This window comes from Rhinolophus hipposideros (genome assembly GCF_964194185.1).
Source record: "Rhinolophus hipposideros genome assembly, chromosome: 7".
In the NCBI taxonomy this organism is placed as follows: domain Eukaryota; kingdom Metazoa; phylum Chordata; class Mammalia; order Chiroptera; family Rhinolophidae; genus Rhinolophus; species Rhinolophus hipposideros.
Genome location: NC_138053.1, coordinates 36,763,463 through 36,885,358, shown reverse-complemented (window position 1 = coordinate 36,885,358; position 121,896 = coordinate 36,763,463). Strand labels below are relative to the sequence as shown.

At 38.4% G+C, this 121,896-nt stretch overlaps 1 protein-coding gene across 2 annotated transcripts; it reads right to left on the bottom strand.

Moving 5' to 3' along the window:
- Positions 1-7,822: 7,822 nt before the first annotated feature.
- ELL2 (elongation factor for RNA polymerase II 2) lies at positions 7,823-79,200 on the bottom strand. 2 transcript variants are annotated; one of them, XM_081054255.1, is made up of 12 exons: positions 78,863-79,200; positions 61,875-61,922; positions 36,210-36,331; positions 31,484-31,647; positions 25,175-25,434; positions 23,145-23,269; positions 22,897-22,984; positions 20,492-21,062; positions 17,389-17,455; positions 13,781-13,952; positions 11,796-11,840; positions 7,823-11,702 (listed from the first exon to the last, which is right to left on the bottom strand). In XM_081054255.1, the coding sequence occupies exons 1-12, from the start codon at positions 79,007-79,009 to the stop codon at positions 11,586-11,588; spliced, it is 1,926 nt and encodes a 641-aa protein (XP_080910381.1). In that variant the 5' UTR covers positions 79,010-79,200; the 3' UTR covers positions 7,823-11,585. The 2 variants fall into 2 exon arrangements, with proteins under 2 accessions (XP_080910381.1, XP_080910382.1); XM_081054256.1 differs by having other exon boundaries at positions 11,476-11,680.
- Between the last annotated feature and the right edge of the window lie 42,696 nt (positions 79,201-121,896).

Here is a 121,896-nt window from a genome sequence, read left to right as displayed (position 1 = left end):
CATGGGTATCTAGGAAGAAAAAGCATGTTTCTTATAAAGGGGGAAAAAGCAGACTGACCTCATATTTTTCAACAGAGATATTCAAATAGAGAAAAAAGTAGACAACAAAAGACGAAAATCTAAATTTCAAGGAGGCCAAATGTGAGTGGGTCTCCGCAGGAAACAGGTAAATCTTGGGGATTGGCAGCAGGTCCAGAGGGCGAGCTCCTTAGGAAGTAGGGTACAGTAGAGTGACAAGATTTATATTCTTGTTCCAGTGCTGAGAACAGTGACCCCTCTGGGCCTGTTTTTTCTCTGTGGGCTTCCCCACCTCATGCTGTAAAGGGAATAAAGGGAGGACCAGTTGAGAACATGTGCGAACACGCTTGGAAAAGGCACAAAGCATTGTACGTTATAAAGCGGTCTCCAAGAAAATAGCCACCTCTCTTCCCTGTTTTTGCTCATTTTCATTCCCAGGAGTACTCTTTTTCGGCTTCTCTGACTTCTGGTATCTTTCTCTTGCCACTCTTGTCTCGGTTTCCTGCTTGCCCACCAACGACCTAGTTAGAGTCACGGCACACAGAGGGTTTGCCTGGTGGCTGACAACAACGAGAGCGAGTTGGTCATTTTAATAGTACAGATGTTATTTTGTTGTTTTCTCAGAGAAACTGCCTCTGGCAGTAGAGCTCTAGCTATGCGGCTAAGACTTCCTCCTATAATCCCAGAAACCTCCACCAGCGGAGGGCACATGCCCGTCTTGGCAATCTGTGCATGCCTTCTGCACTAACTCAGGGGAGGCGGTGGGCTCACAGGTTCTGGGAAGAGGAGGCACTGTTCCTCCCCTGCTCAAACTTTCCCATGTGAAAGCTCACAGACCAATTTGAGATGGACTGGCTGATAAGCAGCTATCTCTCTATTTTGGAAACTTTCCTCAGAACTTATTAGCATCATGAGAAGGCCACCATATAAGAACCCCAAGTACCAAAATGCCTCTAATAAGGCAATAACCCGACGTTCCTGGACTTTAGGAGGAAAGCTTGCCTGGGCTTCCTCTCCCCAGAAATGCTTAGTAAGGGTCAAGCAGCAATGGAGGGAACAAGCTCAAGAACAAAACAGTAAGATCCCAAGTGGCTTAGTTAATGTGCAACGATTTGGATAAACATGTATTCAGTGAGTGCTAAGTGCCTTCTTCTCAAGGCTTTTCCAACATGTTCTCTCTTTCTGATATACTTTCCTCTCATCCACTCCTCTTCATCCCTCAAGTATTAGCTTCCATGCCATTTACCCAGGGAGTCCTTGCCCCACTCACCCAGTCATATGTCCCCTTATCGTTCGTTCTCATGGAGAGCCTTCTATTTTGCAGCATTTACCACAATTGGAATCAAACAAATCGAACAATATGTGTAACTCACATTTGTCTTATTCAATGATCTATCCCCACTACTCAGCCTAGAAACACATACATATTTGTTGGATGACTGAAAATTCACCATGTATGAACAGGGTTTAACACAGGACTCTTTCTGACCTCTTCGATTGAAGTCACAAGACAATGAATGCCATTTATCCTCACAATAAACAGCAAGATGCCAGACCACATATGCAGGGCTTGCATTGGAGGTTGATTTTGCTCCCCTTGGCGTCTGGCTCCTCACTGGCATAAGGGGTCGACGCTGAGAAATCAGCCGATGTGGGAACTCACAAGGCTTCTGTGGAGTTGAGAGCGTGCCTTCCCTTACCACGGGCTCATGAGAGCAGCTTTATGTAGATCTCTTAGATGTTGGCGAGGATGTGGAGAAAAGGGAACGTGGTGCACTATTGGTGGGAATGTAAATTGGTGCAGCCACTATGGAAAAGAGTGTGAAATTCCTTAAAGAATTAAAAATAGGATTACTATATGACTCAACAATTCCACTTCTGAATATTTATCCAAAGGAATTGAAGTTATGTTTTCAAAGAGATACCTTCACTCCAATGTTCATTGCAACACTATTGACAAAGTGAAAATATAGAAACAACCTTAATGTCCACTGATGGATGAGTGGATAAAGAAAATGTGGCATATGTATATACGGGGGTGGGGGGGATGAGGGTGCCAAAGAATCAGCATGCCCATGACTTTTTCCTTTCTTAAATTGTGTATACAAATTTTTGGCACTCTGTATATAAACAATGGATTAATATTCAGCCTAAAAAAGAAATCCTGCCATTTGCAACAACATGAATGGGCCTGGAGGATGTTATGCTGAATGGAATAAGCCAGGGAAAGACAAATGATGTATTTTCTCTCTTATATGTACAATATAAAATAGTCCCACTCACAGAAGAGTAGAATGGAGATCAGCAGGGGCTGAGACCTGGGGGAAATGGGGAGGTGATGGTCAAATGGTACCAGTTGCAGTTATGCAGGATAAGTTCTGGAGATCCACTCTAAAGTAAGATGCCTGTAGCTAATAATACTGTATGGTATACTTAACATTTGTTAAGAGGGTAGATCTTATGTTAAGTATTCTTATATCACACACACACACACACACACACACACACACACACACCAATAATTAAAGGAGAAAAAACTGGGAGGTGATGGATATGTTTCTGTCCTTGATGTTGGTGATGGTTTCATATATATTAAATATGCGCAGCTTTTTACATGTCAATCATACCTCAATGAAGTGTTTAAAAAAAAAAGAAACCTGACTTGTGACTTCTGAAGCTTGGGGTATCCAGGGGGCTGGTATCTGCCTTAGAACAAACAAAACAACCCTACAGGAGAGTCAAGGGTGCACTTAGGAAGTCACTTCACTCTCATGGGTGGCAGGCTCAAAGTGCTTATTTTTGTTTATGGTTGGGGTGGGAGGATGGATGGAAGACCAGACAGGGCACCTCTAGATGGCATGTTGGCCATAGTCCTTTAGCAAGGGGCCCTAAGGGACTAGCGTCCTGCCTGAAGGAGTGTGTGTGGGGGGTGCTATTGGAGGGCTGGCCAAAGGAGAGGCCCTGCAGCATCCTGAGAGGCTCGAGAAGTTGAGCAGGGCACCGTCTGAGGCACCAGGGAAGGGCTCCGACCATGCCCAGAGAAGCCAAGGCCAGATTTCAGAGGTGTTGTCAAATAAGACCTCTCCTGTCCCTTATCTCTCCTCCCTACCTTTGGTTCCTTCAACTCAGGGGGACACTGAGTGGTGGAAGGAAGGCAAGAAGCACTTGGCTTCCAGCCCAAAGCAGGCCTAAGCTGAAAGATGGGGGGCAAATTTAATTTAAAATGCATATCAGAGTCTTAGCTATTATATAAGACTAGCCTTATTAGTTACGGAAATGAGACCTATGCTAAAACTGACCGTAGGACATACCATCTTGGAGTCGCTGTCCTGGAGGAATTATGAGACCTGACAGATTTCATCATGGAGAAAGAGCCACCAACGTGGGTTTGTAGGGGCGCGTGTGCGAATCAACAGTGTCATTTCACAAGTGCTCTACTCCGTCCCTCCGGTTGAGTGTGACAATCGCTATCTTCACGGTGGTATGTAGGTATTATCCTAATTTGTCAGAGATGATGGAAGGAAGGTCCAGGATTTTAGGCGAATCGCCCTGAGTCACAGGTTGGTAAGTCTCAGAACTAGGACTCAGACCCAGGATGTAGGACTGACTCCACATTCCACTCTTTTCTCTCTATACCACAAAGTGTTTTTCAGCTTTGCTTCCCAAACTTTTCATGTCTTGCTTGCAGGTCCCTGGTTCTCAACTGGCCTTCTCACTATATCTAAGCCAAATCATCTTTAACCAAAGACAGAGGAAAAATGATAAGATCTGCTCCTTTACAGAAGGGAGGAACTACAGCAGTTCATTTAGGCGAGAATAGTGAGTGGGGCGGGTAGAGCAGGTGGGGTGGTGATAACTGGTTACCACAGCAATAAAGACTTGTCAACAGAGGCAGAGAGAGAGGAAGGAAGGATGAGCGTGGATAGGAGGTGGCTTTGCCAACAGTCCCAAGTGTCCCCTTACAGCTGTTTTCAGCTGCAGAGTTCTGTAGCTCAGGTGGCCACGAAATCCCCGAAGACCCTCTTGGCACCCCTTTGGCAAGGCTGCCTTAAATGAACACTGTCCTTGAGAGGAGAAGGAAAAGCTTACAGGTGTAAGAGAGTCATTTTCACAGCAGACTTTTCCCCAAAGCATCTTACCTGAAATGAACCGTGTCAACCTCCTTCTAGTAACTAGATGGCAAGAAGCACTTAAGCTTACAGGAAACAAAGCTCTTTTAAAAACTCTCCCCATGGAGACAACTGGAAAAGAGAATTGATAGAGAGAATATTAATGGTCAAGTTTGGAACAAATAAGTCAGCACTCTAAGTTGCTGGTAGCCATGACATTTAGGAATGCTAATGTGGTACTTGAACAGTTTCACAGAGAAAACTTATTTTATAGAAAATCGAGAGCAGAGACTTCTAAATGTTTTCGGTGTGTTAATCTACCATAGGGGCTTAATCACTGCTAAGCAAAAGTCTAAATTAACCCAATAGGGTTGTCAGTTCTGGATGGCTGCTTGTTAGGCATATTGCTGTAAAACGCTCCAATCAAAATAAAAGATAGAAGAAAATCAGAAACCAAACGATAAAAACACGCTGTAGAAAACTTACGAGGTGCCATGTACCACTCTACATACATGTTATCACAACCCTCTGAGGTGGGTACTGTCCCATTCATGAATGGGACACTGATGCTGGAGCACTTTATAAACTTGCTCATGGTCTGTAGCTTTTGCGTGGGAGAAGCCGGACTCCAAGCCACGCTGTCAGGCTGGACTCTGTGTCCTGCGCTGCTTGTGAGGGGCACTTCTCGCTGGGCACTTCACCACTAATCCCTGTGCCTATCATTTCCCGGGAGCGGCTGCTGGGCTGTTGTCAGCCCCTCCCCAGGAAGAGTATGTAAGCTCCTGGGGTCTCCTCCTGCTCTGCCGTGGGCTGGCACTCAAACATCATCATCTATGAAAGGAAGGCAGTTGTTCTGGATACTGTTGACGGGCTCCATTAGCTCTACCATCACAGGAATCCCAAAGTCCTTCGATTATCCTCAAAATATCTACCGCTTGGGAAGTTGCAGAAGTGCTAGGCATAAAGTAAATGTCAATAAAAGCACAAACTGAATTTAAAGAAATGTCAGGCTGGAGATGCTTTAATAAAGATGGAGAAATGATCTACGACACGATCTTTAGGTTGCTGTCCTCACCACATCGTTGAGAAGTAAGAGAAGAGCTATTGCAAAAACAATTAGGAAATAAAATCAGAATCTGCCAGTTATGACAAGTAATAAAAGGAACTTTTTAAACCGTTCCATTCTATATTCCTAACCAGTATAGACAGATATAGGTGCTCATATTCCAGAGGTGACTAGAGGGGTAAATGCCAATGTTGGAAAGAGATGTCCCCTTTGAAGGTGGCCAGTAAGTTAATCATGGCAAAGGGATTTCCCAAGTAAGGTCAGTCTGCCATCAGTGACAAATACCTAAATGAAGACTTTGGCCAGATAAAGTGGCAAGGCACAGTGAATGACGAGCCCGGCGGACTCTTGCACTCATCCAAATCCTCTGGCCCCGTGAACTTTAAAAATGACACACATGAAGAGCCTGCTTCATTCATCCTTTCAATAAATCATTATTGGGTACCTTCTACATGCCAGGCACGAGGCTAGGAGCTGGGGACACCCTGGTGAACAAGACAGTCTCTACGTTCATGAAACTTATTTAATTAGTCATAATACAACTAGTGTTTAGTTATAATTGTAATACATGCCACAGAGGACACGTATAACACGAAAGCATACACCAGGGTGACCTGAGTTAGTCTGAGGGGTTAGCGGAGTCTTCCTGGAGGAAGTGGTGTGCAAGCAGAGATCTTAAGGGTAAGGAGGTCTCAGCTAAGTGAGAGAGGCGTGGAGGACAGAGCTGGTGGTGCAGAAGCCCTGACTGAGGCCTTGGGAAAGGAGGCACGGGGCTTACTGGAGAAGCTGAAGGCAGGCCTGTGTGGCTGCTGTGTGGACAGTGGGGGTGGCAGATGGGGCTGGCCAGGTAGATCACGCTGCGATGGAGACCACAGTGGAATTCTGTAAGCCCATTCGAGCCCATGAAGTGTAGCAAGGCAGTTGGTCATTCTTCCAGAAGCCCCAGCTTTAGAACTGGCCAATTATGGGGGCTCATCTTTAGGAAGCACTCTCCTACATTTCGTAGACCCAGATAGGAATTTTTATCATCCGGCTAACAAATGCCCACATTGTACCAAGTATCTAATTACAGGAAGACAAACCAGCCTGGCCGGCCAGTTGAATTAAGCAAGCAGGCGTTGTAAGTGACACATCTCCACTGTCACAAGCAGCAGAATTCTGACCCCAACTTGAGAATTAAGCAATCATAAAGTATCAGAGCCACCTACTGCCACTGCTAGTCTCCCGGCCCCATCTCAGAAAGGTAAAACCAGTGGAGCAGGTACGGAAAGGCCTAGCATTCAATAAAACAAACCCCAAAGCTCCACCTGGAAACCTCAAGCCTCTCTCTGCCTCTGTCCCCTTTGCAATCAGTCAAAACAGACCCATTCTCACCTGAAAAATAATGCTGCGACATTCTCCCTAGACATTCTCCCTATCGCATTCAGCAGATAATGAATAATTTAGATAGCTGTTTTTCATGGAACTACCAAGTGTTTTACAAACAATAATTAAGCCTCTTCCATACCCCTAAGAAGGCATATTTTCACTTTGCAGCTAAGGAAAGGTGTTGAAAGAGAAATACAATGTTAAATGTCTGCAGGGGGTGGGGCTGGGAAGGCTGCTGCCACAATTATAACATTGGGAACCTCATTCACCCTTGAGAGACCTCCTAAACCTAAGGAGTCACTGCCCGCACTAAACATTCTAGGTTGTAATGCCAATGTTTAACTGAGGTTTATGTCCTTTCCTCCTCCATTATTCCTTCATAAAACTTGTAGAAACTAGAGATTCAGGATTCAGCTGGGAGAATGTCATGTCTAATTCAGATGGCATACCTCCTAGTGCTAGAGTCTGTAGTGAGACAGCCTTTTTATTTGACGAGAAAATGGTGTGATTCCAAGACTCTCCCTGCACTGCCCCAATATCCTTCAAATAGCCCCCTGTTAACACTGCACACATTCAAAAAGAAACACATACCTTTTCTCAAAGTATTTTGGTCTTCCTTCAAATTTATCAATTCTGATGAAATCAACTCAGAGAATAATCCACTAGACATCACGCCCAAACCTCACTTTCTCATCTCCTTTGAATCAAAACAGTTTGTCTATACTGTGTAGTGTTATTAGAATTGTCACTTTGTGGAGATTATTCTAACCAGGTACCAACATATGAGGGGCACTTTGGAAAAGTGGTTAAGAACAGACACAGGGATCAGGTTTCCCAGCCTCCATGGTTTAAGTACTATGTGATGGGCAAGTTTCTTCACGGTTTAAGCCTCAGTTTACTCATCTGAAAAATGGTTATAACAGGGTTGTGGTGAGGAAAAAATGGGACAATGCATGTCAAAAGTGTGTAACCCACAGGAACACACTTTAACCGCTCAATAAACGCTAACTATACGGTTATGTTCGTTCCCCTAGGAGATGTTGCCTCGGGAGGGTATGTCCGACACTTATAAAACAGGCAAGGAAGGTCCTAGAGCAGATACCCTGCTCCCACTTTCTAGAGTCACCAATAAGTAATCTCTCTGTCCCAGGAAGATCACTTACATTAGGGCATCACAGAGCACTTGGTTGTGGAACTGTTGTTTTTAAAGACACACTTAAGGGCTTTGAAATGAGACAAAGGAAAAACAAGCACCAGAATTGCAAAGTTAACATTTTTATTGAACTGAAATTGGTGTATAACAAGGGCCACCATAGCTGCTGAGCTCAGTAACAGCTGGAAAGCCCCTGTGACATTTTTCCTTCGAGAGTCCTAACAGGGTTTGGCTGGAACAACTGAGAAACAGCATCGATCTATCTTTTTTAACACTTCAAAATATTCTGAAATGAACCTCACAGCCTTGTTCGGTTTTCAGGTTACAAAGAACATTGATAACACCTTCTGTTGCCTTCATTTAGTAGTGTCACTTATTATCCTTCCCCTAAATGTTCCTCTCAAAGTGCTGGCTAAAATTTCCCCCATCCAGTACGTGTAGGAACAGGGTTTAGAAACACCCCGGCAAGTGATAAACTGTAAGAGCCTCAAAAGTAGGAAAGGCATATACCAAGCGTACAAGACTCAACACCCACACTGTCGGATAGACAATGAGCTGGCTGGAGAGTTTTGGCCACGTGCCGGAAGCAAAGAAGTAATGGAAGGTACAGGGCAACCAAGCAGAGGGCTGGAGCTAAGGGACCATTTGTGTCTAAGCCTCATTTCAACATGTTGCTTTCAACGTGCAAGTAGGCATTTGTTTTACATAATAAGATGAAATACTTTAAGGGAAAAGAAAACTCGAACAGTTAGAAGATCAATCAGAGATGAAAGAAAATACTGAAATTTTATAGTCAAATGCATGGAGCAATGACACAAACTGATCATACCAATTAGTTTTGAGAGAGCCAACACTGAACATCTATCACTACTTGGAGTCAACAGTTAACCCTGGAAAGTATTCCAACAGAAATAAAACCCAACAAGACAGGAAACCAAACCCTCACCTTAAAAGCAAAACCACATCTAGTTAGTGTTCTTTTTGTTTTTGTATTAAATCAGCTGCTCATTCAATCTAGAGTTAATTTATGGATGGTGGTAAAAATCTTCAAGAATGCCTTAAATTATTTTAGATGAAATGTGATGGAAAATATAACAACATAACTCATTCTCTCATCTTGATAATGCTATTTTACACTTCCTCTCAAAAATCTACATTCTTGGAACAGAGGAGCTGATACTAAGTGGCCACCCATTCCTGCAGCAATTATTTGAGAGTAGCTACAAACACAGCAGTAGGAGATGAAGGATAATTATAAATAATTTAATAGGCTTCTGCCCATCTTCAAAAGAGATGCAGCCTCAGGTAATAGCAGATTCAGAGATTTACAGCTCTCAGATTTGGAACTGATACACATTTTGTAAAGATCTGCCCAATGTACACAACAAACATCTAAATTAAGGCTTTTCTAGGTTGGTGGTCAAATCTACGGGTATGCAATGCTGGATTTTTGTAAAGCATCTCCAGCTTCTATTATTACCCAATTTGTAAACCAGAAGATGTGCTGATGTGGGTGGGTAGGAGCTCCAAAGGCGAACAACTGGAAGGCTTGTTTGTAAAAAGTTCTGAAATAAGAGGTGGCAGTGAAACAACTGAGAAAGGGCCTCACATTATGTAGAGGGGAAAAGTGATTTGTACCTGCTGACAGGGACGGGCTTAAAAAAAAAAAGAAAGCCAATAGTCCAACTTCAGTTCAGGACTTTGAGATGTAGAGACCTACGGTTTAGCACTACATCCAAGCCAATGCTTCTCATTCTTGAGCTTGCAAAATTCACCTGGAGGAAAGGTATGAGGATGTGCATACCTGGGCCCCATACCCAGAGATTCTAATTTGGGTCATGTCAGTGGTCCAAGCACCTTGCTTTTGAGAAACACCATTCATACATAGCAAACAGCAGTACACAGTCTTTGATTAAAAGGCCAAGATGTCCAAGAAAGGACACCAGTGAGGTCATTACCTACTGACAACCCCTCAGCAGACTCCACAATATGAGGACCAATTTACCCCCAGTTAAGTTTCCTTTTCTATTTTTTTTTCAACTGAAAGTTTGAAATCAATGAACATTTAATAATGATTGTGCCAATTCTGAGGTAAAAGGAAGAGCACCACGGGATCTCAATGCTGAAAGAAATCGAGTTTCCTAGGAAGTCTATGCTATATAGAAATCTCATTTCCGCAGTAAAGTTATAGTGCACGGGGTCTTGTTTCAGGCTTCGTATACTTTTGTATACTTTTACTGTATTATCTACTCTTTCCAGTTCATGTTTTAGAAGAACTCCAAAGAGAAAAGTCCATCTACATGCTCTCTCGGGTTTTCTAAGATACTAACATTTTCTGGTTTACAGGGATACACACACAGTTATTTATGTATTTTTTGGATGCTGGAGACAAACATCTTTATTAAAGATACTACCAAAATTTTGGCAAACATTTCAAAACAGATTTGTAAACATAATGCTTCCCTTTTTAACTGGCAGCACTTTGAAAAAAACAATACGATAAGACAACATAACTTGAATCAACATTAGTTCAAAATCCTTGTATTTTTGACATAACTTATGTTCCCACATGATAAAACAAGTGATAGTTTAAATCAACGTCAACAGATAAACTCCATGAAATGAAAGTTTGTGCTGTTTGATGAATCACAGTATGTTATGGTAAATATATCCACTCTTTTTTATATTCCTGGCACCCAGGATGAAAAAAAACTTTAAATATACATTTCATGTAAGTAATAGCTTCTTTGCATATCTCTCTTCAAAAAATACTTTATAGCAGTATATAAATAGGTTACCTACACATTTAATTTTATAATTTTGCCCCAAAACTATAGATCTGTTTCATTTTCATAACATATCAATTTTGCCCAATAATAAAGCTGACAAACTGTTGAAATGGAAATGCTTTTGTCTTCCACAATAGAAGTAGCAATTTGACAGAAAAAAACAACAACAAAATACCCTACAGTAACACTCGTCAGTTGTTTAACCTGAGCGTTTGGCCTACTGAAAGTAGCAGCTTTTTTTCCTTCATGCACGCTCACATCCACGCCACCTCTGCACACACAGGTCGCGCACACGCTTTCAGACGCTGGTAGGCCACAGTGTGCTTCCCACTGCTCCAGTCAGGTGGGAAGCAGTGTAGCGAACGATTCACCGCACTATGTACACAACTAGCAAACACCTTAAGGCAACCATTGCGATGGGGGGTTAACCTGCAGGGCGGGTTACTGTTCTGGATCAGGTCAGCCTGTACATACACATGTACATACTTATACATACTTATATACCTTCCTATTTCTTAACCCTCCAAAACAATGTTTTCATTTTTTTGTATTTTTGTGCAAATTTCTAAATATTCTACCATTTAAGGCAAAGAGTTTGCATTAAGAAAGGTCAGAAAATAGGCTTATGTTTATCCAAAAGCATTTCACCTTGCACATTACTTTTTTTTTTGTTTTGTTTTTTGTTTTTTTGAAACACACATAACTTTGAAGTATGGACATTGGATCCCCAATATCTAAAAAAATCATGTCTGATGACAAGGCTTTTAAGGGAGTAAAAACTAATTTGAAGTGTAGATACTGGATCCCCAATATCTAAAAATATTTACTTCTATTGACAAACACAAGTCTTGAGGGGGAAAAAGGACCAGAAAAAGCAGCTTCAAAAATGCAGGGAAGCAAAGTAAAATGAAAAAAAAAAAAAAAAAAAAAAAAAAAAGAAAGAAAAAAGGTAACTCAAGTTTACAAATACAGAAACTTTTTAACAGGCAAAGTTTCATTTTTTTTAGAATCTTAGAGTAACTCATTTGTAATTTTAAATAAATAAGCTTCAGTTTATTCACATCTTCTGGTCAAGCAGAGTCCTAGTGCCATGACTGCGCTTGCTGTTGGTCAAATTCACCTATTAGTCTTTTGATGTGAGCCAGCTTGTTATGAAGATACTCGCATCTGTACTTTTCTTCATGGTAATTGGGACGAGACTGCGGATGACAAAAACAGTGAGGCCTCAGGTTGCGGAGTTTGTAACACTTCCCAAGTGTAGGTCAAAAAAGCCCAACAGTGCTGATACCTACCTGCTTGATCTTCTGATATTCTTGTAAGACTTCTTCATGAACATTCTACAAAATTAAAAATTAGAAATCAGAAGTGAATTTTTTTCTTCTTCAATATGAACAGCCAACACACATTTGGCATGTGTGTGGGAAATACTGATGACAGGAATGTAAATTGCTATAATCTTTAAGGAAGGCTATTTGGCAACTGCTATGAAAATAGCAAATGCAAAACTGACTCAGCACTTACATTTTTCTTTCAGATTTACTTGTACTTGAGTGAAATGATGGTGTAGTTACTGATTGCAGGACTGTTTACAAAGCAAAAGATAGTCAACAGAAATCTAAGTGTCCACTAATGCATACAAAGCATTACTAAAAGGACATTAAAAGGGGGAAAGTGCTTATAAACTTATATAAAAAATTCTCTAAGATGCATTATATTGTTTAGTGAAAACAGCAAAGTGCAGAATCATTTATATAGTTTGATATTTGTTTAAAGGAGGGAAATAGAATATTATTAAATTTTGAGAATTTCATTACTTCTAAGATATACATTTCTTCTCATTTGAATGAAATCTGATAAATAATAATGTATCATAGTTTAACTTATTGGGACATAAGACAATGATGTATCTTATAACTGATGACATCTTAGAATCAATTACATATGGTATATATGTGAATTTGCTTGTGTATACATCATACACACACACCCATGAAAGAATACACTGGAAACCAGTACTACCGATTGCCTGTAGGGAGGGAAATTAGGTGGCTGGGGAAAACGGCTAAGCCTTATGTACCATGTATGATGGATCTCAGCAGTTTCCAAATGCTTACATTTATTTTGCACAACTCTGCAATCACCTCATTTTATGGATGGGGGTTTTGAGGAACTAAGTAACTTGCCCCAGGTCACACAAGTATTAATGGCAGAGCTGGGAATCAAATCTAGGCATTCTGGCTCTGGAACCTGCTCCTAGCCACTAAGCAATCTTGGAATTACATTTTAAATATAATTATAGAACACCGGTAAATAACTACATAGAAAAAAACCTGAAACCACCATATCACCGACCTCTCGCAACCCTAAACATCAATTCCTCTGGCAAAATCTCCTCCAATTGTAGACAGCTTGTTTAAGAGATCAGGCCCACTGCTGGAAGACACAGGTGCCCTCAGGCTGATTTCCCCATTGTGGGAAAATCCACCATTCTCACTGAGGTTCCTGTCAGAACAGTGGTAGTGGGCCGGATGGAGGTGCCATCCGTGCCTGTGAGGTGTGACCGAGTTATCTGGCCTACACAAGGAGGGAAACATTCGTTTATATTAGTCATTTTTGCTAAGAACTATGACAATACTCAGGTCAGGCTTCTACTGCTCTTTGTAAGCTGGAGTAATATTACCACTCAAAGGGAGTGAAAACAGATTAATACCTGTTAACAGATGTCAGTCTCTGGAATAGCTGGAAGCGCCAAGCTCTTCTTCACTTAAACCCCAAACCTCTGGTATTAAGCCCCCTTTATATTCGATGTCTGCATTTTCCCTATTCTGTGCCGGATTGAGGTTTTTTAAAAAAATTAATTACAATATTTTCTTGAAATAGCAATTCTGGGTAATTGTAGTCTGAGTTGAGTTGGCAATGCAATCAAGTATTTCGATGAATCCCAACTCCAACATTTTTTCCCTATTTAGTTGTGTTTGGTATTTTTCTCGATATACATTATAGTAAATGTATATGTCACATATTTTATACATATTATGTTATATAAAAAAAACAGTTATTTGTTTTTTCCACTGGCAGAAAAACATGTTCATTGTGTTGACTTATTTTGGATAACTATTTCCAGTATTAGTCCTAGCTAATTTTCAACGAAAGCCAAAAGCGGCAGAGTCTGGTCAGTGAGACTTGCTCCGAAGGCTCATAGGATGTGTGCGGCCGGGAGGGGCAGCGACAGAAAGGAAAACATGACGTCAGTTCATCTGGGAAGAAACATGCTTACCTGATACTCCCTGGAGCCCGGAGAAAGTCGCTTTCGTTGGGCATCCAGGCTGATAAATCTTCTAGCTACAGTCTCCATCCTGGCGTGCAGGGCCCTGTACTCGTCATACTCCGCGTTGAAATCATCCTTGTAGTTTTGGCGTTGCTCGTAGGAGACGATAGCAATATATTTTCTAATAAGGAAAAAAAGAGAAAAGATCAATGGAGAGTAGTTACAAAGTAAACATAATGCACGAATTGCAGATTAAAACCAAATCTCTAGAAACCATATCCACGCACGTTTCCCTGGATGGAATGGTGCTTTGCCACTGTTTGGTGCCCCATCGCTCCTTCAGAGACCTTCCAGGTGAAGTGATCCCACAGAAGAGCTTAAGAGTTTCAATGACGGAGAGTAAACGTAAAAAAGACACGGTGGCAGTGGAATTCAAGTACAACTATGTGAAAAGAAAACAACACTCACATAGATCTAGCTTCCTAAACCTTTCTCTACCCAAAATAACGCATTAGCACACTAGCAGCAGAGGCCAACCATCTCTGCTGAGACTCATGGAGGCAGGAGAACTTGATGGATGACGTGAAACCAGCAAAATGTCACATAGTGACTAAGTGCTGAAGTCCAGCTCTCCTTAGACCTGCTGCTTTCTGAGAAGGAGGCTATTTTCTGGCCTTTCACGTCTTTCTGGCTGTCATCTAGGTGCCCAAGGCGTGTTTCCTCTACCCCTTTCCTCCTGTTTCTGACAAGGCAAATACATAAAATACAAAAGGGAAATTGTTCCTCTGTTTTTAAAATCAGACACCACCAAAAAAAAAAAAAAGAAGAAGAAGAAAAGTTATATTTCTTTAGTTATTTTGAAACATTTAGATGTCATACTCTGTAGAACGAAAGTCAGTGTTATACTATTAGTCTAATATACTCAATAAAAATGTCACAAATCTGTTTTACTTCGGAGTGTGAATACTTCTAGGGACCAGGTGAGTGAAGGCCATTTCCCTAGAGTGTCAGTTTATTCAGTGTAAGTAAATTAAAACAGCACTTTCATATTAAAACAGGGTTAATATTATTTGTGGATCGGGAATGGGGGTTACACCGGGGTCTGGTCTTTCACTCTGCGCTTGCTTCTGTCATGGATGGCAAAATTCCCTTGACTTTCTGGAGATAAAAATAGAGATTTCAAAGCAATTTCAGGCAGGTGGCAGGAGCTTCAGAATGCCCCCAGGGGGTACACAACATTCTTCACGGTGGCGGGACAACCTTGGGGTTTAGTCCTCTCCAAACTGGTTTTAGATAATCCGACTAGCTTTATTTAAAATGCCATAGCAGAGATGCCTGGGTGGAAATGGGAGAAAAGTGCTGCGATGAGCAAGCTTCAGGTTCTCATCAATATTTCTATTCGTGCTGAGTTAGACTCTGTGGAGGATGCATTTTCTAAGTGTAAAAATGCGAGTAGTAGTATGCTGATTGAAAGCTACCCTGCTTGTGTCTTTGTTGTGAAAGAAACACAGCCAGCCAACAGTGAAGCGGTGCTCTCCAGGCATGGGCTGTCCTGACTGTACATCACAGGGAGCCCCGTGGGGAGAAAGTGGTCCCTAGAGAGAAGCATATGTGAGCAAAATGGCTAAACTGATCATACAACTCAGGCGCAATTTGTTATACAAAATGTTTATCCTGTTTTCCCAAACAACACTCTTAGCATTTCATTTAATAAATTCCTTGGGAAAAATAACAAACGAGCCAACAGTTGTGTTGCTAATATAGAAGATTATTTGATTATACTGGCATTTTCATAAAAAGCATTTTACTAGTTTTAACAAAAATTGTGAGTCCTACAGTTGGCTCTTAATGCAGTCATGGAATAAAATTTTAAACAGTTTGGATAATTCACAATCACAAGTAGCAAAAATATTCTTATATAAAAATTAGGAATAGTGTGGTTAAATATGAATTATTCAGACGCTGATGAGTAAGGTTTTATAGTATGGTCTTTTGGTTTCTTACGAAGCAACTTAGGTTTAAGTTTTACATTTTTGGTGATTTTTCTGAAAATTCATGCTTTCTCACCATTTTTAGAAAAAATTCTCCATATAAAACCTAGTTTTTGGTTAAAACAAATTGCTTTTACTTAAATTAAACAAACTATCATATAGGCTATGTACTTTTCAAAGAGCTAGGAACAGGACAAACGTATAGAAATGCACTGAAGCAGATGTAGCAACCATCCTTAGACTGTTTATAGTTAAAAATTTTATTTAAAATACGGAATTAACTGATCAGACTGACAACACACAGCCTGAATCCATGGGGAAAAGGTTGGAATTATTTTTCAGTCTCCCCAGATGATCTGTCATACATAACAATATATATCACTGTGACAAAAAAGAGGAATTCAAAATCCATCACAAGAAAACAAGAACACAGTCCTACAGTTGTCATTTGAGGGGGGTGCCTGCCTTCACAGGACTTTTAAGGTGAAGTGGGTTTGCAGTTAGAGAGGTGAACCTCCTCATGAGTGGGGAAAGTACTGTCCCCCACCCGACCCTTCCTGAGCCAACTCGGTGGTGGCTGCTGCCCCACAGAACTCTAAAATCATACAGTACCTCAAAGGAGAGAGTACTCAGCATGGTTTCTTGGGTTCCTTTTAGTTAAGAGGTGAAAAACCCGCCTTATGGTTTCATGCTGCATCATTCCCCAATGAGTACAACTTCACACTACTGTTAAGCAAAAGTAACTCATTTTAAATGTAAAATGTTCTCTACTCTGGAAATGAACATTTCACAGGACATGGTGGGCTACATAGCATAGTTTAACTTTGTCCACCGTGAGATGGTATTAAATGGAGATAAAAATGTTCATACAAGCCCAGATTCCATTTTCCATTCTACATTCAAACGATTCCGCACATTTCTTTTCATTTTTAAAGCTATCGACAGTCAGATCTGTTTGTCAGATCTTTCACTCTCCATTTTCCAGCTCTTTCAACTTAATGATTTTCTTCCTATAGAAGACTTTGAGTCTGTAAAAAAGGTAGAATTATGTGTCCAAGTTATAATTTCTGTGATAACCAGTTACAAAAATGTCCCCGGCTCAGCGTTTAAAAACTTGTTGTCATAACAAGAAAAACATTATAACCTGTACTAAAGTGAGATGACCAAATTTTACCATTCTCTTCTCTTAAAATTAGTTTGATGGCAGAGCTTTATTTAAATAAAAACCAATCTGTCTTTACTTTGTATTCACTACCGGGGTTTAAGCACTTTATCAGTAATACGCACGGGGAATGACTGTGCATTGATAGACTGCCAGCTTTAAGAGTCAGATCCCTGCAATCGTCCATAATCAAACGCTTGGCCTGGCCCCGGAACAAAGCCCAGGCTTCTCTAAACTTCCAAGGCCACCAAGCAGAGCTCCAGAGAAGGGGAGGCACAACCTGCTCAAGCTGACAAGGGTGGATGGAGGACAGGCAGGCTTAATGGCAGCCTTTCAATTGCAGGGCTGGCTCCAGGACTAGTTCTGGAACTTCTTACTTTTCTGATTTGCAAGTTAGGGGAACTAAATTGGCAAACTTTCTAAAATTAAAAAGTCCTCTCCCACTGGCAGACATCTGAACTTACATCAAATAATCGGGGTGTTCAATTGTTGAAGAAGGCTCCGTGGAGGCAGTGCAACCCTCTTTAACTCCTACAGAGAAAAAAGAATTCAAGTGTTCACCAAACAGTATGGTTATAAAATGCCTATAATTCTAAAATAGATCAGAAACATCTGGAATACTTTTCCTCAAATTCTATTTTTCCATCTCAATAAGCAACAGTGAGCAAGGAATACAATTGACCGGGAACAATGGAGGCCCTATGACCAGGGCCAGCAGAACTGACGCCAGGCATTGAAAGCACCCGGCAACTGCAGTGTCTGCACAATGAAGGAATTCCATCTCAGCCCAAGGTCAATCTTCTATTCTCTCAACAACAGTTGTGGCATCTGCCCAGCAATTCAAAGACTGTGGTGGCAGATGCAGCCAGACAATGGGAGACACACACTTTACATCAACATCTACTGTTCACAGGATTCAAACAAGGCAGATGAGGCGATGAAGTCAGGTAGCAGACTGTTTCGGTCACTATATTTTTACTGCTCCCCTTTTGGTATGCAGACAGGGGACCTGGGTAGGAGGTTTTCCCATCGGCTTAAAAGTAATTTAAAACAAGTTATTACTGAATGCTGATTCACACTCCTCTAATCTCTGACCCTCATAATAAGACAGATTTGTTTTTAAAAGGACAAATAAATAGATAAACAAACTGCTAGTCATTCAGGACTATGCTGTGAAAGTGTGTAAAATCCCTCAATATTCAATTTGCACCATTTCTAAAGAGGGTATGTTTATTAGACTTTTTACTAGGGTAATTTTTTTTTTGTCACTCAAAATAGAATTAAAGTAATAACTCAAACCCTAACCCTGGCTGCTGGCAAAACATACATGTTCAATATAAAACAAAAGTAAATATCTGACAATTTTTTGGTTTAATATTTTAAAGGATAAAACACACTAAACAAGTTATGCAGATTGTGGACTTATTGTTCATATTCTCACACACACACACACACAGCAGTCCCCCCTTATCCACAGTCAATAAGACCCCAGTGGATGCCTAAAACTGCTGACAGGACCAAACCCTATACGTACTATGTTTTTCCCTAGACATACACATACACTGTCTGGCTTCTTTTTGGACCATCTGAATTGCCTGCATCACTACTCTGGTGCTAGGTGGCCATTATTAAGTAAAATAAGGGCGATTTGAACATAAGCCCCACACAGTCGGTCTGCTAACTGAGACGATACTAAGTGACTGACTGCAGGTAGCACATACAGGGTGGAGACGCAGACAGAGGGCTGATTCACATGCTGGGTGCGGCGGAGCGGGACATGGAGGTCCCATCCCATTCTGTGCATCAGAATGGTGCACAATTTAAAACTCATGAATTATTTCCGTAATTTTGCATTCAATATTTTTGGATTGTGGTTGACTGCAGGTAACTGAAACCACGGAAAGCAAAACCATGGATAAGGGGAGACTACAGTATATTTGATTTAGGTTTGGATCAAAGAGCTTGTTTTTACAACAGCCTGAGTCTTAGAGGAAAAGGCGTCAAGTGCAGTCTTTGGCTTCTCCGTTGCCACAGACACCAGATAAGTTCCAACAGATACAGGGAACGTGGGTCTGGATCTGTCCTCAGTTTGTGATGATCTCAATCGTCTTTGAAAGGTACTATATCTTCAGTGAAGGACTGAGAGACTAGGTCTGCTTCTACAGACCTCGGGCTCTGAGAAGGCCTCCCCATACTGGAATACGGTCCTGCCATCACTAGCCTCTGACTCAGGACCACTACCTGACAGGGGAAGTGTGGACAGCGGGGTGTACGCAGCAACCTGGTTTACTAACTCTGAACACGAGGTTGTATTACCTCTTGCCTTTTCCTAACCTGGCAAATTCAAGTACCATCGAGTTTGAGGGCAAAAGCTTATACCTATCTCTTGGGCCACAATGTAGTATGATACTGATTTAAATATGTCAACAGATATGCTTTGACATGCAATATACTTAATCAAGGTCAAAAAGGCGCACTGTATCACATGTTCTACAATCGAACCTTCTCTCATATAGTGAAAATGGTCAGTTAAATATAAGGATTATAGACTTTCAGTATTCCGGGCAAATTATAGAAAGACCATACTCCTTAAACTCTATTCATTTAAGTATTTTCTCGGGGGAATTTTGCTTACTTATGCTGGGTTTAAAACTGACAGCAATGCTAAGTAAAGGGCTTGGGTATTGTATGTGCTGGCATGCAAGACATTAAGTTTTGGAGGAAAACTCTTTTTTTATTTTTAAATAAGAAAAATCTAATTCTGTCATTAGATTTTAAAAATCATTATACCTCAGGTAAGCAGTCTTTCTATTGGTTAACTTCTCTTCAGAGGGAAAACATTATTTTAAGCTTCTTTGAGTCTATTAGCTATTTGGCTTTTAAAGCTTCCAAAAGCTTGAAATGATTAATTTTAGTAATAACAACTGATGTTAGTTTACTAAAACAGTGTTCTCAAAGTTGAAAAAAAAATTCTTAAAATCTCTCCAGCTCATCGCCAACAGCCTGGCATAAGACAAATTGCTTTTACTCTGAGTGCAGATGACATCACGGACCTGCAAATGTAATTTTACCTTGCCTGTTTTATAAAGAATTTGACATTTCCCCTGTGCTGATATTAATTAAAGCAAGGGTGACCCTGTTTCTTTGGCAAAGAAGGAAATGAGTATTTTTATTGCTAATTGTGTGTCTGGTTAAATCAGGGCACGTTGCGGTTGCACCATGACAGTTATGGAAAAAAGCAACAAAAGCCCACCTTCCAAAAGGGGGCTCTGGAGGACGACAAGAGTCATTTTCAAATGTCACCATCTTACTAACAAATATTGAATGTTTTATTAACATTAAATTAACAAAAGCCTAACAGTTGGCTGTAAAGTGAGACCCAAAATGACTGCTATAAAATGCAAGAAAAAAATCTGCTCAAAAACACAATACTAAGATTAATGACTAAACGGTAGCTTATTTGATGAAAAAGCATTCCTAATTATAAACAGCATGACCTCACACTCATGACAGTCTCCTCTTCCCATTTATTTGAATGTGAAGTCGGTTTATACATGTGTCACATACCTTCACTGGAATCCGGACTGGAGTTGTTTAGCTTGGCAATTTCCTCCTCTCTTTTAAGGTCCTCACCCTTCTCCTCAATCATCTCAGTGTCGTGCTTCCTTATTTGGTCCTTTTCCTTGTGTTTTTTAGACTTCTTTTTGGACTTTTTGTGAGACATTGAATGGTTTTCTTCCATAGGTGTTGGACACTTTAGTAGAAGTGAACCAGGGGGTAAGGTTTCCAGAGAAGTCCTAGAGGTATATTTGTCTTGCTGGTCCTCATAGATACTCCCGTTTTGACTAAAACTGTCGACAGGTAGGTCTTGAGTCCCCCGGCCTTCTGGAGTGCTAGGGGAATTGGAGTTAGAATTTACAGTCTGAGGAGGATTGGAGACGGGCAGGTGGGTTGAAGGCAGTGGTGGGGCAGTGGGGATGGCAGCTGCTGCAGGGGGTGGCAGGAGGCCTGGAGCAGATTTTTCACTGGTGGAATTCAAATGACCATTTAACGTTGGCGGCACTCTATTTGTTAGGTGAGATATTCGAGCTTTTTTATTCATTAAAGGATCAATGAAATCTGAATCTAAAAGCCGTTTCTGGGGGGGAAAAAACAGGAAAATATATGAGCCAATCTGCACTAAAACTCAATACATGCCTCACTGATTACCATAAGAACAACTGCATAATTTTATTTACACTTAATTTATCACTGGTGTTGTAGTAAACCTTTCTCCAAGTTTAAGCAAAAACAAACAAACAAGCCACAAAAACAAAAGTGAAATAAATCGTCATGTCTAATGTAAAAAAGCAGAATCTGACAAATATGTATTTCTTGGAGTGCTTTTATTTTCTGATCATACAGCCCCACCCTAAGCTCCTTGAGAGACTATGCCAATTTATGTGAATTATCCCACTCCGGAGAGTATTAAATAGAGGTGACTTCCTTCCTCTGCTGGCCATGGCTGACCTAGTTATATTAAGGGAGAAGAGGAAGCAGTTTGTACCATTTCACTGTCAGAAGTAACGGGTAGGTAAAAGGCAATAAGCCTACGCCTATTTAATATCCTCTGATGTGCTAAGATGTTCCTGTTATGAGTATTTTGGCTGCCATTTATTATTTCACATGCCTGAAAATGGGAACAGCCAGCCAGCATTTTCAGAGTAATTTCTCTAAGTATCTCTATCTTTGTTGAAATACGATTGATTTTTTTTCTCCCTTAAATATCTCTTCACTGGGTTGGGAAATAAGCCTAATAAGGCCACATAATGATATGGAATTACTGTTTCAAAAAAAAACTTAAATCACGCCAATATTAGACTAATCCAGCAACAACAATAATAGTATTTAAATTAAAAAGGAAATTCAGACAGTTGAAAAGTATGAATCATACATCTAACGAAATACTCTGGCTTCAACTTCAGCTTGAGAGAAAATAAGCGAATCATCCCATTCATTTATTCTGTTTTCAATACGGCACCCCTGCTGTGGCACCCAGTGTACACTAAGATCAGAACTCTAAGTGGCTCATAGTAGTTGGCAATGCCCTCGAGGCTTCTGTAGACAGTGGACGTGCAGGGGCTTAATGGCTTTGATGTTGTTGCTCCTTGTGCCTCACAAGAGGTCGCTAACATTTTCTGACGTATGAATAGCCTTGGCCCAGGGCATGCTCACTGCTCTCCACACAGCTGTCCTGTCTCCCCAATCCTTGGGAGGAGGGTCCAGAGAGAGGAGCACATTGTCAGCAGGATGGGAGGTAGAGAGATCTGTCCCACCGTCAAACCCAAAGACCCGGGAAACAGAGAGTTCAAGGCTGGCCAGGTCCTCTGAGAACCATGCAGGCTTAAACTCGAACACTATCCACGATCTCCCCACCTTTTTCCAGGATAAACTGAATCTCTTGAGGGAAACTAAACTGGATTAAAGTCAAATTGGAGTATGCTGATTGGGATCTAATCAAAAAGTGCTTTATGAAAACATGTATGAAAATGGCAGATGTTTTTCTTTATTAGCTTATTTAAAAAACATTCTCCCCCAAGAATATTTTCCTGGAATATGATAAAATTATATATATCAGATAAAATTAAATATCTTCAATTTCCTATATAATCTGAGACCGTGTATGGGACTGGATACGTAGAATAAGTGGGCAAGGAGATAATCATAAAACAAAATGTAACCTATAAGAATGGAAAAGCAGGTAGACATCAAGTGCTTTGACAAGCAGTGCTGTGCAGAGGAGAGGCGTTCTGGGCTGACAGCTGGGACCCGAATCCCAGACTGAGCTCTGCCATGAGCCGGCTATGTGACTTCGGGGTGGCGAGCTGTGCAGCTTCGCTGAGCCTGGCTCCTCTCACATAGAAATCAGAGGGCATGAACTAGACTGCCCCATGCCCATTTCAGGACTATGATTATATAATTTCATAAAATACCTGAGGAGAAGATGCAGTGTCTCTGTTAGTACATACAGGAGATTCTGAGTGGCTGGTGCTGGCAGCATTCTGACATGGGTTTAGTTTTCTGTAAAGGACACACATGTTCAGTTATGGAGACAATTTTCACAGAATCACAATAGAAAGCTTACCCTTGCTTCTCTTTTCCTATCTCCATACTAAAATAACAAGGACTAAAATAATTACTTATTTGCATCATTTATTTAAAAAAAAAATAAAGACCGTACCTTGAGAGCACTGACTCTAATGACCGTCTGTCTATTTCATTGTATCCAGGCCAGTCTCTTTGAAGCTCTTTAAAAACATAATCCTTTAAGGTATATGAGAGGTCCTTAGGATTCAGATTGGCTACCTGGTACATGGTGTGAAAACAGAGCATTAGATCTGTTTGCTATTTCCTAACCTAGAACAAGCAACCTTTTGGATTTATACTGAAAACAATTATATCAATTGGCCACAAAGGGACTACTAGTTTTGCATATGCCAGATCTTAATAAATGCTGCTCAACTTCATTTGGGGAATTAAAACTTCATATACATAGTTAAATTTTTTCCCTGAATGGCCCACTGCATTTGTCATATTTCTAATCAAATAGTAAGTACACAGGCAAAAAGTGGAGGAAGATTTTTTTAAATCATTTTTTTCTAGTCAAAGGAATCCCAAAACAGTTATGTTATCAATTTCATCATCATCATTATTATTCATTATTATCTACTTTTGAGTCAGTAAAAATCTTTGGTCACTTGTATGAAGTAAAAACCCAACAGTGCCCAAATGTTAGGTTATAAATTTTCCTTTCAGTATCAACACAAATTATCTCCATAAATAGTATGGATTCTGATAACTGTTTGCCACTTTCTTGGATAGCTAAGCTTGCTCCTTGTAGCTGCTAGTTCTCCTGAAGAACCACTTATTCAAAGTCCTTGAAATTCCTGAAAACCGATAAATGGAAATATAAACCAAAACAACCCTCAAATTACTGTTATTAGCCAGCCAATTTATTCCCAGTGTAATCTTTTCTTATCCCTTAACTATAATTCCTAGAGTACCCAGGCCTAGAATCCATTAACAGCACAAATGTACAAATTGAAGTGCCAAACCAAGAGTTATTTTTAAGGCTGGCAGAAAGGTATTCATCCTGTCATTTCCTACTGGAAAGGTCTTTTTGATAACTTGACCTCTTTCTGTGTTTTTTAACTATCAAATATATATGCTGTTCTCAAAGCTCAGCTGAATACTAATCTAATGTTAATGTTATAAAGTAGAAAATGGTAGGCTTATCTTAAAATTCAAATTTGTAAATAAATTAATATGATACAACCAGATTTCTCAAAATGGAATAAATAAAAACAATCCTTAGATTTTCTATTATCCTGAGCACTATACATACTAACACCCCAGAACTAGAGATTATGGTTTTACTCTTTCATATAATTTAGTGTCATGTTTGAATGTAAGAGAGAATAGAAGAACAACTTTGGAAATGTTACTGCTTTAGAAAAAAAACAAATAGATGGACTACTTTCATTTATGGTGGATTTGAATGCTAAGCAACATTTATGACCCAAAGTCAGTATGAAAAATATAAGAAGTTACAGTCTGACAAATTGTTGGCTTTAACAAAATTAATGACCTACTTTTATACTTAAGTTTGTGATTATAAGATAACTGATCAGAGCTAATACTTTATATATAAGGCAAATGACTGATCTCAACATACCCAATAGTAGAAAAATGCAGAATACGGGCAACAGAGAGTAAACAGATCAAGACACATTATAAACTATTTAGTAGGTAAAAATATTTTAGTTTACACCAACCAAAGCCTGATAATGCATTGCACAAGTTCACCTATATAAATCAACAAAAATTACAGCAGTAGTTTTTGTGGTTTAAGACTAAAAATAGAGAATGAAAAGTTCTTGCTTACTTTTTTTTTTTTTTTAATGGAATTTCAGGGCAAAATTTATTGAACCCAAATGAAGATAGTGACTCAAAACTTTAGTTTTTTTCTTAACAATTCAGAAGCCTCTAACTTATAAAACTTAGTATAAATGCCCACATTTCAATTAGTTTTTTATTAAATGTTTAAAATGATGATTTTACTGAATATTCAGGAGTTATATTTCACACAGCATTATCAAAATGATCCTGAAATTTCTCTACCTCAATAACAATGGTGATAACAATAAGCTTTCTTAAATGAACTTCTCAACAAGAAGGTAGGTGGCAGGTACTCTCTCCAGCTGTCCTCACCTGTTGCAGAACTGCTCCCAGGGAGTTCTTGTCTTTTTGATTGACACCATCTTTCTGCAGTCGAGCCAGCAGCTCCGGTTTCTTGTAGGCCTTCAGCGCCAGTAAGTGGATCACCCTGTCCCTATATGGCCGCTGAGAAACACTGCTGCTGCCATATGTCTTTCGAATCGTATTTGCAGGGTTCATGGGGGTTGACCTTTTCCTCTCAGGCACTGCATCTGAAATAGCTTGAGGTGCTTTCCGAATTTGTACTCTTTTCCCTAAAGTCCAGTGGAAATGACATTGTTACACATTTGTGGGTAATAATATAACGAGCATCTCAGTTTCCACAACTCTGAGTTAGGTACCTGGTTCATTTCTGGAGAGAAAAAAGACCACTACTTTATTTCAGTTTTTACTTTAAAGACACGTGCAAACAGATAGCATTCTGAATAAATGGCCTAAAATATGAATTAGGAATTTTTTGATGGAATCACTTATTGGAATAAATATATAGTATGGAAGTATTTTGGCCACTTAGCTACACATATGTAATAATTAGTGACACTCACCATAGCAACAGACTGGAAGTTTTAAGGTTGTAAGTATTTGATGCTTACCCATGCTATTTATAGAACTTAAATCTACTGCATCTTTTGGAGCAAAAATTAATATAAGACCCGGTCTTATATAGTAATATAATATATAATATAATACAATACTGAGTCTTATATTAATTTTTGCTCCAAAAGACACAGTAGAGCTGATTGTCCGGCTAGGGCTTATTTTTGGGGAAACAGGGTAATTGTAAATGTCAGATCAAAATATTGTACAACAAGGAACTCAATATTAAAAGAACATTTGCCCAATGATAAGAAAACCTATTAAATTAAGGTACAATTAGACTTTTGGAGATTGATGTAGACCTGGTGTCTGTATTTTTCTTAATTTAGAGATAGCTAGATCAGTGTCAGATGGACAGGGGCCTAATTAGTTATCATGCACCCATTATGTGTTGGGGGGCACTGTGCTAAGAGCTTTACACACATTAGGTCTCAGTAACCTGATGAGGTAGGTGTGGCTCCCATTTCACAGAGAAGAAAACTGAAGCCTTCGATGGGCTAAGCTCAAATGGTACAGTACTCACTTAGTATTTGGAAGGTTCGGTGATCAATAGCCAAGTTTTCCTACTTGTACTTCTTTGTGGAAAAGGTTTTATGCTTAATAGCCGTTCTTGTTTCATGTTAGGCTTCAAGCTCCGTTTAGGCAGGGCTGTGGCTGCTTTATCTAACAGCAGACCGTGAATCAGAATTGATGGTTAGGAAAGTGAAATGACTACAAAGTGTCTGAATGATAGCAAGAGAGCAAGTAGGCAGCAGAGGAGCTGGAATCAAAATGGCGTGTCCTTTCCCACATCACCAGACTTCCAGAATCTGAAGACACATTGAAATTCCTAACATGGCAAATGCAAAACCTTCCAATGCATCATTTCTCAATTTAATTTGGTAATTTAACCAACAATACTATTCCTTGAACTTGTAATAGGGATTTGTGAAAAAAATAAGTAAATAATAGGATCAGGGTCACAAAAGTTTACGAAATGCTATAAATTCCACACTCCCCTCCCCTTTGAAACCTGTTTAACTTCCCCACAGCAAGCTGACTGTGGAGCACCCCCACCCCAACTCTCTGGGGAGGAGGAGGGGCAGAGAATGTTTAGCTAAGCTCTCACACACCAGGACTGGTCATTTAAAATGAATTCAAGCCAGCAAAGAGTGCAAATAAAAATAAAAACAGCACCTGACAGTACTACCACTGTGTTCCGGGCGGCCCCACCTCATCTGTACGTCTGACCCACTGCCTATCCTCAGTCTCAGGAGAGCCCCAAGGTCTCCTGAGTTCACCCCCACCGCTCCCTGAAGTAGGTATAAGGCAGACCAATAAGGGAGGCTCACTTTGCCTTTAAGAGGGGTGTAAATATTGACAAGAAATTAGAATCTGGTCAGGGATATGTCAGTGTTGGTGACATATCTGGGACCTAATGCGAGGCTGTCACCCATCAGTCCATGAATCTCCTACTCCCAATACACTCACTGCACCTGTACCTCATTTTTCTTTTCAACAGTCAGTCGTGGGGAGTAACCCATGTCTTTCAAATACTGAAAGAACAATCCAGCCACACTGGGCCACTGCGTTTTACACAAGGATCATTTGCTCACTGACTCCCTATCCATTTGTGCCTATTCAACGAGGAAGGAGTCCTTTGGTTAAGGTGATAGAGTCTATAGATGAAGAAATCATCGGTGCTATAAGTAGTTAAAGAATTGAGATGCTAAAGAGAAGAAAGTAAAGCAGGAAAATGTCAGGTTCAAAGTGGGCAGAAAAAAGGCTTTATTTTTATTTCTTACATTTGCTTCACAAAGCCCTTTTAATAAAGCCTGTGGGAGAACCTAATTCTCTTCCCAGACCCAACTGCTAATCAATTCCCTGGGCTCCATATATAAACAGCAGCAGTGGGTCTGAAAGGGTGGGGTAATCAGGGACTATATCTAAACCGTTGTTTCATAACAAGGAGTCCACTTCTAAGCTTCTCCATTTAGTTTGGGTAATCTGGGACTATATCTAAACCGTTGTTTCATAATAAGGAGTCCACTTCTAGCTTCTCCATTTAGTATGAGACGGTAAAAGTATCTATCTTCCATCTAATGCCTCTGAGTAAACAATCTGAAAGGAAGGTGTAAAACAGCACATCAGAAAGAGAGCAGGGATTGCAGCCACTTCCTGCAGTTGTTTTTCTGTTCTGTGGAACCTGACCAGAAGCCCTGGCCAACACTGACCCAAGGCTTTAAAAACACTGCAGGACCTTGACGGTGGGGTGAATCTGTTGTGCCTAAACACATAATCCATTGCAGTGCAATCTATCTCCACCATTTGGCATTTATGATCCCTTTTCAAAAGGTTTACTATCAAAATATATACACAACAGTCACAAAATGTTAGAACTATAAAGAACCTTAGATGTTACCTAGTTCAAATACCCCTTACTTAATATTTGAGAAAATTAAGGTCCACAGATGTTAAATGATTTGTCTAAAGTTGCTCAGACATGTATTGACTCATTAGAAATAAGGAGGATGGGGGCAGAGGTTGGGAAAATCAGGAACAGAATCTGAGGAATTAAATTGGTTGGGTTGCTTTATATACCTAAATAGATATTAGCATGTATAAAAATTTACAGTTCAATTAAATTCCAGAATTTAGGTAGAAGTCAGTGGGCAGCCGTAAGATACTGGTAAACTTGGAACAGTAGTGATTATTTTTAAACAAAGGGAAGGATTATAACAAGATAACGCTCACCTCTGATGTAAATGCCATGATTAGAAATGGAAATATTACTGAAGAAGTAATATTTTCTAGGTTTAAGCCTCTCCTACTTGTCTCCAGGTAAAATGTTTTGGTTTTTTTCCAGCCCATAAGAGGGTTGCAGACCTCATATTCCTAGGCGACGAGTTTAGGGGACTCCAGGAGCACAATCTTCATCCTCTTGAATTGAGCCTGTGCCCTAATTCAACTGTCAGAGGCCTGGCCTAGCGTTACCCACAGCAGGACCAGCATTGTTCCCATCTGTCCTCTACTGAGGCTGACACTGTTGAAAGAAACCTGGTTCTGCAGGTACCTATAAGGTGGCACAGGTGAGCTTCTGGAATCATTTTATCTGATATATTCAATTATGAACTCCGAGGTATCTCCTTTTGTCTTAAGAAAATAACACAGCTTGTTAGTGAGGCCAAACCCCACTCATTTGCCCTGTGCTGATGTGTAAATGGAGAGGTAACCACAAGGTGTGTCATGGGGTGATTGTGAGCTGGAGGTGAGTAGCTGCCTGCTGAGTGCTAACCAGTGCCTTGTGAGCCACGGGCCTGAGCACTGGGTAATGTCAGTGCTGAAGAGTGACTGACTGCATTTTAAAGAACAATGAGTCAGATAGTTTTGAGATACTGAAAAAAGCCAGAAGATACCTACTGAGCTACCTAGAAGGAAAGACACATGGTAAAGGACTGACAATGGATGAAGGTAAAAGAAAAAGATCAAAACATGCCATAACAAAGAACAGTAAAAAATAAAAAAAAATCAATTGAAAAGTCAATCGGGATCTTTTGCTCTCATCTATTCAGAACTGATCAGACTTTTCTTAAGAGTAGCATGTCCAGTTAGGAATTTTCAGGTGCAGAATTAGAGGCAGTCCAGAGGAGAGCAATAAAAATAATTAAAGGGTTGGGATACAGGCCATATTAAGAAAAGTTAAAAGGAGCCAGGATTATTTCACCCTGAGAATAAAAGGCTGAGGAGATTAATGACAAGATTTCAGAGCAGAGCAAACCCCGGTGCTGTGAGGGTGAGTGGCTGGGGCACAGGGGACACAGCACAGAGGAGCAGGCCAGACGTGGGCTGGCACCTATCACTGCAGGGCTCTGAGGTGGGAATACACGTGTGAGAGGGTGGCCAGCTCTTCTAAGAATGGAATACATGTAATTGGCTCAGATTGAAATTTAGATAACCCCAAATTTTATGTGGTCACTCTCAAAAATGTATATAAATTATGTGTAGTGGCCAATAAGAAACCCTGCAAATTCTAAAATTACCGTACCATTAGGGAGTGTGTGGTCTAGGGGATTCTGGGTGTTGAAAAGTCTGTTGTGTAAGCTGCAAATGAACTATTCCTGACCCTATCAAAACAAACAAAAACATGAACACAGGGGACACCCAAGGATCATTCAATGGAAAAGTACAGTAATCATTGTTGATTTTCAAGCTTTGGAATATTAAATCAAAGTAAGGTTTTTCAGCTAGTTACACTGGGAGCAAAAAAAAAATCATTTTGATGGCTTGAGTCTTCTCTTCCTTTGTAAAACACACCAATTCGTCTCGCTGTTTATATAACAGTGATATTAGAAAAAGAGTAAAAAAAAAAAGAAAAAAAGAGAGAGACTTTTAAAGCAATAGAGACAGCAAATTCATAGTTTGAACTTAAATTTAAATATAGCAGATCTTGTGCATTTTAAAAATTTGAGATTTAGCCTGCTAGCACAGAAAGTTAATGAGGTTACTTGTAAGGATAAAGGAGAAAGAAAGAAGCTGGAGAAAGAAAGAAAACTGAAAGAAAGAAGGAGAAAAGAAGTCACTACCTTACTCAGCAGGAAAGGGGTAGGTGAAAAATCTCATTGCTGGTAACTTACTGGGCTTAGAACTGGGCCCCGGGGGTACAGATATCTGGGGATGCCATGAATTGTTGTTAAACCAAACTAAATGTATCTAAGCTAAGCACCAAGTCCCAGGAGCACTGGCTTTGTTCCAAGGAAACACTTATTAAAGACACTAGTGGAGCTTCTCGAGGTTGAATATATTTTAGCTGGGTCAGCAATGGGAAAATGCAGAAGTAGAATTCTACCAAACCATGGAAAGATAGTAAGGGGTTTGGTTCTTCAAGAGACTGCTTTTGTGAGCATTTATATTGCCAATATATCCTTTCATCATTTATTATCCAGTGACTTATGTTATTAAACTGAGCAAGGCCTCAAAGAGTTCATTCTCACTCTTGATAATTAGCTTGATGACCGATAATAAGCACTGTGAATCGACTCCTTAAAATTGTTGGGGTCACTGCACATAAGGGAGAGACTCATCTTGCTGTTCTTCCCTTCAGTCTAAGGGACAGTCGAGTGAACTGATAAACGTGATGGGGTTGGGACAGGCTCTCAATTAATGGACAGTTGAGGAAGAGGATCCAGAAATGACATCACAATTGAGGTACCAAGGAGGCATCACCTTAATGCTTTGCTATAAGCACATCTTAGACTTTGTAATAAAAATTTCCTGTTTTGCAAAGATCCTCTGAAAACTTAAGCAAAAGCTGCAACAATGAGGTTATCAACTCAAATCCTACTAATAGATTTTTTTAAAAAAGTAACCCTACAAAAAAAGCAAAATAAAAACCATACCGTCCACTGTTGAAATTACATCCAATGACAAAGAAAACACAGTGGTACTGTTATTGCAACTTCATAGAGTAAAATAACTTGACCAGAACCCAGTATTTTACCGTAATAACACATAGCAACAGAAGATTCAAGATTTATGAAATAAATAAGTTTTAAATCTGTTCTTCAATTAACCAGCAGTCTGAAAAAAACAAATGACTTTGACAATGTTATCCAAAATGTTCTGAAAACTAATTTCTGTGTTTTCATGAAATTAATATTACCAGTAGTTACCTACAGTGATCTTGAATTATTCCAGTCAATGAATGAGAAGAAAGATATCTATACAAACCTACATATGGTCCACCGGGTTTGATAACTTTTGTGCTTCGGTTGCGAGATTCTTCCTCTGCCTGGGTCATTCTTTCTCGTGTCATCTGATACGAGTCGTTTGTTGCACACACTGTAATTTTATCTTGTATAAATCCCAGGCAATTGAGCTGGGAGGCTCCAGAGCTGTCAAATAAGATGGTGGCTTTAGGAGAGCTGCCCCTCATTTTGCACAATAAAGGCAGGCAAGAGTTGTCTAATTCTAAAATCAGCAACCCAAATAACTTTGCAATCCTGAGATAACCAATATTAGTAATTTTTAAATGTAAAGATTATTTAAAATATGAGTTTCTCTTCTTCATTTCATGTCACATTTTTTCTATATTGTGAAGAGAATAGGTGAAGTGAGCTCTTAAGAGACCAAATCCATGAAATTTTGAGAGAAAAAAAATCAGTATTTGGAGTGAAGACCAGAGTCCTGATGGGCAATATAGTTATACTTTCATTTAATAGTCAACTATTTTAAAGAATTACCTACCACTGATAGGAAAAATGTTAAAAGTTTACTTTTAGTGGAACCATAATATGCATGTTTTAGAACTGACTAGATGAAACCGACCCACCATAATTCTTTTTATTTTTAATAAGATACTTATAAAGCTAAATATTGCCAAACATTACAGCTTACTTTATGAATTTTAACCCCAAGAGCCTAACCATTTGCAGAATTTATATTTACCTCTTTGTTAAATCTCTATGTAAGATAACCTATTTATATAGCAAATATTGACGAAAATACTGGACAAGAGATTTTGGCAGAAATATTTTTTAAAACTTGAATATTAACATTGGCCCAGAAATATTATACTAATATTAGGGGATCGTGGTTGGTAACAGTTATACTGTAACTTGTACAGGCCTGGGGGAGCAAGGAAGAGCATTTCAGTTAAACCAAAGAGAGCCGTAAAGGACAATTAGAGACGAGTCTAAAGAGAGCACGAGAAGTACATTACAGAGATTTGGAGGTCATGGTATGGATTTTGGACTTTATGCCAAAAACAACAGAGGCTGAAAATAGGGAAGAGAAAATATCTCATTTGTACTGTAGAAAGATCAATCTGGATGAAAAACAGATTGGGAGGAAGTGGGCACAGGAGTGAAAGCAGGAGAGCAGTTAGGCGGCTACTGAAGGATCACAGGCAAGAAGTGATGGCCTGAATCAGTATAGGGCAGTGTGAATGCAGAATAGTAAAGGTTCCAGAGACAGTGAAGAGGCAGGACTGACAGGATGTGGTCAGTGATTAGCCACAGAGGGAGAGGGTGGGGGGGAGAAGTTAAGGATCGTGCCCATGTTACCTACCAGGTGTATGGAGCTGCCATTTATTGAGACATTGGGGTAGGGTTGGAAGAGAGAAAATGAGTTCAGTGTTGGACATGGTGCCTCTGAAGAAATGAGATGTCTCAGGAGGGATCCAAGTATGACGAACACTACCTGTTTCCCCCAAAATAAGACCTAGCCAGACAATCAGCTCTAATGCGTCTTTTGGGGCAAAAATTAATATAAGACCCGGTATTATATTATATTAGACCAGTATCATATCATATCATATCATATCATATCATATCATATCATATCATATCATATCATACCAGGTCTTATAGTAAAATAAGACCGGGTCTTATATTAATTTTTGCTCCAAAAGACACATTAGAGCTGATGGTCCGGCTAGGTCTTATTTTCACAGTAATATTTAAAATAAGCAATAGGAAGATGGAAAGACCACAGAAGGCTGAAAAGACACACAGCCAAAGAGTTAGAGGGAAGTCAGAAAAGCAGTGTCATGCGAGCCACTGGAATAGAATGCTTCAAGAATCAGAGAGTGGTCAACAGAGTGAAACGCTAGCACCAAGTCCAGAAGAATGAGAATCTAATAAGCATCCATTGGATTCAGGGGTAAGGAGGTCAGGGCCCCCTTGGGGGAACAGTGTTGGCGGAATGATGAGAATTGAAGCCAGACTTTGGCTCCAGAAGTGAAATTGTCGTTTTCTTTTTAAATGAGACTCACCTGAGTATGTATGAATGCTGAAAAACCAATAAAGGAGGCGAAGGAAGAAGGGAGGGAGTAGAAAGACAAGATTGCAGTGGAGTACAGAAAAGACTGCAGTATGAAGGTCTGGTGGCAGGAAGTCTGAATTTCAGTATCTCCCCCCTATTATTTACCAAGTTTACATGGTAAGAATAAGCTGAACCTGTTGCCAATCAGGATGAAGTTTTAGTTTATACAATTCAATATCATGAAACAGATCTTTACACGAAAACTAAGTAAGAGTTAAACCCTGCAGGCAAGAAAACACTCTCTAGAATTCTCCACTCATTGCTTTTCAACTGAGTTACCTTAAAAATGTAAATACTTTGACTTAATGTGTATAAATGGTCTCACAGTCTTTCTCTAGCGTAGCCCACTGTTTTCCACACCTGAGTGTGCATTGCTATGTGTTTCTCACCAGGCCTGTGAATGGGCAATTTAAGGAATTTTTGAAAAGTAATTTTGACTTTGGGATTTCTTTCATTTTACATATGTGAAAAGTGTGGCTTAAGGAGATTTAAAAAGAAAGATAAGGAAGACAAGTTAATATGTCATTTTTGGACATCTGTTGAGTTTTTAGTTTGAGCTTCACTGGCACTGTAAGACTAGAAAAGGGGGGCATAAGAAAGCCCATGGCTTTGAGGAGTTTGTACAATTTCAGGAGAGACTGGATCCATGGGAAAAATAAAAATTAAATAGAAAAGATGGGTGTAGATTATGAAAAGGTTTGCTTGCCAGGCTGAGAACTGTACGTTTCAGTGCTTTTGTTATTAGAGTGGCAAATTTCAATTTATACCCAACCACTCCATTTTATAAAGCACCCTGGATCATTCTTTTATACCTGGATTATCCTACTGCATTTGCCCCAATTTTCTCACAATAATAATTTCTGTTTTTCTTGCTGCATCATTATAGTTTACTTTACAAGTGACTTTAAATCCTGCTCCAAGCAAGCGAGGTAGAAATAAAAACACAGGAAAAGATGGGTGTAGATTATGAAAAGGTTTGCAATACAGCGTATTGCAATACAGGGTATTGACGATGTAAGAAAGAAACCATATAACCTATGATGATATGACTGGTTTTGAAGAGGAGATTAAGTTCCTTAATAAAATTCCTAATGGGATATAGGTGAGTTTGATATCAAAATGTTCTCACTATAATAAAGCAATTCTCTAAAAACAAGCATGTCAGATGATAGCACCACAATTTGAAATGGGTGTGCTCTGTGGTGTGGAATGAACACTGGACCGGGCGTTAGGAGAACTCAGTTCTCATTTTCAACCGAGTCACTATCTAGCCAGCTATGTAATGGGGCAGGTCACCTGTGAAAAGAAGGGGTGGAACCACACGCTCATCAAGGACCCTTCTACTTGGTGATTCTATAATGTATTACAATACTTTAGAGAACTTTCTGCAGTGCTGAAAGGATCTGTATCTGTGCTGTCCATTCTGGTCGCCATTAGCCATGTGGCTACTGAGCCCGTAATGTGTGGTTAGTGCGAGTGCAGAACTGAATTTTTCATTTTATTTCATTTTTATCAACTGAAATGTAAATAGCCACGTGTAGCCAGTGGCTATCACAGTGAATAGTGCAGAAAGGTCTATATAATCTAGAGCACATGCAATTTATACCAGAAAATATAAGTTTGGGGGTGGGCAAAATTAACATATACTTGGGAAAATGGCAGATGAAGATAAAACAAATCGTTATTTAGTCACCTTGAATGGGAGGAGAAATTTAGAACTCTTTTAGTGATGTGTCTTATTTGATATCTCTCTGCCTCCTGCGCTCACTGGAAACACGCGGTTCCTTTTGGCTTTCTCCCCTCCCACGCAGGGGAGCACTCACAGTTTCAAGTACAGCTGAGCTAAGAGACAGGGATGGAAGGCCCGGTCACTTTGGCCAGTACCATCGTCTCCTGGGAGGGTGGGGGCTCTAAGGCCTTGTCTTATCCACAGGCAGAACAAACTCCCCCTACTCAAGGGGCCCATTCTTTAATCAGAAACAACCACTGCAAAGAAGAGTAAAACAAGTCGCTTATTGTTTACAGAGGCTCTCAGTAGATAAGGGTTCCATGGTACCCTGGGAGGAGGGTGTGGATTCTTGTCTTCCTCCCTCTTTTTTTTTTTTTTTTAATCAGAAATGACTGCTATGCTGGGATTAATTTCTCACTTCCATTCTGCTGAAGAATAACAATTTTTAAAAAAATCTAAAAACAAGGCTTGCACAGGGAAGAAGGAAGGGGATACCTAAAATATACACACACACATATATTATTTTTTCTCTTTTACTCTTGAAGGCAAGCCTGGAGTATGCTATAAAAGTACTCTTATTTAAAAGCAGTGAATAAAAATTTTAAATCCCCAAATTTGTCTTCAATTAAAATAAAACAAACCACCTTTGATAGGTTAAAAAAAATCTGTACTTTAAAAAACCCTTGAGGGTAAGAATGTTAAAATTTTGTAATTGTATCCCACAGTGACAAATATAATTTCTAGCACACAGTAAGTGCTCAGTATTTCTCAAATAAATAAATGAACTTTCCCATTCAGTTCAATAAACATTTATGAATGACTACTACGTATTTTATTGTTTAATTTTAAAAAATGCTCCAAGAACGGTTATTTTCCCTTTAGTATACCTTGAAATGTACTTACCTGGAGAATCTTTGCTGGATGCAGTCAAAGCTGCCCTGAGGGTTGTCTTTACCCACATTTGACAAATAGAAGTTAAACGTATGCACTTCGTTGAGGGGATCATTTTTGGGAATTTTGACAAGCTAAAAGGAGGGAAAAAGAGAAGCACCTCAAATTATAAATTTTCCATACACTGGTCTGACGACTGACTGACTGTTTTTCAAGTAACCTTCATTTTATCTCCAAGCTCTCTTGAGCATTTGAGTTTATAGCATTTAAATGACCAAATCATCTGAGCAATCTAACAGGCATGCCTGTAACTCAGCACATTCTCGTGTCTGTTTTCTACCCTGAAGTGTCATCATCACTTCTACTCAGTAATTAGTTTATAAGAGGAAGCCTCTTCATTTCAAATGAGCAAATGATTACAGTTCCCATGGAAGAGTTATTAGTGAATTGGCCAAAAAGCTCTTCCTATTTTGAGATACACAGATTTTGTGTGATCTGGCTGACGTGACCCCTTGCGGAATAGCTTCTGGATATTTCAATGGTCTCTGAGATAGAGTCCACATCCCAATCTTTTGCTCCTTGTTATAGACACATTTCATTTTAATTCTTCTTTCTTTGAGTAATGTACTTTTTAAAAGAATAACTGGCAGCATAAGGTGAATGCCATAATTATGCTCACAACAAAATACCACTGGGTGTTTCTCTCTGCCCTGTGATTCCCTGATTCACCCTCTGTGTACAGCACAGGGTCAGCAGCCCACAGAGACAATTGTGCAGGGCACTGCAAGGCTGAGCCCCAGGCAACACTGAAACAGGCAGACGTTCTCTATGCTCTTGCTCAAAGTCTGGTTGCTCTACTAGATGGGAAGCCTCATGAGTGAAGGGACAGGGCTGGCTAGATGAATGAGCCCCTGCACTGGGCACCTTTTCCTGGCATACAGTAGAGGCTCATAAATATCTGTGAACAAATGAACTAGAACCTTCTCATTGTCTTTCAACTGCTCCACCCTTTCCAGCTCCGGAGACCTTTCTTCCCTTGGGTATATAAGGGACACCAAGGTGACAATTACAAAAAGGATAAGTTGGTGCCATCTAACTAAAATATATAGGTTACTATAATCTTTGAACCTAAAAATCAAGCACTACAACAATTAACCTAGATAGAAACTCTTAGTTATTTGTGTCATTAGTGTCTTAATGAATCTTAAAATTTACATTTGCTTCTTCTAAGATATTTATTAATGTAAATGAAATGTAACAATTCAACTTAATTTCCCAACTTTATTTTGTGTGTTGATAATTGTGTTCCATGATTTGAACGACTGTTTTATCTCTTAATAATTAAAAAAAAAAAAAAAGGTACGTTGCCATGAGTGTAAAATATGACATCCTGCTCTCCAGCCCCCAAACACACAGGGTCTTAGTAATGTAGTTTACAAATAGGGAGGGGAAAGCATTTTGTAATTCTCATTCTTCTCCCACAAATCTCTCCTTTTCATGATAGGAAGACTAATAAGACTCACAGCTAACTGGCTGCAGTGTTAACTCATGAATGGGCTAGTCAGTATAATCACGTGTGACCTCTGCTTGGCCTTGTAGGGCACCCTGCAACTTGGACTTGCTTATTTTAAAAGACTCCTAACCTTTGATCTACAGAAAATAATTTGGAGCCACCAATTGCAACCCACACCCCACCCCTAAAAATGTAAAGAAAGGTAAGAAGGGAAACCATTTGCAGGGTCTGGTACAAAGAAGACATGCAATGTTTGCTGGAAGAATGAACAAGAAGAAATAAGATGTCAAAGACTTCTTTGGAAAGGAGATTCAAAAGACTCACGTAGAGCGTGAGAGGCCAAATTTCCACCAAGATGTTGAATATTAGATAATATTCCATAAAGCCTGTATTATCCATGAATTTAAACTACCTTTGGCTTTCTATTTTAAATTAGTTCCAAGTACTAGGGCAACAAACTTCAATATTTATTATCTACTCTATAAATTATATTTTTTGGGTCCTAAAGTTATTGTTTTGTTTTCCCAAACTTCTCCTAATTCTAAAGTGCTGGAACTTTGTGAAGAAGTCTTAATTTATTTTGTTTGCAAGCATACATTGGTACAGCCTCCCCCTGTGGCCCCCGCAAGAATCGCCTAGTCTAAAATGTCAGAGGGCCCAGGCTGAGAAACTATGGGTTAGAGACAGAAATAGGTCAGTCCCTCAGAAGAGAAGTCAGAGAATTCTGATCTCATTGACTGCTGAAAATTAATAAAGAAGTGGAGAGAAAAATTGTATCTTTAAAGAAATAAAAGTCCCCATTTTTATTTCAAACAAAAAGGGGTCATTTTAACTTATTTAATACATCCCAGTTTTATATTTTCCAATCATAAGACATTAAAAAGTAAGTAAGTGCACATGAGCCACATTTACAGTATATTTAGCCATTGAGAATGGAAAGAGTAAGTGCTGCTGCAAATTAATTTCTGCAACCTCTCCTAAGCATTACAAAGCCAACAACAGATAAACAAGTGGATTAACAGCAGTTATTAAAAAGTACGTCTTTTAGAATGCCCACCTTAGATATCAATTTTAAAAAAGGAGGTCTTGAAGAGTAATAATTACTATGAATGAACTCTCAAAATAAGAAAAGAATCACTTCAGGATAAAGAAAGTGAATCTTTGTAGTGACTCTCTGAGAACTGTTCCCCTAGTAAGTTCCAAAAACTTCACTGGCAGTAACAATTAGAAAAGACTAGTATAGTTTTCAACTTTAAAAAACCCAGAGTAACACTTATGTGGAGAGCGCTTGCAATCTCTGCCATTCCTCCTTATTCTTACATATACCACACATGTTGTCAGGCTGCTGACTATCAGTGACAAGCAAGCTTTGTCCTCAGTTCTCTGAAAGAAAGGGAGTACGATGGAGAATGACAGCAGGACTTCTCAACAGTCTCTTCCACCCACGGTCCCACTCTGTGGCTGGGGTGGGTGTGTGAGCAGTGAGTGGATGGTGGCAGGGACAGGCCTCTGGGCAAACCATACGCATTTGGGAACGCAAAGGTGACTTGTGATACATTCCGTAGTGGTTTTTCCAGCTATGGAGCTGGGGTGGCGGGTAGAGGTTAAGGAATGCTGAGGGAATGTGGTGTTCTAAGTTTCTACATCACTTTTCCTCAGTTGTTTTCAGAACAGCAATCAGATGGTATAGACTGACCTAATCTCAGGCTTTTCCTGTAAAAGATCTGAGAGGAAGATGTCGCCAAACAATCTTTATATCTTTAAAATTTCAAAAGCTTAAATTACATGGTCTACAGATTTAGTGTATCTAATTTCCTGAAGAAGATGGTACAAATTAGATACAAATTTTATTTGTATCCATATCTAAATATACTCTTAAGAATGAAATGGATGTACAAAGGAGCACTTACGTTTATAGCTGGTAAGTCTGCATAACAGTTTGGCCCCTTGGGCAATAAAGCAGGAGACTTAGTGGAAGCAGGTTGTGTATGACAATTAGGGCAGGCAAGGTGGGGTTTGGGGTGGGGGAATGGAGGCTTCAGAACTAAACCAAGGGGACCTCGAGTGGAAAGGAGCCTGTGGGACTGCTGACGGCCACAGATTAGACCTTGTCTAATCAAGGGTGATAAATGTGCCATTTCAGAGACTAGACTTCAGGAACCTGTGAATACTCATCACTTATCTCTCTTACACAGGAGCCTATTCTAGAGCTTGTCTAGATAGTGAAATAGGAGCCAGTCCTTTCTTTCAGAATGGTTACAAAGCATTTTCTTGTAAACTGGCCTGTGAATGTACAGAATATGAAGAGGGGAGATGAAATCACTGTCATCGGCAGGCTCTGGGGATTGGGCCAAGCGCCATGGGAAAGGAAATCCTGATTTAGAAGCAAACTTGGAAGAGCGTCCCTTTGTGCGATAGGAACTTCTCAACTTTAATCACTGCATTGCAAGCTTTTCCTGTAGGTCCGTGGGGATTTCTTTACATTTAGGGATCCATCGTCTACATGAAATTTTTAGCTAAATGCCTCAAGAGTGAAATATCATTTAAAAAAGTATCAAAGACTATGATTCCAAACCACTTCTTAGTCCAGAGGAAGAATATAAAAATATGCCACTATGTGCTCAGCAACTAGAAAAGCAGATTTTAATTTTCGTTCCAAAAATGAGAGACTGAAAATCAAAGATTTAGGACCACAATCCACAACCCTCCTCCCAAACTTCAGTCTGTCTTTGATAAAAAGCTATAAAGAAAAAGTTTCAGGAAACTTTCAGACATTTATAATTAACATAAACACTGTATACCAAGCTGTATAAGGCAAAGCTTCTAATTATTCTGAGATACAAGCTCAGGCATGTGGCAATGGAGTACTGTCTGAAAGGTCATTTCAACATCAAGTCCCGGACCTCCTATTTACATAAGGATGCAGGGCAGAAATGCTGTGTGTACACTGCTGCCAGTTTCTCACACGGGTGTGCTGACATGGCTGAAAAACCACTGGCACCTTCACTGCAGAGTTTTCTCATCCTTAAGTCAAATACTTTCTGCTCAATATTGCACTGAAGTACAAACGATTAAAAATAGGACCATCAAGGTCTTTTTTCTGCATTTATTTAAAATAAATGCTTTGTTCTTTTGTGGGTATTACAAATGATTTAAAACTTACAGAAGCCTTTCTTTGACTGTAATTCTATGAGTTTTAATATCCCACCTTTTCTGCTAAGGTCACCTTAAATGCTTACTGAGATGCTCATGACCCAGCAGTACCAGTTTGATAGGATAACTCTTGATCCTTAATGCAGACCCGTAGTGCTGACAGGTCTTTAGAGATCATCTAGTTGAATTGCTTCGTTTTATAAATAGGAACATAGAGAGGCTCAATGACTTTTTCAAGGTTATAACTGTATTTAAAATTGCAACCCAGTACTCCTGATCCCGACCCTGCTCTATGTTTGTCTAAAACACCTAGTACCTGTACTGCTCACAGATTATGTTTATTGTCTTTCTCTCCCCAACTAGAATGTAATCTTTGGAAGGATGGAGGCTTTTGTCTGGTTTCTTCCATGTATATATTACCAGCATCTTGAATAGCGTGTGGCACAAAAGTTACTCCATACATGTTTGTTGAATGAAGGAAAAAATGTTGGTTAAAGCCTGAGCCAGGACTAAAACTGGAGTGTCTGCTTTGTTTCCACCAATGTTTCCAGAGTACATTGAAAGTTTCCTTATATGAAAAAGGGGTTCTATCCTCAAATTTGGGAAATACCAGCTTAAACAAAATGACTTTCTTTGTTATAGGTCTTTTTATACTGAATAGTAGTTTCCCAATTTGTATGACCTCAGAATATACTTCCTCCATTCCTCTGATATCTCAGGAGACCAGTCTGCCTCTTAATATTCTTTGACTAATATATTTACTATTTTACTATACGTAAACTATGTATCTTAGCTTAGATAGATATAGATAAAGCTTGCTACAAACACTTAAACATTAGAACTCTCTGTTACCTTTAAATCCTTTCCAGGCCCTTAATGATTCTGTGATTCCCTAATAGTCTAGAAAATTCAGTTTAGCTAGAGAAATGCATTTGCATGTACTGTTCAGGTTCCAGAGTTTAGGGGCAGAAAAAATAATCTAGAATCAGAACAGAAAATAGAAACCTCAACCTGAAAGACACAAGTGCTATTTTTTCAAATTAGAGATGCAGTTATGACTTTAGGCCTAACATTATGGGTTTAAGGAAGAAAAAAAAGCCTCTCAGATCAGCCCAGATGTGGAAACCACTGCCGGGTAGGTGTGGGGGAGTAGGGAGGGCAGGGTGTCTTTCACTGGCAATAGAAAATGCTAAGTACAAGAATTGTACACCCGAAATCTATGTAATTTTACTAACAAATGTCACCCCAATAAATTTAAAAAAAAATTTAAAAATAATGAAAAACTAAATCTACACTAAAAAAAAAAGGTATGTTTTCCTTAGAAGTGTAGAGAGGGTTTATTCTTTTGTTTTAACTATTAAAGTGTGTTGCTTCTTCTATACAGAAAGACCAGGTGATTGCCAACATACCACCTCATTTTATTCTGTAAGAATTGACATTAAGAATAAATCTAAAACTCCTCATCTAAAAAAAAAAAGAAAAGAAAATGCTAAGTATTATAGTGTTAGAGAAATTAAGAAGAGCTAAATATTCCTATTGACAGGGAATGGCAGGGACTGGAGAAGATCCCACACGTATTAGAAACATCTGAAATTTCCACATGCTACTTTACTGAGGAGAGTAATGCAAAATACTAAATTTACCTAGCACAAAAAGAAATACTGGCAGTTATCCAAAAAATTCAGGCTGTGTATCAACTGATATGAATAATTCAGGAGAAAGTAAGTCCATTTATTTCCTAGCATTTTTTCTCTTTAGCAAGACGTATATTAAGGGGGAAAAAGTAAAGGAGAATACCTTCCCTTATTATTCTTGACATAATTTCTTTAGATTCACTTCTTAAAAAGTTCTCAGTGAACAGTAGAGTAGGCCAATACTGAGCTTTCTTGGTTCTGTTACTTCCGTGGGCTATGGTCTTGTTAGAAAAATCATTCCTGAAAATTGCATTCTTGCCCCTAATGTATTCTTGGTGTGTCCAGTAAGATGACATTGATTGATGGATTTGTTCACTTAATTCATTTATTACATAAATAATAACTGAGTGCTGACTGTGTCCGTCAGTGTTCTAGTTTCTATGACACCTTAATAAATAAAACTGACAAAGATTCCTGCCATTGTGGTACATATGTATAGAAATCCAGAAGTGAAATGGGGACCAGGTGGAGGGATTCAGGCTACATTCTGCACGTAGAGGCAGCAGGATTCCTAGACATAGTGAATGTGAGTAATGAAAGAGAGAAATCAAGGATGACGCCAATGTGTTTCCCCCTAAAAGACTGGAGGTGTGTGTGTGTGTGTGTGATCTTGAATATGACGATGAGTACTTTAATGTAACTGAATCCATACTAGCTAAGTGCCCTGAAATATAAATGACCAATGCTGGTTTCACCAGCTAACAAGGGGCTTCAAAGTGAGGTTTGTTATGACTCATTCTGTAGCCTCATGGCTAAAAATTATTTAGAAAAGACCAGGTGGCTGGGTATAGTTGGTTGGTAACTGAGTATTTCCAGGAAAAAGGGGGAGATGACAGTTATTTGCAGGGTAAAGATGCAAATAGCAGATATAGAGATACTGTATCAGGGAAAAGGTACAAATGATGGAACATGAAAGTAATAGAAAATCTGTATTTAAAAATTACTGCAAAATTGATCTAAATGCCAAAGCAGCTTTTAGAAGAAAAGTAAGAGAGTCATGAGAGAACCTGAGAAGTTTGTTCAAACTTCATGGCTGAGCGAGTCCATAAGTCTTTCTCTGACAGCTAAAACTAAAACCTCCCTCTGAGTTCTGTCACTCTCATCATAAAACTGCTTTTCAGTTTCATTTTATTAACCAGTCCCTTCTCAAATGTAAGTATATTCCATAGAATCAATGTTTATATGGAAAATAATTCACATCTTCTCCCTAAATCTGCCCAGCATCCTACCCTGACTCCCACCCAGTCAATACATCACCATTCATTTAGTTCTGACGTTACTGAGGAGTCAACGTTGATATTCTCACACACCACTGAACACCCCTCAGCATCCAGGTAATGACAGGTCCTACTGCTTTTACTTCCTACATTATCTCTCAAATGTTTGTCCTCATCTCCCTCGTTTGCTTTGGCTCAATAACACCTGTTGCTTGGATAACTTGTTTTTTGGCCTCCACTTTTGCCTGTTCTCAATCCCATCCTCTAAGCATTCAGGTGCCAAAACGAGTCTCATAAAATGCTAGTCTGACCATGTCAGTCCCAAGAATTATTTATTTCTTCATGGCTCTCTACTACGGATCTACCACACAGTCCAAGCTCCCTGACGGGACAGATGAGGTTCCTTCGCAATAGACCTGGGCCTCACTCTCCACTTGTATTTGCTGTTCCCACTTCTGTGTTGGCTTGTGCTAACTTAGCCCTTTATTTAAGACCTCTGAGGAGCCCTTCCCTCAGGGGGCCTTTCCTTCCTCAGGGAGGTGGGTTTAGAAACCCCTCCTGGGATTCCCACTGCCCCTGGGGCCCACTTCTGCTGCTGCCTCCACTACACTGCACACTAAGTACCTGTTTATGTGTCTTCCTCCCCACCAGACTTTGAGTTCTTTGGGGGCAAGGACCATGGTCTTATCTGGAACACAGTAAATATTTATTGCATTCATCTGAAGACATTTGGGACTAGATTAGGTTCACTCGGAAGAAGTCTTATGCTAAGGATGCTAAAAAATTAGAGATGTATCTGAATTGATCACTCAAGAGTCTGTGGAAAACCAGGTCTCCCCAGAACAGGCAAAAATAGGTAACAAAGTGAAAGGAGAAAAAATAATCCTACACAGCTGCTTGCCGTGTGGTACAAACATCAGGATGAGATGGTTTCTGATCTCTCTTGTGCTATGTTTAGCCCCAAAACTTAGGCCAAGTGGCTTTTTGGGTTTCTAGAACTTTAACTTATAAGTTTTTCTTTTTAAAAAGTATCTTCATCTTTATTAAACACTCACAGAATGGTCTGGCCTCACCAAATTCCATTTGAAAATATGAGTCAGCATCTTTAAAACCACTTTGTATTTTAAAGGACTTAGGGAGACCATATTAATAATTCTAAGTTTAGAAATTCTCTTGGTCAAGCAGGAAGCAGAATTTTGTTTTAAAAATTATCTGTTTCTCAGAAACAAAGACCTAACCTGAATTCTACAAGGAAATAAAAACAACCTTAAAAATGCATGTCAATTTCCAAATTCATTGCTAATCTTTTCTTCTTATTATTCTTTTGGAGTCTTGAAAAAAGCTTTTTGTGTTATGCCAGGGAGCACTGCTAGTGAAACAAGGGTGGCAATGGAATTCATGCATGGCAGTCAAGAGCTGTGTAAGTCGAGGAGAGAGACTGGCATTTCGACAAATGTGAATCCTCAAAATTAAGTTGCTAAAAGTGAACCAGGCCCTAGATTTTGTAAAACACATGGTTTCATCCAAACCCAATCAATGTTACCATAAAAGTTTGTAAATTCAACAACATAAATAATATTTAAGTCCGAAGACTATTTCCATGTAGACTTAGAAGTATATTCAACTCTTGTCTGTTTTTCAACATCAATAATATTAAACCTCTTTTTAAGCCTACATAATAATGTTTTCAAAATCAACCTTACAGGGAAATCCAGCATGTCTTACAAATCGAGTCAGAGCTGCCGTGGTAGGAAAGGGATGATGAGCGACTGACTCTGAGGCGGCCACTGTGGTGACATCACAGAGTTCCCAGGCTCTGGGGAACCAGACACAAACCCCAGGCTCTACACTAAGGAAAGAGAAACAGCGACAAGATGGACAATAGCCAGGGGATATAATTTGATTAATTCAATTTTGGTCATATCTTAAACGATAAATACAAAAGATTGTGCACAAAATATAAACTCTTATGTGCCTTTTAAAAAAAATGCTAATTGATACCAGATACTTGAAAGATACCAAAAATAGGAAATGGTGTCCTGCTGCCTTGTTCTCTTTTCTTTTGAAACTGCTTTCTTTATTATTGGATCCCTTTTTATTTCCAGTTCAAAGTTGGGTCTCCCTCAATGGTTTGAGAAAAAAAAAGTGAGAACTCTTGTCCAGAGGTGAAAAGGGAGCAGCGCAGACAGACCACATCTCCTGTACCAGACCAGGGGCCCTGCAGCAAACGGCCCACTTTCCAACTCTGGCTCCAGAACTGATTATCTGTGTTACCTGGGGCAAGTAACTTGACCTCCTTACTCCTCAGTTTCCTCATCAGTACAATGTGGATAATGGTATTACCTCATATGGTTGTTGCGAAGTTTAAAAAGCCGGCCCGTATGAGGTACTTGGCACATAGTCTGGCACACAGTATGTGGCCACGAATGTTCACTCTGATGATGTAAAGACAGCACTGGGGAGCTCCCATGCCACTCTGATTTCAGCCTCTTGGATTCAAGCACATACACGCCTTCTTTAACATAATGATGCGTCTGATGTTAAAGTAATTTTCAAATGATGAAGGACTGGCAAGAAGTGCCCTGTGGATAATCAAAACTTGACAATACTTATTCTGAATCCTTGGTATTTAACAAAGTAAGGGGCTAGAAACCTTCAAGGTCAAAACTTAAGAGCTAGCTTCAAGAGAAGCCAAAGAAGCTATCTGGGAAAGATCAACAACCAAAAGACTAGCAATAATATTTCTAATTGTTCCCGAGTCAAAGTCCAGAGAGATAAGATACAAGAATGAATCAGTGAGTCAGTCACAGCAGTGCCCGTGGAAGGCTGAAAAATGACAGATGCCTACTGCTATTCTAGAAGGGAAGCAAACACGGCTTCCCAAGTGCCCTAGCCATAAAACACTGTGCTGCCTTCAGAGCCCCAGAGAGCCCCAGATACTAGCTGCTACACAACAAAGAAACAAGGAAATAGAATTAAGGGTTCTCATGGGAACCACAACTCTGTGACTCTGAAGCAGTCAATCTTCATAAATATAAGCAATATTTTAAAGTTTGTGTTTTTAATCTGTGTCAAAGCCTATAATATTTTAATTTTTACAGATCTCTTTCCAAACATCTACCCTGAAAATACGTTCCTGAGGTAAGGTTCATTTCATAAAATTTGTTTCTATTCAGTTTTCACTTGCTAATTTCCTTTAAGACTATAAAGGAGGTAAAACTATTTCTGATTTTACATGCATAAGGTTCTTGATATGCACAGCGCACCAAGAACTGAATTAGAAACTGCAGTACTGATTTCTAACAGACTTGGCTGACCTCATGTAAATAAGAGGGCCTGTCAAGTCTCTCAGATCAATTAATTTATGATTGTAAGAAATACAGAACTCAAAAAGATTCACTGTTAGCATAGTATGCTTGCGCTGTTGGCAAAGCTGTCAAACCTACATCTTCAAATAGAGAAACAGATATGTTGGCAAAGAAAGGGCAATTATTCACATTTAGACAGCTAAGGTAAATACTGTATTTGGATAGTTCACATCACAAAACATTTGCTTGATTTCTTTTAGAGAGTTATTCCATTCTGTTACGCGGTAGAACCACACACAACCAGCGTGACTCTAGAACAATGAAACTATAGAGGTAACAAAATATTTCATTCCCTTGCCTATACCACTTTGTTGCCCCCCCAAAAAGGTATCCATATCCCTAGGCTTCCTGAGAAGTTTGTAATTTCTTGTAAGGAAGACAGGTATCTAAAGATGAGAGTGGAAACCCAAAAGCCCTGAATTATTAGGACCATAAAAAGTGGCAGGGGGGTGGGGGGAGGGAGATGAGGGTAAGGGGGATCAAATATATGGTGATGGAAGGAGAACTGACTCTGGGTGGTGAACACACAATGGGATTTATTGATGATGTAATACGGAATTGTACACCTGAAATTATGTAATTTCATTAACAATTGTCACCTCAATAAATAAATTTTAAAAAAAAAGTGGCAAAGAGAAGTGGCAAAATAGCAAAATATGTGAAAAGTTAGAGAAATAGAGTAATTATCTTTAAAAACAAAGAGAAATAGAGTAATTATTTCAAAGAAAGTCCATGAATTACTAAAATGTCTCCTCACTATAGTGGGAGAAACAAGAAATGAAAAACCCAGATCCACTCCTAGTAGTATCAGATGGAGACAGCAAGGTTGTCAATACTTCATATTGTAGTATTTTACCCATGCCAGATATTATCAAGCAAATCACACTGTCAGTTTTTAGACATTATCAAACGATGAATTGTGAAATGAAAAGAAAACAGGTATTCAATATTGGCCAGGGGAAAAGGCTCCTGAAAGGCACTTGAAAACAGTTGTGGGAATAGCAGCAGCAGCTTCCTGAGGGTGGGGCTGAAGGTATGGGAGGCAGTCAGGTGGGCAACAGTTACCTATAACTTGAAAAGCATTCCTACTTTCTGACCTAGTAATTCCATATGTAGGAAGCTAGCCTGAAGAAATAATTAGAAATGGGAATATAGATTTACTTTACACACCAGGATATTCTTCATACCATTACTGTTATATAGAAACTATGTAAGTAATAGGAGATGGCTCAAGAAATGCTAGCGTGTCCATAAAATGTATTGTTAGGTAGATATTTAAAAGTAACTTTTCTATTTAATCACATAGGAAAATTCTCATGATATATGTCAAATGGAAAAGGCAGGATATTCAAAAAGCAGTAAATACACTGTGACTGCAGTTTTTAAAAAGGTATGTGTGAATATGAAAAATAGACAAGAAGAAATCCAACACTGTTTTCCACTATTAGAGACATTTATTATTCATCTTTAGTCGTCTATGTACTTTTCACAATTCTCAAATGTGCACAAAATTGTTTTTCTATCAGAAAAACAATAGCATCTGCTTTAAAAAAATAATTAGAATCTAAGTTATCTTAAATTTGCCCTTCATGACTTAATCACCTTAAATATTTTTGAAAAAAATTATATATATACATTTTTATAGAATCAGAAATTGTGAAAACTATAAGACTATCCGAAATTAATCCTAATTCATAATCATTTTATCCTTCAAGTTTTCTGAGGAAGGAACAGAACACTATCTTCCTTAAAAAACAAAACAAACACCAAACATCCCTAGTACAAAGTTTTTCTTTAAAGCCAAACAGGAAACTCTCAAACAACTGTGGGACTATAAATCAGCATCGTCTTACTGTTTAGTGGAAATAGAACACCCTCAACTACCTTCCCTCCTTCCTAATCTGTGAAGACTGACTTTAATGAATTGCCAACACAATTAGAGTAAGAGAAAACTAACAGACATTCAGAGCCCTTAGAAAGAATTTCGTAGTGTTGATCAGTAGAGTATTAACACTTTCATCAATATGGCTATGCTTTATCGTCTCGCTCTAAAATAAGATATTCCCAATGTAACTGAGTGATTATTAAATACTCTAAGCTTTTTTAAGTATCATAAAAGACTGCCCTCTTCCTATGGCTGCTAAAGTACCAATACGGGCCAACTTAGTTCTCCTTAATCAGTTCTCTATGGCATTCTGAGTTTTATTACCTGAAGCTCCCTAAAGAATCTTATCTTTTAAAAATTCAGCTACTACTTTTCATTCCCATAATGTGTCCTTTCTAGACCCAACTGATCCCCAGGACACTTCACAATACTGCTGCTCCAAAATGTCAACTGTTAGAAAGGAAAGTGGCCTCTCTTTCCATGCCATTGATAACACCAGCAACTCTGCCTGTACGTTCTTTCTGCTTGTGAGCCAGATCACAGATGGGGAGAAAACTTACTTTCTTCACTGATAAATGACAAAGCAACTCAATCAAGTAGTTGACTAGCAAGATAGTTAGCTGGTGTCTAGCTATAGATAACTTCTAAGACCTGCTTTCTCCATTTCCCTTGTGACTCTATTTTTAAAAACCTTGAATTATGCAGCCTTTCTCCTGGATTCTTGACATACTTAAACTTGGCATCTCAAAAAAATTTCTTTTATGTAATTACAACAATTAGAAAATATACATTAATAAATAAATACATATAGTATATCAGTAAATCACCATTTATGACATTTTGGTATACAGCATTTCATATTTTCTTTGTGGATTTATATTTGTGTTTGTGTATTTATTTTTAAATTAGTATAATGGTTTTCAATATACAGTTCTTTCACCTCCTTGATTAAATTTATTCCTAGATATTTTATTCTTTTGGTACAACTGAAATAGGACTGTTTTCTTAATTTCTCTTTCTGATAGTTCATTATAGTGTATAGAAACATAACTGATTTTTGTGTATTAATTTTGTATCCTGTAACTTTACTGAATTCATTTATTAGTTCTAACAGCTTTTGATGGAGTCTTTAGAGTTTTCTATATATAATATCATGTCATCTGCAAATGAGTTTCACTTCTTCATTTCCAATTTGAATGCCTTTTATTTCTTTTTCTTCTCTGATTGCTCTGGCCAGGAATTCCAAAACTATGTTGAATAACAGTGGAGACAGTGGGCAACCTTGTCTCGTTCCTGATCTTGCAGGAAAGGTTTTCAGCTTTTCACTGTTGAGTATGATGTTAGCTGTGGGCTTGTCATATATATAGATGGCCTTTATTATGTTGGGGAATGTTCCCCTCTATACCTTGTTCAGAGTTTTTATCATAAATGGATGTTGAATTTTGTCAAATACTTTTTCTGCATCTATTAAGATGATCATATGATTTTTATCCTTCATTTTGTTAATGCAGTATATCACATTGACTAATTTGCAGATGTTGAAAACCATCTTGTATCCCTGGAATAAATCTCACTTCATCATGATGTATGATCCTTTCATTGTATTGTTGAATTTGGTTTGCTAATATTTTGTTGAAGATTTTTGCATCTGTGTTCATCAGGGACATTGGTTTATAATTTTCCCTTGTGGTACCCTTATCTGGCTTTTGTATCAGGGTATTCTGGCCTCGTAAAATGAGTTTGGAATAGTTCAAGCCTCTTGTATTTTTTGGAAGAGGTTGAGGCAGAATGGTATTAATTCTTCTTTGAATGTTTGGTAGAATTCACCAATGACATCATCTGGCTGTGAACTTGTTTGTTGGGAGGTTTTTGATTCAATCTTGGTAGGTGGTATGTTTCTAGGAATTTATCCATTTCTTCTAGCTCATCCAATTAATTTGTTGTTATACAATTGTTCACAGTAGTTGCTTATGATCCTTTGTATTTCTGTGATATCAGTTGGAACATGTCTCTAATTTCTGATTATATTTGAGTCCTCTCTCTTTTTTTCTTGGTGAGTCTAGCTAATGGTTTGTCAATTTTGTTTATCCTTTCAAAGAACCAGCTCTTAGTTTCATTGATCTCTTCTACTGTCTTTTCAGTCTCTATTTCATTTATTTATTCTCTAATCTTTGTTGTATTTCTTTCTACTAATTTTGGGCTTTATTTGTTCTTTTTTTAGTTCCTTCATGTATGAAGTTAGGTTGTTTATTACAGACTTTTTCTGTTCCTTGCGGTAGGCATTTACCACTATTAACTTCCCTCTTAGACCTGCCTTTGCTGCATCCCATAAATTTTGATATGTTATATTTACATTTTCATTTGTATTTAATAAGGGGCTAATATACAAAATGTATACAGAACTCATACAATTTATAGAAGAAAAAACAAAACCAAACAATCAAATTTAAAAATGGCCACAGGATCCGAATAGAAAATTTTCTAAAGACATACAGATGGCCAACTGGTACGTGAAAGCATGTTCTACATCACTAATCATCAGGAAAATGAAAATCAAAACCACAATGAGATATTACCTCACACCTGTTAGAATGGCTATCATCAAAAACAAAAAAGAAAGAAAGAAAAGAAATAAGTTTTGGCAAGGATGTGGCGAAAAGGGAACACTTGTACACTGTTGGTGAGAATGTAAATTGGTGCAGCCACAATGGAAAACAGAATGGAGATTCCTCAAAAAATTAAAAACAGAACTACCATATGATCCATCAATTCCACTTCTGGGTATTATTCAAAGGAAATGAAAACACTAATTTGAAAACAATCTGTATTCCTATGTTCACAGCAGCATTTTTTTACAATAGCCAATATATGGAAACAACCTAAGTGTCCCTCAGTGGATGAACAGATAAAAGACCATTAATGGATCTTGAGGGCATTATGCTAAGTGAAATAAGTCAGACAGAGAGAATGACAAATACCATATGATCTCTCTTTTGTGTGGCATCTATATATATCTATATATATATCTATATATCTATATCTATATCTATATCTATATCTATATCTATATATATATATATATCCCATCAGTGTACAAACATTTTGCTATTTCTCCCATTTAAAAAGAAACTTCTCTTCACTCTACCTTCTCACTAGTGGTTTTAAACAGACCACTTGATTGAAGAAATCTTATAAGTTTTTAATAGTTTTTAACCTGGTATACTTGGATTGTCTGCAGATACTGGCAAATGTGCCCCCACTTATCTATTATCCATAGCTTTGATTGCCTTTCCTTTCCATGACATTACTGAGCATTCTCAGAACAATGTTAAACTATGTAGATGATAAGTGGGCAGGTGGATTTTGCTGCTGACATTAATAAGGATATTTCTATTGTCTTATCATTAAGTATGGTAACTGGCTATTAATTTGGCAAAGATGTTTTCCATCATGTTAAGGAAGAATTCTTCCTACTCCCTACTTACCTAAAGTTTTAATCCAGATTTAATACTGAATTTTTATCAAATGCCTTTGTGGCATCTATTGAAATATGTTCTGGTTTTTCTCATTTAAACCCCTGAAGATGACAGATTATATTTAAAGTTAATCATAATGAGAACAAATTTTAATTTATGTAATATTCGTTTCTACAAAATACAGTTTGGTAGTTATGAAGCTTGATGACATAATGAAGCCCTGTGAACTCATTGCCCAATTTAAGAAATAGAACCTTAGCAATAATGTATCTACCCATCTGCTTCTCTCTTATCCCTTCTGCCTGCCTTTCTCTACCAGAGGTAGCAACTATTCTAACTTTTGTGATTATCATTCTTTTTGTGTTTTTATTTTTAATGCTTTTATCACATGTGTGTATACACACACTATATTGTTGGATTCTGCCTGTTATTATACTTTGTAAAAATGAATGTCATACCACATATACTCATCTGCCCACTTAGAGTTTTCACTGCCATGTTTTACAGACCTCTAAACCGCTGCCTTTCGCTGTCGTGTACTTTTCCACTGAATCAATATGCCACAGTTTATCTCTATTAGCCTGCCATTGTTCTTAATTAGTATGAACAAAATTTGGCAAAAGGAGCTTCAAATTACCTAAATGTCAGTAACTAAAAGTACCAACACTCAAAAGTGTTCACAACTAAGTATTCTTGACAGTTGAAAAAAACAATCTTTAAATATAGCTTATACCAGAATTCCATCTGTAAATACACATTTTTTTCTTCTCACTGCTGGACTTCCAAGTATAATTAAATTCTATAAAATGTCTTTTGGAGTTGCTTCTTGAAAATCCTTTTGTTCCAAATCCCTAAAGGGCAATGCTTCCTAGACAGCTCCATTCTGATAGAATGAGGTGCAGCATATTATCTGGACACCTCATGTACAGCATGTCCTAAACCAAACACAACCCCTGTCTGCTGCCTTAATCTGTTCTGTCATCTATTTCATATCTTGAATAATGGCCTCAGCATCCAACCAAATGCTCATCATAAATATGGAGCCATCCTTGACTCCTCCCTTTCCTTCTTTCCCATGAATAAGGAATAACTAAGGCAAGGTAGCTGCTGAATAAGCACATTAAAATGCAAATCTGACTATATGACTCCCTGGCTAAAAAGTTTTAAATATGTAGATGATAATCTCCAGTGTTTTTCAAATCATAGATTCTGACCCTTGGAAGCTCATGGCATTATTTTAGTGGATTGTGACCAGGATTCTTTTTAAATGAAGTAGAATAGAAACTATTAGAGTACATTGATGGGGGATAAATTTTGTGCCGTGAAACTCATTTTAGCTATGTGAATGTACACACTGATATGTGTAAAGTGTCACAAAATAAAATGTTTTTCTTATTGTGAATTGTTTCTAAATGTGTTTGAAAGCATCTACTGTATCTACTCCCTATTGGGAGATCAGAGGTCCCTTTCAGAAAATGATGGTAGTTAGGAACCTTCTCCTGAGAAAAGAATGTACAAGTACCTAAACATATGATATTTTTATCATATTCTTTATGATAGTGAACCCAGATTTCCAGACCTCATCATAGACCTCCAGGGAGATTTTATAAATAAGAAGCACTGATCTCCAAGGTGAAATTCAAATTCCTTAAGAAAGTGGGAACATTTGCCACACCTGTTTACCACTTTGCTCATGCTGAATTATAGGGCTGAAAAAGCATTTTCCTCCTTTGATCTTCCAGCTGCTGGTAATCCTTGAAACCTCAACTCAAACATTACTTCTTCTCTGAGACCTTCCTTCCTGACCATCCTTCTTCCCCTTGCTAGGTGGGGAGGTGCTCAACAAATATTTATGTGAATGGGAGAATGAATAAAATGCTCCCTGAACGTCTATTATAGGCAGGTGGATCCATGCAGTAAAGAGAACAGGTTCTGGAATCTGATGCCTAGATTTGAGGGCAGGCTCCCCTTCACTCACTAATTGTGTGAGCAGTAACACGTAATTTAACTTCAGAGCCATAGTCTACACATCAGCAAAATGGGAGTATCTGCTTTATAGCATTCCTGTGAGGGTTACACGAGGAAAATAAATGTAAAGTGCTTATATAGGGTTCTCAGCATAAAAGATTTAATAAATTTTAGCTGTAATTATTGAAAAATAATTAGAATCTATATACAAAATAATAGAATAGGTAATTGTGCATTTATGCTACATATAGTACAAATTATAAGGCTAGTTAATTTTGAGAATTCTTAGCCTGATAAGGGCACATTTATTAGCTTCAAAGCAAGACTGTGGATGGGCTTTTAGAGTCTTTAAGTCAGTAAAACTCTTCTCTTCTAAACTTGTTTTCAAAACAGGTTACTTTTAGAAGTTAAGATTTTTTAGCCTAAAAACAAATTTGAGAACATTTTAATTCTATACTCTTGTTCCTTTACAAAGTTTAAGTCACAATTCAAGAATGTTATAAAAATATACCTTCACTGTAAATTCTCCAGATTATCTAACATATTGGGCTAACAAACAAGCTGGTCAGGGGGAGGGTCAGGAAATAAAACTTTTGGAAAGATTCTATTTCAATAAGATCTTACTGCAGAACACAGGAACTCTCTATGTACTTCCCCTACATTGCTGTAGTTTATGGAATCTAAGATGCCAGCAATCATGAGACTATTCATGATTCTATGTACCACTGCCTAACATAAAATGCTGACAAGCTAGAACACAATACTAAGATGTCACTGAGAACGAGATGCATTCCAATTTCAAAGACGTAAAATGCTAAGAAGGAAACACACCTTGAAATTAACGACATATAGCATTTTTGTGTGGGTGTCTTAAATACTGTTTGAAATAAGATATAAGGCTTGGACATATTCTGCTAAATTGTTTCACCTACTTTAAATGTTGACTTTTCTTTTTAATAAAGCTCTTACAAGCTCATCTTGTATGCCTAGGATAGGGTTTTACATATAGTAAGAGGTCAAAGGGTACTTAAATGATGGTCATGGTTCAAACTTAGGGTTGGTTTAGCTATAAGAGCCATAGGTGTTACAGAATGATAAAAGATTACTTATCACTTAAATAATAAGTGCTATTAAAGTGACAATTTCTGTAACATAAATTACTCAACTTCACAGGTCTGTTTTGGATGGGAAATAAGAAAGCAAAACCATCATGGTAGATTTTATTGACAAATAGATGATGTCAGTTAGGAACAACAGCTGGTATTGCAAGGTCCTATTTACCTCTGTCTATACACTGCTGTGGTGCCTGGTACACAGTGAGTATTCAGAAATGCTTACTGAATGAAGACAGTACATTTAACTCACTGCTAAGAATGCACTTTATGGTATTTGTGGCGGCTTCAGATTTCAATCATAGTTCCATTCGCTACTTTCCAAAGTGACCACAGTTTGGTGAAGGACAGAGCAGGATGGTTTTGCCTTCATCTCCTGTTCCTGATCATGTTTCGGGAGGCCTGTCCTGCCTGTAGCTCATTCTGGTGCCTGTATAAGGCTGTGGGCAGAGTGTACTTGGAGATAGTTTTCTCAGGCACCACAAACACAGAAAGTCACTCTGCCGTACTCCAACATCCTGCACTCTTCCAGGGCAGGAGGTGGGCTGGGTCCCCTTTATGTCACTGGTGCCTATAGTGGTACCTGGCCACAATGTGAAGACATGCATGGTGACTTTAGCTCACTGCTCTCCTTATTCGGAAACTCCCACAGCTAGTTCTTATGCAGAAAGAAAAGGAAGGCGAAGGTGAGGGCAACGTAAAATAAAGAAGTTGGTCGATTTACAATGGCTTCAAACTATGATTCAATTATTGCTTGAGATAATATGAGTTTCCAGAATGCCAGCTTATTCCTCTGGCCAAATGTGAGATTTTACATATATGTGTATAATTCCATGTTATACACTATACATAAAATTATAATTTATAATCTTTGATATATATCAAAGTTTAGTATTTCTTTCAAATTAGGCAATTTATTCTTTTATTAATCCCTTAGTAAATCAACATGTGGTTAAGGAGTCGTAACTCCATGCAAATATTAAAATGTTATCTATACATGTCAACAACTGTAATATTAAAAAATTAAAACAGAACTACCATTATGAAAGGATATCATTTTAACATCCTTCTAGTATTAATTACAGTCGAAGCTGAGTGTGTAAAGGTAGCTGTTAGTCAGGAACCTTTGAGCAGACTGACTAAACACAACTGTTGGCAGCACCGGTGGACCAGCCAAGCCAGAAACAGCAGGGGAGGCAGGCAGAGCGCAGGCACAGCATCTGAGATGGAATGGCGGTGCTGGGGATTTATTTTTATCTCTGCTGCTGTTTCAAGCCGATAGTTATCTTTGCTTCCCAGGTATCAAGTAGGTTAGAGAAGGGTAGTCTGCAGGAAGTATTTGCAGGTGGGCTGAAATTGCCTACTAATTTCAAAGACCGTATAATTTAGTTTTTCAGGTCCAACTTCTCCCCAGCCCTCCAAAAGAAAACAATTTTTTTAAATTTCTGAGTGCTTTCCTAAATGTGGAAGCTAAAGAAAGAGAGAGAGAGAGAGAGAGAGAGAGAGAGAGAGAGAGAGAGAGAGAGCAAATCCAACCTCTGTTCTTTAGAGTTAGTGACTCCACTGCAGGCATTTTATAGCATTATTCAAGCCTTTAAAGTCAGCGTTTAAATGCTGATTAAGTCTTCAAGTCACTGTGCCTTTTAGAAAGACATACATTTAAAACTTGTTTGGCTGGCTGTTCCTTGTTTATTCTTGGAAAAGTGTGTGTGACTTAGTATTTTACAGGAGACACTACACGGTACTTAAAGAAAATATTTTCTATTTTCAGTCCTTTTCTCAAAAATAATTTCTATATTAGATATGCAAAACCAACTTCTATTTTCTAAAGGCTCTGGAATTGCTGAGTCTAAGTAAGCAATTAAATGACAAAGAATTTTGGAATGACAATCTTGTAACAAGTCCTGAGTTAATACTGGTGTCTGGAGTCCCATTTACTATGACGAAGTTAACACTGCGTCTCAGTGTCCTGGGACAATCAGCCCCTGACCAAGAGTCCCTGGGGCTGCAGGCAACTCCACTCTGCAAAGCCACCACAAACCAGAGATGTGGCCTTTATTTCTTGTGGGAATCCTTACCATTTCAGAGTTTATCTGAATTGTAAATATCCCACACATCTCTTTTTGTGTATGTGTGTGTACATGGATTTGAATAGGTTTTCTGGAATTTTACATACCTATTACCAGGATATAACATTTTGCATCTTCTGAAACCTTTGTTTAAAGTGCTAATTCATATCAATCAGAAACACACAAATAAGCCTTGTTCCTGACAGTCCTGTTTCCGCGAAAGTTCCCCATGGAGCGTTCTAGGTAAGTCCTACATTATTAATTCTTCTCTGAGTATTAGTCTGATTGTGTTTGGCAGACTCTGTGTGCCCCTCGGCGGATCCAATGTCTTACCCATTCCTGTATCTTTGTACACTGCGCACTTAGCAAAGTATTTGGTGCTAGTAAGGGCTGAAAGAATGTGCAATAAAGAAGAAACAAGCAGAAGCAACCTACTAGCACATCTATTGATTAGATACCCGTTTATAGTTTACTGTGAAAAACAATCATGTTAGTAGAGAACTGCATCAGCAACAACTTCCATTACTTGAAAAGACCGAGTTAGCCTGCTGTAAGCACCTCTCCTTTTAACGTGTGCAGTAATAGCGGGGAGACTTTCCCCCGGTGTGGAGACCCAGAGTTGTAGTTACAGCTCTGAGTCCAGTCACTGCGTCTTTAAACAAGAAACTTGCAAACATAAAAATACAGGATTTAGTTTTTAAAACTTCACCGGAACACACTTTTTGGTAAAATTCTCACCGGCCACATACTCAGTATCCAGTTAAAATATAAGAGACAGAACTATTCTGATTAGTGTGAAGCTTCCCTGACAACGAAGATGTGGCTGTTGGAAACCAGGCCCATTATACCAATGCATCCTCTGAATGCTGCACCTCGAACACCTCAGTACGGTAGCCCCTGTGGCTGTTACCAGCTACCTTTTCTGTTCAATTAGAATGCTCTATGGAAATGTATTATCCCAGGAAACCTTCGGTCACAAGGAGCCTAAGTATGGATTAGAGCCTGTGAGGATAACTGGTTGAGCCCTACTCTTCAAAACCAACACGGCGTTGTTTTGGCTGATGTATGCAGCTCCGGATATTCATGAGTTTAGAAATCACAACCAAGGGTTCCTATTGATATTTCCTCCTCTTTCTGAATCCTTTTATCAAATGCCACCATGACCATTCAATTTCCTGAGCACCTTCTTTCACTAAGGCAAAGGGGTGAGATGAATTGTTAAAGACACAATTTACACTTTTTATGCTATAAAAGCTGCTGCCCAATTGTGACAATAAAAATCCAGGAAATCAATGATTCTCAGAATTTTTTTTTACTCTTTAACAGCATACTGCTATACTTTATTTAATGTTCCAGCCTACATTTATTTAGAAGAAAATTTCAACCTAAGAGAACATGTTCAGGCACAAAAGTAAATATGCTTAAAAGCTAACCTGCCAAGACCCAAATTCTGACCTTCTAAAGACATTACTGAGGGGAAAAAATCCTATAATTAGTAACAAGGAACAGTATAACCACGCATTGCTTAGCCTCAGGGAAATGGGATATAATTTTAATACTAAATGTTTACTTTCAAAATGATGTTTTAACAATACTTCCGTTATACTTCAAGTATGTCTACATATGATCTTAGCATGGTAATTATATATTTTCAATCACTTTTGATGTAAAAACTGTAAATTTTGTTAGATTTACCAAATCCTTTCTAGGAAAACTTTCATAGTTTCTGAAACACTGTATTAAAAGACGACCAAAGTTCTCAGTAAGAAAAAGTATCTTTTGTGGAAAATCTAAATTTAAACCTTCCATTTTAAAGTCCTACACATTTTCCACATAGGGAACCTCTGTAAGCATACTTCTTCAGGGTTTCTGAAGCTATCAGCACAGGCACTGTTAAATTCTTATGGCTCTCGAGAAAACAGAGGAGTACTGTACAGAAGACCCTCACATTTGGGCCTCTGCATATTCCCTGTGGGCTGTGCCAACCCACTCTCTCCCTTGTAATGACTCTTTGTTTTTACTAAGTCCCAAAGGGCTGGTGAGAGAGAGCTCGGCAAAGAGAAAGGGGGAGGGGTGGATGGAATGCAGCTGCAGTCTCTGAAACAATGCTGAGTCCATATATTTTGTTCCCAGTTAGAATAATAAAAAAGGGACTGCGGTGGGGGTGGGGGTCAAGGAGACAGAACCCAAAGTAAGCAAGGTAGGGCCAATATTCCAAAGCCCTCAGTCCGCAGCTTCCTTCCCACCCACCCCTCCACTTTCTCCTCTACTAAATCCAATAACAATACAATTGCATTAAAAAGCTTATCTGTTAAAATTCAAATACCCATTAAGATTTTAAAGCTATCAGTCATTTATATTTAAGTTACTTTTAACAGTGAACTATACTCAGGCAAGAATGGAGTAGGAAAAAACAATAGAGCTTGCAAAGATAAACTAGGGAAGCTTGGACACACAAGACAGGAAAGCTTGGGGTAAGTAGGTAGGAGAATTCAGAAAAGGATGTCCCAGGTCTCAAATATAAACTGCCTGCTTTGCAATGGTGCCTACAGCCTGGGGGAAACTGGTATGCCAGAGAAAACCATATTCCTTTTCTTTTTTTTAAATTAAAGTTTATTGGGGTGACAATTGTTAGTAAAGTTATAAAGATTTCAGGTGTACAATTTTGTAATACATCATCTATATATGACATTGTGTGTTCACCACCCAGAGTCAGTTCTCTTTCCATCACCATATATTTGATCATATTCCTTTTAAGACTGAAAGCCTGCACATGTTGGTTCTTCATTATTCAGTCTAATCTGGTGCTTCCTAAAAACCCCTAAGAAAATGTCCTTCACTGGCATTGCCCTACCCTCCATGTCCCAACAGGGAGAAGGAGAGAATTTAAGGGAAGAAGCAGAGTCCAAACAAGGTGACAGCTGCTAGTGAGGGAAAAGCAGCTCCAAGCGGACTCTTCTCTCTTAGGTCTTGCCCTCTCCTCCCAGACAACCCTTTACTGAATCTATGTAGCCCTCCAGGGCTCAGGGACTTAGGCCTGTCTCTGGAACATCCCTTTAGATATTATTAATGCCATTAAAATTTTCCAGAAAACTCAAGAAGCCTTAAGTAAACAACTGAAACTAATACAAACAGAATCAGCATGAGCTACAGACTACCTAAACAGCTTTAAAAAATAAATTTAGGAGAATGCTTGTTCCAATTAGGATCCCACTCAGGAACCCTCAGTAACTGGGATAGAAGAAAAGGCCTTCGTTGTAAAGCTATCATGTAGAAAAGCTCTGTCATCCACACACAAACATCTCCTTCAAGTGAGTATTATACAGATTTAAAAGTACTCCTAGTTGATGTTGAATAATAATTACTCTCTTGACTCTTGAAATGTTTTCAAGTTATAAAGTTTAGAAGCACTGCATTTACATTGAATTTTTGCATTTTGTAACATAATACAAAGTCACAAGTATGTAGATTTAGAGTAAGGACAAGTATAATCTTCACCCTCAGCTGTCTTTATAGCTTTAAAATCCATTTACAGATATTCCACCTCTCCATACTATAACAAGCATAGAGACAAATTCAGAAATGCATACTAATTTCAGTGAAGGAATGAGTCTATTTATTAATATTAATAGTAATAAATAATACTGACATTTACTGTAAAGCTTATCATCTATTATAAACACAAAATTCATAGGTGCGTCTTATTAGGAATTATCATTTATTACGTTTTTAAATGCAGCAATAAAATTGACATGATATTTTCTTTATTTTGTGTACTGGAAACTCAATTTTCTATTTATACGTTTAATTGCCTAGTATGTACAATCAAAGAAATTAAGTGAACAGGTAGCAAAGTTTAATAGAAACAACAATCACATAATCACAACTTTCTCGAAATTAGTAATTCCTTGTGACTTAATTGTGGTAAACAAAACATATTCTCATAGTACTTTGAACTATGTTATACTTCAATAAAAAGGCTAAAAAAATGCAATTATCTATGTTTTGGAAAAAAGGACTCTCAAGTATATCTGAATTATTTTTTAAATAAATCAAGAAGAGAATTCAAGCGTCTTCAAAGTTCCAGAAATTTATGTTGAGTCACAAAGCTCACAAAATGAGCGACAGCATATTGAGGCATAAGTGAAAACAAATTTTAAGAGTTAAATATGTGTGTAAGAAAAATTAATTTTCTTGCTAAATCAATAAGAGTGATACTCACCCCTTGGAGACCTTGGAACTGAATTGAAGGTCGAAAAGGAATTACATTCTGTTAAAAGAAACATAAGAAACAAACAGGTCAAACTTGGTTACTGTGAGACAGAATGACATATTTAAACTTAAATCTGTGCATGTGGTCAGTGCTATAGTTTGTGAAAGTATCTTTTCAATACATACTTAGGTTTACGTATCATCATATTAAGAGGCCTTGCGGAACAGAGTTGCATTTCTCTGCATCACGCAATCAAAAGTATCTTTTGGCAGTGTAGCTAATCAGGGTTTTGAAAATGACTGACATGATTTGGCAAAAAATGATTAGTATACCAATTCGATTTTACATTGAAAAAAACATACTCTCGTTTAGTTTTTTCATGTTTTTGAAAGAGGTAGGGACAGGGAAGAGATAATTGGAAGAACTTGCAAAACTCTTAGTAAGATGCCAGAAATGTAAAATTAAAGAAATACTTAAAACTTAAAGAAATATAAAAGTAAAGTATTTGAGAGTGAACTGTGGTTTCCATTTTCTCACATTTTACTGCAGATTAATATTCAGTTGAGGGTCAAAAAGTTTCCCACAACATTCTCACCAAGAGAATGTAATTTTTAGAACTGTGTTTTGTTTTATTATGAGCTCTCATTGCTTTAATATTTTATCATAGATTTGTATATTTAGAAGCTGTAATTGTAAATATCTACCATAGTCTCAGTCATGGCTTCCTGTATCCAAAGTCAGTAGGTATGGTTTTTTAAGGAAACGCTTTTCCAAATCGTTAACAGAAATTCATGGAGAAATCAGATTTGGGTAATAATTATAACACATCAGCCTGTAAACTATCCTTCACACCCTTACATCCAAATCCAAGGCGCAAAAACAGAAACAGTGGTTTCTGGTCTCATCTCTACCTCCAATAAAAATAGAGGTAGGCACCCCTGTACCCCCTCCGTCCCTTCAGACATTGCACATTACCTACTACTTCCAGTTACCTCCTAAAACTTCTCTGCAGACTTAAAGGTGTATTAATCAGGATTACAATTAACTAAAGAGAAATCAGGCAAGGAAGAGAACGTCTCTAAAAGATAGATCACCTGAATATAAAATCAAGTGGTAGCATAAATCATTCTATTATTTATTTATATAAATGAATAAACATCCTTTTGGAGAAAACATAACAGATACTATTATCATTGTTTCGACACCCTACAATGACCATTTTTAACTTCAGACTTATCGGCAGACTCCAAGTACTACTAACAAACTCGTTTCTTGAAGTGGGTTTTTGAAAAAGGGAAGACAGTATAATGTTAAGAAAACTTTGCAAACCAGGAAAATTTTAAGTTTCAATATAATACAACAGTTACGTTTTCTTCCCCTGAAGCTTAAGTAAGGTTTTAATTGTTATCCAGCATAAGAAACAGAAATGCATAATGTATATCAGTTTTGAGAAAGAGCGCATGACATTAGCATCTAGGTAAGAATACAAGGTAACATTCCTGGATTTCCCTCCTACGATAGGATTTGAATTATCTAATTAACTGTAAAAAACAATGTGATTATGTGAACAAACACAAATCAAAAAGACAAATTGAACCTGCAATTGTATTTAAAATGCATGGAGACAGGAAATACATACTGATAATGTGTACCTCAACAAAAAAAAGGAACACAGAAAGGTAATGCTGGAAATTTAAAAATAATTTTTAATAGTGATTCATTCTAATTCGTGGTATTTTATGAAAATATAAAATATAGATTAATGCTAACTTGAATTTTCTTAGAGAGAAAACCCCACCCAAACTACCTGCCACAGCCAAACTTCTTCCTGAAATAATGGCAACGTGCCTGCAGAAGCCCAGGGAGCCCCTGTTCCTGTAAGTGAGGTGGCCATACCATTGCGGTAACAGGTTCAGGCTCCGGATTTCACACCTCCTGGCTCTCCCTTCAAATCACAAACACTGTACATCTCAGAGGCTAGTTACACTTTCCTCCCTTACTCCTGGAAACCCAGAAGCTGTCTTCAGCTTCACAATGGAATTTGAAATTATCAAGTTCATTAATTCTTCTTGGTGAAACAAATGCTAACTTTTCTCAATTTTCAAATGGCTCACTGGTCCACTGGATATCACCACTTCCCTTTACACAGAGACACCAGCCTTCCCATGCCTTTCATTTCAAAAGTTAGTGCCGTTCCCTTTCCCCTTTCTAGACCCACTCCCTCCGAGAGGCTCATCTTGCCTACTTGGTGCTGACGCTGCATCTCTTCCCTTTCTCACCTTGCACTTCTCCACAACTTGCCACTTATCACTGCCTAAAACATTGTGCTGTAGAACTTCTCAATGACAGCAAAACTGGCAAACACTAAATCCACCCCACCCCCAAACTGGCACTTCTTTCCTACTTTTCTGGCAAGGGTACTTCTCTTTTTGGTTCTCTGGGCTACTAACCTTACATTTATAGTCTCTTCTCCTCCCATCCCTATCATATTCTGTTAGTCAATTACAGACCACTAGAATCACATTATTCTGAATCCAGCAATAATATAGTGAATGCCCCCCCCCACCATAGGCAATGTGTCCCATTAATAACTAAGCAGAGAACAGAACCCAGGACTCAATCCTATTTTGTCATGCTGCTTTTCTTCTACAACCTGTGTGCTCCACACACAGCTGCTGTGAGATTAAAGAATGTGGGAGCCTAATCCTTCATTCCAGAGAGTTCACATTTTAGTGGGGAACATTAGAGAATGATAAAATACTAGGCTACGTACTACCAGGAGGTGCAGTAAGAACTCTTAAAAAGGAAAGAAGGATATGGGTTAGAAGAGATACTAGAAAAGCCAAAAAGGTTTTATGGAAAAGATGGATCTTGGGTAGCAATTAAGAAAAGACAAACTCCTGGGGGGAGAGTCCCCTGAACAAAAAAGAGAGACAGGAATGGGTACCATGTGGGCAGAGGGCAGATCTTTTTGTGTGCAGAGTTCTTTCACTCTTGAAATACTACACAAAGGATCAGAATTGGACCTGGAGATCCCTGCCTAATCTTTCCTTGACCTCAAAATTTGTCCTCAGTTTTAGCTTCTATCCACTATAGAATAAAAAAGACAGTAATTTAAATTTCAGGGCTGGGGATTTCAAAAGGTTTATCACCCTGTGAAATAACCCTACCCTAATCCCCTCCATTCCCCCCTCAGGGAGGACCTTTAGTTTTGACTTTTACAGAATAAACAATTGGAGGCTCGCTTACTTTTGGGGATAAGAAAGTGAGTTGCTGAAAGAAGTGTTTAAGGGAAAGCAGCTCTTTCAGTCATGTGTAAGAAAGATGGAGAGGCATGGATTGGAGCTAGGAAAAGGTTTAGAGATCAGTTCCAGGGGACGTTTTATTTAGAAATAGTCTGGTGATAAAGGCCTCAATTCAATTAGTATGACTTCATCTGGAGCCAACAGGAGTTGGTGCTAGTGAGCAGACATTCCTAAGGAAGAGTGATAAAATGTGCTGAAAGCTTGACTATCATGTAGCAAAGAAAAATGAAGCAAAGGTGGCTGGGGGGCTCCCAATCATTACTTCTGACCAGTCAGCCCCAGAGTCTGTCAAATTAAGCTCTTAGACTCTACTTTGAAAGCCCCTATCACTAAGCACCTAGATAAAGGCCTTCCTTCCTTCTTTCAATTCCTTCCAAATGCTGCTCATCATTCAAAGAGCTAGCAGCAGCTCTCAGACACCACTCTTGGCATGTTACACAGCCTGCAGGGGGTTTCATCAAAGCAAAGCAAACTCTTCCACATAGAAAACAGGCCCTCCATCTACAGGACCAACCAATTCATCTTCCACTTCCTCCCAACTGTGGCTCAGCCATGTTAACCTTTGTTTGTTTGTTTGTTCTGGAAACATTCTCTTCTACTGCCTTCCTGTTCCTTCAACCTGGCATACCTTCCCAAACACATTTTGCCTACCCATGCTAATCATTTACTTGACATTCAAGTTTAATTTCCTCAGCTAGGCCTTCCTTTGGATAAATCAGGAATCAAAGACTCAGTGTGGTTAAGGACGCAAGGCAGGTAAACGTGACAGACGGGTAAAGCAACTAGGATGGCGAGTACCTAGAGAAGGAATGCCCAACCTAGAAAGGATTCAAATTTTAAAATGTTAAACCTTTTTCAGTCCAAACAAAACACAACTGCCACCATTTTGCTAATTCTGAACTATGCCCACTTGGAGTTAACTCCTGTTAGCTACTGTTTTTCCAGATGTCCGTGTCTATAATTCTACCACATTGGGGTATTTTTTCATAGGTTGTTTTATTCTTAGTTGTTACAATACAGAAAAGTCTAACACATATTTAACTCACAAGTATTTATCTACATTATGCTCAGCTAAAGAAAAGTTTTATAAAATGATTTGGCCATGTTCTCTTTATATATGTAGTACACACTATGTACCTTAGATAATTTACAGATTGCTGTGTTGTATAGATAAAACAGTACATCAATTTAGGAACTTTATAAGAGTAATTTTTACTTTATCCAGTTTTTGTCTCATCACCTGAATTTAGAACCTAACCATACATGCTTATAGTTTTTTCTGTATTGCTTGATTTCGCAACAAAAATGTTTACACAGTTTTATAATGCACAGAGCATTTTTATACTCATAGTCTCAAGTGAGCTTCCTGACACCAGTCCTGGGTGGTAGGAAGGCGTCATTCGCCTCCATTTCAGAGGGACAGGAACGAGTTGGTCAGGATTACCACGCTACTGATTTGCAGAGCTGAACCTCAGATCCAGCCCCCTGAATCCCAAATACAGAACGCTTCCCTTCCCTTGCTTCTGTAGCAGGTTACCTCCTAGGGCTGAACATTTCAAAGTCCTTAAATGCTCATTCAATTCTTCTGGCAGTTTGTTTCCAAGGAAAATGAATTTCATACAATCATTACAATTTCCAAAATTCAGTTTCTGATTAAAAATATTTTGGTTTTGCTATAAAAACCAGGCATAATAAAGGAACGTGTATAAATATTGGTGTTAGCATTTTTCTTTTGAAAAAGATAATAAAACCCTCATCTATGGAATAGTTAGTTGTGGGTGCTAATCCAAACAGGACAAACTAAGATCACTGTTACTGCAAAACTCCTTTAAGAAGTCTGACATCTTAGAGAGATACTTATCATCTTAAAGAGATACAATACTAAGAGAACCTTAAGTGCTTTATTGATTTTTTCCTAATTTTAGATAAGATTTTACTAGGTTATAGTTCTTGAATGTTTTTTTAAAAATGCAAAAGGAGACAGCTAGAACTCTATACAACTTATTATGCTTCTGTGTTAATGGGATAACTCCCAGGAATAATAGGTTCTAAAAGTCAATACTATTTTAAACAAATGTCTCATCCATGTTAGTTTTTTGTCTAAATATTTTTAAGCCTAAGTTTCACTGCACAAACATGACCTGAACTCATTGTATATTTTAAAAATGCAATTCAATTTTAAAAGATAATGTAATTATAGGTGGCCAAACACTACACGGCATGTTTTAAAATAATGTTTAACTTACTAAGTACATTCCCACTATAAATGAGTTTCAATAGGGCTTCAGCGTTTGATTTTCAGCTTTAATTAAATATTTGCACCAAGTAGCTCTTTTAAAAATCAAGTAACTCTAGGGTTTAACTGAATAGTAGTTGAGCTATAATCTTAGTAAAATTGTCTGGTTTGGAATATTCATCCAGCCAGGAAACAATACAGATTGGCCTGACTAGGGAAACTCCCTTTGACAAATGTTTCAACAGCCTGATAAAGGTGATGTTTTGCAGTCAAAAGTCTCTGTTAAACTCTTAGTTCTTTCCCTGTTTTTAGAGCTCCTAGAATTAACCCTTTATATCTCACAGGAAATGTAAGACATTCTTAAGAATAAAAGTGCACAGAATAAAAGTGTAAGCAATACCAAAATGCTCAAAAGTTTGGTTATACTCTTGACACCTGGCATTAGACACCTGTTACAAGCCAATTCTACTGCAACAAAAATTGCTTTATGACCAAAGAAATCTACGCGCATTATTTCCTGGGAGTATTCCTCACAATATATCAGGACTATAAAAGTAACATATAATTTACTAAGTAATATTAATTTTACTGAGTAACATTAATTTCTGACATGATTCTTTTAGAGTTGGAGAGAAAGAAAAGCTCAAGTTTATTTGCAGTTAAATAAAAGAAAGTTACTTATCCTATAAAAGTTATAACCATCTCTTGATTATTTACATAATGCTTATCCATGTGGATAAATCAAATCTATGGTTACTTTTACTCCATTGATTTTTGTGAATATACAAACATAACAAATAGCATTCTGGGCCTAGAAAAGATTGATTTCTCTCAGAAACATATTATAGAGATCCTTCTAACTTTATTCCCTAAGCTTACAGATATACTTGAAATAACTTATGCTTCCCTTCTGAAGCCATCATGGAACTCTGACTTAACTCAAAATTAACTCTTGAATTATTACTGAATTAAATTCAAGAATTCTTGGATTACTTAAAATTAACCAAAAGGCATTTATTAAATACTTGATATTATCTGAATACCTAAGCTGTGTCATAAATTATGATAAAGTAGCACCCCCCCAAAAAAAAATTTTAGTCAAATATAATTTTGGAACTTTATCAAAACCAGAAAACGTCCTATAAATGCTGGTACGTCAGGTGACTGCTTTAAGTGGAATTGTTTTAAGAAATAATTATAACAAACTGGTTACTATTTATTGAGTGCTTAAAATGCGTCAGACACCATAATGATTTTTACTATCACCTCTGGGAATTCTCAGAGCACCCTTGTGGAGTAGATACTATTATTTCCAATTCTAAGGTAAATCCTATGAATTACCTAATGTTACATAGCTAATAAGTGACCTCGGACTCAAACCCTGGCCTGTCTCACTTTAAGAACTGTGTTCTTACCCACCATTTTATACAGCTACCGTGTTTCCCCGAAAATAAGACCTGGTCTTATATTAAGTTGTGCTCCAACAGACACATTAGGACTTATGTTCAAGGGATGCGCCCCTGAAAAATCATGCCAGAGCTTATTTTCCGATTAGGTCTTATTTTCGGGGAAACATGGTAGCCTCACCTGCCCCTTCTTAACGATAATTATATAAAATGTGAAACATTTGAAAGCTAGAGAATTAAGAATTGGGAGCTTTTTGGGGGATGACTTTTTCTGGTTTTGCACTACAGCTTAAAACAGGCACTTGAATTTGTTTTCACTTGTGCAAGTAAATAGTAAAGTATTTATAATTTTCCCTGGTATACAATTTGTATATGGTTTGTACATGATAGATCATCCTTCTTTCCTAAGGTACTATAGGAGGTATTATATCATTTTATTAACTTCTAGTTATGACTTTTAAAAAGTCATTTTATTCTGTTCTTTAAAACATCTCCTGATAGAGAGACCAAAGGCTACCTAATAATTATACTTTAACCACTGTAATAAAAATAATCTAGGCAGGGAAATAAGAGAAAGAAAGAAAATTGGAGCTAAAACAGGAAACAGCACAGGAAATCAGACGGTTAACCCTGAAGAAATCAAATATACTCAGCTCTTATCATAAACTGGTCATATGTTTAGAATGACAGCAGGAATGAAGTTTAGAGATAATCCAAAGCTGCCTTAATAAAGGGTGTCTCCTTGATTGCCTCTAATCTTTTATAAGATGGGAAAAAAACGTCATTAAGCTTCACAAAATCTAGTATTTTGCTTTGTGAGTCCAAACCTTACCTGTAGAAGAAACTCCTCTGCTTTGGAAAAACCAGATTAAAGAGCACATAGAATAAAGAATAATTTCTTTCTAGCCATTATACCATAGAAAAGAGTGAAATATAAAAGGGATGGCCAAAACAGTAGTGAGAAGAGGTCAAAAACCTAATCTATTGAACACAATGCTTGTTTTGAAAGATAGCTTCTGGCAAACTGTCGCTAGCTGATGCAGGCCAAACTTTTAAAAAATATTATTGTTGTTTTAAATCTTACTATTTCAAATAGCTTTTAAAGGAACATGGAAGGCAAAAATCTAAACTGAACAAGCTAAAAAGTTAAATACTGTTAAACCAACAATACTTGAAGCATAATATCCCATCATATTTTTCGAGAGCGTCATATACATGGGTCATATACATGTCAAATCTGACTATAAATGTAAATGAAGACTGGTGCCTTCGGATCATAATCTCTAGAGCAGAAATGTAAGGAGAAATGGTAAGGTAAAATAAGCTTGGATTGAAAGATGGAAATTATTTTTTAAAATACTAGATTATTTTTAAAATACTAGAAATTGATAAAATGAACATCAAAAACTCTTTTACAAGGGAGCCTTTAGAAAGCTTGAAACTAGAAAACTACATGATTATACTTAATGTTTTAAAAAGCTCACTCTGGCTGCTGTGTGGAGAATGAATTATGCGGAGAAGAGGGAAAGCTTGGATGCTAGCTGGAAGTCCATTGGCGGTGGTCCTCAAGACAGATGATGGTGGCTTTTTTTTTTTTTGAGATACCTATAAAACTGATGAGATGAGATGTTGGGAATAGACACCTGGAGTTGGAGGAAGGTCACTCAGAGCTGGAGATAAATATTTGGAAGTCAGCAACCTATTGATGGCATTTAAATCCATAGCACTAGATGAACACATGTAGGGGGAGGGAAAAAGAGAAGGGAACTAGGACCTCTAGCATTCAGAGGCCAGTCAACAGAAGAAACAGAAAGAATGGGGGGGAAGGGGGTAGGAGGAAGACCAGGGAAGTTGTTTATAACAGGAGGGAATGCTGCTGAAGTCAGGTAAGACAAGGACAAAAAGGTGACCACTGGACTGGTAAAAAGTGACCTAGTTACGTGCAATCTTAGCAGTGTGGTGACCCAACTCGATGGCCTGAACAGAGGATGGGAGGTGAAGAAACAGACACTGCTTCTCAAACCATCAACCCTCATACGCTCAAACATAACCATTCTCTTTTTTTGGTGTCCCACTGAATAAAGACCTTCCTGCAGTTTTTGTTTTATATGTCTGTACTTTCTTGATGGCAGGGCCCGACTGTCGCTCACTTGGCTTTACATCTCCAGTGGCTAGTTCTATGCCTTGCACATGTCGAAAAATTAATAAATGTTTGCTAAATGAATATTTGGTAGTTATAATTCTGACTTCTTCCTCTTAATCTTTTATTAAAGAAAAAAACATCTTAAGTTACTCAACTGAGTTTTTATTACATGGATATGTGTTCTGGTTCTTGGAGGCAACATGGTTTCCAATAATGGAAACCAAAAGCAGTGATACTAAGTAAATGTTATTTTAAAATATGCTGTCACTTAAGTTTCTAGGTAAGCATATTAGATCCTCAAGTATCCCAGTGAATCTTATTAGAAAGTTCAAGACTGACTCCACCCTCAAATAAGCTCACTGTTCAGTGAAAAAGTCTTCTAGTCAAGGTTACCTCAGGCAAGCATCGTAACTAGTCCATGACTATGGATGACAAAAGCATTATGTACTCGTGGTTTTTTGTTTTGTTTTTCACAATGAAGCCGTCAAACAAAAAAGAGAATAAACACACTGAAACAAAAATGGAGGTCATTGGAAAGGCCTTAAAGGCCTTTAGAAATCATTTCAAAATGATAACTTAAATGGTACATCCAGGCATATTATAGAGTTACTTACTGTTTTAATAATCATTGGGGACAGAAACCACAGGTGTCATTTTCAAGTTAAAAACAAATTCAATTTTCATATTATCTGTGTTTCTCTGACGGTCTTAAGTGCAATTTATATAGAGGTTACTGAATAAAGGAAGTCCATAAAAATACAAAAATTTAAAAATCCCTGCTAAAACCAAAATTTCTTCTACCTAATAATTTCAACTTCCCCTTTGATGGTTTGAGAAGCAGTGTCTGTGTCTGTATCACCAATCCCCCAAATTTTGATCCAAATGTAAGAGTTTATTTGAGACCTGTGAATATAACATTGTTCTAGTCTAGCCTCAGACCCCCAAATATACTTTTCAAATATAAAACATCTAATCAAGCCTAAGTCTCTTAGTCACCAAACAAAACAGAGTGAATGTTCACTAAAATGGAACTCATCTTTATCACCCCCCGGCCCCCAACTCTCCCAACTGCTTTTGATTTCTCATTTTCTACTAAGGGTACCCCTCCTAGTGCTGATGGCTAGAAACCTCAATTTAACCCTGTTCCTTTAAAACATGTTGGTTAAAGTCTATAGATTCTATTAAACTCTAATGCCCTCCACAAGTATCCTAGTTAAGACCCAAATCATCTCCGGCCTGGACCACATACTTTTTGGTAACTTGTCTGCTTCCTTCCAGATTTACCTTATATTCATCGTGTACACCATGGCCAAAATAATCTGAAAACATAGCTCAAGTTACCTTAAATTTCTACTCATTGTCTCCCCAGTGTTGATGGAATAAAATCCAACCTTCTCTAGTCTGCCGTTCCTCTCTTAGATGCAATGACATTTTTCTCCTGCGCTCTTGATTAAGTTTCTTACAATTCTCAGAGCCTGCCCCTAGCTGTTCTACTGCTGTGCTTTCCTTGCCTGTGCCATTCCCTGTGGAAATGTGGTCCCCCATCCAGTCTCTGCCTGCTAAAATCTTGCTAAAATCCTTTAAGACCCCAGGATGTTTTTTAGACCAATAACATATAGAATCCCCAATAAGAAAATAAACTTTTGGCATTCATTGTCTAACAATCTGGCTACTAAGAAACAAGTAGCCAAATGCTCTAACTGTAGAGTCCAATTCAAGGTGCTAATTTGACTCGTGAATCTTTAGGGAGCATATACCCTAATTAAGCAGATCCTATCTTCTTCTATCCTATATTATATACTGCTAGCCATAGAAATGCTAGGTTTGGCCTTTGCTGGCAAATATTAACGGCGACCCTTAAACCTGTTCTTCCTAAGAGATTTCACATGAGATTTAACATGGCTCACAACAGAATTTATAGATAGGTAAATAAATTGCAAGGGAGGGAGGGAGGGAAGGAAAAAAAAAATAGAACAATTCTTCCTGGTAAATCAGACCTGAGTCATGCTATGTTTTTTAGCTTCAATTTGGCTGTGGAAACATGGCCATTAAACTACTGTATTCTACTCCAGATCTTCTTTACTAGATTTTTGCTTAAGTCATGGGAAATGTCGTGTGGCACAGATGTATACAGGAGAATCAAATGTGGGGTTATATAGGTGTTTTCTTTATTCTAAAATTTAGCTCATGTTAAATGCAGAAATGCCCATAATATCACATTTTAGGGACATCTGCTCAAATACTCCAATACATTTGGCCCAAACTGTCAAATAAGTGTGCTGGACGCTGGTTCCAGGCTCCTGAGCCTGTCTGTGGTGCCCGTGAATTGTTCAAGTGTCCCAGCAATGCTTTAGATGAAATTCTCACTTTCTTCCCTCCGGTGGCTTAATCACAAATTACCTAGTAAGTGCTCTGAGCACAGCTTCCATAGTTTTTTACAAGGGAGCAAACGGAAAGGCTTGGATCTGCTGATTGTCCTCCGGTAAGCTTTCCTGTAAATCATTCCAAGAATTCTATGCCCCTTTCCTTTTAAATTCTTTTCTTGAACATATTCCAATCCTTCACATATGTTCTTTTTTCCTCTTCCCGATTCTGATGCCAAGATTCCCTGTCTATCATTTTAGGCAATCTGGTTAAGCTTTTCACTGGGAGGAGCACCCTCCTTTGCACTGGGCACCTGATCATTTGAATAAACTTTTCAAACACTACAATATGGAGAACAAACTTGACTTTACGTGATAAAAGGCATTTTAAGATCCAGTTCAGCCTGACGATGGGTCTAAATTAAAAGTCAGTAAAATTAACGTATTTAAATTGAACCTGGCTACATTTAAAAAGTTCAACAAAAAGCAAGCGCTAATGCAAACCGCCTTGTTTTACTCCATAAACACGTCCCATGATAATGGCAGCTCTGTGCTGGCAGGTCAGGATGCTTCAGTGGTGCCTTCAGGAGAACAGCGTGTTCTGTAGTATTTATAAGGTAGATTACTGAAAACACACACACTCAAAATTGTTTGAGGGCAGGCAGAAAAAGGAAGAGATAAGGAAAAAGTAAGGTATTAGTCTTTTCTGTGCCTTAAACCACAATTAATGAAATTAAACGTAAAAGTTCTCCTAATAGAATGACAGGCTCCGGAGAGGAAATCACACCTACCCCATGACCTGTGGGATCAGTGATTTTAGAGGATCAAGTAACACATTAAAGGGAACCACTGTGAAGGACAGTGACTGGAGGTTTAAATAAGACTATGTTTTGATGGGAAATAATAGTATCTGGTAAAACTGAGAGAGACTGAGTGCCTCATGCAAAATTACATTTAAGTATCTTTGTACAAACTTTTGAAACACTATTATTTTTCTAGAAGACACAAACCAAGGCAGGAAAATTAAGCCAATAATTACAGTTAACAAGAGAATGTGTTAACAGAATGCTTCTTAAAGGCACCTGCTTTCTGAGCTTCAGACATAGAGAATGAATGGATAGGCCCCTGCCCCCAAGTGCATCTATTCAAGACTTGCTATGTACTAGTTTGGTAAACATGATATTATTTGAGTCACCACCTTTGAAACTCTGAATAAACATTTTTAAAAATAAATTGACAGGACCAGCAATGACAGCATCTGAAAACAATATTTTGATAAGGTTTTTGTTACTACAAATGTTACTCAAATGTTGAAATAAAGCCAGCTACATTACTGAAGAAATTAGCGAAGATATATTTTAGAATTTGGGGTTTTAATTTTAAATATAGTTTTAGGATACATTCGGGAGAAATACGTAATTACAGCAAAATATACTCACCTAAAATATGTAGAGCTTATATGGACCACACAATCACAGACATCAATTTAGAATGACTATAAAGTTGTAATTTGTGATTTTATTTACTAACTTGTCCCCATTCAAAATAATCTACAGTAAAAAAAAAAGTAGCTTTGCAATATATCTTAGATGTCTATATTAGTATGTCTAAATTGATTCTACAAACTATGAAAATAACGTCCTACTTAACATTTTTTAATATACAATCAATTTGAAACTATTTCTGTATTCAAATTCAGTGGAAAAACAACTTTTAGGAGATATTTACTCCAACGACAACTCCCATTCCTGAATTCATAATGTCTCTCCTGTACTCCCATCCCTTTTTAGAAAGGTTCCCAAGCTAGCATTCTTCATTTCTTCTCTAAAAATTGAAAACTTGAATAAAAGTCAATTAGCTCTGTTTGTCTTGTTTCCAATGAAAGATTCTGTTTTCATGAACCCTAATAATTTCATATACTTGCTCAATTATATCTAAAGAACTTCTGTATTTTGCCAAAATCATAGTTTCCTAAAATTCCTAAATTTACTTCCCTGAAGCCTTAGGTCAAATGGATTTAGAAGGAAAAAATCCAATGGACAAAATAATTTGGGTAAAAATAACTAACTGATGTTTAATTTAGGAAATTAACCTGTTGAAATTTCTGGCTCTTAAAAAATCATTAGAAGAAGACAAGTAATAGTCATAATCTTGCATACGTCAACGCCATTTAGAGGTCAATTGTCAAGCATTAAGCACCTTCCAACCTGAGCACAGGAATGGTGGGGGCAATTTTATGTGAGAAATTTAAAGTCATTTTTTCCCCCCAGAGAATAGGCTTGACCACCAGAAACTTCTTCCCAATTAGCTAACACATGCCAACATATTTCTAAACAGTAGCTACAATGGAGTTACCAAGCTCTACTTCTGATAAGGGTGAAAGGGGTAAGACCAACAAAGTATCCTTCTAGTGAAGGATAAAAGCTCAGCCTAATGCCTAACGCAGGTAACTTCCTTTGCAGATGCGGGAGCCCTGGTCTGGCCAGAGCCAGAAGAGGGGTACTGAGGACACATTCGCAGGAGGCTTACCTGAACCCACCAGAGGATTCTGAAGTACCAACTTTTCAGTCATTTGGGATTAACATTCTCAACCCAATTACTACTTTTCCAAGTCCCTTAAAAAATGTTTTAGTGGCTGAAGTGACAGGCCTGGGGATAGGAACTGGTTAAGTCAGACACAAGGCAGTGTCCGACTGCAAATACCAAGTCAGCTTGTTTCTTCGTCCTCTCTCTGCACACCACTGCTTCTACCACTAGCTTTTCAGGAGAAAAGGAATCCTAGGACTAACTCAAGCTACCTGGCCCCACAATCAGAAAGGTGGAGGGGCCTGGAAAAGTCGTCTCCTTTTCCTTTCTCTGCCTCTGTACAGATTGACTAGAGCCATTAATTTGCATGCAGAGATGAAAAGAGATAATGATATTAACACGAAATAGTACTAGTCAGGAGCAAAGCCACTGACTTCAGTACCTTTGACTATTTAAAATAAAAATCAAGAACTAAGTGGTGGATTTCCGGGAAAATAATTTTTGGTTTCCTGGCTCCTGGAAGACAGTGGGAAATAAATGTGGGGGCTTTTGGAGTCAAAATACTCCAATCTTAATGCCAAGCATGTAAACACTAAGGTGTAGGAGGCAGGAATGAACGCAGGAAAACAAACAGCACTCCCTTCCTGGCCCCAGTGGGTCATACAGATCAGCGGAGCTCTGGGGGCCTGTCACCTCACTCTCCCTGGGGACCATCCCTTCCCCGTGGGTCTCCTCACACCTCATCCCTGCTAAGTGTACAGTGTCTGTCACTCTCACTGTAATCAACCTTACAGTTTGCCTGTTGTTCTCCCAAGGTGGCTGGTTGACCTATTGTCCCCAGAGATGTCTCTCTACCCTGTGTTGGTCTCTCTCTGCTCCCTGGGTGTTTTTGACTGGAGGTTGGCCTCTTCCTGCTGGGTTTCTTCCTCTCCAGCTTCTGTGTTTTTCTCTTTACATTTCCTGACCTACCTTCTTCCCACTGTCATTCCTTCCCACATTCTCCTTTTGGAACAGGCACACCAATCTCTACATCTTGTAAGCTGAGTTTCTCTCTCGTCTGCCTCTGTACCTCTGCCTGCCTATCTGACTTCCCCCAGTTGGAACTCCCACTCCATGCTGGGTGCTGATCTCTTCCCTGCAGGTGCACCTGTCTGGGAGTAGCTAGTGACACGTGCAGTTTTATATTTCTTGTATCTCGCTGCATTCCTGTTGCTGGGTGTGCAGACTTCTGAGCCATTTCATGAGACTTTTTCCTTGGGATTTCACGGTATGTAGAAAAATCTCTTTCTCCCTGTGCATGCACACCCCTCGTACCCCCTCCCACCCCCCAAGTCTGAGTGTTTCTCATCATAGGCTTTTCTGCTGGGTAATACTTGTGCCCTGAAATGTACATCCAGGTGTCTCCTCACTTCTGTGAGTGCCGCCCGAGAGCAGGCTCACCTCTACGAGTCTCTCCTGATGTTTACACGTTACACTAGCAGGTGAATTCAGGTACTGCCCATGCTGTGCACAACTGCGTGCCTCCCTGTGTGCATGTCTGTGTAGGAGGCCTCAATGCAGGCGAGTCTCCCCTAGCCCAGGTTCCCACGTTCCCAGAGAACCAGGAGTCACACCTCTCAGTGACTGTGCCTCCAACGCTGTCTTCCTCCCATGCATTTAAAACGCCTGGCGCTAGTGGGAGCTCAACAGATGTGAAATCTCCATTTTTATCTGAATAAGTGAGTCTGCATCTGGGGGTCCCTCGGTGCCTGTTTTACGAGATCAGTTAAGTGGAGCGTGTTTCCTGGGTATGGACATCCTATGTCAGGATGCCCTGGTGGGTTTCTTTCCAACTGTCTCAGAGTAAATGTTACCCCTCCTCATATGGTATAGCCCTCCCCTTGCACAATGAGTCCACTCCTGTCTTCCTCATCCACACACAGTCCTACATGTCCATAAACGGCTTCCCCGTGCACCCTGGTTGCTGTGGCTCCTCTCTCGGTCTCCCTCGCCCCTGCCCTCTCCCCCTCCTTCCCTCATTTTTTCAACGTGAGCACGCGTTCCCGAGTTTGTACTCCGATTGGGGCGTACGTGCGTCCCACGGGAGCCTTCGCAGTTCTCGAGTTGTGAGTCCGTGGGTCTCTCTCCGGAACGCGGAGCTGGGTGAGACCGGAGTCTCTGCCCGGGATGCAGTGTGTCCGCCCCCCACGCTCGCTCCAGGTCTCTACGTCCGTGGATCCACCCGAGACGCCGCGCGTCTTTCCTCCACGACTGTCTTTCCCCAGTAACCGATGTCTCGCCCCCCGGGAGAGCTGTGGGTGTGCGGCTCCCCGGTGCGCGGTGTGGGTGCGTGTCGGAGCGCGAAGCGCCTGTGTCCCCGAGTCGCTGGGACTGCAAGGTGTGTGCTCCTCCCCCCGCGTACGCGGAGCGCCCGGGTCCCAGCCTGTGCCAGCACACGCTGTGCCCCGCCACGCACGGAGCGCCCGTGGCCCCAAGTCCCCGCGAGTACAGGGTGCGTGCCGCCTCCACTCGCGGAGCGCCCGCGTCTCCGTGTCCGCGGGTCCTCGGTGCCTAGGTGTGACTCCCAAAACGCGGACGACGAGCGCCGGGGCTCCTCCGGGTTCCTTATCGGTTAGATGCGCGGCCCCCGCCCCGCCCCCCGCCGCGGGGCAGCCGCGTCGTTATCTCCTCGCACTCGTCTCCGTCCGACCTCTCTCCCGCTTTGGGACCCAAAATGCCAGGAAACCCGCGGGCGCCGTCGGAAAGTCCCGCAGCGGCGGCGCCGCCAAGCGAGGGCTGCGGCTGCCTCGGCCCCGCCGCCAGGGGCCGCCCGCCTCCCCACGCCGCGGTGCCGAGCTGGCCCGGGACGGCGGCGTCCGCGACCCTCCGGGCCCCGCCGGCCGGGCGCTGACGGCGGCGGCGGCGAGCCACGACCCGCCCGCCCCGCGCCGGGGCCCGGGGGCCGGGGAGCGGCGGCCGGCGGCCAGGGGCGCGTTCTCCCTCCCCGAGCCCGGCGCGGTGGCCGGCCCGGCCGCTCACCTTGTGGCTCTGGTAGGTCTCGAGCGCTCGGATCGCCGTCTCGGTGAGCTTAACGTGCAGTACGGTGATGTTGTCCTGCCCCAGGCGTCCGCAAGACAGCCCGTAGCGCTGCTCTTCCCGCAGGCCCGCCGCCCCCCCCGCCGCCATCTTAAACTCCCCGGGGTGCCGCCGCCGACGCCGCTCGGGCACTAGCCTCCTCTGCGGCCGCGGCTGCTCGGGCTTCTGCAGCCGCCGCCACCGCTACGGCCATCCCGCTGCTGACGTACTGTCATATACTGCGCGCAGCCAGACCTCGGGCTGCCACCGCCGCCACCCGCCCCACCCTCCTGCCCCGCGCCCCGCCCCGAGCTCGTCTCATTGGCCCCCTTCTCCTCAGAACCTCCCTCATTGGCTGCCATCCACTCTCACGGGGGCGGAGCCCAAAGTCGCTGGAGTTTTGCTCTCCGGACGGACGGGACGTCCGAGAGGTGAGAGGCTGACGTCTAGGTGACGCGCCAACTCAATCATATCTTACGTCAGGTCTAGTCGTTTTGGCTCGTCAGCCGGGATTGGCCAGGCTGGTTTGGGGGCTCCCCTGCGAATTGGGTGTACAAGGTGCCTGGTCTGGTTACCCGGAGTCGCAGCCCTGCCCCTTGAGGGATGGTCGTGGACAGTAGGGGAGAGCCTCTTCCTGAGCTGGCGATCCTGAGAGAGGGACACCCCCCCAAATGTGTGGCCACGTAAGGACTCGGTCCCCCGACGGCTGCGGAAGCTTCTGGAGATTGGTGTGTGCCTGTGAGGGAGGATGCGGTTGGTAGAGTCGCTGGACAGTGTCTCAAAACGCAGTGTAGTGCTGTTGAGCAGATGGAATTGGGGAGGATGCCCTTCTTCGTCTTCTCACACTACATTTGAAATTAGGGAGGACCCTAGGCGTTAGGAGTTGGGCTAGATTGTGCGCAGCATTTTAAATACACCACCATGCCTAAGGCTTAAATGCCTTTGGGGCAGTGGGTATAGTAATTACGGGACATTGAACTTCAAAGTGTTTCCCATGCCGTGCCCGCGTGTGATTCCATAGGAACGTAGTCCATTTCTCTGGAGCTCGCCAACGGGGCAGGGTTGTGCCTTTGTATGGGACTTGGAGGGGCACTCTCGGTTGCAGTGGTATCTCCTTCTAGAGGACCGTGGGAGAGGAAAACTGGCCTCCGCCCCAATGAAGGGAAGCATCGACACCTCTCGTTCTCTGGTTCGGTTTGAGTTCTGTCCATTTCAGTTGATGGGGATGTGGGAAACCCCAGCCGGGGTTCAAGCTGTTGATGGGGGTGTGAGGGTGTGGGGAGGCCCGGCATAGTTTCCATTCCTGTCGGGGCCGCGCGTGTGGGCGTGGCTAAAGGAGGGAACCCGATCGGGAGCCCTCGGGAGGCGGGCGGTGTGGGGCTAGACCGACGGATTCCCACCCGAGGCTGTGTTAACTGCGTGATCAGAAACACCCGATAGAAACAAACCATTGAAAGGCTTGAAACTGTTGCGAAGCAGTTTTAAAAAGTTACTTTTTAAAAAAAAATGAGACTCTTGTTGTTTCCCTCAGATTGTACAACATTGTTGCGTTTTATAGGGATTCCCCAGAAAAACCCAGAGGCATGTCATCAGTATTTCGCATCTTTTTAAATTGGATACATTTCCCAAAAAGATCCAACTGGGAGTTTTTTATGATTTACCATCCCCTTCGCCCCCAGAGGCACTGGATAAATAAATTCCGTCCTCAGCCTATGGATACACTACCTCTCGAGTCCGACTCTCAAGCATCGTATGTGTACAGTATGAATTACGGAACTAATTCTCCTTCCATAGAGTAATGGATTAAGTTGAAACACCTGTGTTAAGTGTAGTTCCATCTTAGTTCCACATAAGAGCATTTTTTAAATTGACTTAATTTCAATCCACTAGAATTGGCTAAGTGTTAAGATGATTAACACTTGTTAATTTAATTTACTAAATTACTAGAGTATTAATTATCTTAAATTCATTGAATAAATTAAGGCAATCACAAAAAAGTCCAAAAATATAATTTTACACTTGAATTATGTTTTTTGTGTGTTTGCTTTATTTTGATAGAGAAGTATTTACTTTGACATATCTAAATCCTTAATTATTTTGCGGGGGGAGGGGTAGGGGGAGAGGATGGAGATGGAGAGAGGGAGGAGTTTGACTAGAACAAGAAAAACCTGTATCCCACTCCTTTTCTGGTGAAGGTGGGTAAATCCCCGCCCACGTGGCATCTTAACCTGACCTCCTATTACTCAGAACCTCTGATGACATCTGAGAGGTGGGGGAGGAGCAAGAGTGTTTTCACTGTAATTTTCAAATGTGTGACCTGCAGCCACTTTCTAGTAATCAATTTTCTTAATTGTAGAAAAATTTTTCTCATGCCTTATTTTAGTGGGTAACATAATCTTTCAGTGGATAATAAATTATTGTAGTGAGTTCTTGTTTTTCTGTATTTTTCCTCTTTTGAGTTTTGCAACTACAGTAGGAAGCAATGACCATATACAGAGTAATATGGTAATCTATTAATAGTGGTGTTGCATAGTACACAGGCCTGCCTGAATCAGATGGCAAGTTGTGATACTGATAAGAGGAATTCCTTTTGAGGAGGCTGATGAAAGTTGCTCTTTGGGAAGTTTGCCATTGTATGGATGTTCTCTGTATCATTATTCAGTTTAAATAATTATTGAATGACAATTAAGTATAAAATGCTGTGGACATTTAAAAATTAAACAGTATAGTCTCTTATTTAAAGAAATTTTCTGTTTAAACATGGCATATGAACTAACATACTGAAAGCAAAGCAATTAGAGAATTAATAAATGCTAATTTGGGTGGTAGTGGTGATAAGCTCAAAAATTTAAAGAAAGAAGTCTGGAAAGGTTTTGTGGAGGCAGTAGAACTTGAACATCTCTCAAGGGCTGAGTAGATTCTAGATAAGTGCAGGTGGTATACATGGGGAGAGGCCAACTAAAAATTATCTTAATGATCATTCTAGCTGAACCCATTCATTTTATGAATGAGAAAATTGAGACACCGTTAATTTAAAAGCAATTGCCTACCAACCTTAAAAAATTAAATAGCCAAGGTAGTACATGAGAGCTCTCCCTCCATAGCTTCCAAACAATTTGAATGTTTCCTTCATTCATTTTCACAATGCCTAACTTATTACAACCAGGAGAGGTAGAGGCTGGATCCGTTGGTTAAGTGTCCTTCTAATCACTGTTTACACTGAGTAGCTATTATTTGGATTTAATAACTGAGAAAAAATATGTCTTACATGGTAATGCAGTGCAAGGAAAAGGCAAAAAGGAAGTCACCCGATGCAGGGCCTCTTCCATCTCTGATGTCTTAGCACACAGTGCAGGTGAGGACCTGTGAATATCAAGGCCTTTGCTGGCATTCAAATGCTAAGCCACTCCTCAGTCCTGTTGTCATACTTAGTGACAATTTCTTACTTCTCTCTGCAGCTGAGCTCATGAATTCAGATGCCTTAGGGACCATTAGGTACCCAAAATGAGTGAAGCAAGCCAGACACAGTGCCACTGGGACCCAAGGCGCTGAACTGGGGTGAGCTGGGGGAGTTTGAAGGGCTCAGTGCTTTTCTGGTGCAGTGATTGTTGCCAGGTGAAGATGCAATCTTCTCATTTTTCGAGAAAAGCTGGAAATAACAGAATTTCACATGAGCTTTCTGATTTTTATTTGTTGACTAATTAAAAGTTTCAATAAACATTTTGTGGACATTGAAGGTCTTTGGGCCTGAGTTAGCCCACCGCTTTCTAGTTTTCAACCTCTAGCGATTTCCTGTACAAAAGGCCATTCTTTCTTATACCTGTCTTAACAGTTTTGTGAGTTATTTCTTAAAACCACTTATTTAAAAAGTTTGCACTAATGTCAATACAAGGCAATGTCTTCTGTTATGAAAGGAGAACACAGAACCCTTTAGAGTTATAGCAGAGAGGCTCTCTGGAGAATTTTCAGGTGGAAATTCTTTCCCCTTGCGGTTCTCTCTGATGCCTCCTGTCCCCATTGTGTTTGACTCCCCACCATTACACTGTTCTCCTGTCAAGACTTTGCCCAGTCCTGTGCAAAAAATCTCCTCCTTTCCTTGGACACAACTGAAGTAGGAGCTTGAAGGTTTTAAAGGAACTTCACTAAAGGTTTATAAGGAGTAAAAATGAAGTACCTACAGAGGGACATAAACATTTGCAGCCTAAACACAGATTTTACGTTGAACAATTATTGTATCATGTATGATGGTTTACTTCACTCTAAGTGTAAGAAATGTCGCATTGCATTATTCATCATCATCATCATCGATAAAGCTGGCTGAGGCCATCTTGTTGAGTAGTAGAACAATAAATCTCCAGGTCTTACAAAAGTCCTAGGATGGATGGGGAAGCCTCTCTGGTTTGTGTCCATCACTGCTGGTATATCCATTAGAAGCGCAAGCATTTCCCTTTAGGAAGGGTTTGGGATTGGGTGCCATCTAGAAGGAAGGAACCAAATGATCTGAATTGAAACTGGGTTTGTACAGTAAGCATACTGGTTTTGCAAGGACTGTGTATTTATTTGGTGGTGGGATTGAGTGTGACACTGATGGGGATTATGAGAAGGAAGGCTGCAACTCTCTTCAGCCACTACTGGGCACCAAAACATGTATGATGATGGTCTACATGATTTCCTGAAAGGTAGAGCTCATCTGGGAACTTTGCTTGACAGCATTGGGGAACCAGGTCCAACCTCCATCTCCAGATGTGCACTTTCCTGGGGAGCTGAAAGGACAGTGGGCTTAGGCTGTACCCTCCCTGGGATTGGCAGCTTCTGCCCCTTCTCAGTCTTAGGGGAAGATATTCCAGCCCTGGACTTCCACCTCTACACTCTCTTACACTCTCTTTCTTTCCTCCTCCTAGGTCTGGTTTTTTTCAAAGTTGTGACCTGGGAGTAAGGAAAGTACCTCCTATCCCCCTGATATTCCCCTACCTCCCGTTCAAATCCCTTCTCTTTTTTTTCAATTTATTTTTCAATTACAGTTGACAAACAATATTGTGTTAGTTTCAGGTGTACAACATAGTGATTAGACCTTTATATACTTTACGAAGTGATCACCTCAGTAATCACTGAGGGACCTCTAGTCCCCATCTGACACCATACATAGTTATTACAATATCATTGACTATATTCCTTGTTGTACTTTACATCCCTGTGACTATTTTTGTAACTGGCAACTTGAACTTATCAATCCCTTTCACCTTTTTCACCAACTCCCCTCCAAAATGGGGACCCTCAATTTATTCTCTTTATCTATGAGTCCAAAACACTAATTCAAAAAGACATTTTGCAGTGTTATTTATGATAGCCAATAAAAGGAAACAACCTAAGTTCCATCGATAGATGAAGGATAAAGGAGAGGTGGTACATATACACAATGGAATGCTACTCTGCCATAAAGAAAAGAGAAATCTTACCATTTGCGACAACATGGTTGGACCAAGAGGGTATTACGAGTAAGTGAAATAAGTCAGACAGAGAAAGACAAATACAATGTGATCTCACTTATATGTGGAATCTAAAAAACTAAATAAATGAACAAACAAAACAGAAACAAACTCGTAGATCAAATCCCCTCTTTACTCTCAGTGGGGCTGAGTAAGGAGGCTAGGTGTGCAGGACTCATTCTTTCAGATAAACAGAAAACACAACTCGGGCTTCCTAAGAGAGAGATACTCAGACTTTACTAGTACCTTTCTGGCCTTGTTTCTCTCTTTGTTTCCTGCCTTTCCCCACTTGAAGAGCAGTCTCTAGGACTTGTATGACCTTTGAAAGCAAAAGACTCAGGCTCAGTTCTCCTACACACCAATAAAACTCCCTCCTTCTGTACTGATGGAGAAAAATGTTCTATCCACAGAATTGCACAATAAAGTGACTAAATTGTCTCTTTCTCCCTGTGATAATTGTTCTTATGGCTTCTCAGCATACTGGAAAGTGCCCTGAAAAGTTTCAAATAAATTCTGAGAATGAGAAGGTTGGTACAGAGTGACCTCACCACTCTTTCTGTTTCCATGCTGTTTTGTACTGAAAAGGAGCACATGTGATTCTGAATAAATTGAGGAGGTAGAAATACAGGAGTAGGGGTGGGTGGGGGCGCGGGTGGCAAAATATCTGTTCAGCTTTTCACTTTTAAACATGCTAATAGTGGGCCAAATGCCATCAACATCACAAACAATATTGATCAGTAATAATAGTTTATTCTTGATGGGGCTTTTCAGTTTAAAAGCAATTAAGTTAAGTTATCTTTCTGAATTTTCTTTCTACTCTATGAGGTAGCCATTGTTTTATATTCATTTTACCTTTGAGGTAAATGAAGCTCAGAGAGGACGTGTATCACCTCGTTGGTAAGTGACAGAGCCTGGTCAGAACCTAAGATTTCCCTTCCCAAATTTAGCACTTCTATCTTTGAACATGGCTCTAAATTCTGAGGAATTATACTGAATGTGTCAGGTTACGTATTACAGTAAAATTAATAAAGAGAAAATGGTTGGTTCTACTTTTTCGGGCAACTGGTGTGTTAGTTTTGTTGTTGGTCTTGAAAGCAACACTTACGTCCTTTCAATCACCTTCTCTACACAAACACCAAACAATTTGATTAAATAGTAAGAAGGCAAATAAAATGATCCATCCCATATTGATTTATTATAGTTAGCATATTGAATAGTGAGATTTTTGAAAGCTAATTCTATTTTTATCTGGGGCATAATTTACGATTTATTGGAACCCTTGGTACAACAAAGGTACACAGTCACAGGTATCCATTTTTAAATGTTCATATTATAATTTTAAATTATAAGGGTTTACAGTTGTTATATCTTTGCTTTTATTTCATGTCGTAGCTATAATTTATTTAATTATGAATCTTTGGTCCCCAAACATATCATTCCCATGGGAAAATACCACTCACTTTGTAACATGGTTTCTAGAACATCGCATTATGGCGAAAAATGGAGAATACATATATGACACAGAAGACTTTGCTGTTTCTACTTAGAGAATTAGAATTGTAGTCACCCTGTCCTATTTTGTTTTCAATCATCCGATTATTCAATCATCACATCTTTGATCTTTTCATCCGTTACAGCCTACTATTTGGGAGTTTATGCTGTTGCTTTGGATTTGGACATTTAAGAACGAACATGACCCTTATAGGTCAGAATATTTACATAATTGGAAACATAACAGTATAGTCTAATAGTGGATACAAGACATGAGGTTAAGGGATATTAGATGAGAAGTACCATACAGCCCTAATTCAGAGATGTAAGTTCTGAATTGCTAGTACATACTTAGCTTGGGGCACTGGGAAAAGTTTCATGGAAGAGTTAGCATTGGAACATCAAAGGTTTGTAGCGGTGATAATGGAAGTACTGAAACATTCTAAGTTTAGGGATCTTACAAGCAGTGGTTTGCTATCACAAGGTGTTTTGGCGGAAAGGCAGTAATGTGGTTTAACTGGCATATGGGGCATATGAAGGTGGTTGTGACTGATGGAGACAGAAAAATGGGGTGTGGACAGATTGTGAAGAGAGCTTTCAATATTGGGATGAGGGGTATGGACTTTTATCTTTGAGCCATGGGGAGCATTTGGAGGCTTCCGACCATGAAGTGGCATAATCTAATCCATATGTTAGGACAACCCAGGTGATAGCAGTATGGTAATAGATTGGAGGGTAGGGGAGACACGGGAGAAAGGAAGAGGAATTGGAATTAGCCGGCAAAAGGTAGTAAGGCCTGTGCTGGGATATCGATGATGGGAATGGAGAAGAAGAGGAGGATCTGAAAGGCTCTGCTAAGGTAGAGTTGACTGATTTGGCAGGTTTATTTGGTATGAGAGATGAGTGGGCATGAAGAACCATAAATTACTAGCTTCAAGTTTGGTTTACTAGAAGATAAGTACTGATATGAAAAGAAATAAGGAAATCAGGAGACGGAACTGGTTTAGGTTAGACATCGTGGTGGAATCTTTGAGTGAAAATGTTTGGCCAGCATTTGGAAATGTGGTTCTTAGGCCTCAATGTCCCATTGAGATAATATTAGAAGTCATGGAATTGGACAACTTTCTGAGGGAGGTTATAAGGAAAGAGGAGGAGAAAGGAAAAAAACTGGAGAGTATTTCCAAGCCAGGCCCACCCTAAAGACTGTACACCTCCTTCCCATGTAGAATTGTGGCTATCGGAGGCCATGTTACTGACAGAGGTATCTTATGCCTGAGGTATGTGTTCCTGTATACATTTCCAAGGTTTTCCCCAATAGTTACATCATCCTCATTCACTTGCCCTCAACCATGTGTTTGGGAGTGGGAGAAAAAGGGGGTAAATTAACAACTGCTGCTTAGGAGATGTGTTGATTTGCACACCTCATTCCCTGGGTATCTCATGACAGAAAGTAGATATTGTAGGCAGTTGCAGGGGTGGGGGGGAGCCCGAAGGCACTTGAATTGTGATGGTAACAAGAGTTTATTGGGGAGAGAGTTAGCCAGGAGACCAAAGTTCAGAGAAGACTTGGGAGTCGAAATAGGGTATAATCAAGGGAAACAACGAACAGTGTGAAGCCTAAGTGAGTATTTGCAAAAAAGCATGTAAGAGTAAGTAAGGAATCATGGGTACTGATAGTAGCCATTTTACTTCCTGGGTAAAATTTGCTGGGTGTATGTTGAATATTGTCCATCCTAAATAGATTAAAATTTCAGTTCAATCCTAGGGAATGTTATACATCTGGAAAAGGAAAGGAATACATTTATCTCCAAGGGATGATATTATTGCATAGTACTTAAAGTGGTAATGCCCCTTTCAGATTGTTATAGGAAATTCATTTTAACAATGACCAATCAACAGAAGGTGTTTGATAATCTGTAGTCCGATCTGAGAAGCAGGGCCTTTAACTGAGCATAAGGGGAGAACTGCTCTGTTTAGGATTCCATCCCTCTAATCCTTGCTGTGGATAAATCACTTCTCTAAAGTGTACAATGATTTTAATACTCTGGTTATTTATACTTACCTGGCAGGGGAGATACCATGATCACGAAGGTGGTTTTCCCAGGGCGAGGCTCATCCATGGCACTCCAGATGTGCTGACCCCTGCGATTTCCCCAAATGTAGGAAACTCGACTGCATAATTTGTGGTAGTGGGGGACTGCATTTGCGCTCTCCCCACTAATAAAGAAATAAAAAATAAAATAAATAAATAAATAAATAAATAAATACATACATACATACATACATACTCTGGTTTTTTGAATTGTGATGTTTCTCTTCAGTATTTCTCAACTGCGCCAACATAAAAATTATAAGAAGTATAGCACATGATTTGATTTACCTACAGAAGAGTCTTAACTTCATATTGCAATATAAATGTATCAGATCAATGTGGTGTACACCTTAAACATAATACAATGTTATATGTCAATCATAGCTCCATGTTTTAAAACTGTAGTATTAGCCTCTAGCAGGGACATTTTCATTTCTTAAAAACAACAGCAGTCTGGAATCTTAATGATCTATGATGACTCTGATCCCTCATAAAATGGTACTGGAGTTAGGATTGGCTTAAACTTCAGTAGTATAGAAAGCCAAACAGCATGATTTAGCTTTGTCAAGTGTTGACAACGCTTGTATTTTGCATGGAGAGCGAGGTCTGTCCTATGTAGATTTTGACTTGGTTAGAATTTTTGCTTCATTTCTCAGTTTCCTGAATCTTCTTTAAAAAAGTTTCTATCTTGTAGTTTTAAAATTAACCTATTACACATTAACTCTAAGCATATAGATTTGAATAGATCAACTGAATGTTGTTTTGGAATATTTTCCAAAATAGAAACATGGCACTGGAAATTTACTTTAAAAATAGAAAATTTGAAGGCATTTTTTGGTTTGCAATGAAAATTATCCCAGAAAGTATACTGTAAAATACTCCAGTGTGAGCTCAGAATAAACTCTTTAAAACTTATTTTTAATTTACATACAGTAAAATTTACTTTTTGTTGTATATATTTGACAAACAAAACAGTTCTATTACCCTTAAAAAACTCCCTCATGCTGTTCCTTTATCAGACCTTCCCCCCCCCCCCCCCCCCCCCCCGTCTTCCCCCCATTCTTTACCTCTGGCAAGCACTGGTCTGTTTTCTATCCTTATAGTTTTGCTTTTCCAGAATATCACATAAATGGAATCATACAGTGGGTAACCTTTTCAGTCTGGCTTCTTCCACTAAGCATAACGCATCTGCGATTCATCCATTTTGTTGCCTGTTTCTGTAGTTTGTTTGTTTTCTATTGCTGAATAGTATTTCATCACATGGATGTCCACACTTTGTTTAGTCACCAGTTGAAGGACATTGCCATTTATCCATTTTGCAGTGATTCTGAGTAAATCTGCTGAGTAAACATTCACAAATAATTTTGTATGTGAACATAAGTCTTATTTCTCTTGGACAATTACCTAAGTGCAGGAGTAACTGCATATAGTAAGTATGTATTTAATATTATAATAAACTGCCACTGTTTTCCAAAATGGCTGCACCCTTTTGCATTGGAGAGTTTGGGTTTCTTTGTCAGCACTTCATATTGTCAAGTTTCTGTTTTTAATTTTAGTCATTCTGTAGGGTACATATTAGCATCTCATTGTGGTTTTAATTTGAATTTCCCTAATTACTAATGATGTAGAGTATCTTTTTATGTTTATTTGCCTTCTTTACATCTTCTTTGTTGAAGTGTCTTCAGCTCTTTAGTCCATTTTTAAAGTTTGGTTGTTTGTTTTCATGTTGTTGAGATCTGAAAATTCTTTATATAATCAAATACAAGTTATTTATCAGATAATGTGATTTGCAAATATTTTCCCCTAGTCTGTGGCTTGTTTTTAAAATTTGTTTAAAGTGTCTTTTGCAGAGCCTTTTTTATAAAACAAAAAAGGTTCCTAATTTTGATGAAGTCTAATTTAACAATTTTTTTTAATGGATAGTGCTTTTGGTGTTATATCTTAAGAACTCTTTGAATAGCTCAAAGTCACAAAAAAAGTCCCTGTAAGCTTTGTCTAAATGTTTTATAGTTTTACATTTATATTTAGGTCTCTGATCCATTTTGAGTTAATTTTTGTGTAAAGTGTGAGATGTGTCTAGTTTCATTTTTTTTGTATAGATTTGCACCATTTATTAAAAAGATGATCTTTTCTCCATTGAATTGCCTTTGCACCTATGTCAAAAATCAATTGACCATAGCATTTATGTGGATCGATTTCTGGATTCTCTATTCTCTATTGATCCATGTGTCTATCCTTTCACCAATACCATACCATATTATCATGATTATTGCAGCTTTATAGTAGAATCAACTTTAAACATCTCTGGCAGAAAGAAACAGTTCTCTATAGCACTCTCATCAATTTCCTTTCCAATCTTCTTATCCAAACAAATGTATTATTTCTCAACAATTTTAGTGTTTTCTATTTTCATTCAGTCTATATATTGATTATAAACTCAAATGGGCTATAATTTGTCCCGATGTTTGCGAACTTCTTTGACCTCCTAACAAGTATTCTGTTTTGAAATAGTGTTCATAGGTCTATCTGAGCTAACAAAATGACAACTTTTTGTACCAATCAGTCAATAAATACACTTAAAAATGAAACAACATAAGAAAAACAAATTTTAAAATATGGTAAAGGGAAAGTATACTGGTTTTTATGAGTCATCCCAAATTAACATCGTCCTTACTTTAGAGAAGACAAGAGAGTGTGATGATGAGAAAGACCTTGATTAAGTTTGGAACGTACCAATCACGGTACTTGTTGTGTGCATGGTGGAATGAAAGGGAGCCTGCTCCCAGCAGCCTTGTAGAGGATGGGCCATATTTCTATAGTGGTACTGTATAGTCTCTTTGCCACAGTTGAATTATGCCCCTGAATGTGAGAGAGTCAAACTATGGCTGGAATTCTTGTAACACTAACAAGTGCTGGTTTCCTATAGCCAATTACAGTTGTGTTAGAAGTTCAGCATTTTATAATATTTGGTAGTAACAGGCAATTTTTAGCTTTGGATTGGTGATACCGTAGGGCAAGAGTTCTCAAACTTTAATAAGGACCCCCTGGGGATCTTGTTAAACTGTAGGTCCCTGGGCTTCAGCCTTCAAAAGTCTGTATTTATTAGGTCTAGTGAGTGACCAAGAATCTGCATTTTAACAACAACCTCACTCCATTTGGCCTCCTGAGTCATCTCTTAAGAGGTTGCAAAACTCTCCTAGCAAACACTATTGTCTCTCAACTGAATTTTTAAAATAACTATTTTATGTAGCACAAGTATTGAATGCTGAAGTGTTCCAAAGAGGTTAGCAAAAATTTGTTTAGATTCCCTATGTGTGAAGTAAGATATACATGCAATGTGCAGTACACAGAGACTTAGGTTAGATTTCTTTCAATTAGAAGTTATTAGTTACACAATTTCCATTTCCAGGTCATCTGTGCATCCAAAGATGGTATTAGATAAGGAGGTAGGTAGATCAGGCATAGATACCTGGGGAATTTCACGAGGTTCTCTGTAATCATTTATAGCCTACTGTGCCCTTAATGATGTTACTCAGAATCCCATTAAGTTAGCTGTGAATATAGTAATTGGTCCCTTGACAATAGCCAAGGGAGTGTCAAATCCTGTGGCTCCACCCCATTCTGGTCCTGTTGGAATCAAGGTAGAAATTATTGCCTATAATCTTCAAGGGCACTTTCCTTTCTGAGGACAGGGTACCTTCCTGTGCTCCAAAGGAGTTTTCTTAACACACAGCAGGAGTCCCTACTAGAGTCTTCCTCTAATTCAAGCAGGCATTTATGACCTACTTTTAAAAGTAACTTGAAAATCCCAAATACAAGTAATCAAATCCAGATTCTCCACCAGGTATTCTGTAGACCTAGCATTGCATCAATTCCATCTGCCCACATCAATAGTTTAAATATATTTTGAATAGGTTTTTTAACCTTCCTTTTGTTGGTACTTAGGTAAGATGGAGGATTTCTAGTTTTTGGATTCAAAGCAACAGCACAAATGAATATGCTAGGATATAAATTGGTTCTTCCTGTACGTTACAAAGAGAGTAAGATTAACGGACCTGGTTTTCAAATTCTAAGCTCTGCAGCTTGCAAAATTAGAACACCCGCGACAGAGGTTATTCTTCCTTCCTTGGAAACTTTGTGCTTGTGGTTCATGTATATACCTTAAGAAACTTCGCTAACTTTTCAAAGCAAACTTTGACAAGGCAAAGAGATTTGCAGAATCTTCCAGAGTTAGAAGGTACTTTAAAGAACCTCTAATCCCATCACTCACCTATTGTTGTTTTTTAATGTCATCTTGCTTCTCTTACTTCTCCCGCTTAATTGTCAGCATCCTAAGGGAGAAGTTTCTGACTCATCTACATTTTTAATCACCATGAGATTATCTTAATAATCCAGTTCAGCGTTTTTGAAGTAGAAGGCTTTGTTTTGCACAATTGACTGTGGATTTAAAAAGAGGGTCTGTGGGTAGTAATCTCCCAGAGTTATCTAATCCCATATTCCTAACACCCCAGGCATATAACTTCTTTAGTAAAAGGCTTATTTTTACTTGCAGCAAACCTTGCCCATTGTTTGTGTGCATCTAGCCCAACACTCCCTTTCCGACCCCTCCTCCGAAAGCCTGAGGACCTTCTAGAGAGCACATAATCTTTACCGTGTAACCCATCCCTGCTTTGCTTTCTCCCACCCTAATATAATCTTCCTTATGTTCCCTCCTTAATTTCAAGTGCTTAGAAAAACTGCAAAACTGTTATTTTCCAGAACATTTGAAGTCTTGCTCCCCAGCATGTGTCATCAGTTGGACTCAAATAAACTCTTATAAAAATTCACTACAGTTGACATGACCTAAATAAAGATTGGTGAATTTGATTGTTAAATTGGCAGATATCCTTTCTCATTCCCTATCTTCCAGTTGCATGTGTTTGTTAGCCACATTTCCTCAATTCAGATTCTCGCCCTGACACTTAATACTTGTGTGACGTTGAGCAAGTTACTTAACCTCTCCGTGCCTTAGTTTTCTTTCTTTTAGAATGGCACTCAACAAATGATAGTATGATCCTGACCACCATCAGCCAGACCGTACTATCTTAACTTTAATCATTTCAGCGTGTCTTTTACAAGATTTTTGTCATCTCTGCTGTTTGCACTGGCACCTTTAGCTCTCTTTAAAATCAGCATGCATTTTCTGCATTTATTCATTTTTTGCTATATCTTGCCCAGTAGACGTCTGCAGTACCAAGAATTGTATGGCAGTGCTCCAGGCTCCGGGAAGATGGTTTGAAGGGTTATGAGATGGTATAGCATAACACAGGCTGTGATGCAGCCTGGGGTGATCCTAGATCTGCCACTTACTTCAATTTACCTCAGTAAGTCTCAATTCCTTACATGTCAAATGGAGACAATAATAGTACCCGTCATGAGGAATAGTAGTAAGTGATTTAACTTATGTAAAAGCACTCAGAATGGTGACTAGTACATAAAATAAATACCAAGCCCCACCCTGAGATTCTGATTAAATTGATCTGGGGTGGGGCTCAGGCTTCTGTATCTTTAAAAAACTCTCTAGGAGACTATTGCGCAGTAAGGATTGAGAACCACTAGACTAAATGACTCTCAAATCTAGTCCGAAATAGCAGTGGTACAGGCTTCCATGCTTATGCTTCCTGTCCTTTCATTTTACAATTTAAGTTCTGTCTAGAAAATACTATGGGAAGACAGAAGTTATTGAAAGCAGTTGAAAGTATGGAAATTAACAGTTACAGTTATTTAGGGTATACATACTGGGTATACTTTATTATGGTTCTCCATGATTCTAAGTCAAGCAATTTTTCAATTGAAAAGTGTAATAAGGAGTTTTTAGGTTGATTCAACTTACTGTCCTTCAATATAATATGGAAAATAACTGGTTTTAAAAAAAGCAATCTACATGATTCAGTTAACAAAGACAGGATATGTATGCTCATGTAGAGCAGAAGAGTAAATTAATTGGGTATTGGAGTCTGATAGGTTATAATGAATTGGGTTATCAGGTGGTGAGTTAACTGGGCTGGTGAATGAATTAACACCCCTTAAATGTGGAAAGTTCACACTTAGCTTCATCACTCCTGTCAGTGAACTGGTGGCTGTATCCAAAAGATCAAATTACGTTTCTGAAAACAATCCAAGTAGTTCATATTAAAGAATAATGAGTATCAGAGGCATTAGGACCCTATCATGTTAATGTTTCTAATGTGTCCAATAATATTCACTGCAGACAAACTGGGAAACTACAGAGAAATAGAAGAAAACTAAAGTCACCTATAATACCATACCCTGAAACAACCATTACTAAATTACTAAGAACTTTATATAATGAGCTCCTCCTGGCCAAAATTTTACAGTTATTTAGGTTGTACATACCGGATATACTTTATTATGGTTCTCATATATGTAGATATATGATTAAATTTTGCATTTATCCCATTAAACAAACTCACCAAGAGCACCTTGCAAGACAAAATAACTTTTAAGCCTTTGCTTTCTCCTCAGTTAAACATGAGATATGCTAAATATTAATAAGTTCAAGATAAAGGATGTAAGTAAAAGGGAGATTGGCACTACTCTGGGTAGAGAAACAAGACAATGAAGAATAAATAATGTGTATTTTTTTAATAAACTTTTTTTATTCAATAAATTATTTATGGGGAAGAGTTGAAAAAGGCAAGGATTTAAAGTTATTTATGGAAATAGTATAGGATCCCAAAAATGCTTCAGAGAAAATTGGTTAAGTTCACTAATGATCTTTTAGGGAGTGGTTCAATGAGTAATTATTTCATGAACTGAATAAGGAAGAACTAAACAGGAATATAAATATATTCCCTAAAACCTTAAATCCTTTGTTTGTCTTTCTTCCCAGACTTATTATTCCAAAGTCACACTTTTTTTTTTCTATATTCTGCCACTCAGGAATTTTAATTTCTAAAAGTGGAGAAAGAATTACTGCTGATTATATCTTCTTTTTTAAAATTTAGAAAATATGGAAGTGCTACTGGGTATTGTAGGTATAAACACAAAGAACTGGGAGATTTGTGCTTACAATTCTTGGTGGAGGTTTTTATTTTCCATGGTGGAAAGTCTTTGCTTGGCCTTTAAAGAGAAGGATTTCTTATGTTGCCGAAGGATTCCTAAGCCATCTTGTAATGAAGGCTGCTTTTGGTACTATTAGAGTTCACCACTGAACCCATGTACTTGCCATGTAGGTGTTAGAAGTTCATCTTTTGATTCCCAATAGTCTCTGTAACACTGGCTACATAATTGCCAGGCCAAGTGCAAAGTGAAAATGTGGAAACCTTTGTTAAAAGAACAAGAAAATTAAAATATAAAGCTCTTTCCTTTCTTCCCCAGTCATTTAGTGAGTAATGGTGTTTATATTTGTTGTTTAATGTCCTCAGTCATGGGGAAACTTGCCCAGCAAATGCAGATTATCACAGGGCCCCATCCTGTGACTAAGCATACACGCCACCCACCAGCCACCAGACAGACCTGTGTCCTGGCAGGAGGCAGTAAAGTCATGGCAGGCATTCCCCCTTTCCCTGGGCCACTGCCTGTGGGAACACACAATGGATGGGGGGCCTTCTGAAGCAGTGCAACCTCCATGCCGGAATGTGATAGGTACCTGAATTGGAGGTGGGCTAGAGGCACCAGTCACCTCTGAACACTCCATGTGCTGCCAGCCCTGGATGGGGATGGCTGCTGCGATGTCGTGCTTTGAGACATCTTGGAGCATCAGCAACCCTGTGCCCCGACCTCTGAGGGGCTGGAGGTCAGCAGTCATTGTTGGATGAGGACCAGGAGAGGGGAGGCTGAGGGGGTCCCAGAGTGTCAGGGCAACTGACAACCCATCCCAGTGAGGCAGGGACATGGGTTGGTGGGTAGACTGAGGCCCCAAGCTCCTAGTGAATGCTCTGTGATCTCATAGACCTTCACTTACAAAACATAAAGGCAAATATAAAATTATTAAGAATATCAAGATAGTATTAAACCTCCTGGGGGAAGGTAGAATCTTTTGGGCCAGTACCCAGTGTGACTGAACTGGTTGCATACTAATGAATCAGGATCTGGGCCTCCGGAATAACCTTTCTGACATGAAAATGAAGAAACTGTTGTTTAAAAGAATGAGAAATACTTGAATATCACTTTTGCTCCTTTTCTAGCAATGCTTCTAAATTTTAATGTCCATATGAATCTGAATTTCTTGTTAAAATGCAGATTCTAATTTAGTAGATGTAGGATGGGGTCTGAGATTCTGCATTTCTATCATGTTCCCAGCTGATGCCAAAGCTGGTCTGGAAATGACCCTTCCAGCCCTCTCCCCACCAAAGACAAAAGAAAAAAACCCATTTAATTTGGAAATAATTATAGACTCACAAGAAGTCGCAAAAATAGTACATAGACTCCCATGTACCCTTCAGCCCCCAATGGTGACATCTGACATGAAATACAATACAATATGTAATATGACTGTAATATTACTATCCCAACCAGGAAACTGACATCAGTACAATGCTGTTAACTACACTATAGACCTGATACCATTTGCATTATTTTTTACCTACATACGTGTGTGTATGTATGTGTGCATAGTTGTATATTATTTCATCCCAGGTATAGATCTGAGTTAACTACCAGCACAATTAAGATATGGAACTGTTCTATCACCACAGAGGAACTTGCCCATGCTACCCCTTTAATTCATGCCTCCCCAAAGGATGTATACAATACATTGAATAGTTTCAATAATTCATACAATAATAAGACCTATTCTTTTTGCATAGTGAGAATTGTCTCTAAGATGCAGCAAATCATGTGTTTGGCAGTTTTAAGTGCACTCAGGCAATGGGGTGAGATGAAGCTTGTGGGACAAAAGTAACACTGGTCATTGGCGGAAATACAACATTCTTTGTTTTCGTGTTATCCATTCATTCTGGAGTGTGTCTTGCATGACCAAAGGCAGGTGCAAATTTTTGGGAATCATTTTACTTAAAAGAGCCATGATGAAAATAAGAACCAGATATCAGTGGATGTCCAGGACTCATTGTGGAAATCGGTGAATATTAATGGTAATGATGAAGCAAGATTTTATCATCCTAATGTTCAGAGGGCTTTCTAATTGCTTTAGCAGTGCATCAGACAGCCACTAACTCTCACACATAAAAAAAGACTTGTTACCTAAGAAGTGCCCCACAAAAAGGCAATATACATCAGAAATTTGGTAAGTGACTCACAGTTATCAACCTCTCTTGGGACTATGGCTGCCTCTCCTTGTATTTTGGTTGTAGCCTGGTAATTAAGCACATTACTTTTATCATCTGTGTGACTTTGGCTAAGTGATATAACATCTCTATGCCCCAGTTTCGTTATTATCTGTCAATTGTGGATGGTTATAGGACCTAATTCATAGGGTTGTAGAACAGTGCTTTGCAGCACTCAGTGTCAGTTAATACGGTATCATTCATATCGGGGTTGACTTTGGATGTCTTCTACTAACAATTGCCCCAGCTTTTGCTTCTTTATATTCAAACTGGTTTTTTTTCAAGGAGGGCGGAGCTCAGAGTGGCCCATGCGGGTATCGAACTGGCAACCTTGGTCTTATTAGCACCACGCTCTAACCAATTGAGCAAACCGGCCACCCCTTTATATTCAAACCATTGATCTCAGCAACTTTTATATTGACTATGTATAGATTTTTATAGATAAAGGGTCTTTTACAGACTAAGGTTAAGTACATAGGCTTTGGGTTCAAGTTCCAGTCCTTACTAATTACAGACTAATTTTAGGACTTGGGCAAAGAATTTCCCTAAGTGGTAGCTTCCTTATGCATAATTAGGGGGATAGTAACAGTACTTACCTGATAAACTTGTTGTAAGGATTAAATGAAATAAGTCATGTAACATGCTTGGCACATAATTAGCACTTTATGGAGATTAGCTGTTATTTTTTATTGATTCCCGGTTTCCCCAGTAAGTGTAGATAGCCTACAGAGTTCCAGGGGTACTTGTGTGAGAAGTGATGTTAAACCAATTATGAAAGAGTATCTTTCCAACCCAGTAGAGGTCACACCTTGAGGACAGAGGAGTTGGAGTTTCTAACAATGTAGATTTCCAGGTGCTGCAGAGACTTCTCATTATCCCCAATATCCGTCCTTTTCTTCCTTTTAGTAACTGAACCCTGCGCCTTGCCAGTTTTAGGACAGCACATGGCCCATAGAGCCAGAAACCACATGTTCCCTGCCTGCTTTGTAACTGGGAAGGGCTATGTTTTTTGCCAATAGAATGTGCACAGCTTCTGTGCTTTCTGACAAATTGCTTGTGCTCTACTTTTTAAAAAATTTTAGGGTGCATGCAGGGATCGAACCTACAACCTTGGTGTTATCAGCACCACATGCTAATCAACTGAGCTAAGCAGCCACCCCTGTGCTCTACTTTCTTGCTTTCTCCTTCCCTCTGCTGAGACTGGGATAGTCCATGGACATGGTGGGGGACCAGCTTGTATTATGCAAGCAAGGCCGCAATCTGCAGAGTGGCAGAGCAAATAGACTGCATTAGTTTGATTCCCTGGACAACTTTATGGAATAGAGCTGCCTTCTCCGCATTGGCCAGCCTGCGTAGTACTGGGCTGTTAAATGAGAAGGAAGTAAACTTGTGTCTTGGTGCCACGGTATTTTGGAGTCCCTTGGTTCTAGCAATTTAGACTATCCTAACTCATTTATCAGGCTCATCCCCAAAGATTTTGAATACTAGGAAATGTGCATTTTTAATAACGTCCTCCAGTAACTGTGATGCCAGCAATCTAGGAACTACATTTTTAAAAACACAACCAATGTGCTCTGAAGTTGTCTCTTTGCCTCTAAGCAAAATAAAAGTTTTGAAAAGGGGTCTAGAATTTAGGAGATATGAACATCCCTTGTTAAAATTTTATTGTATTGGAACCGACATTTATTGTATTGGAATTCTAAAATAATTAACATGCCACCTCATTTTACATTAGTAGTAGGATTACTTTCTAAGTTAAAAATATTGATTTCTAAAGATGAATATTGAAGAAGTTCTTTACAACATTATTCATAATGACCAAAAAAGTGAAAATAATTTGGTTATTCATCAGGCCTTTCGTTCAGTTTTATACCATAGACTCAAAAAGATGAGGTAATTTTATATATGTGTGTGTGTCTATATATAATACGTAATATATAATATATAACATATAATATACTATATATAGATTATATATAACATATATAATCTATATCTATATATAGCTATTTATATATATATATAAAATTTATATGTATATTATGTATATATATATAGACTAAGATGTCCTATATGTATTAAGTTAAAAATAAAAGTTAAAAATAAACAAATATTGCAAATAAAAGAAGCCAGACACAAAAGAATACATGTGGTATGACTCCACTTATTTAAAACCTAAAAACAGGAAAAGTTACGGTGCTTAACGATGGGTACTTAGGCAGTAAAATTAAAAATAAAAACAAGGAATTGATTAAAAATCCAGATAGTGCAAACCTTTGAGGGGGAAGGTGAGTGGGGTAGTGAATAGGAGGAATATGAGAAGGGCTTCTAGGGGCTGGCAACGTTTTATTTTTCAATCTGGTGATTGTAAGGGAGTTCGCTTTGTTGTTTTGGACACTTATGTATGTGTATGTTAGATTTTACAATAAAAACTATATAACTACATTAAGTATATATATGTACGTGTGTATGTATGTATATAGTCCTGTGTATTAACAGAATTTTATACAAAGGATACACACAGATAGAGAAAGACCTATGCACATTTGTTATTACTTTTGTGTAGTAGGAATGTAGGGTAGAGAAAGGTTCATTTTTCATTTTACATTTTGCATTTTACCATAATTTGTATTTTATCTATAATAATGTATTAGTTTATTTTCAAATACCCCCTCAAATATTGTATGTGAATATAATCATTCTATTTTTGTATGCTTTTTTCTTATTTGAATTTTCCGCATAATCATGTGCTACTTTAAAAATACTTTCTCAAAATTTGCATATGAATACATATGTATATGCATATGTGTATATTGTGGATACATATTTTCATATGCTTGGAGAATTCTGTGATGATACGTCTAAAACTTTTGTTGACTTTAGACAAGTAGACAGCCAGATATTTCTCCAGCAAAATGGGTTTACTCGGGAACAAAATTTCAATGCAGGGCATGCAATCTAATGATGAACCTCCTGCAAGTTCAGAGAAACAAAGGAGTAGTGTGCTCTTTTATGGACCTGGGAGGGGATGTTGTAAATGAAGAGTTCTTTGGAGGAAACTGAAAGTTCGAAGTATTAATGACTTTTCATTGACTGAGGTATGGCAGTCTCCTATTGGCTGAGCTGTTACTGGGCAAGGAGGAATCTTTTCTTCCTCCTGCTGAGATTGTAAAGTGGTATGACTTCCTGTCTGAGATGCAAGGTACCTCTCTTCCTGCTGGGGTCAGTAGTCTGCATTGAGTGGCAGAGGGGTGAAAGTTCTCTCTTCTTGTCTCCCGACTCCATTTTAAATGAGGTTTCTGTTTATTAATTTTCACTCTATAACGGTGGTCACCTCTAATGGGTGCACCTGGGGACAATGCATTGAGAGAAGAGAACTTTCTCTTTTTACTTTATATGCAGAGGTTGCCAAAAAATGTATACACATTTCAAGAAAGGAAAACTGTATTAAAATTGTAATACTCAATATATACCGATAACAGAAGATGAATACAAGTCACGTTTGACTTCTGCAATTACAAGAGGTGCTCAAAGTGGTTACCATCAGCATCCAGACACTTCTGATTACAGCAAACTACTGCTTGAGCAATGTTGACCAAAGTGTCCACTTTTATACCTTTTTTTGGCACGCCCGGTATTTCTGGTTTGTTTCAATATTTTATTTTACAAGGAGGATGTACTACTTTTACATTTATAGCACACACCAAAAGTGGTATATAGTGTATTTCAGTGTATTTTGTTTTATAGACAGAATAAACTGAGAGGAACAGAAAGGGGTCTACTTAACAACGTGTCTGATTTGGGGGGAAGGAAAAGATAACCTAGAACACTAACATATGTCCCTGCCCCCAACATACACATGCTTGAGCCTCTGATAATGGGCTACTGTGATGGAACCTTTGAAATTTGACCACCACGGCAGGGATGCTTAACACCAAACACAGGTCCTGGCCTGTGGAGGGTATTTATGAGGTATTTGTTTGAATTTATAGGACAACAGTAGGGTTTAAATGACATTTCACTAACTAAACTTTCACTGTAACATGTAACATGTAGGTGTTTTTAAATTTTATTTATTTATTTATTTATTTTAAAAAGATTGTATTGGGGAAGGGGAACAGGACTTTATTGTTTTTTCCAAGTCATTGTCCTTCCAATCTTAGTTGTGGAGGGTGCCATTCAGCTTCAAGTTGCTGTCCTTTCAGTCTTAGTTGTGGAGGGCGCAGCTCAGCTCCAGGTCCAGTTGCCGTTGTTAGTTGCAGGGGGCGCAGCCCACCATCCCTTGAGGGAGTCGAAACAGGCAACCTTGTAGTTGAGAGGACGCGCTCCAACCAACTGAACCATCTGGGAGACAGCTCAGCTTATGGTGCTGTGTTCAATCTTAGTTGCAGGGGGTGCTGCCCACCATTCCTTGTGGGACTCGAGGAGTTGAATCAGCAACCTTGTGGTTGAGAGTCCACTGGCCCACGTGGGAATCAAACTGGCAGCCTTTGGAGTTAGGAGCAGGGAGCTCCAACTGTCTGAGCCACCGGGCCAGCGCCAACTTGTAGGTGTTTTGTTCGTGAGAGGGTTGAGCGGTGCAGAACATGATTGACAGGATGCAAATGGCTAACCTGCTTTTTAAAAACATAAGATAGGTTTCAAATTGTTAATTAACAAGGATAGTATATCCTAATTGTTCTGTGAAGCTCAGAGTAAATTACCTAAAATTCAATAGGAATGATTGAGCCAGGCAAGTACAAGTACTGGTATTAATCAAAGCTCGGATACTGAAGCTCTATGAATAATCTAAGTAGATCCAACACTTTGTTGCTGATAATTAGATATTGCCAACAAATTATAACCAATAATAATGTTTTGTTTGCAACAGAGGCAATCAAGTATACAGATGGAGAAGTGAGCTACTGACTGAAATAGAGCTTTTTTGCAATAATGTTCAGCACTGGTATAAACTGTGTTACTCAAAACGGTAGTAATTACCTCATGTGGCTACTGAGCACTTAAACTTTGGCTAGTCTGAATTGCGATGTCTTGTGTTAAATATACACTAGATTTTGAAGACTTACTTTGAAAAATGGAATGTAAAGTGCTAATAATCATATTAATACTGTGTAATATTGATTACATGTTGAAATGACAATATTTTGAATTGGGATGAAAAAAGCATTATTAAAATTAACTTGACCTGTTTCCTTTTTAAAAAAAATTTAAATTACCATTGTGGCTCACATTTGTAGCCCACTTATGATTCTGTTAGTGCTGGTATAGAAGGTTTGCATTAGAAGTGAAACAAGAATCAGCGTTTTCACTTTTCTTACTTTTCAATAGGGAAAATAATTCTAGGGAGGGAAGTGCTTTGCTCAAAGGCACAAACACAGTGGGAAGAAATGAGGAGTACAGCTTCCATTTTTTGCTTCTTTGTCTCCTACCGTGTTTCCCCGAAAATAAGACCTAGCCGGACCATCAGCTCTAATGCGTCTTTTGGAGCAAAAATTAGTATATGACCTGATCTTCTTTTAATATAATGTAAGACTAGGTCTTTAATATAATATAATATAAAATAATATAATATAATATAATATAATATAATATAATACTGGGTCTTATATTAATTTTTGCTCCAAAAGACTCATTAGAGCTCATGGTCTGGCTAGGTCTTATTTTCGGGGAAACACGGTATTTTCTGGCTTACACAACTCGCCCCTAATGGAAAGTTTGAAGCCATGAGAAACAGACTTCCTTACTACCTTACACATCAGACACTGTGTTTCTTTCATCTTTTAAGAGCTAGTCAACAATTAAAAAAATAATAATTCTAGGGATTTGGAATAGGATTGAGAGTTTGTAGGGGTTAGAAGACTTTAATGTTTTATTTTACACACCTCTGTATTAATTTTAAACATTGGCCATGTATTACTATGAAAAAAGAAAGAAAAAAAGGTCTGGGTTGGGGTGGGATGCAAAGCAGACAGGTAAGATTCAAAAGTGACTATGGCTTGAAATTCAAGTCTGGAGATATCTGAAGTGGCTTTTTCTATCATTATCTTCTTTCACATCTCTAAACACCCTTAGTTTATTCTTTCTGCTCTCTTTGGGGTGCTTCACTTTTTACATTACTAAAGCAAAATCTTCAGGTACAAACTAATTTTTGACTCTGCAGCTGTGGCTGGGAAAACTTGTGTGCTTTCCCGACTTTTGTGAGCAGCAGGCAATAAGAATGATTGGTGATTTTGTTTCAAGAGAATTCAAGTCTTGCCTTCTAAAGGGCACTTGCGAACAGACTAGATGTTTCTATTCGAAACTATGTGCTCCAATCATCCTTGAGATTTTTTGCTCATGACTTTCAGAGCTGTTACTTGTAAAGGCAGATTCTTAGAACACATTTGGCTTGGTTTCAGAATATACCACAACCTCCTTATTGGAGCAGCTGTGCTGAGTTCTTGAATGGAGAGATGATTTCCACGGTGCATTTTATAGCCACACCATTCATGAGGATAATCTAAGACACAAATTCTTTTTATTTTTACTTCTTTATTGTAGGAAAGACATACTTGGATAGTCTGAGGGGTAATGTTTACAGCCGCATTTTCTATTTTTGTGGCAGTTTCCTTCAAGCGCTTGCATTGTTGACTTTCTCAACCCCCAGAACTTGATGTAGTGGTCTCCTGACCCAAGACAAGGGTAATGCAGGTTGCCTGTGCTCAACAGGACACTTGGAGGACGTATATGGGGATGGTATAAATTCTCCTTTTTGTCAATATTCCCATTTTTTCTTCTTATTTCCTCACATTCAAGCTTTTCAACCCCTGAAACGAAAAATAATCCTATCCTAGACACTGCTGTCATCGTCTCTAACCACTTTTGTGAGCAAGTGTGAAGGTTCTAAAGGGCCTTTTTAATTTGATTTTTAAAAAAGTTAGTTACCAAATACATATTCAGATATCGAAATCAATCTAGAAACTGAATAATCTCAGTCTCTTGAATTCCAAAATCTGTTTCATTCATTTCACAGTCATAATATTAAGCAGCTACAACTATCTACCAGGGTAGGCTTACATCCATTAGAAATAACCTTGGCAGCTCATCACAAGAAAAAAAAATTGTAACCCTGTGTTGTAATGGATGTTACCTACACTTATTGTCGTGATCATTTTGCATTATGTACAAATATGGAATCATTATGTTGTACATCTGAAACTAATATAATATGTCAATTCTATCTCAATTAAAAAAAAAGAAGTAACCTTTGCAGAGTGAAAAATACTGCACAGAAGCCCTGGGATGACTCCTATGGACCTTTGGAGGGGAAGAAAGAAGGGATGGAGAGGATGAAGCTGACTAGCCTAGAAGAGCCGCACATTCCCACCTCTAGACATAGTCAAATGCTACACACTCTCAACCTTTGTCTACCTTTGGGCTTCTGAGTTGCTTTAAAGCATGGGCTTTAAATCCCTGAGCTTTCCTGACCTTTGCTCTTTTGCTGTCTCCACAATTCCATAAACCGGAGCATTTACATATAACCCATACCTGGGCCCTGGTCTTAGCGCTGTCAAGACACCAGCCACGGGACCTCACTCTAGCTCAGAGTAGCTGCTCTTTGGTCATTTAATCTGTGAAAGGAAAAAGTGGGACTCCTTTTAGAATTAAACTGTGAACCATGCTTAAGAGAAGAGGCAGAGGTAGAAGAACTTCACCACAACTCCCTTCTGGAAATGGCTATCCACTGCTAGGGATTGTGTCACACCCATGGTGTTGCACAGTAGAAGTTTCAGAGATATGCATGTGCTGGGCCCTGCCCCAGACCAATTAAATAAAACTTTCTGGGGACTGGAACCTGGGGACAAGTAGTTTTAAAAAGCACACCAGCTAATAATGCAGCCAGTATTGATAACTACTGGTACCCTGTTTCCCCCAAAATAAGACCTAGCCAGACAATCAGCTCTAATGTGTGTTTTGGAGCAAAAATGACTGGGTCTTATATTAATTTTTGCTCCAAAAGATGCATTAGTGCTGATTGTCTGGCTAGGTCTTATTTTCAGGAAACACGGTAGGAAAACATCAGGCCTTGAGAGAGATAGGGGTGGGTATAAAAACAGAATTTACCACTTATGAGTTATAAATCCACAAGCAAGTCACTTAAGGTCTCTGAGACTCAGTTTCTTTATCTGTAAAATGGGGACAAAATTGTAACTTCCTCAAAGGTAGCTATATAGCTATATAGCTATATAGCTATATGTAGTATCTACATAGTAGATACTGAGTGAATAGTAGTTATTCAAATGAGTCTATAGCTGTTCTGTTCAAATGATAGCCATTAGCCATATGTGACTATATAATTAAAATGAAATAAAGTCAAAAAGTTTCTTCCCAAGTCCCATTAGCCACATTTCAAATGCTTAGTAGTGGCTAGTTGCTACCATATTGAATAGCAGAAATGTTTACACATTTCTTTCATCACAGAAAGTTCTATAGACTGGATAATGCTAGACTATAGGATATGCTTTACTAAGAGCTAAGTTTATTCAGGGAACATAACTCTGTTCTGGAAAACTTACTACATTTGTTTCTGTCAGGTAAACAGTAGGACTTTTGCCTTGAGCAGAGAAGTGAAGGAAAGCCAGTAACCAACTCTTCTATCGGTTTTTTTTCTTTCTTTTTTTTCCTTTTCTTGTCCCTATATGCCTGTAAATGACTTTACCTAGAAGTAAACAAACAAGTGGGAACATCCAATCAATTGTTCAAATAATGATCTCTCCTCCCCTTCCCACCCTACAAGTTCTGAGGCCACACTTATCATTTAGTCCATTTTTTGAAGTAGAACATTAACTTTTTCCTGCCTTACTTTTTAGTATCACAGGCGCTATCAGTGAAGCTGCTGCTGCTGCTGCTGTGTGTGTGTGTATGTGTGCAGGAAAGTGGAAGAGGAAGGGGAAGAAAGGGGAAGAAAGAGCTAGCATTGGTAAGGGAAGTCACTAAATATCTGTCAGTGGGAAAACCAAGGTCCTAGATAAGATGTGTTTTATGATTTTATTATCAGTAATATTTATTTCAGGTACTTGGATAGCCCTTCTATTCTAAATATTCTTTAGTGTCATTTTGATTGGCCTAGTGTTGGTAAGAGCACAGCCTCTGAAATTCAGACTGCCTGAGTTTAAACCATATTTCAGTATTTACTAGCTGAGTGACTTTGAGCAGGTTATTTAATTTTTCTAAATCTCAGTTTCTCCATCTACAGAATTAAGATAAATGTTAGTATCTACCCCTCATTGGATTGTTACAAAGATTAAATAGAAAATACACGTAAAGTCCTACGTATAACATCTAACACAAGGTAGATGACTTTATGAACTTTAAAAAATTATTTAAAGAAAAGAAAGAATATTTTGTCAGTAAATAAATGATGTGATAGTTTTTAATGAACATAGTATTTTAATGAACTATGTTCATTGGGAACATAGTTTTAACTACAAGATGCATATATTCACCACAGGAGTTTTAAATGTGTTTTAAAATGTAATGCTCCTATATCCCTTTGTCATATCTTCCAGAATGTGTAGGCCTCTTTGTTTCTCAAAAAAGATTTATAGTTTGTGTGTTACATAAATGTTCCACTTGCACTACTGTACTTGTTTAGTTAAGCACAAGCCTAGCAGCTGGGGAAGTGTCAAAGTCTGAAGAGCAAATGTATTGTTGATTTGAGCTATTTACCATGTGTTAAAAATTGCAATATAACCAAGTGGCCTTAAAAACAAGGAAGGTTCTTGATGGAAAAGGGACCACAACCTACCTCTTAAATTCACTTTATATTTGTTTAGTCTCCCTGCAATGATGTTTTTATTGGCAAACTTACTTTATTATTTTTCTAAATCCCAAAACATGGCATGTCTTTTGGGTTTTTTATTACTTCTACGTTTCACACTCTTTTGTTTTGTTATTCAGTGTGACAGTGTGACAAACCTAAAAACTAACTCCCCAGTGAGTGGAAAGTGCTACTATTTATTTTTAGTAAGGAAGCTGTATTGGTTCATATAACCACTTTCCCAGCTGAAATAACATAGCAGATTGGCGCTGTTTGAACACTGTTAATTGCTGAAAGTTCTTCAGCTAGTAAATAGATCTGATTAGCTGGAATCTAAACAGTAACCCAAAGAGACCAAACCACTTTTGATAAGATAAACACTCTACTAACCTTAAACATTCCTTTTGGATTATTTTACAGTGGTATGAAATGTTAAACTAAAAGATTTTTTTCTATTTTGAAAGACTTCAGGAAAATATGCTTGGGATATTTGAAACCAAGTTAAAGGTCAGTATGTCCATTGTATGATTTAGTAGTTAATTATCAGCAATGCTTTTGCTATGTCATTAGCTCATGCGAGCTGAGCAGTAAAGGTGGACCAGTTCATAATAGACAGCCTTAATTTATGTGTAAGATCACATTGTACCCTGTCACTTTTGTTTGGGCAACTGCAAACAGTAGTAACTCTAACACAGGAAAGATGAGCTTTTAATAAATAAAATGTAATTTTATTTATTTAGATTCTTTATTAGGCATCTTAAATCTCAAAACTCGAAAGCTTTCTAGAATAAAATTCTACTTTTACTCAGCATTTGAAATATTCATTGGGAACATAACTCTCAAAGTCTTTCCATATTCCAGGTTCTAGAGCATTCACATTAAAGTTAGGTTTCTCTGGGGGGTTTTATTCAATAAGTTTTAAATTGTTTTAATTAAATATTGTTCATGTGAAATATGCCCACTCCCTTAACCATAGAGATACAGTCTGGAACACGTCAAACATAACCCAAATGTGGTATGATGCCCACAGAGTCACGAGGTACCAGTTTTAGGGTGCTGCCAATGCACTTTGTGGACTTATACAAATATTTAAAACTCTCTGTGCCTTCTATTGATAAGAAAATTGTCTTATCAATGAAGTACAGGGGGTAAATTTTCTAAAGTGTTTTCCAGCTCAGAAATTCAATAAGGTAAAGTTTTTAAGATTAAAAAAATCTTACTGTTTCCTTGGCTCACTATTGAAAAATAGCAAGAAGTTTGAAGAAAGAAAAATCTACAGTCTCACTAGCCATGATTAAGATTTTGGTATATTAACTTCTAGTTTCTTTTCTACATTAAAAGAATATTAGAGTTGAGCTTATACAGAAAATACATATACTTAAATTATAACATTAAAAGCTTTTCATAAACATCATTTTTAAAAATGGCTTTGTGAATATAAGCATTTCTTTTTCTATTGGACATTTAAGTATATCAATTTTTTTATATTATAAATAATGCTTTAGTGAAAATATTTTTGTGTAAGGGTCACTCTTCCCCTAACTCTACTTAGCATTATTTTCATTGGTTAGAGTCTCAGAAGTGGAATTACTAGGTCAGAGATAAGAATACTTTTAAGGCTTTTGTACGTTTGTTTTCCAAAAGAGTTAACCAAGCTATATTACCATTTAAAAACTATCGCTCTACAGAATTATGCCCATTTTACCATAGTATGGGCAGCATTGAATAATTTTACCAAGGTTTTAATATGATTCTCCCATGTTTGATATTTCAGGATTTGAAATTTTAAACAACTATGAAGCCATCAATTTCATGTAGTCAAATTCATTTGACACAGAGAAAAGGTCTGTTTCATGATCACAGACTCTCTATTTATTGTTGGTGAACTTTAAGATGGCAGGATGGCTTAGCATAGATTGTGGTTATGACTCTAAAGGTATTTTAAAGATAATAACATGAATTTGTCCTTCTATTTTTCCCTATCTACCTTCAAAAAGTATTTGATGCAATGTTGGGTTCTTCTTCCAGCAATGGCTCATTTAGATCTTACTGAACTTACCTTCTCCAGAGAACAACTATAGACTCTGGAATATGTGAATAATAATAATGATAATAATAATAATAATAATAATAACAGATACTTGAAGGTACAGGAGAGTGAACAGACGCAGACAGATCTTGGTGAGAAATCCATGCTTCTAGGAGGTGAGGGAAATTAAAGAAGACTGAAATAAGTAGAGAGATAAACCATGTTTATGGGTTGGAAAACTCCATGTTATTAAGATGGCAGTTCTCCTCAAATTGATAGATTCACTGCAACCCCAATTGAAATTCTAGCAGGCTTTTAAAAGGAAATTGACTTTGACGTTAACGTCATTAGTGATGCCATGTTGGATATCACGTATCTGGGTATTAGGGGTTGAGAAGTGCACTAACCTCTTTGTAATTCTTTCTGAAAACCCATGACCCCAGTCTAATCATGAGAAAAACGTCAGATAAAACAAATTGTGGGGCAATTTGTAAAATACCTGACTAGTACTCCTTAAGACCTTTAAGGTCACGCATGAAAAATAAGGAAAGTCTGAGAACTATCGCAGGCCATAGGAGAGAGGCCAAGACATGATAACTAAATGCAACGTGGTATTCTAGTGTGGGTCCTGGAACAGAAAGACGACATTCATGGAAAAGCTGGTGAAATCCAAATGAAGTCTTCAGTTTAGTTAATAACAAGGCTGGTTTCTTAGTTTTGAAAGATGTATTACAGTAATGTAAGATAGTAGTAATGACGAGAAACAGAAACTGTGTGAGGAGTATATGGGAACTCTTTACACTATCTTTACCACTTTTCTGCAAATCTACAATTTTTCCAAAATTAAAAGTTTATTAAAGAAAAGAAATGGACAAGATTGTTCTAAAATGTATGGAAAGGCAAAGAACCTAGAATAACCAAACCAATTTTAAAAAAGAAGTAACTATTTAGATTACCTAATTTCATAACTTATTATAAAGCTATAATAATCAAGACTGTGTGGTATTGGCATAAAGATAGACATACAGAAATGGAACAGAATAGAGAATTCAGTAATAGGTTCCCGTTTATGTGATCAAGTGATTTTTGAGTGAAGTGCCAAGGTAATCCAGTGGGTGAAAGGGTAGTCTTTTCAATGAATGGTGCTAGAAAAATTGGATATCTGTATGCAACAAAAAATAAACTTTGGGCGGCCGGTTGGCTCAGTTGGTTAGAGCGCAATGTTCATAACTATTCCCCAATATTCCCCCGCCCCACCAAAAGAACTTTGATCCTTAACTCAGCCTTGTACAGAAATTAACTTGACATGGATTACAGACCTAAATGTAAGAGCTAAAGCTATAAAATTTCTAAAAATAGGAGAAAATCTTTGTGGCATTGGGTTAGGCCAGTGGTTTTCAACCAGGGGCAATTTTGTACTTTAAGGGACATTTAGCAATGTCTGGAGGCAGTTTTGATGGTCACAACTGGGGTGGGGAGCATTGCTATTGATATCTAATGAATAGACGCCAGACATGCTGATAAACATGCTACAATGCACAGGATAGTCCCTTGTGAGAAAGAATTATCTGGTCTAAAACTTCAGTAGTAGGCTGAAAATGCCTAGGTTAGTCAAAGATTTCTTAAGTAGATCACAAAAATCATGAATCATAAAAGAAAGCAATTGACAAAATGAACTTCATAAAAATTGAAAACGTTTGCTCTGTGAAAGACACAGTTAAGAAGATGAAAGGGATCATAGAGGAGGAGAAAGTATTTGCAAAACATCTGACAAAAGCTTGGATTCAGAATATATATATATATATATATATATATATATATATATATATATACTCTTACAATCAATAATAAGAAAACAAGCAACCTAATAAAATGTAGCCAAAGGACTTTAACAGACACTTCAAAAAAGAACATATAAGTATAGCCAATAAGCACATGAAAAAATGCTCAGCATCACTAGTCATCAGGGAAATGTAAATTAAAATCATAATGAGACACCACTACACACTTAATAGAATAACTGAAATTAAAAGGCCTGGCAATATCAGATGCTGACAAAGAGGTGGAGCAACTAGAACTCTCATACATTTCTGGTGGAATTGCAAAATGGTTCAGCTTCTCTGGAAAACAACTTGGCACCACCTTATATAGTAAACATATATGAATCACAGAATCCAACATTCCTACTTCCTGGGCATTTACCCAAGATAAATGAAAACATCTGTCCATACAAAATCTTGTATGTGAATGTTTATAGCCAATAACATTATTCATAATGGCCTCAAATGAAACAATCCAATTATCCATTAACTGGTTAATGGGTAAACAAGTTGTGGTGTAACCATACTATGGACTTCTATTTGGTAATTAAAAAAGGAATGAAATACTGATACACAACAAAATGGATGAATTTCACAAAAGTCTGTATGATTCCATTTGTATAAAATTCTAGAAAAGATAAAACTATGGTAACAGAAAGTAGATCAGTGGTTGCCTGAGGCTGGGTGTCAAGGGAGGGATCATGCAAAAATGAATTTTTTTTAGGGTGATGAAAATATTTATAACTTGATTGTACTGATGCTCCACATTGATTATATACAATTGTGAAAACTTATCAAATTGTACATTTAAAATGAGTGAATTTTATGTTAAATATAACCAACAGAAATATAAATTGAAAAAAAGAGTTTGAGACTTTAAAATTAATAATGCACTATTAAAAGACTATGAAACAAATAATAAATGAAAAGAGTCAATTATACTCCCCCCAAAACAGCTAAAGGTAATTATTGCAATTGAACTCTAAATTTAGCTTCCTGGTAGATAACACAAAAATGAAAATTGCATGTGCTTTATATTTTTTATTATGTCATAGATGGAAGAGAGTTTGCCTGTCAGAAGATGACACATTTTTTGCAGTCAGGAAAAACCATGTTTCCCCGAAAATAAGACTTAGCTGGACAATCAACTCTAATGCACCTTTTGGAGCAAAAATTAATATAAGATCCGGTCTTATATTGTAGTAAAATAAGACCGGATCTTATAGTAAAATAAGAGCGAGTCTTATAGTAAAATAAGACCGGGTCTTATATTAATTTTTGCTCTAAAAGATGCATTATCGCTGATTGTCCAGCTAGGTCTTATTTTCGGGGAAACATGGGAATACTTTTCTGTGAGCATCTTCACATAAGAACATTAAATACCACACTGAGAAATATTTTTTAAAGGATTTTTAAAAAGTTAGAAATATTTTTCATATGGTTGACTCTTATACCGACCATGAATAAATTATTTTTCTAGGAGCAAAAGTAAGGTACATAGCTTCCTATTGTTCTACCCCTTGGGCAGTATTTTGGATGTCAGTAAACTGAACAAGACGACTGATGTGAGCTCAAGAACAAAGGAGGTATGGTTGAAGTCTGTGGATCTAAAAATGAGGTTTGTAGGTGTTGACATTTTTAAAAATTTTATTATGTAATAGCTGTTTTTAAAAAAATTATTTTTATTTTTTGTTTTATTCTTGTTATTAGTTTTAGGTGTGCAGAGCAATGTAATACTTAGACATTTTACCCCTCATAAAGTGATAACCCTTGGGGTTGACATTTTTATAAGAAGCAAGCACCCTGACCTTAGTGAAACTCATGCCCCGCCCTCCACCTCCATGGGGTTTTATCTGCTTAATGTTTAGACAAGCATTCTGTCGAATTCCTAAATTTCATACTACAAATAGAGAAGACAAATTCCATTGATAGGAATTAATAGTTACCTGCTTCTTCTATAGAACTTTAATATGAATCACGTACAATGTTTTGATTTGAGGTGGTCTACAAACTGATAAGCCTTCCAAGTTATTTTCAAGAAATAAACTCAGATAATTATGTTAGTTGACCTATTGAATGTTTTACTCTTTTCTATCCGAGTGCTGCTGAAATTTGTATGTGGAAAATGAATATTTGCACGTTGGCATATTTGATATTGGATTGTTAATTTCTGAAGCAGTTGATTAAGAGACTCAGTTATTTCCTGTGGCGTCAGGTCATTAGCGGAGGGGACGATTTTTGCATTCCCATCTACTGTGCCAGAATCCAGCTCAGACTGTTTAAGTCTGGTTAAAGGAGAGGGAGTTCGGAAACAGCTATATTAAATCCCCTTCGGGGCGAGAATGTGTTCTGTCAAGTGTTCATTCTCTTCTACACCTCTGAAATGAGCCAAATGTTTATGTGTCCCCAAAATTCATATGTTGAATTTTGGAGAGACATATTCCCTAAGGTGGGAGGAAGTGGGGCCTTTGGGAGGTGACTAGGTCATGAGGGTCAAGCCCTCTTGAATGGGATGAGGGCTATTATAGAAGAGATCACAGAGCGATCCCTTAGCTATATGAAGGCACAGTGAGAAGAGTCTATGAACCAGGAAAGAGGTCCTCCCAGACATTGAATCTGCTGGCATCTTGACCTTGAAATTCTCAGCTTCCACAACTGTCAGAAATAAAATTTCTGTTTTTTTTATAAACCACCCAGTCTGTGGTATTTTTGTTATAGCAGCCCAAACAGATTAAGAGAACCTCCTACATTCAACGAAGGCCCCAGATCTGGGCAATGAGGTACTTCTTATCCCTGATCTCAGTAAGAAGCCTTAACGCGGTTCTGGAGATGGACTGTGTGATAGACATATAACATCACAGCAGCTCAGAAGCTCTTGACCATATACTCCATGCTTTGATAGTTCCTTGCATTGTGAACTTCACCTTTCCCAGGTAGCATAAAAACAAAAAGAAAAAGCTATGTTTCCTAGTCTCCCCCCCTAGCTAGTGTCCAGATATGTGACCTGGTGATAGCAGTTTGATGCACCAAGGAAGGCCTTCACTCGGAAGTGAGGTACGGGAGGAAACAGGCCGGTCACAGGAATCATTCTTCTGTCTCTGGAGTGGATGGCAGAGGCCAGCCCTTCTTAGGATCAGAGATGGCAACAACTTGATGCATCCCATTCTTAAGTGTGATTACTGAGAGCATCCTGACGAAGACAAAGCCTCAAAACTGGCTGACCCAGCTTAAAGCTCTAGCTGTAAGACTTATCTCAAATATTTCCTCTATGATATTTTCTGATGCTGAGTCAATCTCATCCTCCTTTGTGCCCTTATTTAACAATGACAATTATTTTCATGATATTGATAATTTTATAGTAGTTTCTTTGGAGACTCTTTATTTTAGAAGCTTATTATGTAAAAAGTATCAGCACCGCGAATATTATACAAGGCCACGCTGGCACATGATTACCAATGAACCTAACAGAGATGTCTGTCATTCTACTTGTGACACATGTTTGTGGTGTGAGTCTCTCTAGGACTCAGCACAGCACTGAACTCTCAAACTTCAGCTGTCGAGCTTGTTACGATATAGATGCCTGCGCTCTACCCTCAGAGATGCTGATTCGGCTGGGCTACGGGGGCGCCCAGGAATCTGTTATGTTAATAGCTTTTCAGGTGATGCAGACACAGGTGGTCCAGAGACCTTGCTTTTATAAACATTGGACTATACTTGAACTTCTTATACATATTTACTTATTTATCCTCATTCATCAGTGTTAGCCCCGTGCCTGGCCCATGATAGGTGCCCTGTAAGTGTTTACATAATGGCTGAATTTGTTCCTTGAATGATAGTCAAGGACAAAACTATTGAAAACAGTAACACTTTACTATACATGTCACTCAAGAGCTAAGAATGCTTTGGAACCAAAGAACCAAATTGAGCAATATTTTTCCATACAGTGATTCAGCAGATTCTCTAAGGGTCAAACTTCTGGTTCAGTGGGTTTCTCACCAAAGCCAACATTCTTTTTCTATGCATGGTCAAACATAAGGTACTACATAGTCATTTTTGACTCACATTTTATCAGGGGGCATTGTACCCATTTGTCTGACATATTCATCACTAAGTGAGGTGTGTTTTTCCAGAGCTTTAGTGCTTGTTTTTTGGTGGGACTTCCTTTCCTACTTCTCTTCCAGCCCTCCTCTCTATGACACTACCTCTGGGCGTCCGGAGCTTACATTTTAGAAAAATGGCATTTGTGACATGGTACTTTTAAAGGTACAAGTATGTATTGATGATGTGGATGGAGATAACTTATTCACAAGGCTCAGATGAAAGCTCAACTATTTCTGCAATTTCTGCTCTTTATCTGCCTGAGCTTGAGTAGTTAGGCATGATAACAGAGCCAACAGCAGGTGAACGTAGTTTGGCAAGAGAAGAGGAAGATCAGGAACAAGGATTGTAGCTTAAAGCACTCAGAATAGATGCACTCACCCACTGGCCTTAGTCAAAGAGGTCTTGTACAGCTCATTTACACCTGTGGCAATTCTATCATGTAGTGTCTTGTTCCGATGGCCCCTCTTACAGAATGACTTTCTGGGTTTTCCCCCATCCAAACCCAGTAGGATCTTGCCATCCTCAGAACCTCTATTTCATAGTAATTTCTGTGAATCCTCTATCTCTTCTGTCAAATGGTGAGCATTTTGAGGGCAAAGTACCTGGACTGGAAAATGATTCCATAAAAATGTGACTGACCTACTGTCAAAGGGCCCACATTTCTCTGCTGTGAGTGAAAGGATTTGGACAGATATGCTAAACTGTACGAAGGGCTTTTGAGAGAGTTTTTGTGTGGGCCAGGAGCAGGGAGAGTAAGGATCTTAAAGATGAAGAGAGTAGAGAGCTTCTGGAAATTGGCAGTATATCCACATAATGGAATACTAAAAGACAACAAAGAGAAGGATTTTACCAAGTGGTGTAAGTGGGACAATGATTCATTCATTTGTCTTTTTAAAAAAACCAAGGAAGTGAGGTGTATTTTACATATCATAAAATTCATCCATTTTAAGTGTACAATTCAGTGGTTATTAGTAACTTTACCAAGTGGTGCAACCATCACCGTAAATCAGTTTTAGAACATTTTCATCTTTTCAACAAGATCCTTTATGCCCATTTATATTAGGTTGGTGCAAATGTAATTGCAGTTTAAAAGGTTAAAAACAATTGCAAAAACTGAAAGTACTTTCACACCAACGTGGTAGTTATCCCCATTCTGACTCCCAGGCCCCGGCAACTACTCATCTCCTTTCTGTCTATAAATTTGCCTTTTCTGGACACTTCATATAAATAGAATCATACAATATGTGGTTTCTTGTGTCTGGCTACTTTTTCTTTGCATAATGTTTTTGAATTTCATCTGTAATGTAGTGTGTGTTAGTGTTCCTTCCTTTTTATTGGCAAATAGTATTCCATTACATGGATATACCACATTTAGTATATCCATGCACTGGGTGATTGACACTCAGGTTGTTTCCAGTTTGGAGCGATTATGAGTAATTTTTCTATGAATATTTTTATGCTAGTCTTGATGTACACATGATTTGTGTGTGTGTGTGTATGTGTGTGTGTGTATGTGCGTGTGTGTGTGTGTAGTAGATGTCTAGGAGTGTAATGGCTGGGTCATTTGGTAGTTACTGTTTAGCTTTTTCACAAATACCAAACTGTTTTTCAAAGTGGCAGCCCTCCTTTATAGTCCCACTAGCAACTTATGAAGAGGTCCCATTTCTCCACATGCTCACCAATATTTGTTATTGTCTGCTTTGTTTATTAGTAGGTGTGATATAGTATCTCTTTCTTGTTTCTATTTACATTTCCCTAATGACTAAAAATGTTGAAAATCTTTTCATGTTTTTATTAGCCTTTAGCCATTTGTACATTTTCTTTAGTGAAATATCAGTTCATATATTTTGTCTATTCTTTTATTGGGTCATTTGCCTTTTTGTTATTGAGTTATAGAGTTCTTTGTATATTCTGAATATAAATCCTTCATCAGATATGTGTTTTGCAAATATTTTCTCACAGGTTATTGCTTGTCTTTTTATTTTCTTAATGGTGTCTTATGTAGTGCAAAATCTTTAATGTTTGATGAAGTCCAATTTACCATTTTTTCCTTTTATGGAATGTGTTTTTTGATATCATATCTAAAAAAATCTTTGCTTACTTTAGGTCTCAAAGATTTTCTCCTATATGTTTTTCTGTTTAGCTTTTACATTTAAGTCTGTGATACATTTGAGTTAATATTTGTATATGGTGTGAAATGATGGTCTAAGTTCCTCATTTTGCATATGGATATCCAATTGTCCTCACTTGTCTTATAAGTTGGCATCTATTGAGTGATTGGCTTTGAGGTAGGCCCTGGTGATACAAAGATGAATTATATAATTTCCAACTTTAAGTACAGGGAAGGGAGGTATATATCCATAACCAATGAGAACCACTGAGTGTACAACAGAGGGACACACCAACCCAAGATCTGGTGACTTCAAGAAGAATGACTCTAAGGTAAAACAAGGGGGTGACTTTGGTGTCCTCAGGGACCTGTACATATTAGTCTAGTCTACCATAATGTTTTCAGCTTCTTTGCTTTCTTAGCACACTAGTTTGTTACCATATGTTTTAAGGAGTATCTTAAAAATTTATAATTAAGGGTTTAAATACAAATGTTTGCTAATGATTGAAAACAACACTTGATATGCTTAGAGTGGGGGCCACAGTGATATCTTAGAGTTGAGCACGTCTCAGTTTATGTCCTGAGAACATGTCTACAGTGTGAACATTATTAAAGAAATGGATGAAAACTCTGGTTGAGTGGATGAATATTAGATTAGGAATCAAGAGACTTAGTCGTGGGACTAGCACGAATGGCTTTGTATTCTTGGAATATCACTCAACTTCTGAGACCCTCAATTTTTTCCCAGTATAAAGTGGCAGTTAATTTCCAAGGTCTTTTCCTCTGAATGTTCTATATGTTCATTCCGTCAACATTTACTGAGTACTCATTTTGTGCCATGCATTGTGAGGCACTATAAAGCCAAGGTAAGATGAAGACACCAGATGATTTTCTAGAGAGGGAGGTGAAAGCAAATTATTACAAGATAATGTTGCATGTTTTATGCTAGTTCTATGGTTCCCTTGGTCTAGAAATGCGTATTTTTTTTTCTGACTGAGGAGTTAACTGGGGAGAATGTATCAAGAAGGAAAATGCAGGAGAGAATTCAGATGTCAGACATGTCACAGAGGAGTTCCAGCCTGTTTAGCTGGAACCAACCTTTGGGCAATGAAATTTTCTCATATTGTGGCAAAAAGTTATGTTTATTTCCCTAAGAGTCATAACAGGGAAAGGTATGTAACACTTGGGACTATATAAAAAACTTCGCAGATTCCGGGTATCCAGTTCTCTTTATTTTATTGAAAGTTACCATCTATCTATCTGTCTGTCTGCCTGAGTGCCTGCCTGTCTGTCTGTCTATCTACTTATCTATCTACTTATCTATCTATCCTATCTATCTATCTATCTATCTATCTATCTATCTATCTATCTATCTATCTATCTATCTATCTATCTATCAGTCATCTATATCTAGTTAGCTAGCTATCTTGTATGTCTGGTTTTCCCAAAAAAGCAAACCCTACAGTATAAGACATTTTGTTAAGAAGTATATTTTTCATATATTGCAAGAACATGAATCTGATATAAACTGACTTTTTGTTTCAAGGCTTTTCTTTCAGATTTTGAGTCACATTCTCTCTAATACATTTTCTTCCTTTTATAACTAGTGCACGTCAGATTTGAACCTAAATAGCCTAATAATCTTTCATGTAAAGCACAGACAATGAACATCTCACTTTTGAAAACTTTTTAGACCAGAGTTGTCTGTGCTCCTTTGGCTTCAGTTCCCTTTCCAATTCTCCTCTGTTTACCTCCACACACACGTACATTTTCTTATCTGGACAGTAGACAGTCTGGGGTTGCTTATATGTGAATAGTGGAACTGTTTGCAAAGTTATAAGAAAATTAAGCTAACATTACATTGCAGTCATATAACTTTATAATCTTTACTTGGCAGATGTATCCTTAGGAACAACCAGTGTTCAAGTGTACTTAGATATGCCTTAAGTATACATTGTGTTTTGAAAAGGCCTTGCCTTGGTGTATTAGACAGGATACATGGTTGCCAGTGACAGAAATCCAACTCAGATTAACTCAAGCCAAAAGAAAATTTTTTGGCTCTTTTAACTAGGAAGTCCAAGTGTGGATCTGGCTTTAGCACAACTGAATCCAGGGACCCAACAGAATTCTTGGCTGTCTTACCTTCTGTCACTCAATTCAGCATTCCTATGGGTAATGGCATCATTCTCAGGCAAATTCCCTGTGTATGTGGTGGTCAAAGATGATAACTTGTACCTCCAGACTTATTTGGTCTTTATAAGTCAAGATTAGAAGAAGAGAGACTCTATGGAGTTCATATACTAGATCTCATCAGGGTACTCTGATTGGTTCTGCTTAGGTCAAATGCGCACCTCTTGCACCAATCTGTGTGAACAGCAAAAGATATAAAGATTGACTAGCCAAGGAACTATCCCAGCTCATGAAGCCAGGGCAGAGTAAGGCATGCTGATTGACAAATTCTCCAAATCCATGTGGGTGGAGAGAAGCAGGTTCCTAGTGGATGTCAGGCAAGCACACATAACAGATGTCCACTACATTTGATAAGGTATTATTAAACACTTTTAAATAAAAGGAGCACTGGCTCTCATTTGCCACAAAAATGCAAAACTGCTAATAATATTTCAACATTTATCTTTGAAGCCATGTCAAATATTCTAGGGATCTATTTAACTCATTGTGTCTTGATTTTACTTATGGTAATATAATACCTTTTTACTGAATTGACATTGTGTCAATTCTTAATATTGATTTTCAAATTTTATCAAGTTTTTGTAAATATTCCCATTGTGATTGCTTGCATGAACTATGTTTATCTCACACTAAAAATCACAAGTATATTAGTTTAGAGAAATCATTTAAAATTAGTTCCTCTTTGATAACTTAAATGTGTTTCATTACCTAGAATTAAAATTTTTTTTGAATGGGATTTTTCTGAAATCTTTAATATATACTATAAAAGAGTTTATAAGTGACCACAGATATAAGCTTCAGTTAAACCATGTTTCTCTTGTATAAAATATGTTTAATTCTCAGATCTTGACCCTAATAAGCTTTCTGATAGGGGAAAATTCCAAAACACATATGAAGAAGAGAATTACATTCATGTGCTTTAAATAGCAAGTCCAAATTCAGTAATCTTTTTTTTTTATACTCATAAATTAGGGCAGTTTCAGCTTTTAGAATAGAGTAAAAAGAAGAGTGGCATGCATACAGAATAAACCAACATTTAAATATAGAACACTAGAATTCTTTGTATATCAAAGACAAGTAATAAAATTTAAGTTGATTTTGGCTCTAGAAACATTCTAAATGGTGGCTGGTCATGCCATGTTACCGTGCTCTAGAGCTTTATGGGTCCTCCCTTATAAAATTAAAGAAAAGGTGAAATTATTACAAAAAGGCCTTGCTGTATTGTTATCATTAAATTTCTTTGGACTATGTCAGTGTAGATATATAGAGAATTGCTATGTATACAGTTAATTTTAGCAAGAGCATATCTTGTTCCTTCAATCTAATGATCATGAAGTTAGAAGCATTATGTGAGAGAATGACTTGTTCCCAGGAAATACACACTGAAATATTTAGTGGTAAAGGGCATGATGTCTCCAACTTGTTCTCAGATGGTTTAGAGAATAACATGGTGTTCTATTATATAAATATTTCATAATTTATTTATTTAGTCCTATGTGGATAATTGTATGTGGAGACAGATGAGAAAACTGGACAACTTTAACTCAGGTGATTGGGTTTTCTTCAAATAGCTTTATTATTTGGCTTGAAATGCTATACATTCCAAAGTTTTAAACCATGTTCCAAAGTCGATATACATGCCATTAGAGTTAATAATTGAGTTGACTATATACTTAAAATATGACCCCAAAGGACTTGTGTAAAATGTAGGAATAAAGTCATTAAAAGATGAGAGATTTCAACACCATTTTAGAAGCTAGAAAGCAAAAAATAAGATGCTAAAACATGAGTGCCCAGTCTGAAAGGGCCCACTGAGTACCTAATACAATGAAGGAGAAAAGACCCTTCATAAAATGTCAGCACCCTAGGAGTAAAGAGAAAATTCTAGAAGACCAGCTCATATATAGTAGGTAATAAAACGGCATGGTGTACCTCAGTAGAAATTTTGGAATATAGAAAACAATGATGCACTGCCACTAGAATTCTGAGAAAAAATGCTTTTCAACCTAGAATTCTATACTCAGCCAAACAATCTATTGTGAGTGTAGAATAGACAGTTTTAGATAAGTGATGTTTAAAAAATTACCTCCCTTGAGTTTTTTCATAGGAAGTGATTAGAAGATTTGTTGGATTCCAATAAAATGAGGGTGCCACCCAAGAAAGACACAATCCTGAGGTTCAAGAAAGTAGATATCCAACACAGGAGATTGGTGAAGGAAATCTCAGCTTTGCATCAAGCCTAGAGAGCCACCAGCTGCAGACTGGAGCAGGAGAATGGGAGTTTCATAATAGAAATAAGGGGAATAAATGAAAGGGATGAATTATCTGATAACACTAGACTGCTCAGAATGTCATATTGATAGGTCTGTGATAAATCTGATAGAGTATTTTAAAAAAAGATAAAAATCTCTAATATCAATAAATTAAGGATTTATAACATACATGTTATTTAGAAGCACAGAGATTAAATAACTAGAAGAAATAGATATACAAATGAAAGTGATTACTCATGAGGAAGAATGCAACAAGGACTGATGAATTTCTTTATCAGCTTTTTAGTACCTTTTGATTATATTATTAAGCATACCAGTCG

What these genes read in the sequence shown, in the direction of transcription:
- ELL2 (XM_081054255.1), bottom strand. Translation starts at nt 79,009, where the DNA reads ATGGCGGCGGGGGGGGCGGCGGGCCTGCGGGAAGAGCAGCGCTACGGG. An exon ending in TGGGAGCAGTTCTGCAACAG is followed by an intron (nt 23,270 to 25,174) that starts GTGAGGACAGCT and finishes ACCATGTACCAG; the next exon opens with GTAGCCAATCTGAATCCTAA. An exon ending in GAACACCCCGATTATTTGAT is followed by an intron (nt 13,953 to 17,388) that starts GTAAGTTCAGAT and finishes TTTCCTTATTAG; the next exon opens with AAAATATATTGCTATCGTCT.